Genomic DNA, 121,896 nt, shown 5'->3' on the forward strand with positions numbered 1-121,896 from the left:
GTTTATTGAATGAATTTCAATGAGCAGAACTGTGTTACAAGCAAACCAGATGACCAGTTTGGTGTACAATTTCACCATTAGTGACTGCTTTAAAAAAATGCTAATCTTTATGAGTTCAACATTTGAGGGGAGACTCTGAGGGTTTATAGTTCCTAACAAGTATCTTTTGTCATTATATGTGGATTTATAAACGTTTTTTGATACATATTAGTGAAGTTGTAGAATTGTCTTGACATGCATGATTTAAATGTGATAAAACAGACAGGATTTTGCAAATGAAAAATCCTTTAAAAAGCTTTAATATTATGGCTGCTAGGGTGTCAGAAGAACATTAAATATCATAGTTTTTTTTTTGGTAAAATTACAAATTTTCCTATTATTTCACGCCAGACTTAAATTTGCAGTTTATTTCTGTAATTTAACATGCTTCACTGCATTTTAAAATAATAAAGAAATTCTGTTCAATTAGATTTTTACAGTGAATTTAAATCCCAGTCACTCAATACCTATTTTTAAAATGATTGATGTTTTTTTTTTAACTCTTCATCATATCAGAAACAGGATGCCTTGATCCCACAACAACTTCAGATACAACAACAGAGGCAACAACATCCCCAGAGTCCACATCTGAGCCCTTCGCAACCACTGGTAAAGTATTGTAATATTTTCTAAATCTGGCATTAAGATGACAAGAGACATGTTTATTGAATGAATTTCAATGAGCAATATAAAATTAATTGTAGCAGAACTGTGTTACAAGCAAACCAGATGACCAGTTTGGTGTACAATTTCACCATTAGTAACTGCTTTAAAAAAATGCAAATCTTTATGAGTTCAACATTTGAGGGGAGACTCTGAGTGTTTATAGTTCCTAACAAGTATCATTTGTCATTATATGTGGATTTATAAAGGTATTTTGATACATATTAGTGAAGTTGTAGAATTTTCTTGACATGCATGATTTAAATGTGATAAAACAGACAGGATTTTGCAAATGAAAAATCCTTTAAAAAGCTTTAATATTATGGCTGCTAGGGTGTCAGAAGAACATTAAATTACATAGTTTTTTTTTTTTTGTAAAATTACAAATTTTCCTATTATTTCACGCCAGACTTAAATTTGCAGTGTATTTCTTTTATTTAACATGCTTCACTGCATTTTAAAATAATAAAGAAATTCTGTTAAATTAGATTTTTACAGTGAATTTAAACAATACCTGTTTTTAAAATGACTGATAGTATTTTTAAACTCTTCATCATATTAGAAACAGGAAGCCTTGTTCCCACAACAACTTCAGATACAACAACAGAGGCAACAACATCCCCAGAGTCCACATCTGAGCCCTTCGCAACCACTGGTAAAGTATTGTTATTTTTTCTAAATCTGGCATTAAGATGACAAGAGACATGTTTATTGAATGAATTTCAATGATCAATATTTAGTTAATTGTAGCAGAACTGTGTTACAAGCAAACCAGATGACCAGTTTGGTGTACAATTTCACCATTAGTAACTGCTTTCAAAAAAATGCAAATCTTTATGAGTTCAACATTTGAGGGGAGACTCTGAGGGTTTATAGTTCCTAACAAGTATCATTTGTCATTATATGTGGATTTATAAACCTTTTTTGATACATATTAGTGAAGTTGTAGAATTTTCTTGACATGCATGATTTAAATGTGATAAAACAGACAGGATTTTGCAAATGAAAAATCCTGTAAAAAGCTTTAATATTATGGCTGCTAGGGTGTCAGAAGAACATTTAATAACATCTTTTTATTTGGTTAAGTAAAATGACAAATTTTCCTATTATTTCACGCCAGACTCAAATTTGCAGTTTATTTCTGAAATTTAACATGTTTCACTGCATTTTAAAATAATAAAGAAATTCTGTTAAATTAGGTTTTTACAGTGAATTTAAATCCCAGTCACTCAAAACCTATTTTTAAAATGACTGATGGTATTTTTTAACTCTTCATCATATTAGAAACAGGAAGCCTTGATCCCACAACAACTTCAGATACAACAACAGAGGCAACAACATCCCCAGAGTCCACATCTGAGCCCTTCGCAACCACTGGTAAAGTATTGTAATATTTTCTAAATCTGCCATTAAAATGACAAGAGACATGATTATTGAATGAATTTCAATGAGCAATATTTAATTAATTGTAGCAGAACTAAAAAAGCTTTAATATTATGGCTGCTAGGGTGTCAGAAGAACATTAAATAACATAGTTTTTTTTATAATGTAAAATTACAAATTTTCCTATTATTTCACGCCAGACTTAAATTTGCAGTTTATTTCTGTAATTTAACATGCTTCACTGCATTTTAAAATAATAAAGAAATTCTGTTAAATTAGATTTTTACAGTGAATTTAAATCCCAGTCACTCAATACCTGTTTTTAAAATGACTGATGGTATTTTTAAACTCCTCCTCATATTAGAAACAGGAAGCCTTGTTCCCACAACAACTTCAGATACAACAACAGAGGCAACAACATCCCCATTGTCCACATCTGAGCCCTTCGCAACCACTGGTAAAGTATTGTAATATTTTCTAAATCTGCCATTTAAATGACAAGAGACATGATTATTGAATGAATTTCAATGAGCAATATTTAATTAATTGTAGCAGAACTAAAAAAGCTTTAATATTATGGCTACTAGGGTGTCAGAAGAACATTAAATCTCATAGTTTTTTTGATAATGTAAAATTACAAATTTTCCTATTATTTCACGGCAGACTTAAAGTTGCAGTTTATTTCTGAAATGTAACATGTTTCACTGCATTTTAAAATAATAAAGAAATTCTGTTAAATTAGGTTTTTACAGTGAATTTAAATCCCAGTCACTCAATACCTATGTTTAAAATGACTGATGGTTTTTTTGAACTCTTCATCATATTAAAAACAGGAAGCCTTGATCCCAAAACAACTTCAGATACAACAACAGAAGTAACAACACCCCCAGTGTCCACATCTGAGCCCTTCGCAACCACTGGTAAAGTATTGTAATATTTTCTAAATCTATCTGCCATTAAGATGACAAGAGACATGATTATTGAATGAATTTCAATTAGAAATATTTAATTAATTGTAGCAGAACTGTGTTACAAGCAAACCAGATGACCAGTTTGGTGTACAATTTCACCATTAGTGACTTCTTTAAAAAAAATGCTAATCTTTATGAGTTCAACATTTGAGGGGAGACTCTGAGGGTTTATAGTTCCTAACAAGTATCATTTGTCATTATATGTGGATTTATAAACGTTTTTTGATACATATTAGTGAAGTTGTAGAATTTTCTTGACATGCATGAATTAATTGTGATAAAACAGACAGGATTTTGCAAATGAAAAATCCTGTAAAAAGCTTTAATATTATGGCTGCTAGGGTGTCAGAAGAACATTAAATATTATAGTTTTTTTTATAATGTAAAATTACAAATGTTCCTATTATTTCACGCCAGACTTAAATTTGCAGTTTATTTCTGTAATTTAACATGCTTCACTGCATTTTAAAATAATAAAGAAATTCTGTTCAATTAGATTTTTACAGTGAATTTAAATCCCAGTCACTCAATACCTATTTTTAAAATGACTGATGGTATTTTTTAACTCTTCATCATATTAGAAACAGGAAGCCTTGATCCCAACACAACTTCAGATACAACAACAGAAGTAAAAAAATCCCCAGAGTCCACATCTGAGCCCTTCGCAACCACTGGTAAAGTATTTTAATATTTTCTAAATCTGCCATTAAGATGACAAGAGACATGTTTATTGAATGAATTTCAATGATCAATATTTAGTTAATTGTAGCAGAACTGTGTTACAAGCAAATCAGATGACCAGTTTGGTGTGCAATTTCACCATTAGTAACTGCTTTCAAAAAAATGCAAATCTTTATGAGTTCAACATTTGAGGGGAGACTCTGAGGGTTTATAGTTCCTAACAAGTATCATTTGTCATTATATGTGGATTTATAAACCTTTTTTGAAACATGTTAGTGAAGTTGTAGAATTTTCTTGACATGCATGATTTAAATGTGATAAAACAGACAGGATTTTGCAAATGAAAAATCCTGTAAAAAGCTTTAATATTATGGCTGCTAGGGTGTCAGAAGAACATTTAATAACATCTTTTTATTTGGTTAAGTAAAATGACAAATTTTCCTATTATTTCACGCCAGACTCAAATTTGCAGTTTATTTTTGAAATTTAACATATTTAACTGCATTTTAATATAAAAAAGAAATTCTGTTAAATTAGGTTTTTACAGTGAATTTAAATCCCAGTCACTCAAAACCTATTTTTAAAATGACTGATGGTATTTTTTAACTCTTCATCATATTAGAAACAGGAAGCCTTGATCCCACAACAACTTCAGATACAACAACAGAGGCAACAACATCCCCATTGTCCACATCTGAGCCCTTCGCAACCACTGGTAAAGTATTGTAATATTTTCTAAATCTGCCATTTAAATGACAAGAGACATGATTATTGAATGAATTTTAATGAGCAATATTTAATTAATTGTAGCAGAACTAAAAAAGCTTTAATATTATGGCTGCTAGGGTGTCAGAAGAACATTAAATATCATAGTTTTTTTGATAATGTAAAATTACAAATTTTCCTATTATTTCACGGCAGACTTAAATTTGCAGTTTATTTCTGTAATTTAACATGCTTCACTGCATTTTAAAATAAAAAATAAATTCTGTTAAATTAGGTTTTTACAGTGAATTTAAATCCCAGTCACTCAAAACCTATTTTTAAAATGACTGATGGTATTTTTTAACTCTTCATCATATTAGAAACAGGATGCCTTGATCCCACAACAACTTCAGATACAACAACAGAGGCAACAACATCCCCAGTGTCCACATCTGAGCCCTTCGCAACCACTGGTAAAGTATTTTAATATTTTCTAAATCTGCCATTAAGATGACAAGAGACATGATTATTGAATGAATTTCAATGAGCAATATTTAATCAATTGTAGCAGAACTAAAAAAGCTTTAATATTATGGCTGCTAGGGTGTCAGAAGAACATTAAATAACATATTTTTTTTTATAATGTAAAATTACAAATTTTCCTATTATTTCACGCCAGACTTAAATTTGCAGTTTATTTCTGTAATTTAACATGTTTCACTGCATTTTAAAATAATAAAGAAATTCTGTTAAATTAGATTTTTACAGTGAATTTAAATCCCAGTCACTCAATATCTGTTTTTAAAATGACTGATGGTATTTTTAAACTCCTCCTCATTTTAGAAACAGGAAGCCTTGATCCCACAACAACTTCAGATACAACAACAGAGGCAACAACAACCCCAGAGTCGACATCTGAGCCCTTCGCAACCACTGGTAAAGTATTGTAATATTTTCTAAATCTGCCATTAAGATGACAAGAGACATGTTTATTGAATGAATTTCAATGATCAATTTTTAGTTAATTGTAGCAGAACTGTGTTACAAGCAAACCAGATGACCAGTTTGGTGTACAATTTCACCATTAGTGACTGCTTTCAAACAAATGCAAATCTTTATGATTCCAACATTTGAGGGGAGACTCTGAGGGTTTATAGTTCCTAACAAGTATCATTTGTCATTATATGTGGATTTATAAACGTATTTTGATACATATTAGTGAAGTTGTAGAATTTTCTTGACATGCATCAATTAATTGTGATAAAACAGACAGGATTTTGCAAATGAAAAATCCTTTAAAAAGCTTTAATATTATGGCCGCTAGGGTGTCAGAAGAACATTAAATAACATAGTTTTTTTGATAATGTAAAATTACAAATTTTCCTATTATTTCACGCCAGACTTAAATTTGCAGTTTATTTCTGAAATTTAAAATGTTTCACTGCATTTTAAAAATAAAAAAGAAATTCTGTTAAATTAGGTTTTTACAGTGAATTTAAATCCCAGTCACTCAAAACCTATTTTTAAAATGACTGATGGTATTTTTTAACTCTTCATCATATTAGAAACAGGATGCCTTGATCCCACAACAACTTCAGATACAACAACAGAGGCAACAACATCCCCCTTGTCCACATCTGAGCCCTTCGCAACCACTGGTAAAGTATTGTAATATTTTCTAAATCTGCCATTTAAATGACAAGAGACATGATTATTGAATGAGGGGAGACTGAGGGGGTTTATAGTGGCTTACCAGGGGCCCGTTCTTCGTACCTTGCTAACTCCTTCAGCTGGATTTGATTGTTGACGATTTCGCATGATTATGGATTGTTCCGTTTTCGAAGCTCATCCTGGATTTGTTTTCTTGGCAATATGTCCATTAGTTTAAGGCTGCTCGGGAGCAGGTTTATTTCATATAAACGCAGTCAAGTTGGCGTCATTCATAGAAAAGCAAACTTTTGCGAACGGTAGGATTAATAGAAAGAGCCTGGCAAATTTACCATTTAATTAACATAATGTTTTGTATTTAGAACAATATTAATTGTAATATAATAAAATATATTTAGAAAAATATGTATTTACTTTGAAAAGTCTTCGGTGAATAAATACATTTAAATATAGTTTTTTCTTTTAAGGGAGATAATTTGCACATATTTAACCTTTAAAATGTTACAATTCATTCATGGATGCACCTTGTGTCCTTTGTGGAGAGAAATCAATAATTTACAATACATTAAAAGCAATCTGTCTGTGCATCGTTTGAATTGTTCCTGACAGGTATTAAAATGTGGCATAATCTTGCTTGAATTGATTACACTTACGAAAAAAAATGTAAATAGTGTAAGTGCAAGTATTTGATTTTATTTAGTTAATCCATAAAAAGTTTAATAAACAGATAACAGTCGATACAAAACATTTCTGATGTGAAAGAGCATGAATACTCATTCACAAAACACAAATGATGTGCTCACCTCAGTGACCTCACACCTTTTTTAACAACTAAAACTGAACTTATTAGAAAACAAACACTTGAAAATGCATCAGCATAATAAGAACTAACTAAAATGAAAAAAAAAGTTTTCGGGGCAAAATATGTTTGATCTTTTTTAGTTTAGCTCATTTGTTTACAGAGAGGGGGAAGGGTTTATGTCCCATATTGCAGCCAACCACCAGGGGCGATCCAAATGTTTTTTCAGGACATGTGCTGCACACCTGGTTTGACTTCAATTGACAATGTTTTGCAACATTACATTATCTTTGACTTTGTCATTTCAAAAAAAATTTTTTAATTTAGCCCCTTTTAAACATCCTGTAAAAAATCTGTTACAGTCCCGAATTTCACCAGTCCAAATGACGACCCATGTGACAGCTATACCAGTCTGTACGACTTTTGGAGATCCACCAGCAATCGCAATGACTATTATTATTACTATGGAATTTGCGACTATAACATGGACTGGAATGGCTGGTATAGACTTTACTTATATGGACAGGATGCTCAGATGCCTGAGTCATGTGTAAGTTCAGGCTCGTGTGGCACTTCTCAACCACTGTGGCTCAATGGCCGTCACCCAAACCCTGAAGATGGAGTGGTCATCCGGCAGGTCTGCAGTTCTTCTTATTGGAATGGATGCTGTGGTGACTCCTATTCTATTCAAGTTAAAGCTTGTCCAGGGGATTACTATGTCTATGAGCTTGTCAGTCCAACCTCCTGTTCTGCGTACTGCACAGGTAGACACATTTACACTTTTACAATTACTGATTACTTGATTTACATTCAAATTTACTCTAAGTTATATGCATTTGTTTCAGAGGTTAGAGACCTCACTACATCTGAGCCTCCCACAACCACTGGTAAAGTACTTTAATTAAATACAAAAAGAATAAAGCTAGAGAATTCTTCATTCCAAAAACTTTCCATACAATTTTATAATTCATCTTACAACAATGATAGGTGTAGTTCTGCAAACTACATTCACACTGAATGTATAAATAAAGGGTTACATTAATTTAAATGCATATGGACTTGGGTTTAAATTAACAATAAATATTTAAAAAATGTATTATATGATAGTATAAGTTCAAGTATTTGATATTGGTTTACACTTGATAATGTGTTTACACTTAAAATGACTGATGATATTTTTAAACTCTTCCTCATATTAGAAACAGGAATCCTTGATCCCACAACAACTTCAGATACAACAACAGAGGCAACAACAACCCCAGAGTCCACATCTGAGCCCTTCCCAACCACGGGTAAAGTATTGTAATATTTTCTAAATCTGCCATTAAGATGACAAGAGACATGTTTATTGAATGAATTTCAATGATCAATATTTAGATAATTGTAGCAGAACTGTGTTACAAGCAAACCAGATGACCAGTTTGGTGTACAATTTCACCATTAGTGACTGCTTTCAAACAAATGCAAATCTTTATGAGTTCAACATTTGAGGGGAAACTCTGAGGGTTTATAGTTCCTAACAAGTATCATTTGTCATTATATGTGGATTTATAAACGTTTTTTGATACATATTATTGAAGTTGTAGAATTTTCTTGACATGCAAGATTTAATTGTGATGAAACAGACAGGATTTTGCAAATGAAAAATCCTGTAAAAAGCTTTAATATTATGGCTGCTAGGGTGTCAGAAAAACATTAAATATCATGTTTTTTTTGATAATGTGAAATTACAAATTTTCCTATTATTTCACGCCAGACTTAAATTTGAAGTTTATTTCTGTTATTTAACATGCTTCACTGCATTTTTTTTATTCTGTTAAATTAGATTTTAACAGTGAATTTAAATCCCAGTCACTCAATACCTATTTTTAAAATGACTGATGGTATTTTTTAACTCTTCATCATATCAGAAACAGGAAGCCTTGATCCCACAACAACTTCAGATACAACAACAGAGGCAACAACAACCCCAGAGTCCACATCTGAGCCCTTCGCAACCACTGGTAAAGTATTGTAATATTTTCTAAATCTGCCATTAAGATGACAAGAGACACGATTATTGAATGAGGGGAGACTGAGGGGGTTTATAGTGGCTTACCAGGGGCCCGTTCTTCGTACCTTGCTAACTCCTTCAGCTGGATTTGATTGTTGACGATTTCGCATGATTATGGATTGTTCGGTTTTCGAAGCTCATCCTGGATTTGTTTTCTTGGCAATATGTCCATTAGTTTAAGGCTGCTCGGGAGCAGGTTTATTTCATATAAACGCAGTCAAGTTGGCGTCATTCATAGAAAAGCAAACTTTTGCGAACGGTAGGATTAATAGAAAGAGCCTGGTAAATTTAACATTTAATTAACGCAATGTTTTGTATTTAGAACAATATTAATTGTAATATAATAAAATAAAATATATTTAGAAAAATATGTATTTACTTTGAAAAGTCTTCGGTGAATAAATACATTTAAATATAGTTTTTTTCTTTTAAGGGAGATAATTTGCACATATTTAACCTTTAAAATGTTACAATTCATTCATGGATGCACCTTGTGTCCTTTGTGGAGAGATATCAATAATTTACAATACATTAAAAGCAATCTGTCTGTGCATCGTTTGAAATGTTCCTGACAGGTATTAAAATGTGGCATAATCTTGCTTGAATTGATTACACTTACGAAAAAAAATGTAAATAGTGTAAGTGCAAGTATTTGATTTTATTTAGTTAATCCATAAAAAGTTTAATACACAGATAACAGTCGATACAAAACATTTCTGATGTGAAAGAGCATGAATACTCATTCACAAAACACAAATGATGTGCTCACCTCAGTGACCTCACACCTTTTTTAACAACTAAAACTGAACTTATTAGAAAACAAACACTTGAAAATGCATCAGCATAATTAGAACTAACTAAAATGAAAAAAAAAGTTTTCGGGGCAAAATATGTTTGATCTTTTTTAGTTTAGCTCATTTGTTTACAGAGAGGGGGAAGGGTTTATGTCCCATATTGCAGCCAACCACCAGGGGCGATCCAAATGTTTTTTCAGGACATGTGCTGCACACCTGGTTTGACTTCAATTGACAATGTTTTGCAACATTACATTATCTTTGACTTCGTCATTTCAAAAAATTTATTTTAATTTAGCCCCTTTTAAACATCCTGTAAAAAATCTGTTACAGTCCCGAATTTCACCAGTCCAAATGACGACCCATGTGACAGCTATACCAGTCTGTACGACTTTTGGAGATCCACCAGCAATCGCAATGACTATTATTATTACTATGGAATTTGCGACTATAACATGGACTGGAATGGCTGGTATAGACTTTACTTATATGGACAGGATGCTCAGATGCCTGAGTCATGTGTAAGTTCAGGCTCGTGTGGCACTTCTCAACCACTGTGGCTCAATGGCCGTCACCCAAACCCTGAAGATGGAGTGGTCATCCGGCAGGTCTGCAGTTCTTCTTATTGGAATGGATGCTGTGGTGACTCCTATTCTATTCAAGTTAAAGCTTGTCCAGGGGATTACTATGTCTATGAGCTTGTCAGTCCAACCTCCTGTTCTGCGTACTGCACAGGTAGACACATTTACACTTTTACAATTACTGATTACTTGATTTACATTAAAAAAATTACTCTTAAGTTATATGCATTTGTTTCAGAGGTTAGAGACCTCACTACATCTGAGCCTCCCACAACCACTGGTAAAGTACTTTAATTAAATACAAAAAGAATAAAGCTAGAGAATTCTTTATTCCAAAAACTTTCCATACAATTTTATAATTCATCTTACAACAATGATAGGTGTAGTTCTGCAAACTACATTCACACTGAATGTATAAATAAAGGGTTACATTAATTTAAATGCATATGGACTTGGGTTTAAATTAACAATAAATATTTAAAAAATGTATTATATGATAGTATAAGTTCAAGTATTTGATATTGGTTTACACTTGATAATGACTGATGGGTATATACACTTTTTCAGAGATTGACCTAAGCCCAACAACAACTGTATCACCTACAATAGAGTTCACTACATCCTTCATAACCACAGGTAAAAAAACATTTATATATAGCTGCAGACTTTTTTCAAAAAGATTATTTTTTTCCATTTTGTCCCATATTGCAGACAGCCACCTGGGGGCAATCAACATCTTTTGGGTTAACTTTTCAGTATGTGTGGGACACACCTGATTTGACATCAATTGAAAATGTCTTGCAATATGTAGGTTTCTATGACTTTATAAACATTTTCGAAAATTTTCTGTTTTAGTTCCATTCACCAGTCCAAATGTCGACCCCTGTGACAGCTATACCAGTCTGTACGATGTTTGGAGATCAACCAGCAATTATAATTACTATTATAAATATTACCACGGAACGTGTGACTACAACTTCAACTGGAATGGCTGGTATAGACTTTTCTATTATGGACAGGATGCTCAGATGCCGGAGTCATGTGTAACTTCAGGCTCGTGCGGCACTTCCCAACCACTGTGGCTCAATGACCAACACCCACAGCCTGAAGAGGGTGTGGTCACCCGGCAGGTCTGCACTTCTAATTGGTATGAGTGCTTTTGTTACTCCACCCATTCCATACGCATAAAAGCTTGTCCAGGGGATTACTATGTCTATGAGCTTGTCAGTCCAACATTCTGCTCGGCGTACTGCACAGGTAGAGACATTTACACATAAACAGTTACTCAGGTTTGTTTTGAAGAGTGACAGATTGTTATGTAATATTGTTGCTGTTTCCAGAGGTGAGACACCTCACAACATCTTCACCTACAACAGAGTCCACAACATCTATGTCCACAACCATCGGTAAAGAACTCTCCTCATCTGGCACTTCTGACAAACAAGTTTTATTGCAATCCATAGGCTCACTTGTCTGAAATGTCTTTCACTATCTTAAAAATCTTTTGTTTTGAGAAGTTGCTGTATTTCTGAATATTTGGAAGTATAATTGTGGTAACATATTGCTTTGTTCATTACAACACAAACATGTTTAAAATAATGTTTTCAAATTCATGATCTCCTTCAATACAGGTTAAAAAGCAGGATGAATTTCAAGAAAAGTAAAAGCTTTTTTGAAGAACTATTATTCTAATATGTTTTACCGTCAAAAATTAAAACTAAAATTACAGAAAAATCTATATTTTGCATTTAAGTTTGGGTTCCCTAGAGCTGCCAGAAAATCGCTTTTCACATTTTCTATCAATGTAGTTTACATTGTATTACACAAAACCAAACTGAACTACTGTACATGTTAAACATAACAGACCCCTGTGCGGAGGTCAATTGTACTGATGGAGAATGGTGTGGAGAGAAAGACGGAATCTACGGCTGTTTGTGTAGCCATCCTAAATCTGATCCTGACTCTTACGGTTGGATTATTTACTTTAATAAAATCAATTGTCTTTCCTGCACTGTTTTCTTCATTTCTGTGAAATCTCATTAAATTGTTATTTTATTTCAGATGCCGTTGAAATTTGCGAGAGCAGTTCTGGCTTCTTCTCTCTGTCCCGTTGTCAGCTTTTTGAGGATGGGTTTTCCACTGAAGTCTTGCACCTACGTGATCCTAATTGCAAAGGAACGGTCCGGGATGGCAGAGTGGAGTTTCGTTTTGATAACAATAATTTTTGTGGTACAAATATTGTGGTAAGTTATATTTTACAGTTTAACAGGTATTATTTCACTGATTGAATCTTCAAATAAAAAAAACAAGAATGATCTTACTAATAATTCACAAACCTCAGTTCTAAAAATGCAAGGTAAGCCATATAATCGAACATCAGCTTTAAGACTTCATGAGAACACCTAAACACCCATTTTTGTGATCCATGTGTGATACTAAAACATCCTAATGTTATGGCACTACTATACAGGCTAATGGCACCCACTTCATCTATGAGAATGTTATTTTGGGGAATGTGAAATCAACTCAACTCATCAGCAGGAAGAGTTATCTGAACTTGACTTTCTCCTGTATATATTCTCAAAGGCAAACATTTTCCATGAATGCAAGAATCAACCCTCTGGAGAGGTGAGACACACTTCAGATGACATACTTCAGACATACTACTTTCTGATTTTGTTATAGTGGTAATCGTCCAAAACAAAAGTAACTATAGACAGCATTAAGGAGAGAAATGTTGATTAAAAATAAAGTTGTATCTCAGCTCTGGGAGCTCTCCAGGGCCCCCATAGATTTGTATAAACGTTTCCAGCCCTGTTTTGTGCAAACGCCACTTTATGGACCTTTTGAGACAAGTGCGACACAAGTGAGTTTGAACTCAAGTTAGATTGCAGAAAGTAAGTGTGATAAAAATGATTATAAGCATTAAGGACTCATTCACCTCATATCTGTTAAATATCCACATGATCAAGACGTTAAATCTGCAGAGTTATTTACACTTGTATTTAGTGATTGTCTAATTCTTTGCATCTTCTTGTAAAATCCAAATAAATATTTAATCAGCACTGTCTCACCAACACACGATGAGCGCACGAGAAGGAGAGGGTCCAACTGCTTGGAATAGGAGGGCATCAAACATGATAACAGTGCAACACAGATGCAGTGCAACACAGTGCAAATAGATGACTATATAACTTTGACATTTGATGATTATTCTCAGTATTTAAGGAAAATATACAAGTCTGGAAACACAGCCATTAAAGGGGAAGTTCGCCCAAAAATCTACTTTGTGTTATTTTATTACTCACCCACATGATGTTAAACATGTTTAGAGAACTTCCTTCGTCTTCGGAGCACAAATTAATATTTAGGTGACATCCAAGGGATTTCCAGGCCTCCTCATAGATATCATGGTGTCAGTTTTTGCCAAGGTCCAGAAAAGTACTAAAGTTAAATTGTTCCATCCATGCATAGTGGCTCAGTTAAAAAAAATTTAAGCGACGAGAATGCTTTATGTGCAAATAACAAAACCTGGGTGAGTAATAAATCTAACAAAGTTGATTTTTGAGTAAACTTCCCCTTTAAGCTCTCACACAATCGTTTCTCTTTATGTGTTATGATCCAGTCTTTCTTCCTATCCTGTGCTTCCCTCTCCTGATCACACTCTGTATTTTGCACACACACACACCTACGTAACGCACACACTCATCACACACTCTCCTCCAGCTGTTTCTTGTTTCCCCCTGACTTTCGCCAGATTCCGCCCACCTGTACTATCTTCCCGGTAATTGTCAGATTGTTTGTTGTTCTCCGATGAAAGGAGTTACCCTGTCCAAGCTCTCCTGTCTTCTCGGGTATCGTTGTGTTGCCGATATTACTGTTGATGCTCTAACCTGTTCTCCGTGTCTACTCAGTGCTACTGCTGTATTGCCATTACCGCTTCGGGGTTCCGCTATTTGCCTGCTGTGTCTTCTCCCGAGGGACCAGAGATCAGTGGATCTTTCTACTCCCATCTACGGACGCTGTTCCGGTTGCTTTCGTTTAATTATCTGCGGGAGGATATCCGTTTTGTTTGCCACTGCGGGCGATTCCCTTGTTTTCCCATTAAAGACTATTTGACTGTGGTTCGCTTTTGGGTTTTCTCTAACCTCATGACAGTACAATCTGACCAGGATGGACCCAGCGAACAAGAACCCTTACCAGGTCGCGATGGAACGTCAGGGAGCCCTGCTGGGCAAGCATGAAGAGGAGCTGACCGCCACGAGACGTGTCGTAGAGTCCCTGGCAGAGCAGATGTCCGAACTTTCCACGCAGTTTCTTCGCCTTCGTCAGGAGTTGTCCTCCACTCCCAGGCCTTTCGATTCTCCAGAGCCCCGGATTAATAATCCACCGTGCTATTCGGGTGAGCCCACACAATGCCGCTCGTTTTTGACACAGTGTGAGGTCATTTTTTCTCTTCAACCCTCTACCTACGCTAGTGTGATCTCACTCCTCGCCGGACGGGCTCTCCAGTGGGGTGCGGCCAACTGGGAGGCGGAGGCAGACTTCATGGCCCATTTTTCCCTGTTTAAGGAGGAGATGATTCGCGTATTTGACCGCTCTGCGCACGGCTTTGAGGCCTCTCGCTTACTCTCATCTCTTCGCCAGGGAGGGAGCTCTGTTGCCGATTTTTCAATTGAGTTCCGCACCTTAGCAACCACTTGCGGCTGGAATGAGCCTGCGCTGGTTGCGCGCTTCCTAGAGGGACTCAACGCGGACGTTAAGAATGAGATTCTGGCCAGGGAGATTCCTAGTCGTCTTGATCCACTCATTGATCTCGCCATCCGTGTAAAGAAGCGCTTTGACCTGCGCCGGCGAGTCAAGAACTCTGAGGCTGCTCATTATTCTCCGCCCCGTTCCTCGTCATCATCCTTCGATCGCTCAGCCTCAGTCGCCGATGCTGCTCCCGAACCCATGCAGCTGGGGGGCTTACACATCTCTTCCAAGGAACGAGAATGGAGGATAATTAACCGTTTGTGTCTCTATTGTGGCTCCAATAAGCATTTCGTCTCAACGTATCAGTTAAAATCCAACGCTCGCCGGTTGTAGGAGGGAGACTGGTGAGCACTACTTCTCTGGTCCCCCCACTTAAGTCCTGTACTACCATTCCAGTTCACCTGCACTGGTCGGGTTCTACTGTTTCTACCAGTGCTATGATTGACTCTGGGGCCGAAGGGAATTTCATCGACGAGGCATGGGCTCTCGAACAAGGTATTCCCCTTATCGATCTCAAGGAGGCTACTCCCCTTTTTGCCCTAGATGGTAGTTCCCTTCCCAATGTTTGCCAAGAGACTATTCCCCTTTCCCTCACGGTCTCTGGGAATCACCGTGAGACCATTTCCTTTTAAATTTTTCATTCCCCTTTTTTCCCCATTGTTTTAGGTTTTCCCTGGTTAGTTCAGCACAATCCCCAGATAAACTGGCTCAAGGGCACAATCTTATCATGGAACCTGTCGTGTCATGTAAAGTGTTTAGTATCTGCCATTCCTCCTGTCTCTGTGTTTCAGGAGGAGCCTGGTGATTTTACCGGAGTCCCGGAGATGTATCACGATCTGCAAGCGGTTTTCAGTCGTTCCCTCCCCACTTCACTGTACTTCCTCCCCACCGTCCTTATGACTGCAGTATCGACCTTTTACCTGGTGCTGCGCCACCCCACGGGAGGCTTTTCTCCTTGTCTATTCCAGAGCGAGAGGCTCTCGAGAATTACCTCTCCGAAGCCCTCGAGACTGGAATGATTGTTCCCTCCTCCTCTCCTGCTGGGGCAGGCTTCTTCTTTGTGAAAAAGAAGGATGGATCGATTATAGGGGGCTTAATGACATAACTGTCAAGAATCGATATCCTTTGCCACTAATGTCATCAGCCTTTGAGATCTTACAGGGAGCAAGGTTTTTCACAAAGTTAGACCTGCGTAACGCCTACCATTTGTTACGCATAAAGGAGGGGGACGAGTGGAAGACCGCCTTCAATACGCCCCTCGGGCACTTCGAATACCGGGTCCTTCCTTTCAGGCTTGTGAACGCTCCCGCTGTTTTTCAGGCTCTCGTAAACAACGTTCTGCGCGATATGCTCAACATATTTGTTTTCGTTTACTTGGACGACATTCAGATTTTTTCACCCTCTCTCCAGGTGCACATTCAGCATGTGCGACGCGTCCTCCAGCGTCATTTGGAGAATCGTCTCTTCGTTAAAGCGGAGAAATGTTCGTTCCATGCGCATTCGGTAACCTTTCTCGGGTCCATTATTTCGGCGGAGGGGATAAGTATGGACCCCGCTATGGTCCAGACGGTCACTAACTGGCCCGTACCTGACTCTCGCACGGCTCTCCAGTGTTTTCTTGGCTTTGCAAATTTTTATCGCCGGTTTATTTGAGGGTTTGGTCAGGTAGCCGCTCCGTTAACCGCTCTTACCTCGCCCAAGTCTTGTTTTGTTTGGTCCGACTCCGCTCAGAGGGCTTTTGACATCCTTAAGTCGCGTTTCACTACGGCGCCCATCTTAGCCACTCCCGACAGTTCAAGGCAATTAATTGTCGAGGTCGATGCCTCAGAGGTGGGCGTTGGGGCTATTCTTTCCCAGTGCTCAGCTTCTGATGGCAAGGTTCACCCATGCGCTTACTTCTCGCACCGTCTCTCACCCCCCGCGCGCAACTACGATGTCGGCGACCGTAAATTGCTCGCCGTCCGTCTGGCTTTAGGTGAGTGGCGTCACTGGTTGGAAGGTGCGCCAGTTCCGTTTATTGTTTGGACCGACCACCGTAACCTTGGATACATTCGTTCCGCCAAGCGTCTGAACGCTCGTTGGGCTCTATTCTTTGCTCGGTTCGAATTTACCATTTTTTTTCGACCTGGGTCTAAGAATGTTAAGCCTGACGGGCTTTCACGTCTCTTTGATTCCTCTGCGATCCCCTCGACCCAGGAGGTTATAATCCCCCTGCACGTGTGGTTGGGGCGACAGTTTGGGTAATAGAGAGACTAGTAAGACGCGCGTTCGCTCATTCCATCATTCCACAGTGCTGCCTTAAGAATTTGCTTTTTGTTCCAGTATCCGCTCGTCGAGCCATCCTTCAGTGGGGACACTCATCCAAGTTGGAGATCAGCGCTTAGTCGCTCAAGGACGCAAATGTGCGTCACCGCTAATAGGCATCGCGTTAAAAGCCCCCGCTACCGTTGCGGCCAAAGGGTGTGGCTTTCCACCCAGAATCTTCCCCTTCAGTCCGTTTCACGAAAATTAGCCCCTCGTTTAATCGGTCCCTTTCGGATCAACAAGGTCGTCAGTCCTGTCTCAGTCAAACTAAGATTGCCTCTTAATCTCCGTCGCGTCTTTCACGTCTCCTGCATAAAGCCCGTAATACTCGCCCCTTCGCGTCCGTCTCACACCCCTGTCTTAGTCGAGGGCGCCCCCGTCTACAGGGTTCGCAAGCTACTGGACATTCGCCGTAGAGGTCGCGGTTGCCAGTATTTGGTGGACTGGGAGGGGTATGGTCCTGAGGAGAGAAGTTGGGTTCCTTCTCGGCACGTCCTGGACCGCTCGCTTGTCGATGATTTCCTCCGCTCTTGCCAGTCCTCCTCCTCGGGAGCGCCGGGTGGCGCTCGTTGAGGGGGGAGTTTGTTATGATCCAGTCTTTCTTCCTATCCTGTGCTTCCCTCTCCTGATCACACTCGGTGTCACACACACACCTACTTAACGCACACACTCATCACACACTCTCCTCCAGCTGTTTCTTGTTTCCCCCTGCCTTCCGCCAGATTCCGCGCACCTGTACTCTCTTTCCGGTAATTACGCTTGCTACTTTCCTCTCTTTTCTCTATCTCTTTTTTTAGATTGTTTGTTGTTCTCCGATGAAAGGAGTTACCCTGTCCAAGCTCTCCTGTCTTCTCGGGAATCGTTGTGTTGCCAATATTACTGTTGATGCTCTAACCTGTTCTCCGTGTCTACTCAGTGCTACTGCTGTTTTACCATTACCGCTTCGGGGTTCCGCTATTTGCCCGCTGCGTCTTCTCCCGAGGGACCAGAGATCAGTGGATCTTTCTACTCCCATCTACGGACGCTGTTCCGGTTGCTTTCGTTTAATTATCTGCGGGAGGATATCTGTTTTGTTTGCCACTGCGGGCGATTCCCTTGTTTTCCCATTAAAGACTATTTGACTGTGGTTCGCTTTTGGGTTTTCTCTAACATCATAACATTATGTCCTTGTTATCAGTCCTAATTATAATTGTGTTCATAAAAAAACTGGAATAAAGAAACATTCTTCTTTTACATATATGAATTTTCCTATGGTATCTGATAGTGGTTGGACCTGGAAACGATATATGTTTGTTATGGTGGGTGACGTAAGGCTAAACAAGCGGATTGGATGCCAGGCTTGTTAATATACGAATCAGCATTCATGAGGTGCTGTGGATAAGCTATTTATGGGTAAAAATGGGCGTGTACAGGGCTGGGTATGTGGCTAATTCATGTACGCACACTTGCAGGTCATCTGTGATTTATAAAGCGAATATTGCTTCCAGGTGTGCATACGCACGGTTTTATAAATGAGACCCCAGATCACTTGTGAGGGTTCATGAAAACCAGAACAATGCATTAGAAAGCAGCTATCTTTGGAGTACATTACTTGGTTATGGTGTAATTTCCACAAAAAGTTATATGTTTTTTGTACTATTTTTGTGTAATCCTATCACTGAACATTTCCACAGCTATTCGCACAAGACGATTCCTCCAGGTCAAGGCACATATAGGGTCAGGATGGTTTCATATCAGGATCCTCAGTTCTCTCAACCCTTTAATGGCAGTGTGAACATAGAGGGGAACCAGCTGGTTTTTGTGGAAGTTAATGTTGATGGAATTGATGGGCAACATTTTGCACTGCTAATCGACACATGTTGGGCAACTCCTGTGAATGACCCTCTTTATCATGTCCGATGGGACCTGATTATTGGAGAGTAAGAGTTATTATATATTTTATATTTATTGATGGGATTCGGGACAAAATTTGACAATTATTGGGCTATAGAAGACATTTAAAATAATTTACTTTTTTTAAATATTCTCAGGTGCCCTAATTCAAATGATGGCACAGTTGATCTGGTGCAGAATGGTGTCTCCACATCAAGCAGGTTCTCCTTCAGGATGTTTACCTTCACTGAAACCTCTGAAACTGTCTTCTTGCATTGTTCCATTCACCTTTGCCTTTTAGAGAACAATGACTGCTCAGTGGTGAGTTTGTGAAACCCTTTTCCGTTCATGTCCATCTTATAATTTTGTATTTCTTCAAACAATTGCTTAAATAGGTTGTCACGGACTTGCACTGCTTTTACAGTGCTGACCAATATTATGTTAAAGTACAAGAAAGATGACTGAAGAAGATGGATCTGAATAAACTAGTATTGGTTTTAGCCTTAAATAGTTTGAAAGATTCGTACAAGCTTTCTTATATTTTTTTCTTTTAGCACTGTGGGTCCTATAGAAGACGCAGGTCTGTGGACTTCTATTACAGGTCGTCCATATCTATGGGTCCTCTGAAGCGGTCTTTAAAGACAACAGGTTAAAAGTTTGACCTTTATTGCAATCGTTTTTCAGTGTGATACATTTACAGATTCATTTATATTTTTTCTTTATGTATCTTTTATTATACATCCATATTAAATATAACTGCATTATATTATCTGTTTCAGATACGTGGATGACAGACCGATTGGAGGTTTCTAGAGTATTAGCTCTTTGTGGTTCTTTGGTGGCATTGTTTATCTTTGTTTTTAGCATCCATAACCTCTTTTAGTACATTTAAACAACAACAGAAAATGTTTAAAAAGATTTGCTTAAAATTCTACACTTAAAATATTCATAATTGTAATGGGCCCTGAAAATCATGTGACATTGTTAAATCGACTTCCTACATTTCTCTAGTTTATGCTTACTGCTATACATTATAAGTTATAATAATATAATATTAAATAGACACTTCTCTATCAGATACAAGTTTATATGTGTGTCTAATTTATTATGCTGAATTACATGGATGAATAGTAGATAGAGTGGATCAAGCAGTGTTGCTGGGATCTAGGAGTACAATCAGGGCCGGATTATCCAAAGGCATTATGGGCACAGGCCCAGGGGCCCATGCGCACTTGGTGCTCAAGCAAGGGGAAGAAAATTTCACATAAAAGCATTTCTGCTATATTCATTCTGCCCTGTGCTTCTCGGGGCCGTACACATGGAGGTGGGTGCACAAAACAGTGATTCTAACTTAGACAGTGTGTCTTTTGATAAGGTCACTTTTACGAGACCTCTAGCAGCGTTTGTTGAAAAGTAGCGCATAGTCATCAAGCGACGACTTTTTATAAACCTTGGCTTTCATTCCATGGGAAAATGACGCCAGTGCTGCCCCGCGAGTGTGACGTCTCTCTTCCCCGTCGCAGAGATCCCTTCTCTTGGCGTCACTGTACAGTGAGTGGCAGGAAGCTGCACTGTACGACAGGTGACTCATGAAAAAATGTGTACAAAACAGCGTTTCCAACAACCTGTTGCTGTTATCGACTGTTTGGATATATAAATATGAACACAGTTCATCTGTAAATATGAACATTGCAACCATGAGGCTGTGTGAAGGAACATATAGCCGAAATCAAAGTTTTTATGGTGAGTTGTTAGATGATGAACTGACAGCAGAAACTGAAAATGTGTCAATGAGAATGGCTTAATTGTTGTAAATATAATGAATTGAAATACCCTTGCGGTTATCTTAAATCTTAAAAAATGGGGGCAGTCTTGAGTCCCAAACACCTGATACAGGATTATTGCCCGTTTGGTTCGAGAACAAAATGGCCACCCCAAGATTACAGCGGCAAGAGACATTTCAGTGACACGTGCACGCTGTAAGAAATTTGCTCTTTTAGGCACTTATGGCTTTCCACCGAAACGTCCAAGAGGGCGAGTCCGCTGATCTGCGTCATATGGTCCAGTATGAAAATTCAGCCTTTTCTAATTTGTCCATGGCCTCTAAAACATATTGGTCCTCCAGGCAGAGTACTTTGGGCAGCTGAACAGAACCAAGCAGCACACTTGACTGTTTTCGTGCTTGTTTAGTGAACGAAGAGTTAAATGCAAGGGACGTCACTGGCACATGAAGCAAAGGTGTCTGAGAGTGCAAGTCTGAGAGTGCAAGTGCAATTTTGCAGCCAGACCCCTCTCGAGAACATTTTACTCGTACTGAATGTAGGCGCAAAGAAGCACTAGTCCTCAACACTTACGAGACATGCCAGTGAAAAAGAAGAAACATTTGATTAGCGAGGAGAGCAATCAAAAATTTTTCTTAAATCATAAGACTGAACACCTCAAAATTGCAACAAATCATGGTCGAAACCATAACCTACGTCTAAACACCCAATTCCCATTTAAGCTCAAGTGCTAACAAGTAAACCAAACTCCTTCAAAAAGTTATCTTCAATATAACAGATAAATTAAATAATGTTAAGTAAAATTACAAAGTCAAAGCCTATTTGCATTGGACATGCTGGTCATGTCCTCATTTCACATATAAACTGCCATCGATTGACAACTACCTGATAATGCACTCGTATTCACATAAAGAAGCCATGGTAACAAGTTTTATAAAGTACCGGGTAAGGACACGACTCTGTGTTGTCTTTTCAGAGCCGACGGCGGTTGACATAATCTGTGACTGGATTGAGATGACTTTTCAAGCAGTTAATTAAGATATGGAGTGTGATGATTGTAATTTAGTAGGTAGTGGGAAAAGACAAGAAAAGAGGAAAAATAGATGAAATGAAGGGAATTTGGTAGCAAGCCAATCCAGTAAATGGGGATTAGAAGGTAACAGCTCAGAGGAAGAAAATAGGGTTGTCTCTCTGTGTTGAGAGACTGACTGGGGTTTAATCTTGAGAACCCATCATCTCCGAGATAAATTTTAAACACCAATGGGCTTGGCGAATGGCACGTGCACGTCAGTCTCCACCCCGTACATACGGGTATAAAAGGAAGATGGTGGCGGTCATTCACTCACCGTTTGTACTGAGGAACCTGATAGGTCACTCGCTGTCGCTGCAGCGGTTCGGCGAAGCATTGTGGCAGAAGACAAAACGTGATCAGGGAATGGAGGTTACAGTCGTAACCGAGATATTCCCCTTCAGTAGGTCTCTCGATGTTGTGTTGAGAGACTGACTGAGCGGCCTGGCCGAACCGCTCCCATATGAGCCGGACTGAGCAGGGATGGAGTCGCCATTCTCCTCGGCGAGTTCCCTGATGAGAGGTCTGGTTCAGGTTGCCTGGGATAAACGTGGCCCTCAGGGATTTGGTCACCTGCTAACTCCAAAGGAGGCGAGTTTTGCGACAACTGCTGTGAGCGTATGCCGCCCTGGTGATAGATGTATGACTCAGGGATGAGTCTGTCACACCCAAGGAAACAGCCTGCCCTGACGGAACGTTCACAGCTGGCTACACGATGGACGCCTGGGAGAGATGGCGGATCGTGTGTCTGGCTCCTCTTTCCGTGGAGGACATTGAAGATGTCTACCTATTCGGAACCATGATAACAGGTATTATGCTGATTGGATTAGGCTGTGCCGTTTGTTATCGAGAAATTAAGAAAACGGTAACAGCTCTCAAAAGTCTCACAAGGCTGCCCGTTATGATGGAAGTCGTGGGAAGAGCGGTCGGCTCTGGAAATGAGACTATTAACCGCAATATGGATTCTATCACGGAGAAGCTCACGACCTTGCAAAGAAAAATTGATCTTTGAGACCATTTTGGACAAAGAGAGTAGCCGTGGAAATGGAATGCGGTTGCTCGCCCTAAGACCAAACAATCAATCTTATCTCTTTCGACTCCCCCGTATCAGCCTTGGCCAAGGCTGCTGCTAGAATTCAACCCTGAGTGGAGCAGTACGGAGAGACGCTCTTGCGTACCTCCCCCTTTCTACTGAAACACCTGCATAGACTATCACACAGACTCTTACACACACAAACATAGGCCGCACTCGAGGGCGGCAAACCCACTACCAGATCCAGTGCCTCCGACGCTTTGACCCGCCAGCCTGACAAGTGGGTCTGCATGCGGCGCCATCACGGCAGCAGAATCAGATGCTGCTTGTCGGAACTGGATTACCTATCCCTGTTGCAAGTCTTGTCTTTGGTGTATTGTGTACATGTTTTTCTCCCCACCTATCCCCATTTTATGCTTTATCTTCTTCTAAAAATAAATTTCGTTGCACTGTACTTGTATGTGTGTAATGACAATAAATTGAATCAAATCAAATCAAAATCAAATCAAAATCTGCGTCTCCCATAACGTGAGCTTTTTTCCAAGGGTAATCCAAATAGGAACAGGGTAACCCGAGGCATAGACATGAAGGAGGGTAGGGCAAACAAACATGGTCACGATGACAATACATGATATACACATTACGATGAACCGACCCAGGACAAGGAATTCAAAGGGAATTAATAAAGGGGACTAATAAAGGGGAACACTAGACGATGCTGATGCAGGGACGGTGACGGGATCAAACACTAAAGGGAAGATTACCGGGAAACCATTAATCACCATGGATAGTAGGCAGGTATCAGTGTCATCTTTTACTTGCAATACAAGGTGTTAGGTTAGTAAACCATATAGAAATATTTCCAATATTTTAAAAACTAAACCTCCAGTTTTAGATTTATCGCCTTTCTCAAGGTCAATGTATTGAGGTTTTTGCTTTTTAATGTGCATATATTCAACCTTTAAAGACTTTAAAACGTTTATACGTGGATGTGCCTTGTGGCATTTGTGGAGAGAAATCAATAATTCACTATAGATTAAAAGCAATGAAATGGCACAACAAAATCATATTTTCCTCATCTTTGTATATGCAAGGAAAGGCATTTCTATGCAGACTCAGTATATGTATGCCTTTCAGATGAGGTAGACTCTGCAACTACTACTGAGTTTATCCAATTTAAGAAATATTATAGAAATAAACAGTCCTCCAGATGCTTTCCTCAGTTTCCTATGCAGTGAACATGAATGGGTACAAAACACTTTAATTTATCAGTTATACAACTTCAATTTAAAACTGTCATGATTCTGCCGCATCATGTCATGTTTCTCTTGGTTTAGTGGCAGGATCATGACAGAATCTCATGTTTTGTGTGGAGAGAGGCAGTTATGGCCTTCCATAGACTCTCTCCGGTCTCGTCTCTGTTCCCATCCTCTCGTTTCCTCGTTATTGCTTGTTAATTAGTTCATGCCCCTCACCTGTCCCCATCTTGATTATTCCCTTACTTAATGCCCTTGTGTCTTCTGTCTTGTGCTGGTTCATTGTGGTTTGTGTGGTGAGTTCCTGTGTCTTGTTAGTCTAGTCTAGTCTAGTCTAGTCTAGTCTAGTCTAGTCTAGTCTAGTCTAGTCTAGTCTAGTCTAGTCTAGTCTAGTCTAGTCTAGTCTAGTCTAGTTTTGATGTTCATCTTTAAAGTTTATTTTAGTCTTGTTTAAGTGTAGTTAGTCTTAGTCCAGTCATGTTTCCATGTTTTGTTATGTTACCCCCACGTGGGTCTTTGTTTTATTATTTATTAAATTATCTGTTAACCCCTTACCCGCTGTCTGCGCTTTGGTCCTCTGTCCGTGTCTCACCCCATGATCATGACATAAAACTGCTTTAAACTGTAATAAACACTAATGAACGTAATCTGTCAGCCATTGGTAGCGCTGCTGTTGACTGGTTCTTCTATTGATATATGCCGCCTTTCCAAACAGTGTGAGAGCGTACAATGATCCCAAACAATTGAATCCAGGTCCATTCGAAGAACCAAATTATCCAGATCATGATTAGGTCATCTCGGATGTTTTATTTGATCTTGGATGTAGTAAGTGAGTGTAAGAAGGTTTAATAAAAGGATGGAAGGAGGTGGGAACCGGCGAACGTAACAACATTTAATTAAATAAACAAACACTAAAACAAACTTAAAATACAATTTAATACGACATACAAACATAATAAACCACAACATAAAGTCCAGTCCTGGTCCTCTCTCATCATACACTCCTGTCGCTCGTCCTTTTATGCTACCGAAGCTCGTCCGTGAGAGATGCTCACTATCACTTACGCACCCGGCTTCGAGCCTTTCCCTCATGGCTCTCGTCCCGCCCTGCTCGCCACATACCCCCATGGGCCCTCGTAGCCCGGGGTTACTCCCGAGACTGCGCTCTACTCCCCCACCGGGCCAGTCTCGGTGGCCACAGCGCTTTGGGAGTAGAGACAGATGAGACGAGAGAAAAGGAGCCGGAAGCACAACGAGCAACAGAAACGAGAGAAATAGAAAATAAATATCCTTGTCATGTTCCCCCGACACACTGTCCCTCGGCCCTCAGCCAGCCGAGAAGCTCTTCCTCGTGGTGCCTATACGAGGGTACTGGACGCTCGGTGGAAGACTGGAGGCTCCTCCGCCCCGGCGGCCGGCAATGGCTCCTCGTGGTGCCTATACGAGGGTACTGGACGCTCGGTGGACGATTGGATGCTCCTCCTCCCCGGCGGCCTCCCCCATTCCCTGCTCCTCCCCTTCATGGCGGCTGGTAGCAGGCTCTGGCCCACGGCGAACGGCTGCAACTCCTCCACTTTCTCTTGGACAGCAGCCACCCCACCTTGACCCAGGAGCACACCAGCGAGGTCTCCATCCCATCCGATGCTACGCCCCAGCACCACTTACTTTGTCTCCGCTGCTCGGCACCGCGATCACCCTTGGCCCCAAGGGCTCTCCGAAAGCATGTCCCTCCTTCCTACCGGGTTTCGGCATCAACGTAACACAACATTTAATCAAATAAATAAATAAACAAACAATAAAACAAACTTACAAACATAATAAACCACAACATAAAGTCCAGGGCTGGTCCTCTCTCGTCATACACGCCTGTTGCTCGTCCTTTTATGCTCACAAAGCTCCTCTGTGAGAGATGCGAGACCAGTGCACGCACAGCTGACGCTTATTATCACTGACATGCCCTGCTCGCCACAGTGACCTACGAAGAGCTGGGCCCAGTTGGTCAGACGACAACACATTGATACTAGACACACACTCTTTTCTCATGCATGATAGTACGTGTATTAAAATGAAAAATGACCTGTCCAAATGGACAGATGGGCACGTAAAAGGGAAAAGTATGGCCTGATCAATCAAGTTTTTCAACAAGATGTTTTTGCTCTCATGATTATAAAAGTTTGCTCTCTGTATCTACCTGGGGGTTGACTTGAAGTATTAACTCACAACGGAGTAAAAGAGATATTTTCAGATTTAATAAATTCTTGACGGGGAGGGATCAAGTGAAACTGGACTACAAGATCTATGCCAGGGGTGGCCAACCCGCGGCTCGCGAGCCTCATGCGGCTCTTTAACTAGTTTCATGCGGCTCTTCAGGAGCTGTCATCCACTCCCCCTACAGATAGATGGCACACTGACCATGTGAGCCTGTTTGAGTGACGTCAAACGAGCGACGAGATAATCTTTGGTGTGACATCATTTGTGTTGTAAACAATTTCCTTTAAATTACCTCTTGAAATGGCAGGGAAAAAAAGCACAGCCAAACGAAAATATGAAGAAGAACACAGGACGTTTTTGCCAGAGTGGGAGAGTTTATATTTTTTTGTTAAACGTAATGGCTAGCCGATCTGCCTTATATGTCACGCAGCATTAGCGCATTTCAAAGCTTCAAATCTTCAGCGTCACTTCAGCTCACTCCACCCTAACATCGAACAGGAATTTCCAAAAGGGAATGAACTTCGCAAGAACAAGTTGGTCGCTTTGAAAAGCCAGGCAGAAAAGCAGGTGCAGTTTTTCCAAAAATTTACGAAACACTCGGAGACCGTAACGCTTGCATCATATCAGCTGGCTTGGAACTGAGAGTTTGTGTGTGTGAGACAGTGCACACAATGTTAACTGTTGAAAATTACTGATATTATCATGTTGGTGTGGTTATTTTCATTAGATCTGGCTGAGCAGAGGTCTGTGTATGCGTGCATACATGATTAAAAGATGATGTTCATGTGTACCCATGTGTATGATGTGGCTCTTTGCAGTAACACAGAAGGAAAAAGTGGCTCTTAGTCTCTGACTAGTTGGCCACCCCTGATCTATGCGATCTGCAAGCCAAATCTATTGTTGGATCTATCTCAACACATTGTCAGCTGACATTTCTTTGGTTTAATGTAACCCAATGGTTGCGTTTTTGACACACAGTTGGATTTAAAACAACCCAGCTTTTTTTATTTTATTTAAGAAACAAAAGCAGTCTAGTTGAAAAGAATGTTTGTGAACCTTTCTTTTATCACCCTTCTGGCCTCATTGCCTTTTGAAACAGAGACTTGAATGTTCCAAAGAGCCCTCGCCTTAGAAGACAAAAGAATTAGACAAAGAAAAGTGTTTGTTTGCTTTTCACCCTTTTTCACTTTGTTAGTGGAATGGTAGGTTAATATACAGTAGATAATACAAAAATTAACAATCCACTCATGTTGTCATTGTTTTTAGTGCTGGAAGTTTGATCCTTTGTGTATATCGAAAGAAATGTTTTAGAGCTGAAGACAGTGAAGTGAAGACAATATAGTTGCTTGTGTGGGAACAATGTCTCACTGTATTAAACCGCATATACGTGTTTAGTTACTAAGGACAAAAAATATGATTTATACTTATAAAGCTGCTCGATTCTGGTTTCTCAATAGCTGTGCTTTATTCCATTTCTCAGGGACTATTTTTTTCAGTGGAAGAAGTTCATTGATTTCACTTCATGAAAGTTGCAATTACACATATTTTACGGCTTTAGTTTTTGTATTGTTTGTAACTTTTTATAAAAGTACTTGAGGCTAGTGATGTAGTACAAATAAATCTACCATGACTTAGTCTTAATATAGCATAGTCTCTCGTACCTTAATTGGGTTGTAACAGAAAATTTTAACATATTTATTTTCTAATTAAAATCATTACCATTCCAGTACATTTGACTGCATGTTTAATACATATAAATATATATATATATATATATATGTAGTACCATTCTGTTCAGATCATGTTGATAAGGTGAATAAAAAAATTATTTATACTGCTTGTGTATACTGTATATGTATATACAAAGGCTGTACTTCCTTTAAGTCATATAAATCATTGAAAATTCTTAATTGAATTTTAATTTCAGCATTTCTCAACTTTGAACTTAAATAAAAAAACAACAAAAAGTCAACAAAAAGATTGTTAGTTAGCTACAGCACTAAAGCAAATTTATTGCAATGTCTGGTTAAGCAAGACAGACAACCTTCAAAGAAACAAAAAGGGTACATACATTTTGTGGTACAATATGAGCCACCTTCCATTTGATCATGGCTTTTTTTTAATTGTTATAAAAGCTGTTGTTTCATTTGGCACAAAACGAAAGGAAAACTGTGTGGAAAACACGCCTGTCCTGCCTGTATGAATCAAAGAAAGAGAGCAAAAAGGCTCAGACTTGTATTTCAGCATCACTGTGTGCTGTGATGATAAAATAAGCTTCATGAGCAACCTAATGCAGTTATATTTAATCTCAGGTAAAGTTTCACACTTTACATTACTTTAAACGTTCTGCTTGGATTTTGTAGATTATGTAAAAAATATTATTTATTATTATTTTTTTATTTATAAACAATTCTTTGTTTAAAGCAGCAAAAAATACAAACGATTTGTAAACCTATATAATTCTCATTGAAAAAATACTGATTACATTACAAATTACTGCATTGTTTATTAATTCAATTATGAATTGCGGAATTGTGACATTTATTTATGAAAGCTAATCAAAATGTAGTTCAATATTTAGAAATATAATATTGTTTTTATTTCTTCTTTTATCTTTTCTTCAGTCCAACACTTGAGGTGCAAAATGAGGTTTCTAATGTCATTGTATGTAGTGCTGCTGCTAAGCAATGGTGAGATTTTGGGACCAGCCTTATTTTACGATGTGGTGTGTGGATTTATTAACATTGTTGTGTTAAAAATGTTTGAATTTACTATAATAGGTTTTTCTTGACATTCCTTATTTAAAACAAACATAAGCTTTGGCACCAAATAAATCCTGTAAAATGCTTTCATATTCTTGCAGCTGGGATGTTAGGAAAACATTAAATAGCCTACCATATAATTTTTTGTAAAGTAAATTTACATGCTGTTTATTTCTGTATGTTTCACTGTGTCACAATACCTGTTTTTAAAACGACTGATTGTATTTTAAAACTCTTCCAATAACAACCCCAGAGTCCACATCTGAGCCCTTCCCAACCACCGGTAAAGTATTGTCATATTTTTCTAAATCTGCCATTAAGATGACAAGAGACATGTTTATTGAATGAATTTCAATGAGCAATATTTAATTAATTGTAGCACAACTGTGTTACAAGCAAACCAGATGACCAGCTTGGAGCCCAATTTCAACATTCAGAACTGCTTTCATAAAATTACACATCTTTATGTCGAGAGTTTATAGTTCCTAACTAGTATTGTATGTCATTGTGTGCAGATTTAAAAACTAATTAATAATTAATTAAAAATATATAAATTCTGTAAAATTAGATTTTTACAGTGAATTTAAATCCCAGTCACTCAAAACCTATTTTTAAAATGACTGATGGTATTTTTTAACTCTTCATCATATTAGAAACAGGAAGCCTTGATCCCAAAACAACTTCAGATACAACAACAGAGGCAACAACAACCCCAGAGTCCACATCTGAGCCCTTCGCAACCACTGGTAAAGTATTGTAATATTTTCTAAATCTGCCATTAAGATGACAAGAGACATGATTATGGAATGAATTTCAATGAGAAATATTTAATTAATTGTAGCAGAAATAAGTAACAAGCAAACCAGATAACCAGTTTGGTGTACAATTTCAGCACTAATAACAGCCACCTTGAGGCGATCAAAATGTTTTGGATTCATTTTTTAGTACATGTGCAGCACATCTGGTTTGACTTGAATAGAAAATGTCTTGCAATATATCGTTTTTATTGACTTTGTATTTTCTAAAAAGTTTTTTTCCCTTTTAGCACCTTAAAAGCATCCTGTAAAATATTCTTTTACAGTTCCTTCCACCAGTCCAAATGTCGACCCCTGTGACAGCTATACCAGTCTGTACGATGTTTGGAGATCCACCAGCAATTATAATTACTATTATTACTATTACTACGGAACGTGTGACTACAACTTAAACTGGAATGGCTGGTATAGACTTTTCTATTATGGACAGGATGCTCAGATGCCGGAGTCATGTGTAACTTCAGGCTCGTGCGGCACTTCCCAACCACTGTGGCTCAATGACCAACACCCACAGCCTGAAGAGGGTGTGGTCACCCGGCAGGTCTGCACTTCTAATTGGTATGAGTGCTTTTGTTACTCCACCCATTCCATACGCATAAAAGCTTGTCCAGGGGATTACTATGTCTATGAGCTTGTCAGTCCAACATTCTGCTCGGCGTACTGCACAGGTAGAGACATTTACACATAAACAGTTACTCAGGTTTGTTTTGAAGAGTGACAGATTGTTATGTAATATTGTTGCTGTTTCCAGAGGTGAGACACCTCACAACATCTTCACCTACAACAGAGTCCACAACATCTGTGTCCACAACCATCGGTAAAGTACTCTCCTCATCTGGCACTGCTGAAGTTTTTCTATTATTCTAAAATGTGGAAGAAAATAAAATTAAAAAGTTTCCCCTAACCTTTTGAACTGAAAAAACTGTTAAAATTGTGTCGAGACAGAATGGGGTTTGAACTTGAGAACCTATCATTTCTGATTGTACTTTTAAAAGGCCAAAGAACTTGGCAAATGGCATAGCACGCCTGAGTTGCCCGGCCCAAACTGTAGGTACATGTTGGACACAGAGAGTACATGCACATCCCCTACCCTCTTGATGCAGGAGAGCTGTCTTTATCATGAGATGCGGTAGAGCGTCTTCTCCCAGGGGCTCAAACAGGGTTATTCCCAGGCCTACGAGGACCATGTTGAGATCTCAAGAGGGTATGGAACGCGGACAGGGAGGCTTCAGCCTCCTCGCACCCTTTCCCTGAGAAAGAAGGTCCTTCATCTGGGAAATCGGCCAGGAGGAGTCGTTGTTAGAAGCGTCAGCTCTGAGAACCTAGTCTGGTATGAGTGACCCACAGGGATTTCACCAGCTGCTGACTCCGGAGGAGGAGGCGTTGGGCAAGTTGTGACATCTGCCCTGAGTGAAAGAGTGATGGAAATACACCTTGCTGCCTGTGTGCCACGCTCTCCAGGAAACGCAACTCTGAAGCCATTGCTGATGCGGTCTCATATGCATCAACCCAAGCGACACGACTGCTGCCGAGGATGTCATATGCCCCAGGAGCCTCTAAAAAATGTGTAATAAAGTTCCATAGAAGAGAAGGAAGGAGGCGGGAACCGGCGAACATTCAAACACGAAAACTTTAATTAAATAAACAATAGACACTGAAGTAACTGACCGACAGCCACCTCACGGTAGACTGCCAGCCATAAAACATACACACACTAAACATATGTCCGGGCCCGGTCCTCTCTCGTCAACAGTCATGCCGATCGTCCTTTTAAGCTCCCAATCTCCTCCGTGATAAGATGCGGGACCGGTGCGCACAGCTGCTTCCACTTATCACCCACGCCACCGGCCCCGCGTCACGGCTCTCATCCCGCCTTCCTCACCACATACCCCCACATAAAAAAAATTGTCCGGTTCCCTGACAAGCTGTCGCTCGGTCCTCAGCCAGCCGAGAAACTCTTCCTCGCGGTGCCATGCGATGGTACTGGACGCTCGGTGGACGGCTCGATCCTCCTCCGCCCCCTGGCGGCCGGCGATGGCCCTCCAGCTGAGGGCAGCTGGTCCTCCGTTCCCTGCTCCTCCCCATCATGGCGGCTGGCAGCAGGCTCGGCCCACGGCGAATGGGCCTTGGCTCCCTCCTGGACGGCAGCCACCCCACCTCGACCCAGGAGCACGGCAGCGAGGTCCTCGTCCCATCCAACTTCTCGATCCAGCACCACCGCCACGGGCAGCCACTCGCGGACTTTCCTCTTTGACAGCATGTCCCTCCTTCCTCCCGGGTTTCGGCACCAGTGTAATAACGATCCATAGAAGGGAAGGAAGGAGGCGGGAACCGGCGAACATTCAAACACGAAAACTTTAATTAAATAAACAATAGACACTGAAGTAACTGACCGACAGCCACCTCACGGTAGACTGCCGGCCATAAAACATACACACACTAAACATATGTCCGGGCCCGGTCCTCTCTCGTCAACAGTCCTGCCGATCGTCCTTTTAAGCTCCCAATCTCCTCCGTGATAAGATGCGGGACCGGTGCGCGCACAGCTGCTTCCACTTATCACCCACGCCACCGGCCCCGCGTCACGGCTCTCGTCCCGCCTTCCTCACCACAAAAGGTTTCAGTGAGACTGCTGGTTGCCGCCTGAAGGTTGTTGGTAAGGCGTGCCGTCATGGTGACAGAGTCTAGTTCCATACCGAGATAAGAGATGCTCTGGATTGGGAAGAGCTTGATCTTGTCCCAGTTGACCCCGCAAGCCCATTCAATCAAGCCGAAGCACAAGGTCCCTGTGTGTACACAACAAATGTCACAAGTGCGCCAAGATGAGCCAGTCGTCGGGATAGTTGATCTAGTGTCCAGAAAGAACACAGCCAACGGTGACTGCAACACCTCGATCAACATATGCTTGCAGTGGGGGCATGTCTTATTATCGAACACTACTTCAGCATGCAGCCGGCCCAAGCATGTGATGCAGGTATTGGGCCCTTCAGGGTCGAGGCATTCCTGGCGACACGTGCAAGCTGTAGGAAATTTCAGCTCTTTTAAGGAAATTTGCTCAAAATAGACATCTAGGTTCAATACCAAAACGCCTAGGGAAAGTCGCACACAAGAGGATGAGTCTGCTACTCTGCGACGTGGAAAGTCCAGTAGAGAGATAACTCTCAGCCTTTAATGCCTCGCAGGTTCCAAAGAACAAAAGATGAATGAATGGGAACGCCATCTTCTTCCTTTTATACCCATATGCACGGGGCGGAAACTGGCATGCCATTCGCCAAGTTCATTGGCCTTTTAAAAGTACAATCAGACATGATAGGTTCACAAGGTCGAGTGACCGGCAGATAGGGAAGGTAATTTTTCAGTTTTTTCTTTAGAAATTTAATGTAACAAACTGCAATTAGATTTTCAGATTTTTCATGTATTTTTAAACTCAAAAACAGTCAAAAACTCAAATTTAAACTAAAATGATAATGGACGTAAAATAGTTAATTTCTGGTGCCCCAGCTAAATTTTTTTACAATGTAGTTTGTAGTTTAGAATGTAGTTTAGAATGTAGTTTACATTGTATTACCCAAAACCAAACTGAACTACTGTACGTGTTAAACATAACAGACCCCTGTGTGGAGGTCAATTGTACTGATGGAGAATGGTGTGGAGAGAAAGACGGAATCTACGGCTGTTTGTGTAGCCATCCCACATCTGATCCTGACTCTTAGGGTTGGATTATTTACTTTAATAAAATCTATTGTCTTTCCTGCACTGTTTTCTTCTTTTCTGTGAAATCTCATTAAATTGTTATTTTATTTCAGATGCCGTTGAAATTTGCGAGAGCAGTTCTGGCTTCTTCTCTCTGTCCCGTTGTCAGCTTTTTGAGGATGGGTTTTCCACTGAAGTCTTGCACCTACGTGATCCTAATTGCAAAGGAACGGTCCGGGATGGCAGAGTGGAGTTTCGTTTTGATAACAATAATTTTTGTGGTACAAATATTGTGGTAAGTTATATTTTACAGTTTAACAGGTATTATTTCACTGATTGAATCTTCAAATAAAAAAAACAAGAATGATCTTACTAATAATTCACAAACCTCAGTTCTAAAAATGCAAGGTAAGCCATATAATCGAACATCAGCTTTAAGACTTCATGAGAACACCTAAACACCCATTTTTGTGATCCATGTGTGATACTAAAACATCCTAATGTTATGGCACTACTATACAGGCTAATGGCACCCACTTTATCTATGAGAATGTTATTTTGGGGAATGTGAAATCAACTCAACTCATCAGCAGGAAGAGTTATCTGAATTTGACTTTCTCCTGTATATATTCTCAAACGGAAACATTTTCAATGAATGCACGAATCAACCCTCTGGAGAGGTGAGACACACTTCAGATGACATACTTCAGACATACTACTTTATTATTTTGTTCAATTAATATTAACAGTAATAGTGGTATGTATCCAAAACTAATAATTAATTAAGTTAATTTTGCTGTCTTGTCCTTTTCCCCAAAAAGTGTAAGTGTCCATCAGGAGGAAAATGTTGATTATAAATAAAGTTGTATCTCAGCTCTGGGAGCTCTCCAGATCCCTTTGTGAGGGCCCATGACTACTAGAACAATGCATGAGAAAGCAGCTATCTATGGAGACAGCCTATTTTATATTAAGAACAATGTATAATTTCCACAAAAAAGTTATATGTTTTTCGTACTATTTTTGTGTAATCTTATCACTGAACATTTCCACAGCTATTTGCACAAGACGATTCCTGCAGGTCAAGGCACATATAGGGTCAGGATGGTTTCGTATCAGGATCCGCAGTTCTCTCAACCCTTTACTGGTATTGTGAACATAGAGGTGAACCAGCTGGTTTTTGTGGAAGTTAATGTTGATGGAATTGATGGGCAACATTTTGCATTGCTAATCGACACATGTTGGGCAACTCCTGTGAATGACCCTCTTTATCATGTCCGATGGGACCTGATTATTGGAGAGTAAGAGATATTATATATTTTATATTTATTGATGGGATTCGGGACAAAATTTGACAATTATTGGGCTATAGAAGACATTTAAAATAATTTACGAGATTGCAATGTTGTTCAAATATTCTCAGGTGCCCTAATTCAAATGATGGCACAGTTGATCTGGTGCAGAATGGTGTCTCCACATCCAGCAGGTTCTCCTTCAGGATGTTTACCTTCACTGAAACCTCTGAAACTGTCTTCTTGCATTGTTCCATTCACCTTTGCCTTTTAGAGAACAATGACTGCTCAGTGGTGAGTTTGTGAAACCCTTTTCCATTCATGTCCATCTTATGATTTTTTATTTCTTTAAAGAATTGCTTTCACAGACTTGCACTGTTTTTACAGTGCTGGCCAATATAATGTTAAACATTAAAGAAGATGATTGAAGAAGATTGATCTGAATGAAATAGTATTGGTTTTTAGCTTCAAACATTTAGAAAGATTCATACAAGCTTTCTTATATTTTTTTCTTTTTAGCACTGTGGGTCCTATAGAAGACGCAGGTCTGTGGACTTCTATGACAGCTCATCCATATCTATGGGTCCTCTGAAGCGGTCTTTAAAGACAACAGGTTAAAAGTTTGACCTTCAATGCAATCGTTTTACAGTGTGGTGCATTTTCAGATTAATGAATATTATTTTGTTTATATATTTTAATATATATCAATATTAAATATAACTGCATTACATTTTCTATTCACAGATACATGGGTGTCAGACCGAGTGGAGGTGTCTAGAGCCTTAGCTCTTTGTGGTTCTTTGGTGGCATTGTTTATCTTTGTCTTTAGCATCCATAACCTCTTCTAGTACATTTAAACAACAACAGAAAACATTTAATAGATTTGCTTAATATTTCTACACTTAAAATATTTTCTAACTGTAATGGGGCCTGAAAATCACTTGACATTGTTAAATCCCCTTCCCCCATTTCTGTACTTCTCTCCAAGCTTACTGCTATACATATATAATACAGTAAAAACCATAGACTTTGCTGCAATATAGAGGTTAATTAAATACACCCTTGCATATCAAGTTTGTTTATGTCTGATTTATTATGCTTAAAAGAGAATTGGTTGAATAAATACAGAGTGGATGAAGCGGTGTTGCTCTATCAGGGGGTCTCGAAGTAAAATGTTTGATATATTTATGAGACAAAACAAAGGGGAGGTCCACTGATAGGGTAAAATCATATTTCATTTATAGCTTTGACCAACAGGTGGCACCAAATCCACTACTCTGATTCCTATATGGCCTCATCATTGTCAAGAGTTTGTTGGAACATCACAGTATAATAAAGCGATATTGTCAGGATTGGTAACCCAGGCGCAGACAGAAGATAACAGAACTCAATTTATTGAACTCGAAAACCCACTTTTCAAAACAATATTCAAATATTCAAAAAACCTTTCCCACAAAGGGACAAAACAAAAACCAACTTGAACAACGAATCACTTCAGGACTTGGCAAAACAGGAACAAAGACACAGGGTAGACATAAGAATGATAAATGTTAAATGTACCAATAACAATAAATAAATAATTAAATGAATTAAACAACAGAAATAACACAAAAATAAAAAAACATTGTATGTTCTCACTCGCCATCAGTGCTTTAGTTATGCTATTCTGACGTCATGGTGTATAGGACACCTGTAGGGCGTCAGACTGATCACCGGCTCGTACCCTGCTCTGACCAGATTTGAGTTCAATGGCTGCACTTCGAAATGAATTGTTTATAGCCTTTATCGCTTCATTTCTGCATGTATGTCTGTATTTTTTTTATTCATGCACTTTATTTATACACTTTATTAAGTAATTTCTCATCATCCATAGAAAATTATGTTCTGATGTAATACATGTACGATGGCTGATGCTGTTGATGTAAGGATGAATGATATATATTTTGATATATTTAATTCGCTGTAAAGAAAACTGTAAAGTTTTAATAACAAATGCGCAGGGAAATGACAAAATTCCAAGTTGCTTTTTTGGGGCCTATTACAGAAAGATTGTAACTTGAGAATCTTTTTCTATCTGTTCGGTAACCATGGTAATTTCAGTTAGGACCTAATTTAGGACAAAGGCTATTACAGAACAGCGCTTCCTAAGTGCATAATCTTATCACAACTACAGATAGGAAAGGGGTATTACAGAAGCGTCTAAACTTGTAGTTTTTTGTCAGTATCAGCTGTGCGGTTAATGCCAGACTTTTTGTTTTGGTTGGTTGGTAACAGACCTGAAAGTGGATTGTCGAGCTTGATGGTGCAATTTAGGATTTCCTAACTAGAGAAAAGATACGATTTCGTAAAATAGGATAGGAATCCCAAATCAAGTTAAGATTTGCTACTGTAATTCAAATTAGTGAAAAATTCAAATTTAACGTATCATATCTTAAATTAAGACCTACGATAAGAAGCTTTCTGTAATAGTCCCACAGAAATCAAAGTACATCCCTATGACTTGATGCAGCCTCTTCATGTACTGAATCCTCTGTAAAAGCACATATATTACTCACTGAGATGATCTCTGTATATATATATATATCACCATTCCTCTCCTTCTTGCAGAGCAAAGAAATATTACATTATCTTAAATCAAAATATGCTCTGCAGTTTCCAAAGTTATCAGTGAAGGAATTAAATGTCCTATACTTATTCAGTTCAGATGTTATTGTATAACGTGAAAGGCCTAAAAACAACTAGAAAACACATGAATATGATGAGTATAACTGTGAAATCAATGAAATCAGGGATTGGTCAAGAAAGATACGATAACTTTCTAAATCAATACATAATGTTAGACTCACGGCTGTCACACTTCTCTTTAAAAGCTAATAAAAGCATTAAAAACTAATACAATTAAATTAATATTTTTCTTTACTGTTTTATACGATTAATTTGATATCTTTGTGTTGTTCATATGTGTTTATTTGTATTAAGGTTCCCAGAAGACTTTTATTAATGTGGTGTATTAGAAAGCTTTTCTGGCAATATTGTTTCCTCTTCTCAGCAGTGACCTGCCCTTGTGCACAACTGAATGCTGAATGCTTTGAGAATAAATGGTGTGGGTGGGGATTAAAATGAGGTCCACAGCTGCTTCTGTAACAAGACCTGACCTTGATTTATGGTTCTAAAGAAATTATTCTGATGTATAAATTCATGAACCTTTGTCAGTACTATAATTTGCTTTGCAACCCTTCTGGGATTATTCAGGATGATATTTATCAGCTATGTTGAAATAATGTTATCATAAATAAAAAACATTATTACATACTGTATAAGGAAGACTGCCATTGAGAAATAAGGGTCAAAGCTAATGACCCATGGTGGATTACAGGATAGACTGAATGTCGGTCCAAAATACATTTTTGTAGTAGACACCATACATTCAAAGGTTAAATATTCCAATCTCCTGGGTGTTTTGACTGGCAGTCGGGTAGAACTGATTCATTTTTTCATTTGCAAAAGGATTTTATGAAGCCTTTATATGATCCCCAACAGAGAGTGTGCATGCCTACAGACACCCGCCAGATAAATAAAGTTGACTAATATTGGCTTTATAAACTGTACATCTTTACGATTGGGTAAAATAGCTCCAGTTTTCCTCTAGGACATCCAGTAAATATGAGTAGGACCTCATAATGAAGACTAGGTGAAATATTGTGTCCAAGTAACATTTCTTCCTATTTGTACAACCTGAAGACGACAGGACCAATATCTTTTAAAAGTGTTTAAAATCACATTGGACTGCTATGCATTAATTTACATTTCCACTTTAAAAGCAACAAAATGTTTTTTAAACAATAGAAGGATGGGTGTGTTTTCAATGTCACAATATCACATAATATATTATATTAATTAAATCATATGTCAAATGATATTACATGATATTTTTTTGCTTATGCCCAATTAGGCATTGAAGCATCTTTAAGAAGTATCCCTGATTTCATTTATTTGAGGACTAGTCACTCGTCCTCCTCTTTCTCCTGCCTGTCCTCACTCTCCTCTGCTCACCAATGTTTTTACTCTCATTCTTGAATAATACATGACCTCACCTCTTTATTTCTTTCCTGCGGGGTTTTTGGGACCGCTACATAGTTCTGCGCTCTTCTCTGTGTGTTAGCTCGGATCACTCTGTAGAGGGAGTATATACCATTTTATGCTGACTTGATAAATCGAAGATGACTGCAATCCCACAGTTCCTGTGCCTTAGTGTATATACTTGTGATTTTAGTGTCTACTTCTGCAAATTTACAAAGTAAAGAAAAATATATACATGCATGCTGTCATGCAAATTCGTAAATTGTTGTTCCAATCATATATTTTTTTAACTGTGTACATTTTGGGGGAAATCTGTCCATTCTTTGAACTTGCAATATTTTTCTGTAGAGTTTTGTTTGAAACTTCATGAACATAATCTTTAAAATTTAACTCATCCTGTAAAATGCACCTTTTTTACATGATCATTTATGCACACAAATGCATGTTGTGCATTTTTCACCCATATGACTAATTTTTTTAACAAGACTGAAGTTAAAACAGCCACCACAAACACTGACGTCATACACAGGCAAAACGCGAATAAAATCCCAGAAGCGCGCAGTTGAGAGCCAAGAGAGTTAACCTGACAACTTCTAGGTGGCTCAGCTCGTGCAGCTTCCACATTTTCCTATTAAGCAGCCCCCAAAAACCTACATGAAAAGATCTCTTATGGCTGCCAATAATGATCATGTATCATTAACTTGGCTAACGAATGGATAATGAGAATAACATCCGTTCAGGACCAAGGACAGCTCTTAACATTCAACATGATCTCAGCGCAGATGAAGGATCGCGTGCATGAGCTCATGACTAGTTTGACATCCGAGGTGATGGACGTGAGTTTCCTCAGTAAGATGCAAGAGACGACTTCAACTTTACCGGCGGCAAGTTTCCTTGAGAACGACACGAGATGCGGAGAGCAGATTTTGAGTTACGGACACGTTGAGAAAGTGCTCATCGGAGGGGTTCTTACTCTGCTTACTTTTCTAACCATTTGCGGAAATTTGCTGGTGGTCATATCGGTGTGTTTTGTCAAGAAACTGAAACAACCTTCAAATTATTTGATCGTTTCTCTGGCCGTTGCGGACCTTTCGGTGGCGGTGGTCGTGATGCCCTTTGTCAGCATCACGGACCTCATAGGTGGACAGTGGATTTTTGGGAGGCTTTTTTGCAATGTCTTTATCGCCATGGACGTGATGTGTTGCACAGCTTCGATTATGACACTTTGTGTAATAAGTATAGATAGGTAAGTGTCACAGATATAAATAGACGGATTAAAATAATTTAATATAATAATGCAATGTGTATGTGGGTGCATTGATACCCTTTGTATGTTTGTAAATAAACAAATACGAATAATGGTTAGATTATATCATATTGTTAATTTTAAATAAATATTTATAAATATTCATTTTATTTGTTATTATATATATTTATATAATATCATATTTTTTCAATTTTATGCACCTTTTGTAATATTTGTAAATATACAGATATATAACATTCATATACATACTGTTTATAGACGTTGCATATCCATGCATACATATATAAAACAATTATTTCTGTTTTACCAGAAATTACAAAAAACGTCACTGAAATCGTCCACCTTTATGCATTCTTTGACATTGAAGCAGTTGAACAGTTTATTTTTCATTTGTCCCAATCCCCCATCCATTTTCGCAGGTACCTGGGCATCACTAAGCCACTGACGTATCCAGTGAGACAGAGCGGAAAGTGCATGGCCAAAATAGTGCTGTCTGTATGGCTTCTCTCCGCTTCCATCACCCTACCCCCACTATTCGGATGGGCTCAGAATGTCAACGATGATAAGGTGTGTTTGATCAGCCAGGACCTGGGTTACACAATATACTCCACAGCTGTGGCCTTCTACATCCCCATGTCCGTCATGCTCATTATGTACTACCGGATATACAGGGTGGCAAAGGTGAGTGCTGCCAAGCACGCATTCGCCATCTTTCCTAAAAATGACGACGAGGACACTGTCAACTGCGTGACGGCGGCCCTGAAGCTGCAGAGGGAAGTGGAGGAATGCGTGAGCTTTTCTCGCCTTCTGAGAAATGACCGGAAAAACATCTCAATTTTCAAAAGAGAGCAGAAGGCAGCGGCCACTCTTGGGATCGTCGTGGGTGCATTTGCCATGTGCTGGCTGCCCTTCTTTTTACTCTCCACCGCACGCCCGTTCATCTGCGGGGTGCAGTGCAGCTGCATACCTTTGTGGGTGGAGAGGACGCTGTTGTGGTTAGGCTACGCCAACTCTCTTATCAACCCCTTCATATATGCATTTTTCAACAGGGACCTCAGGACCACCTACCACAACCTCATTCGCTGCCGTTATCGAAACATCAACCGGAAGCTCTCCGCAGCCAGCATGCATGAGGCTTTGAAACTGGCGGAGAGACCTGACCTGGTGATGTAGGCTGATCTCTTCGTGTTTCTCCGGGGACAAGAATCACACTTAGTCTGAGGAATTATTGATGAATTCTTTATGGCACTCACAGAGCTGCTTTCCAGTCACTTCAATTAAGCAAAATTGCAATGGTTGTAAAGCTTCACAGAAAGTTTTCTAAACGCTTCATAAATGAGATCTTATTTCTGTGCAGTTGTTTATGAAACATAGAAAATGTATTACAGTAAATGAGAGCTAAATGTTCAAGTATTTGTATTTCTTCTAGTGTATAATTTGTTGTGAATTTATGTAATGTTTATATAATATATGTAACATCTCCCTTGTTTTGTGAATAACCCATGGCAGTATTCAATGTCATAACTAACTTATAAGGACAGCAAACCAAACATTTGAGATTACTTTCTTCTGCAGAACAAAAAAGTTGATATTTTGAAGAATTTTGGAAATGGATTAACGGCTCTACCCATTCACTTCTATTGTATGGACACTAAGCAATGCAAGTCAATGGGTCTCGTCGTTATTTGGTTACCAAAATTCTTCAAAATATCTTCCGGTTTAAAATAACAAGAAAGTAAATAAATGATGACAGAGTTGTCATTTTTGGGTGAACTATCACATCCTGTAAAAAAATGTAAGTCACTTTAAAGGTGCGGTGTGTGTGATTTTTTTGGAGGATCTATTGACAGAAAGGCAATATAATATATATAACTGTATCTTCAGATGTGTATAAAGACCTTACTTAATGAAGCGTTGTGTTTTTATTATCTTGAGCTATTCCTATCTATATATACCCCCCACATGCAATTCATTAATACGTTATCTCTTTTGAAAAGAAGCGAAAACGTGAAGACATCTTAGCCCTGTGTCAGCCTCCTTAATGTTTCCAAAGGGCGGGTTGGTGTGAGCCGTTGGTTGCAATTTGCAACCTCCCCACTAGATGCCGCTAAATTTCATACACTGGAACTTTAAGCAACATGTAGGATACTAGTGGGTGATTAAATGTTAAATTTCTTGGGTGAACCCAGTCATTTCAGAATTTGGTAGCAAAGGTTAAGTGATGAAACCAGAAAAAAAAGAAACTAATAACTGATGCAATGTTCATATATACAATCAATCATAAGTACTCCAGGGTGATGCGCTTCACAAGCTTTCATTTTATTTTTACAGTCTTGCGGTCTCCTTGCTCCTTGCTCCTTGCTCCTTGCACATGAATAATAGGATAAATACGCGTTGTTGGACACGTTTTAATGCTTAGAAGACAGTATACGGTAAAGAATAATAATTCAATTTTCTTTAATTTTATGGTTCATGTGAGATGATCTCTTTTCATTAAGAGGTAAAATCTTTTATCTTTAAAGGGATAGTTCACCCCAAAGTTGTGATCATGAATTCACCCTCTTGTCATTTCAAACCTCTATATGACTTATTTTCTTCTTCAGAACTCAAAAGAAGATATTTTGAACAATTTGGGTAACCAAACATTGGCCGCACCCATTCACTTGTATGGACACAAAACCAATGCAAGTCAATGGGTTTTTGATGTCAACGATGATTACCAAAACTCTTAAAAATGTGTAAAAATATTCTTTTGTGTTCTGCACACAAGCCACACATGTATGAAATGACAAGAGTGTGAGTTATGATGAGAGAATTAAAATTATTGAGTGAACATTAAAGAATTCAGAGAAAACTTCAGAGAAAACATATTTTAACAGATTCTAACAAATTCTGTACATGAATACAGTTCAACAAAAATACCTTTCAAAATGTTCAATGCAGTCTGTACTAAAACAGCATACAAGGTAATGTTGCATGCATAGCATTACGCATTACAGACCTGGAAGAGATGGTAGATGTGAAATATTAAGATGCTGAAAGTACCAAACAGGCACAGTGCAATAAAACGGCTCTGATCAACCAGCTGTCATTTGGATTTATAGAAGATGCTAAATTATGGGAGCATTTCCATGTGAGGAAAATACATTTATAGAGGCTTTTCACAATAGCTTATAATAATATACTTGACAGGAATTTATTACAAAAACTCTAACCTTGAGATTGCCCTTTTTGTTTTGTATTGTACCGGAATCAAAATCGACATCCTGCTCTTATTTACTTGCTTATTATTTCAAAAAGGATTGGGAAGCAATGCTTTGTATGCATCCTATGTGAGGTCCCATATTGTCCTTTGCCCGATAAATAGAAGGGAAATGAATGGGAATGTCATCAGCAGAGTGCGTCTGTAGCTTCCAAGAGCAATACATTGGGAATGAGTTGTACTGGGTCATGTTACAAAAGCAAACAGAAAAGAAAAAAAACAAAGTTTGTTAACCTTAAAGTGGTTTTAGTCTTGTGTTATATACCTGGATAAAACGTAAACAATTGCTCTATAAAATGTATCTCTTTCAGAATGCTGGGACTCTGCACCCTGCTGAGATTTTCTGTCCTCTTTCGTTTCCATTTAAGGGAGGACAGTATGAGGCCTGGTTCTCATCCATTTCCTCAGGGCTTTCTGGAATCAGTGTGCTTGCAAATATATTCCGGCTTCATTGTGACATGGAATATATTTACAGTGAATAGCTCTAAATTAATAATACAGTTTTAGAATAAATAGTAAATTAATATTATTCTTGAGGACCAGTGTGAAATGCTCATTTTGATTATTTTAATGTAAAAGTTTGATAGATACTTATTTTTATGGAGATGTCGTTTTGTTTAATGTATTTTGTAGTCTGGCTACAAAAATACATGATAAATAAGGCAATGATCCATATGGTTGTACGGCAGCACTATATTTGTATTCCTCCAAAATTCTGGCCAGGGGTGCATTGTAAACTAGCTTGAGCATGCAGTATACAGTGTGGAACGCATTACTTTTGTAATTAAAAACATGTACTGTAATATACAGCAATGGTGTCTTTGTCATTTTCACCGTCGCCTCCATCATCAGAACGTTCAGGGAGGAAAACAAGTAGGTGTAACATACAGTAATTATTATTATTTATTTATTTCAGACACGAAATAATGGTCCATATTACAAAGAGAGGAAGAAGAAAAAATAAATAAAGAAAAAATAGAAAAAAAGGACACACATAAATACAATGCATTAATCTCCTGGATAGGCTCATAAGCCAGTGAGTACAAATACTAGAGGAGTATCGCACCGAGCTTAGTCCAGGATTGGTCAATGCAGTGATGATACTGTTCGCCGAGCTCGAACGCCTGCACATGCACCTGTACATAAGATTTCATAATACCGCAGGGCAATTTGGCAAACCCACGTTTACAAACATTTGGCTTGCAATACTCCATCGTGCATGGGACCCTCAGTAGCATCCGCAAGGCATCATTATACACTACAGTTAGCTTTTGCATGCTACTCTTTTTATAGCGCCTCCACAGATGTGCAGTATACATGGTAGTGCAATACGCCTTGAAGAGTCTGATTTTAACAGGTATTGAGCACATTCTAAACCTGCGGATCAACATGTTAGCCTGTCCATAGAGCTGACACACTGTCTGTAAATGTCTCTGTCATCAGACAGGTCGGCAGTCATATAGTGCCCCAAATATTTACATTCATTAGTGACTTTAGGTCTATTACCTGACAAAAAGAAATCAGGGAACGTCAGTTTGGAGTCCTCTCTGCTCCGGGCTATCATGGTAATACTTTTCTCTGAGTTGTATCTTATGTCAAAGTCTGTTCCATACTGAGAGCACACATGCAACAGCTCTTGTAACCCCGCGATATATGGACAAAAAATAACAAGGTCATCAGTGTACATAAGGTGGTTAATGGTACTGTTGCCGACCCTACAGCCCATTCCACAATCATTTAAAAACCTTGACAAGTCGTCCATATGTACATTAAATAAAAACGGAGACAAAATGCTGCCCTGTCTAACTCCATTTGATGCACAAAAAGATGCAGATAAACAATTTGGAGATTAATTTATCATGGTTTACATAGTCAAAGGCCTTTGAGGCATCAATAAAACACATAAAAATTGTTGTATTGTTTCTATTGTACAGATCCAAGATTTCTTTCAAAGCAAAAATGCACATCTGTTCCATGTTTGGGTTTAAAGCCAAACTGGTTACTAGAAGTTATCAGATCTTATTCAGAATGGACCTTTCCAGTGCTAGCCAGAGCTATAGGTCTATAATTGTCTTTTCTGTTAATTTGACCGGTTTTATTTTTTACAATTGGAACCAAAATGACAGACAATAATCGGTCAGGTAAGACTCCATGTATTAGAAAGCCTGTAAAACACATGGAGAGCAAGGGATACAGTTTACTGCAAGCATATTTTAGATAGAATTTTAGTAAGACTGCTCTGTACAGTAATTTTAGAGTGTATGCTAGTGTTGTAGTCGAGACCACCAAAACCGAGACCAAGACTTTTGAGGTGCTGAGACCAAGACAAGACAGAGGCAGACCTAGGCTGAAACCAATTCGAGACCAAGACCAGGCCTACCAAAATTAATTCAAAAGACACTCAAAAGACACACATCCATTAAACACTCAAAAGTAACTTGCTCGATTTATTGTGCAGAAAGTTATGTGTAGGATGTTTTATGTCCTATGTTTTATCACCCACCTACTGTAACATTATAATTTTTTTTGCAGGTAAATATTCCAACAACTAAACATAAAAAACGGTAAAAAACCCAAGATAAATTTAAGACTGTGACCTACAACAAAACAAAACATTCAGTGATTGAATTAGTTAAAAGTTTAATTATTCAAAGGAGAGTGAATGAGGATAATCATAATTTTTTCGAGGGATAAATGCCATCAGCCTCTCCGCAGTTGATCCTATCCTCCGAAAGCACCGGTTCTGGATGAAACAGGCTTAGTGTGTCCCTTTCACACGAAACTCTGACAGAGAGAAAGACCAACTAATATGTCAGGTATGAGTTTTGATATCGTATGAAGTATTGTGTACCATCACAGCAGTTTATGATGTCATTTGTGCCCTCTTGAACTGTGCTTCAGGGTAGTGATTTACTCTACTGTGTTTGTGTGTTTTGCAGAGAATCATTGAAATTGAAGACCGGACTGTTCCCCATTAAATTATTTTTTGTGGATGAGCCTGGCTTTAACCTGACCAAAAGGGGGAAGATGTCTATGTGAGATGTCTGAGGGAAAATGTAGTTTTTTGAGCAAGAGTCAATGGTTTTTAGTGTAGAGCTTCATTTTGACCTGAAAATAGGATGTTTGAGGAATTGGGTGAGACGTTATGGGTGTGTTTACTGTTTTAGAATACGAGGCATAGTTTCAAGAAATGTGTTTAAGCAATCGAGAAAAACTGGAACATCTGTGCTGTTAGTATAGAAGAAACCTTTAGTAAACACTTTCTTTTTCATGGTGAGGTTGAGATTTTCACAGAAATCGACAAAAATGGAAACAATGGCTTTATTTGACCGCAGACACGCATATCAGTTAAAGCAGAAAGGCATATCCTTCAACCTAAATCATGGATAAAAATAGTGGACTGCTGCCTGGTTTGTCTTTGAGTTCTGATCTTCTGAATAGCCATCAGGCTCTATAGATGAATAAAAAATACTTTTTATGCTATTCATCCACATACAGTGAGTTTAAACTTTAGCTCAAACCGAAGTTATAAACAGAGTTAACATGCAGAGTATAAATTCACAAAAAAAATGTTAGAAAAACACTTCCACCACATGCATTGGGTTGTTCCTCTAGACGAGACATACATACATATTAGATACATGAACACTAATTTTACCTTACTTCTCCATAATTGCAGCCTAAATTAACGGACTAGGTTTTGGACCTCCTACTTGGGGGAGATCCCAAGCAGATTCCACATAACTGGTCGCTCTGCGTGAACTTGTTCTATAATGTCAACAGATTTCTACCTTTCGACTAATAAATCATATAGTCCTGAAGGACAGTCCCAAAAGCACTGAAAGCGAGAGCAGATGATATTGTTAGCCCTACATCATCGGGTTCTGGCACACCCCAAAATGATCATGCAGACTAACAATGAAGTCTACGCATCCTATTTTGGCCGTTTTATTAAAATGTACACATTGGAGACTCACTTCCAGGAGACGGAACATCTTCCTTCGTGTAATTGGCCAGCTGTCCTTGCTGTGAAAGTATTGCACTTTTGATACAATCATCATTAATGGAACTTCCCCACTGGTCAAGAATTACACTTAAGAGATTTTCCAACAGCAGGTACGATTACAAATAAAATTGAGGGAATAATGTATGACAGCTATTAAGGAATAGACATGAATGTGCCTCTTACCATTTAGTCTTGATTGATGGTTGATACCAATTTGTTTTTTTATTCTGTGAATTGTCTACATGTTCTCTATGGGATTACCTGTGTGGTTGTAATAAAAACTGGGTACTGGAGAATGCATCTAATAAACTGTAATCTTCAATAAATAATTGAAGATGAGTCCAAATTACACATAGGGGAACCTGTTGTTCCATGAAAAAAACGGGCCGTTGTTTTTCTTTTCCTTTCGTCCTCCTTTTAAAATAACCACTAAGAAATAAATATTTGTTTTACTTGTTTTTATTTTACTTTTTTAAATGCCAGTCAATAAGAGTAAAACATTGATTTTGTTCAAATAATTAGATTTGTGGGTGAAGTTGATAACAAAAAGGTTAAAGTTGTGTACGATTGCAGTTCTTAACATGAACCATAAACAATGTTTTTACAGTATGTTATTCATTTATATCACATGCAAAAGGCTTACTAATTTATTTTAGTACAAAAAGTGAAATAAGTTTACATTACATATTTTACAACTGTTCGTTTAAACTCTTCTACAAAATGTCCATATTTGACCCAGCCATGGGTTGACACAACCCTACATGTTTAAAGTATATATATATAAATGAGCATAAATTTTTCAGTTACTCACTTAGTCTAAACTATTGTTACTTTATACCTTATGCATACCTAATGAATGGAACTGCTAATATCCTACTGTAGAGAGTGTTGACTTCTTGACTGGAAAAGTTGATTCCTTGGTTTCAGCGTTATTTTAAGCACCTCAGCATTTGCCAGCTTCACAGCAGGTCTAGCTGATGTCCTGTGCTAATATGGAGAGGCTGGCTGCGATAGCACTAATCTCTCTCTCCAGTAAACCTTGAAACGCAGGTACTCTATCACACATTCATATGTGTTGGTCTGAGATAGTGGGTGGGTTAGATAACATCTCTCACTTCACCTAACTGTGATGCCGCACCACATATGGACATTTTATAGAGAAAAATAACTAGACGATAAGTCGACAGCTTATCAAATGATCAAGAACATTAAAAAGTAGGCCGAGGAGGGTTAAAAAAAAATTCTCACAATTGATGACACAAAAGAATGCTTGAGATATATATTATTGCCATCACAATCTCATTTTGAAAGGTCCTGCGATGTGTCCAAGGACATTTCTAAGTACAATCATTACATGTAATGTTTAAATTCAAGGATAAAATAGTATAAATATATATAAAAACAATAATGATAAAAACGATAAATTAATTTACTCAAATTATCTCTCATATATTTTAATGGCTCTATTGATGAATGAAGAAAATAGCCTAGCCAACAAAAATGGACTGATGTGTTTACTTGTGATATAACGTCTTGAATATAACAGCAACATTCTTTTCAAGATGGATGAACATCTCAATTTCATATGTATCAATGGGCATATAACATACAGAATGTAGATGTAGCTCAAACTGACAAAAATAATCTGGGAACTTTTAGTTCTTTCATAATCTAAATAGTTTCACTTACAAAATGATGCCTGAAAATTCTTCATTTTTAAGCACCTTTTATCAACCTTTATCAGCCAATAAAGTGGCAAATGTTTCTCTATTGAATGTCAGTTGTTAATCACCTAAATTGGATTGGAGAACTCAATCACATCATGTTTTTCAATGAAGTCCCAGAGCGCCAAAAACCTTTAAATAGTGTCAGTCTAAAGGAACTGGTTCTATTTTTATATGGATATCTACAAAAGACACCGTCAATTATCAATAAATGGTGGACTAAATTGAGATTTTGGGGAAAAACATTAGGATTGAGATGCAAAATGTTCTTTTGAGATTCTGTGTAAAATTCAAGGTCATTCTCACAAGTCATCTGTGTGTGTCTAAGCGTTTGAATGAAAAAACAATGTTTGAAGTGAAAATGTATGGGGTGCCAGCTAGAAACACAGAGTGCAAATGGCAATCAGATGACACAGTTGTCTTAGTCTAATTTTCTAAGGTTGCATCTTATTTGTGGTATTGTTCACGTTCAGGCCCCCTCATGAGACAACACACTCAAAATCAGAGGGTTTTTAAAAAGCAGTCTTTCTTTGAGCATCAAGCATTCGACCAGCCTGTTATATCCTAACCAAGGTTTTGGGTCACACAGTCGTCTCTTGCTGTACATTTTAATGGAACGGACCTGTAAGAGATACGGTTATGTATGATGGTGCTTGAAAAATTATTCATAGATGCTTATGTAAGTCAATCTCTGTACTTCAGCAAAATCAGACCCTAGAAAAATAACCCGGGGCATTGCCATATATACTTTAACATGCCTCGATTCGAAAAAGATTTGCTTCATCAGAGGCTTTATTGCTGATTCAAATTGAATAATTTGTACGAGTTATTCAAATTATAATATAAAATGGGTTAATAGCTGTTCTGTGACCTTGCTGAAACAGCACAGGAGATTAATCTGGAACCAAAGTCAATCAGTTTCTAGTAAAATCAATTACCATGATGTGCTGAGATGCCTTTTTTAAATGGCAATGGGTTAAAATTAATATATAGACCATTAAAAAATTTCTTAGAGAACTTGGAATAAAAAACAGCACACTTTGCCTGCCGTCTCAGTTTTTTTAGTTAGATTATGTGATGTTTGAGGCTGGAAAACTAAAATGTCACAAAATGTATAATGTTCATCCTTATTAGACCAGTTCTTATTTAAACTGTTTGGTGTCGTACCTTAAGAAAATTATTTCATCCCTTCTGAAAAAAACCGTATAGAAACCATTTAAGAAGTTGTAATTGTTTTAAAGGGATTTGTGTTGGTTTAATGGAAACTGTGGTGGTGTCTATTATGTGATGGATTCTGTTGGGAATAATGTCCAAAACACATTACAAAAAGGAATTTTGTAATGGTTTTAATGGAAAATGCTGTTGGGTTGCTCTAATGGAAACCATTGGAATTTATGTGATGTTTCTATTAGGTTTATATGTTTCTAAGGGAAAATGCAGGCAAATGAGACAGACCTTCACATACAATAAAAATACAGAACACAACTCGTGGATGTGGAATAGCTTCAAATATTTTAATCTTGGAAAAGATTAAATGAGAATGTTTATACTGAAATATTTCTTTATCTTTTTCATTTTTAAAATGTATACAGAACCTAAAATCTACAAATCAACAACATATCATTGCTGTCCTTATAAAGCCTTGTATCTCCATATTTTGAGACTTTTAAGTTTGTCACTTGGATTTGCACATTTCTCACCAATATAGACTATTAAACAGTGTTTTATAACTTTGACAACACAGTATACAATCATTTAAAAAGTACTTTTTTTCCTTCCAAGGTTATGGAAGGACAGCGACAATATCCAGAAACTAGAAATAGAGAACAATTAAATTGAGCAAACAACCCCCACCTGTTCTGCCATCCTGACTGCACAGCAGCTGTCCACCATGTTAAAATAGTACAATGTGTTAAGTCTAAACAGCCTGATTTTAAATTATTACACATACTTTGCTCCCACCCTGTGCCTTGCAAATTTTTGGAAGCTTTCAATATTTCCCTCCCAAAGAAGGAACAAATTCTTTGTTATGTTGAACAAAAAAATATTTGGAAGAATGTTGGAAACCAAACAGTTCTGGGGCACTTTTGACTATTGTATTTGTTCCTACTATGGTAGTCAATAGGTCTTTGTCGGGTGACGTCACACGTGAGAGAAACAAAGTGCATTATGGGTATCACTGCCATTTGTAAGGTATCGACGCCAAGATGCCCCTTTTCATTCAATTTCGCTTCATTTTAGAGATAAAATGGTACGTTCGTGTTGTGTAATATGTTGTAATACTAAGACACACGATAGAAAACAGCCGATAGCTGTAACGATTACGGACAGCATGTAATAATACATTCTCTTATGCATTTTAAAACCACATTTTTAACCCAGTGTTGCTTTAATAATAAAGTATTTTTTTAAATTGGAATTTTCATTAATGCGTTTTTGATGGTTATCAGCATTGCTTAACAGCCAAATGCATTACAAAAATGTTGAAAAATGTTGTTAGAGACTCACATTACGTCTATTGCTTACAATTGTGTGGAAATCAATGGTAGATAAATACAGTTAAATGTACGTTTTTATAAGGTTAAGAATATGGTGATATCCAAAAATGCCGGGGCACTCAACTATTTGCAGCCAGGCAGTATCGATCTGTGTTGTTAATAAATGACTAAATGAATTATATAAGTTACGGTTCCTGACATGTTTGGTGAAATTATATTTTGGTATTTGGTTTGCTTCTGTTTCTCCAGTATGACGTTTTAATTGGTCTTTCACGAGTTCGCCCCCGCAAATTCTGGCTGCAGGTAATTAGGATTTATGCGTATTTGGCGTACTGTCAGGGGAGAGGGCTCCGGGCTCCGGGCTCTGAGCTCCCGTCTGAGCCCGGAGCGCTCCCCCTTTTACCGGGAAGGGAGCCCAGAGCCCGGACCGAGCCCGAGCCCGAGCCCGAGCCCGAGCCCGAGCCCGAGCCCGAGCCCTGAGCGCCTATCCCCCCCCCCCGGCTGCCAGAGGCAGGGTTGAAAAAGGGGGGAGAGGAGCCGGGGTGGTGGTGGGATGCGAAGTCGGACGAGATGATTGAGGTGAGGAGCTTCTTTATATTTATATGTGTTCAGCTGACGCTGGTTGGATAATTAGTCTGATTAGCGATTATGTGCTCGGTGTGCGGTAATTTGCCAGGGCTACTCCCGAACTTTGTTTATTAAACATCATTTACTGTATCGTTTCGTGTACTTTCAGTTCACTGCTCAATTCAGCGATACATCTCAAATGGCGCCACGGTGACATCACACACAATATCTGACAAAGACCGATGGTGACCAAGATCTGTTTGGTTCCAAGCATGCTTCCAAATATATTTCTCTTTGTACCTCAGAACTAAGAAATTTATACAGATTTGGAACAACTCAAAGGTGAGTAAGGATGACAGAATTTTCATTTTCAGGGAACTGTTCATTTAAAAACTACAAACTCGCTCTCTCTCTCTGGCTCACTACACTTACATTTTGAGTGTAATTTAATGGCCGAAAAATTGAAAATAGAGAATATTCATTATTCCTTTCTAAAAAGCAACCGATACCGTGATCATTTTGTTATTAGGAATTATTTTGGCCACAATAACCGTGAAGTGAAAGTCAGCCCTAGTATAATAGCATTAACCATTTTGCCAGAATTACAACCATTAAATACATTTTTGCTGTAACACTAGTAAAAAAATTCAGTTTCTCATAAATTGTTCAATGAAATGTTTCTTGGTTCCCTATATCCAGATCTGTTTTATAAATAAGGTGGACTGGCATCTTCCTGTGAATATAAATTCCACCATAATAATTTGTTTCTGGGTTAGTGACTTTAGGGAAAACCAATACTACAACCAATGAAGATGTTTTTACATGTTTCATTTAAAAAGTCATTTTCCTCCCGAATGATAAGTTACTTGTTTGGCGGAGGATCTCAATGGTATGCAAGTAGTTGACGAGTGACGTTTGCCGGCTGGTGCAGTGACTCCTTCTGAAAACAGACTAATGAAGTTCAATATAAAAAAATGAAGGCGGCTGTCGGGGAAAACGATCGGAATTTCCCTTTTCAAACAAATGAAGTAGAAAATGAAAGCTGACATGCATGCGCTGATTTCAATATTTAATGCCACTTTTCATGAGTCATTTTTTCATCTGAGGTCTCTCAAGCCAGGCATCGTGACAGTTTTACATTAGACCACCCAAGTGCCTTGTAACTCACAGCATGATATAAACCCAATACTCCTGTCAGGCATATAGATTTAGAACATTAAGCGCTAACAATCACAACTGTTCCTTTAAATTGACAGCAATATGTGTTTGTCACCTACATGCAACAAGACAAAACAGTGTCAAGCAATTTGGATGAAATCAGCAGCAGTAACAAGAAAATTCTCACTTTGAAGTGGATGAGCCTAATGCCTTCAACCTTCAAATGACCATATTAGCAAAAGAAACGGAAGAAAACACAAGCACTGTCCTGACCAGACCACTCACGGCTTAGAGAGAAAGCTGATGGATGGCCACGACAGACACAAGATGTCAATCAATCCATCAAACTGTGGCAGGAGCAGAGACGAGAGCCAAACTATTTCTACACTCTTGAGGTTTTCCAATTGTTAACCACTTCTACGTTCCTGAACATTTTAAGGCTTTCAAACATCAGATGATGTCATAGGACAGTGTTTGGAAATGTACATGCATTAAAACACGCATCACCAAATGGCAACCAAATTAAACAGAACAGCAAAGGACAATTGTTATCATGTGTATAGTTTTTTTTTTACGTATACCTGTATATATGGTGCAGCATGGATGTAAATGGTGACCAGGCTTGTCAATGCAGCCATTTATAATTGCTGTAGTCTTGACACATACGTAAACACACCAGAAGAGATTAGTTTTCAATGAAACCTTTGTGAAAGTGAGGAGTGTGTTAGTGCAGGTGTGACCTGTCCAGTGTGGTGTGTAGAGATCAAGAGGTGCAGGTAAAATATATTACTCACTCTTCTTTGATGACAGCCAACCCCCATATACTGACAGTGGTAATAAATGACTATCATACAACAAACTGACCCCAAACATTCATCTGGAATATTCTCTATTCCTTTCACCTCTGCATGCTTGGGAAGGCTGTCAACACCCGAATATCCACATGAAATTTAAAATGATAAATATCCTTATTACACAGTGCTCTGGAATACCTCATTCTGATTGGCCAGTTGCAACATTCCCGAAGCTGCTCAAAACTAATAAGATGCATCCGGGTACTGCGAGTTATCATGACCGGTGTAGGTTTATATTAAACATGGCTAATAGATGGTTTCAAAGCAACAACATTAACAAACGTAACTGCGCATGAACATAATTTCCTCTTCAGATCCGCAAAGATGTCCCAGTAGATTATTTCTGATAACACGCTAAAGAAATTGAGAAAAACTTTACTCGGCTAAACTTGCCTCTCAAATATTTTAAAAGTTAAACTGTGATACCAAGTTCAACCGCTATAGATGTCAATATTCACACGTTCACAATGTCCAAGTTACAGGACCCATTTAACAAATATTTATTTAATAAAAAAAGTTGATTCGATCAAATGAACACAACAACAATTTTAAATAATTATATTATATAAAAATGAATATTAATATAAATTAAAGTGCATCTTAATTTTCATAAAATTAATACATTACCTTGTATAAAAGAAACATAACGTTAATGCCAAATTTAAAATGTTTTTCAAAACATGACGGCATAAGTTTAGTAGAAATGACAGTTACTTTGACCGTCTTTTTTTCAACATCGCGTCATTCAGCCGCTGGCGGGAAATGTGGTCACCGCTCTGTCGATGCAGCTCGACGAAAACGTGAAATGTGCACAGTAAGTATTGTTTTTGCTAACTACCAGCATGATTGATTTAATGATTTCAATAATGAGAAGCAACGTAATGTGTATAAGTTGTGAAGCACCGCCGCTAACGTAAGCATTTGGCAAAAAATTCAAAACAGCGGAAAAAAACTTTAAAGACATGCACATGTTCACACAAAAGATCTAGCTGCTGACTATATTTAAAACTAAAATCTAATTTTCTCATAATCAATGTGTTGTGTCCAGGAGTAATAGGAAAGTGTCCAAGAGGAACAAGACAGTTTTTTTACATCTGGCATATGGGCAAGAGTAAGTATCTTGATGAAGGTAGTTTTGTTTAGGTTTCCTATAATTGCATTCTCCTTTATAACATTTTGTGTTTCTGTTCTGATAAAGGTCTAAGGAAAGCTTTAGATGCTGCTGCAAAGGAGAGGCCAGCTGTTATTAACCACCTCTACTGGACTGCAGCTTCCAATCCTAAAGGATACAGAGGTGTGATTGAGGCCAAGTGGAAAAGCATGGTTAAGCATGTTCAGGAACACCACACTCCAATGTTTCCCTGCTGTGCACATCCATTGTCTGGAGGGGGAAGCAAGGAACAAGGCATGGATGGAACCAGGTACAACATACTGTGTTCATTATGTGGCTGAAAATGAACAAGATGTGATACAAGTCCCACCTCATTGTGATCGTACAATCATGCTTCGTCTTAAAGGGATAGTTCACCCAAAAATTTAAATTGTGTCATCCTCTACTCAGCATATGCGTTAGCCCTCATTGACACTCTGAGATAGGAATATTCCTGGTCACCACAGGCTCAAATAGAGTGCAGCGCTGTCTTGTCGTCCACGACACCAGGCTCATATTTGTATGGTCGTGGTCCGTCATACCAATGTAAATAAACAATTTACAATCAAGCCTCATTAGCGTATTCATGAGTATATTTGAAAGAAAATCTAATTGCTATGCTATTTTTCTATCCATTTACTCTCTAGGCTCTCTAAGCTGCAAAACGCACTTTAAATAAAATATAAATCATTATAGTATTAGCCACTAGCCAGACCACTAAACAAACACAAACCGGAAGTTAACTTCGGGCCAGGCTATGTATATAGTAGACCGTTTCATCGGACGCGCTCGCCAGCCCTGCAGTTAACGTCAAGTCTGTGTTTGCTATCTTATATATAACTATTGAATTTATGTTAATATTAATTGTAATGATTATTTTACTGTATAATGATGGTATTAAATAAATGATTTGTAGAATTATGTGGTATGTTCATTTTATTAAATAAAGTATTTGTTTAATGAGTCCGGTACTTTGGACTACGTATGGTACATTGACATTTAGCGGTTGATCTTGGTATCGCAGTCTAAATTCAAAATATTGGAAAGACGCATTTAGCCAAGTAATGGTTCTTCATGGTATCTTCTGATGTTATTAGAAATAATCTACAGGTAAGTTGTCGTTTAATAATCACCATAATGTACAACCAATCAGTTGCAAAAAACCTACATGTCAGGTACTTATTACATCAGGGTTTAGTCTGCGAAAACAACCGGCTGGCTTTTAATTATCACTTATGTGATAATATTACATTCACTGACCAGACATTTCTCCAATGTAGAAAAAACCCACACAACACAAATTATGCTTGTTTTACAATCTCAATTATTATTTTAATAATTGACATTTTGTTTTTACATATTTTGCCCACAGGAAATCAAAAGCTGAAGTAAAAAGCACGATTCCAAAAACACGAACAAACATATTAAAGCTATTTACAAATCTTTCCAGTGATAAAAAAGACGTAAATTACACTTGATCGTCAAAATAAGGATTTTATAATCACTTAACAGTTCTTGTTCTCAGTTTTCTCTTGATAATCAAATGATCGCTCTCTTTATCATCCTCACAGCCTCCAACCTGTAAAATAATTTACTGAATTTAATACACATTGATAATAACAACACTACGTTTGTTTATTCACGAGACTCATTGGTTTGCCATGAGACCTGTTCGACATGAGATGCAGCATTGCTCAAGAAAATGTGAATTGTCATGGACTCAAACATTGTTGAAAATATTTGAAATAATGCGAGTACAAGTGAACAAATCAATTGTCAAGTCTTGTTTTCATGATACAACATATGGCACTCATATGATTTATTTATATGCATAAAGCTTTCCTGATTCACTCTTACATCATTTATGCACAGGATGTTACATGTTACTTACAGGATGAGAGGGTATGTCCATCGGAGAGGAAACTTGGGTCTTAAAAAGCTTCCGTTTGGATCTCTTGGGTTTGTTGTTCTCGGAAGGCCTCAGAGGTTCAGGGGATTTAACCATGCTCATGATCTTCTTGGCTGTGGTGGGAGGTAAAACTTGTGTCATGCTGAGATACAGTATGAAAGACTTTAAGCAGAGACCTGCAATCGATGACATTGACTGAGTCTAAATTGAAGAGTAAGAGCTGACCTTTGCTCCCAAAGAGAGTCGGAGAACTCTGAATAAAATCACCAATCTTCTGGAGAGCGCCGTCTTTTTTAGCTTTCAGGCTGGCTTGAGAATCTTGCTGATTTAAGTGACTCGCTGTTTTTCCTCGCACTGTAGGAGTCTGGGTGCAAAAAAATAAAGAACACAGTTAATAAACATTAAATGTCAGAGGAATATTAAGGGTAGTTTGTGCAGTTACCTCAACAGACTCAATGTTCTCCTTGTTCACCCTGAGACGTCTGTTTTTACGATTTTCAGACTCCACCGCATTCTATAACAATAACAAACAAATTCTATGTTTATGTATTGCATTGTAAATTAATGTTAAGTTTACAGAAACTATTTTGGATTAGTTTCTGCAGCAGACACAACTGTTGGCAAAAGTATTTTTAGTCATTGTTTCCACATACTGTACCTGCATTTCTGGGCTCTTTCTCTTTCTGGCTGTGCGTCTGAGTTTGATTGTAACAGATTCTTCCTCTCCTGGTTTCCTGACATTTATTCGGTCAGGTTTAAGTGGAGTGAAACTAATTTCCAGCTCAGGTTTAGGGAAGCGCTGTTCTCTTAGACTCTTCGTGGAAAGAACAGAACTGTCCAGTACTGCCACCTGCTCCGAACAATCAACAAAATACAGACATAATGCAAAAAGAGTAAGTGATCATCATATTTACATGATGTATGCATGTGTGCATTATTTAATATCACTATACTGACCTCTTGTGTTGGATTCAAAGTGTCACCTTCATTTGACTTCACCCCGGAAGCCCGTTCAGAACAGTTGTTATTGTGGGTTTCAGATTTGTGAGAAGCAGCCAAATCATCCTTTTCCTTTTGTAATTTTGAAATGGCATCTTGTTTCTCAGCCAGCTGCTGCTTTAACATTTCCTATATTCATGTGAGGAACATTTTGAGACTTAAACAACAGGGGAGACTGAAAATCTATATTAAATATAATTATATACTCCCAAACCTAAAACATTGAAAATATGTTTACAAATGTTAAAACATTGCTTTCCTAGACACTTGTTCCACATTCTTACTACACAGACATCAGCCACTTTAAAATAAGCTTAAAGTGAGCTTGTGCATGCGCATGCGCATGGATGTCTCCCAGTCAATCAATGGAGATCAGTCTACATCACAAATAGTGACATCATAGCATGTGACCAATCAGGAGTTGCGGGGGGTGTTTTTAGTAGTGCAGTAGTGATTTTGTAGGCCAAGAGAAGAGATTTGAATTGGATGCGAGGGTCTACAGGGAGCAACTGCAACCTAACGAAGAGAGGAGTGACATATGATCGCTTCGGCCCGTTAAAGACCTGCATTCTGGATCATCTCAAGAGGTTTGGTTGTACAAGCTGGAAGACCAGCCAGTAGATCTTTGCAATAGTCCAGTTTTCTTTATTCGCGTTAACATCATGCGAACCAAAGACTAATCACGTTACCATCAAGCTAAAAACTTGCTGATTGCGTTAACGTCATGCTAATTTATGCTAACAACATACCAAGACCGGTTTTCTTTAGTTCACCTACAAGTCAGGCTTTCTCAAGCCAACATAAAGTTCGTTCATAAACGTTTACCTCATCTAGATACCAAATAATGAAGAAATCCTTCAATACTCTATAAACAGCTTCCCAGGGTGAGACCTCACGAAGCTAAATGATAAAATTCCCTAAAACCCTTTTGCTAATTTTATTCAACGGTGACAACTTTAATATGCTAAAATATAACATAGTTTTCATTTATTGTGGGTTTACACTTTATTTTAAGTGTCTGGTGTTGCAGTGTAACTATACATTTAATGAACATATTAATTTACTACATGAATTTACTATAGGGTTAGTTACATGCAATTATGCAAACGTTATAGTAAAAACTATAGTAGTTGTGTGATGTGTAAAAAGGGGATTGTAAAATAAAGTGTTACCATAAGTGTTTCCAAACTTTTGTCTGCTACTGTGTATATGATAATTTTATCATACAAGTTTTATATTTTTTTTAAATAGACATTTTATGAAAGATAAACTTTGAATTCTGCATTGCTCTGCTTTACTATCATTGCACAGTCCTATTATTCCTTCTCATGGCAGGTTACTTGAAAAGGAACCTGCTGCCTAAATAAATGACTCTGGGCTTAATCCTCCCCTCCAGCTTGCGAGACAGAAAATAATGAGATGGAATGAGCGACAAAAATGCTGATCCTATTACCAGCTCCAGCTGCAGCGTGCTTTGCTGGTGGCCCTCCAGTCGCCCTGATGCCTGGACCGCTCTTACCTCTTCCCCCACGGCTTCTTGAAGTCCCTTTTCCTGCCTTCTTTCCTGGTTATCATCTGCCTGCTTGTCAGGCAGCTGGAACATCAAAAAAAGCCACATTACTGGCAAATCCCACACAGTCGTGAAGAAATCTGGAAGCTTCTAGGTTTATACCTCTGTGATGCTATGATGCTTGGGATCGCCAGCATTTTCATTATGACACGTGTCCTGAGGTTTTGCACAATCTGACAAGAAAATGTTTACGTTTGCTGTGTTTATTGTCAGTTTGCGAGATTTAGGCAAACTACAGTTAGAGAGGACTCGGTCACCTTCAGTTATGGATTCAGTATCATTCAATCCGGCCTCAAGCGATTCCTCTTGATCTATCTGTGGATGCTCTTTATTGAAGTTTACAGGCATCATTTCAGTCTGCTCTGCCAAAATATCTGCAAACAAAATCAATCTTACTAAAGTCGAAATCTAAGCCGTTGCTTGAATGTGTAAAAGGAGTTGTAAATTAAAAAACGTGTTAGCTACCTAGATATGTTGATGGGCAAAGCTGCATGTTTTCTTTGGAACGGTTGAATTGTGCCTGCAAGTGAAAAGAAACGTAAGATTTGGCGTTGTAAGAGCTGATAACATCACACATTTAAAAAAGCAGAAGGGTAAAGGCACTCACAGACTGCAGTGGATCAATACTTTGATCTTCACGGCTCAAACTGTGCTGAGCCTGATCTCTCATCTCCTCCGCTTTACATAGTCTCTGCTGAAACAATCGGTTTTCCTCACTCAAGCTTGAGATCTGAGATATAAAAAGCAATGTTTACGATAAATCTGATATAAGTGACCATTAAACTGTACTGACAATTAAAATAATCACCCGTTTCTGTAATTGTTCAATTTGTGCTGTAGCTTCATATAATTTCTCTCCGGCATCTGATCGCTCTCGCTCCAGCTGCTGCAATGAGCAACTCATGGTCTCTATTTTATTCAGTCCATCATTCACGAGTTCTCTCGACCTGAAAAAGAAAAAGCAACCCTTTTTTGTCATTTTTTATTTCACTGGGACTTTAAAGGCTCTTAGAATAAAATAACTAGTCAATGCTCTACACATGGCAACAAGACAAAAATCCTCTGTAAACCCTAGTAAGAAAGCAATACATTTATAATACATAATACGTGTATAATTATTTTACAGCAAGTTTAGTTTAAATGTATTAAAATAAAGTTTAATCTTATATCAGCAAGTTATGTCAGTAAATATGTTCAGTATTACTTGTACAAAATGCACATTTCTTAATATTAAGCCTAAAATGTGTTTTAATGTCACTTTTGATAAGGATTGATGAATTTATGATTTAAGAATAAGATCAAGTCTTTTAATGCAAGGTATTTAAAGTGTACTTGAAGTATATGTGCAATAGCTCCACTTCACACAATTAAATATACTTCACCCAAGATAGTTCACCCAAAATATTAAAATTCTGTCATAATTTGCTGAACCTCTTGTCATTTCAAACCTGTATGGCTTTCTTTGTTCCAAAGAACACAAAAGACGATATTTTTAAAATGTTAACTAACTGGCCCCCATTCACTTGCATTGGCTTTGTGTCCATTTTCATTTTGGGGTAAACTATCACTTTAAGTATATCTTTAGATGGACCTCAGCACTACTTCTGCACAATTAAAGTGCATTAAATACAAAATTAGTAGCAGACGTTTAGTTTACCAATTACAAACATTTTTATTAAGTATATAAAATAATGATGTAAATGGACTTTTGCAGGATACTTACCGTAAAATTAATATATTTGAATTATTACATTTTAGTATTTTTTAGTATTTATGTCAAATTACACCCCTGTGAATTATGCTTAGTACTTAAATAGTTGAAAATTTAAGTTCTCTCATAATTTATTCACTTTCGTGCCATTCCAGATGTATACGACTTCCTTTTATATTTAAATGCAGTCATCTTCTAACATGGTACTCAAAATGGCCAAGCACAAATAAACCACATCCATCCATCATTAAAGTAATCCAAATTACTCCACTGTTAAAAAATGTCTCCTCAAAGCAAATAATTGCGTTTTGAGAGAAAATTATTAACGGGGTGATGCAACGGTGTGTCATGCATTCTGACTTCTTTACAATGTTAAACGTCTTGTCTTCTTATGCTTAACATGAGCAATTTGTCAAAAAAAACGAGTTGGACGTATTACGTAGTATTTCTGTACTCGATACACTCCCCAGTGTTTGTACAGGTTTCGGAAAGTTTTTTCGAACATGAAAAATCGTTACTTAACAACTCTTCTTAGTCCCTTATTGGACAATTCTCCTGGAAAAGAATGAGGCATGCCCACGCATCAACCATGGAGAGCGGGAAAGGGAGCATGCGCATAAGTTACTTGTGTGCAGGAGAGAAAGAGAGCACTATGTTCGCGAAGATCAGCTGTGATGTTTGTTCACTGCATTTGGGTGATGAATGTTATATAAACGGTGGATATAACGCTGGATTTGGAGATCATTTGAAACGGATAAATGGAGCGGCAGTAAGTGAGTTTACTTCCTCTAGATAGTTAAGTTCGATCGTCTTCTCGGCGCTCAGCCAGGGCGTGGGAGGACCTCGCTAAACCATCCGATCGGTAGTAGAGACTTAGAGACGTATTAATAAAATATCTTGCAGACTACTTTTCTGGACAACTAAAAACTTAGTAAAAACCGTGAGGTGTATATTAAACAAGTCTGAATAAAAAACAAGGACCTACTTGAACAGCTCTTGGGCTTTATTCTCATGTTCTGTGTTTTTGTCAGCCAGTTCCTTCTGCATCTCATTTATTCTCTGCTCTGTTTCCTCTCTGGCCTTAGAAACTTGCTGCTCTACAACGGCTCTCGCCATGTTTAGAACCTCATCGTTCTGGTTCAATTCGCTCAGCACTTGCACTAGTTGTTCCACCAGAGTTTTCCAGCACTCATCTCTGGAGCCCTGGTCCTGTTTTCCCAGCATCCCCTGCTGTTGTTTCAGAGTGTTCAGCTGTACCACCAGCTCAGAGTTACATCTTATTCGGGCCGATTTGAGCTTCTCTGCTTCATAATGGCTCAGGAGGCTCTTGTGGTCCTGCAACTGGGCATCATGCTCGAGTCTGAGCTGACTGCAGACTTCCTCCAGCTGGCAATTTTTTACTCTGGTCTGGCTGAGTTCCTGCTCAAGGTTCTTCTCCTGAGATGAATCCACCATCTTCTCAAATTCATGAAGGAGTGCCTCAGTTTTGTCACGTGATGACTGGTTAGCACAGAGTTCTTGACGTAAACGAGCCACCTCCATCATTAAGGATTTGATCGTTTCGGCCTGACCGCAAGACTCTTCTTGATGTTTCTTAATCTGAGATTTGGCTACATCCAGTTCTTCTGAAAACTTCCTCTGATTTTGCAGTTCAATCTGAACAGTTTTGAAATGTGAGCTCATGTCATTGGCCGCTTGCTGAAGTTGATGCAGCTCATTGGCAAGAGCTTCGTTTTCATTTGTGACTTTGGTGACCTCTGCTCTCTCCATCACCAAAGAGGAAGCAGTGGCTTCATTTACATGTGTCTGCTTTGCCAATCTGTCGTGGAGATCACACACTTTCTTCTCCAGTGAACTTTGCTTGTGTTTAAGCTCATTCAGCTGCTCATCTTTCATTTTCAGATCTTGAAGGAGCTTAATTTCCTGGGTCAGTATTTCCTTCTCTCTATGAACACCATCTTCATTCAGCATACATTTACAGTTATTTCTCAGATGAAGGATTTCCTCTTTGATGGTGTCAATAAAGGCCCTCTAAATATGTATGGAAACATGAGGAAAAAAAGGGTCACAGGCAGAAAACAAAACTCCAAGCAAAGTGCCAAGTAATACATTTTTTGCAGTTTGCATGTTTTTAAATTACAACATGGCTAAATTAGGACTCATACACATCCTAAACTTACATCTTTAGAAGCTGCCTCAACATTTTGATCCAAAGTTGTCTGTATCTTGGAGATCATGTCATCTTTCTCCTGACAGATTGACATCAGTTCCTGACATCTCACTTTCAGGTTTTCATAATTCTGAAAGAAACAAAAACAAACATCCGTTCACACGCACTCCGTTAAAAAACAATCAATTTCCAATAACACCAGACACGAGAGAAAAGGTCAAGTTAAGAATACCATTTTTGAATCCTGAAGCTGGTCATTTGATTCCCGCACCTGAGCACACATTGCTTCAAACTCTTAAAAGAGAAAACAGAATTAAAAGCATGTCATAAGACATTACAATTTTCCTTATTAAGGCAAGTGAACGCACCTTCAGTTTTAAGACTGAGAAGATGTTGGCTCTTGCCAAGCTGCTCTGTCGTATCTTCCAGCTGCGTCTTCAGGTGATTGACTGTTTCCAGCAAGTCAGGAACGTTTGTCAGACACATCTGTACTGCCTCTGCATCGCCTTTTATCTTAGTTACATCATCTCGCATTGTCTCAATGATGCAGTCCAACAACTTAATCTCAGCGTCCTAGAATGAAGAAGAAATTCTATTTTAAAATGCAGTATTTTAAATATAAATGTGGTTGTGAATGATGGTCGATTTTGTCCCTTTTTTGTTGTTATTCGATAAAAATGTGGTTCACCTTTGCAGAGTTCTCATTAGAACGGTCAGCATTTATTTCTCCAATGGTTCTGTTTACCAGATTCTTAAGTATCTCCAGCCTCCTGTCTGCTCTTTCCTCAACAATTTCCTTTTCTCTTTGGAGACGTTCACTGAAAAAAGCAACAATGCAAATTAAATCCTCTTTATAAAATAGTTTTCAGACAGTTTCTATGCAAAAGCGTTGGCTTTACTTGTAATCCTTCTCCATGTTAGAAAACAGCTCCATGAATTCTGTGGTGACTTCTTCACGAATTTGAGATTCCATGGCCAACTTTTCAGACTCTTCTTTGGACAGCTTGTCTTTGAGCTCTTCGATTTTCATCTGAAGCTACAGCAGACATTTTATAGTTCAAATCAATATAAAAAAGAAACTTTTTTTATTGAGAATTAAATGAAAAAATGTGTCTTTACTGAATACCTCCTGCAGCTCTTGACTGTCTGCAGCCTCTAGCACAGTTTCTTCTTCCATGCTCTCATCAGCACTCTCCACTTCTTCCTCGCCCATGTCCTCATCTTCATAATTTTCATCCTCCTGCACATCCTCTAGGCTCATCTCCCAACCCATCAGTGAGCTTCTCCTGGTCCAGTTCTTCTGGTCAGCATTATTGATAATCATGGACACATCTCTTGCGGATCTCTTAGCTACGATGGTAGGAGCTGGTTTTGGATTGAGGACCACTACCTATAAAGGCAAAAGTGTAAAATAAATAAACAGCAAAGAAAACAAAAAACCACAGTGGTTCTAAAGTTCCGGAAGGTTCACACTGACCTTCTGAGCCACTGCTGAGAACTTGAGGACATTAAGGGTTTCGTCGTACATTGAGGCGCATTGGTTTATGTTGATGATCATGCAGGCTTTTCCACGACCACAGAAGAAACCCTGCAAGTAGTGTGTGAGCTTACTCTCTCTAAAGGGAATGTGCTGATGAAACCTGTGGAAAAGAACATATCAGTGCAACTTTGTTAGAATATTAAAATCATCGTAAAAATACATATTTTTATACACGCAGCCGTTAAATGAATATGGACATAATTCAGACGTACTTGGATTGAGTTTGATTAAGCCTCAGAGCATTGATACACTTTCCCAGAGTTAACAGTGAAGTGTTGATGTTTCCAGCTTCTTTTAACCTGTCTCCTCTGTTCTGAGTCTTTGCACATCGCTCAGATCCAGCCAAATCACATAATGACAACCTTAAAAAAACAAATGTCAAACAAATCAATAGATTTATGTAAAGTAAATTCATTAAGGTAAATCAGTTTATTTATAAAGTAGTTTTGTGAAAAATTAATGTGATGAAATACATGGTGTGTAGTACGGTGTGTGTGCTCCATATATCTCTATATCTGCCTGAAGTGAAATTAAGAGTGCAGTATAAAAGGATTGAGGTCACCTACTCGCTTATTGTCTGTATTCGAGGAACACCCACATCATCAATCCGCAATATTCGAATGGAAAATATGCTATGGCTTTAAAAAAAATCCACATAAAAATATAAGATTGAGATCAAGTTGTAAATGCTCATGTTAAAGTGATCTAAAATTGGTACCTTCTGCTAGAGATGCTGTTTAGCTTAGTGGATGAGAAACTTTGATTTTTCCTTCCGATTTTCACAACTTTGTATGCTTCGTCTGCACTGTTCACTTGAACCCATTTCAGATCTGAAAATGAAAAAAACCCTCATAACCATACAGGGAACCATAAAGAAAATAATGTACAAACTATTCTGTTAACCTATAATTGTAACAGTACTTTTAGACTAGTCATTCACCTTTGACAAAAGCATTCCCTTTAACATCTTGGGCTAACCGCAAAGTGGTCCTCTTGTGCGCGCCATTTGGTACAACATCAAGCAGGTCGTGGATGTTTTCATTGTAGATTTCACAAAAAGAGACCCAGACTGAGAATTTAACATGAGAGGACTCATCTAAACACACACTGTCTCCATCTATATCACTAGATGTAGAGCCTAAAATGACAAAAAATACACTTAACATGTAAAACGTCCCATTGGCTGATTCATTGTATCAAGAAAATTCAAAGTCTTGACACATTAACATTTGTTAATTCTTACTTTCAAGTGACGAACAACTAGAGATGCTTGACATGCTCTTCTGTGAATCACTCTGATGAACAAAGTAAATAACACATTTGGTTGTTTGTTGGTGTTTCAGCATTGACAAGGTTTCACACATCACAAATAAAAAACCATACATACATCTTTAAATCGTCGAAGAAGGTTTCTCTTATTTGTAGTTTCATCATCCTGTTGCTCTTTAGTGAGTCTTGTAAAGTCAACACATCGATGAGGCTTGATGTTATTTTGAGAATAAATTCTGCCTTCTATGCTGTTAAAAATCACATTGAGGGACCTTGGCAGAATTCCATCTGATTCAGGGCCTGTACCAAAACATAACATTAAACAGACATCTATGCACAGTATACTTCACAGTGTAAAACTTTAAAGGTGCAGCACAGAACATTACCGATTGTAAATATGGATGGATACACCTAGTCCTTAAACATTTATAAAGTTTATTTTTTACATTACATACACACTACTTTCCCACATTTTGTTACAGTCATCAAGACTATAAAAAGACAAATTAATATGAGAAAACGGATGTATATAGGTTTATAATTGTAATAGTCATAATGCAAGAAGGCAAAAGAAACTACATGTGCAGCGCTGCCGTTACCGGGTATTAGGAAAATAGCCAACAATTTAGTTTCACTATCCTTGCTAGCATTAAAATCCAGAGCAAACTACAAAACGCCTTATACAAAATCCTCACCAAGAAATGTAAATGTCTTCCCAGCATTGGTAACACCATAAGTAAAAATCAAGGAATTTCCTCCCTCCAGGACTTCTTTCACAAGACTCTTTGTTGTCCCATCGAAAATCTGTCTTTGGGTTGTTTCTGGGCCATACACCTAAATAAATGATCTATATTAAATGTCAACACTTCCGAGGTTTGCACAATGAAAGTCTTTGGCTGTGGTAATCCTCATACCTGTGAGAACTGAAACCGCTGTGCAAGCTGGGGTCCCAGTCTCTCACTCTGTCTGGCTGTCAGAGATGCTCTTGGTGCCTTCAGAACCACAGTATCCGGTGGCACAATTGAGATGCACTCCTGTTTGTAAAGAATCATTTGTGACATTGCAGATTTGTTTTCTAAACTGAATGAGATGCCAGTGTTACATAAACATATAAACCTGCTCCTCTCCTTCCGCTTTCTCCGCAGCAGTGAACGGACGCACACGCAGATAGACCTGCAAATGTTCTTTCTCCAGTGACACAGACTCCTGCAGAGAACAGAAATATGGTCCAACATGCGGGACTAAATACATTTGCATCGATTTCAAGAGCTTTAAAACATCAATCACATCTGATAATAATAAGTTACCCTTGATAGTTTGGAGAACTCGGCAAAAAGATCCTTTTTCAGGTCTTCAACCGTTACCGAGCCAACTCGCTCGGGTTTGTAAGTCAGACACGACTCCATTGTTCTGATAGAAACACGGAAATGTTTAGTTAATAACATTATTCATTTATGCTACATAACCGTGTAATTATAATATCATTACTTTTTGTTTAATACGATTCAAACGAAACAAAAAACACGAGTGGGAAGGATGAGCCCTACCTTCAACACGTATCCTTGTAAACAGGAATATTTAGAAATACATCTTGAATTGCGTGTAAAATGAACGTTATCTTTTACAACCGTGCGTTTCTTACTCGATTTTGTTTTGTTTATAAAATACGATGCTGTTCGCTACGCTAACACGAGTCTTTCGCGTTGTCGCGCGGCTTTCTGTTCAAATCGGACCAATCAGAATACGAGCTAGAAAGTATCTCCGCCCCATCGCAGGAAGTGAACCCCATTGTAGTTTTTACGGTGGGCTGGAAAGGGGTTTTGGCTCAGGATTAAGCACATAAGAACTACAAAACACACAAAACGCCGTTCGTTCACGTGATGCATGCGTCATGTTCACGCTTTTGCAGAAGGATGTGAGCACGCGTGTGGCTCTCAGTACATGAGTTTTAAAGGAATTGTGCGATATAACCTTAACACATCAGCGTTAATGAATGAAAGATGTCTGTGTTTATGGATTTAAACATCATCAGTAGTCACGATAAGAACAAACTCAGAAGCATAATAGAAACCGCTGCTCACCGTAAGTAGAAGCAGATTTACTTACAGAAGTCAGTGCGTTGCTCATTATTTACAGTGTTCATAAATAATTCACATTTGGTTGTAAAGGCTTAAGATAATGTTTAAGTTTGCTTTATTTCTGCATCTGATGCTATCAACATTATATTTATATTTTAGTTGGATACTCAACAGTGGCAATAAACTATGTAGTTGAACCACAACAGAAGAAACAGGTATGATATACAAAAGCATAATATGCTTTAAACTGCGAGAAACTTCCCTTGATGATGGCATTCTTTCCACCTATTACAGGAAATTCCTAAACCACAGAGTGTATCAGACATATTTGAGAAATTCCCTATAGTACAGGTAAATTATTTTACTTGTATGTTTCCATAATATCATGTTTATATTTTGTGTTTAAATCACTGCTTTTTTATAGGGCAAATCAAAACCCATCAAAGTATTAAATCGCTTGACCATTGTTGCATCTGATGCATCTCATTTTGTAAGTGTGCCTTAAAAAAACCTCTGACACATTTGCCATGCATTTTTCTTCACTAAAATATTGACACTCTTCTTTTTCAGAGACCCACAAATGAATACAAACTCTTTGACCTTGTGGCTGTGTACCCTAAGACAGAAAAACTCTTTCACGTTAGTGAAAATGGATTTCTAAATTGTTTTCCTGTTATTTTGGCAAATACGTTGATTATTTTCATTTGATTTCTGATGACCACAAACTACAGTGATATAATCATTCATATGTATTTTATCCTCCTCTGAGCTAGGCAGCCTGCATGACTTTTGATGTTGACATCATCTGCATTGCGGTAGCTGAAAAGCAGCCGTTCCATTTTAAAAGAGCTCCAGTTAATGGGGTGAGTTACGGCATTTTGCATCCTGATTTTACAGTGATGGGTGTAAATAGAAATAAGATATAAGCACTGTGAATCTAATGAGAGAGGTCCTGTTTTAAAAAAAGTAAAAGTAGTTGATGGGTCTCATTATTGTTGCTATAATTCAATGTTGGTTGCAGGCGATTGACAGGGGAGTTTTCTTTGACATAAGTTATACGGCAGCCATCAGAGACTCCAGCATGAGGAGATACACCATTGCTAATGCCACCTGCCTTATGGAAGTCTGCAAAGGGAAAGTATGTCATACCTTTTTACAAAGATTAATGAAAATTGTTCTGGTACTAAATATGTAATGAACCACTGCTTTTCTACAGAATATCATCATATCCAGTGGAGCTGAGAAGGTAAAGGTCACGATTTAAAGTTAATATCATATTTAAGTACAGGCTTTAACTAATTTAGCGAACGTGTGTGCAGGGTTCAGAATTCTTTTCTCAGGTTTTCATTTGCCCTGCATATTTTTATTGGACCGCCACAAAAATATTATAATGTGCCAAAATAAGTATTTATTATTTTCATTAAATGGACTAGATGACCAATATCTGGAGATTGCATAGCTATAATGCAATTGCATGATAGCTATAAATTCATAGATGCTGCTAGTTTATACAAACCATTAGTGCAATTTCCACAAAAACTATGTTATCCAGCTAGATAATATGTTTAAATCAACAGAATTTGTAACAATGTGTCAAGTTTAAGGCTAAGTGATAAGGCAAAAGATGGAACTCTTAACACATTGACCCTAGACTAAGGGTCTGTCTTTATTGTGGAGCCCTGCGTGTCGACAATATGATGTGAAATATGATCTTTCTTCCCTGTTCTTTAGTCTCTTGAGATGAGAGGGCCATATGACATTGCCAATTTGTATCCTTTAAAATTTAAGCTTTTACTGCATTTGTACTGTCGCTGTGTGTGTTATGGTCCGTAATTCAGATTACAGAGGGCTTGTGTTTGGCCTATCTGAGGGAGACGCGAAAGCTGCAGTTTCTACTAACTGCAGATCTGTCTTGTTGCATGGAGGTAAATGACTCGCAAGAGATGAACTATTTTTTTATTTCTCTGGTATAGGCATAAATCTATATATAGCGTGCGTGGTGTTTGGAGTTAGATTGCTTGTTGGTTTGCTGTATGTGCATTTAGAATGATGGGTATGAGATGTGTAGGATTGATCATGCAATCTTTCATATATTGTATATTAGATATGGATTGGTTTAAAATGATATATGTTAACTGATACTTTTCATGCTTCATTTAAAACAGAGACGAGAGCCACTGCATCTGGTGTTGTTTACACCATGAAGAAACCACACACTCTTGAGGAGCAAATAGAGGACACACCGGCATCTAAAAAGGCCAAAATAGAAACAGCATAAACAAATGGAGGCTGTTTTTAAATATACATGTGCATTTATTTCATTGAAGATTTTTTTGTTTCACATTATTGCAATCCACTTTTAATAGAAAGATAATACACATATGGTAAAAATTATGATTTATTTTGCCAACCTATAAATGGATTGCAAGCAAAATGTACAGATGAATTAAACTAAATACAAAAGTACCCATGCATTCCTACATTTTGAAGTAACATGATACTTTATAATACATATAGTATCTCACAGAAGTGAGTTCCCCCCTCACATTTTGGTAAATATTTTATTATATATTTTAATGTGAAAATATATACACTTTGCTGTAATGTAGTGAGTTTACAGCTTGTATGTAAATTTGCTGTCCCCTCAAAATAACTCCACACAGCCATTAATGTCTAAACCGCTGGCAACAAAATACTATATATATATTTTTTAATGACTGTTCGTTTTGCTAGATAAGACCCTTATTCATCGTCTGGTATCGTTTAAAGCCCTTTGAAGCTGAACTTAAACTGTAATTTTGACCTTCAACCTTTTGGAGGACATTGAAGTCCACTATATGGAGAATAATCCTGGAATGTTTTCATCAAAAACCTAAATTTTTTATTGACTAAAAAAAAACCATCTTGGATGACAACAGGGGTTAGTATAATTATCATGAAAATGTATGGTATTGGCCACCATGCTGCTGCTCAGTTTTAGGGTTTTGGCAAGCTTTACGTTGAGCAACAATTATTATTTTCAGATCCTCAGAGAGTTCTTTGCCATGAGGTGCCGTGTTGAACTTCCAGTGACCAGTATGAACCAGGGAGAGCGATAACACCAAATTTAACACACCTGCTCCCCATTCACATCTGAGACCTTGTAACACATCACATGACACGGGGAGGGAAAATTGGTTATTTGGCCCAATTAGGACATTTTCACTTAGTGGTGTACTCACTTTTGTTGCCAGCGATTTAGACATTAATGGCTGTGTGTGGAGATATTTTGAGGGGACAGTAAATGTACACTCACTACTTTACATTGCAGCAAAGTGTCATTTTAGTGTTGTCACATGAAAAGATATAATAAAATATTTACAAAAATGTAAGGGGGGTGTTCTCTTCTGTGAGATACTGTAAATAAAAATTCCATCAGCATGCCCAAACTTGGTTCAAGAATAAATGTTATCTCATCAATAGTTGAGATATTCCGGCAATCCATTTCATGTGAAATGAGAAAATACCATTAGGTTTCTCGTCCTCATAATTTAATAAAAAGTGACTGCACCATGCTTCATCAGGTGAGATGTCACGTAGAGTGCTATAAAGCACCTTTCTGAGATTTAAAAAAGCAGACAATATAACAATGCAGATGTTTAAGTATAATCCCAGATATTTCTCGTCAATAGGTGTGTTTGACAAATGTTTTCTATGTACAGGCTTCTATTTTTTTTCATCCTTTATATTGTCAAAGAGGCTTTTGGCTCCGTTTTGCCAATCACAAACATAGTCCATTGGTGACTTTCCCTCCTTAAAGAAGAAAAAGCAAAGGTAAGTTAACAAACAATATTAAAAAAATGTTGCCCTTAAATATTTAAGCCGCTAACAGACTTTAAAAGGAAATGGATGCTACATAATGCCAGCAGATGGCGCCATGCGCGGTTTAAAGTGGAATCCATTGATAAACCTCTAAGACTGTACATTGTGTGTACAATAAATATATATTCTTCATTATTAGTATTATTCAGAAATACTTACAAAATTTTTGTGTTTCAAGTCGGCCCCATGCAACAGAAGAAGCTGTATGAATTTAAAGCGGTTCAGTTTCACCGCATCATGCATTGGTGTATCACCCTCCTAGGACAAAACAAATAACGTAAACAAAAAACTGTTAAGACTCTTAAGTTTAAACTATTAAACAAACTTAAGATGGACATTTCTTACAACATCTTTTGCATTGACGTCTGCGCCACAGTGAACGAGATGCTCGGCGCATGCGTAGTTTCCTGTTCTCACGGCCACGTGAAGGGGTGTGCTGCGTAGCTAAGCGTGAAAATTTCATGTCAGTATCAATATTATCAGCCAGAGTATCAAATTGTTGTTATACAAACCTTTTAAATTGTCGTGTTTTACCTTGTCTCTTGAATCCAGCTTTGCGCCATGGTTAAGTAGTGCCTCAAGCGCAGGCAAGCTTCCGGCACGACAAGCGTTGTGAACCTCAGTTGCTTGAAGCTGAACACAAGATTAACACAACCACGAGTCAATTTATTTACCTAGTTGTTTTTGGATGCTCATCCAAAGTCAGTAAACAACTTTCATGCGTGCATGCCACAACAAAACCAAAGAACTATTGAAAATTCTTTGATCCCATGTGAGTTACACCAATCCATATTCTATGCTGTCATGTGGATACAAATATATCTGTGTTTATGTCTATAGAAAAATATGATTCCAAAATATGCATAGACATGCAATACCTTGTCCTTATTTTCTATGGAAGCTCCTGCCTCCAAAAGCACTTTCACAATCTCAACATTGCCTTGTGAGCAAGCTCTGTGTAGAGCTGTCCGGTTCAACTTCAAAGAACAACATTTCTTATTAGAGTTATTCTGAATATTATTACATAGAATTGACTTTGTTTCAAGACTCACATTGTCACAAGCATTTGGATCTGCACCCCTGGCAAGGTAACTCTTGATCATTGGCAATTTGTTTTCCAATGCTGCCCTCAGGAAATCATCCTCATCGACAAAATCATTCTGTGAGATGATGAGATATGATTCTTTCACGGTTTGCCTTCCCACTAATGATGATTATTTTGAAAAGCCATTACAGATGCAGGCACTCTGCAGAAATATTTACCACTATCTCTGGTGTCCCTGTATTTATCCTTTGACTGTCTTCTGGGACCTGGGGGTCATTAGTGTAGTTATCAGCTTACAAAACAAGCATGGCCAAGGTATATGAAATAAATAATTTAATCTTACATTAAAGCTATTGAGGATAACTTCACTTTCACATTGAAGGTAATTTTCTTGTTTCTTCTGGCCTGCAGAACTCCTGGCTTCTTCAGGTGGATATTGGTCCTCCTGTTTGTTCCCAATCCCTGTGACCTAACATCAGTGTAATAAAAGCAGAAAATGATTCTTTTAACAACCGTGACAGTATAGAATAAATATAAAGAGAGGCGTAATACATTTTAAAATTTGTGAAGTACTTTTAAATTCATTGACAAGCATTAAAAAGTCATACTTATCATAAGTAGCTTCAATTGACCTGTTTTTCTTTGGACAAGTATAAAACCTCAGCTGAGATATAAAGTAACACAAAATATGATAATGACATTAACCTCTTAATCCAAGATGTAACCATGTCAGGTACTGTAGTTTACAAAAATGTAAACTAAACGAAATTAGTTAAATGCACTAAAATTATAAAAATAAAAACGAATTTAAATCAATAAATAAGAGCTAATGTAAAATATTAATAAAACTAAAACCAATAATAACTCCAAAAACAAACAAAAATGTGCTTGAAAAGGTTGTTCATAGAGATGCCATAGAATAAGCATATTCGGAAGAAATATTTCCTTTTTCATTATCTTAAGAAAGTTATAGCCTACAAGAACTTTGTGTGAAACTTCAAGTGATGTTAAAAATCCTTTACAGAACCATTCGGCCAAAAATTGTTATTTTATGGCATTGTGGAGCACATTTTCTTAGAGTGTGAGTTAAAATATTAAATCTTCTTCATGTTAAAAATAAAAGTGTTCTTGAAACATTATTTAAAAGTGCCTACCAGCTCATCGAACTCTAGGATTCCCATGACTTGATCCCAGTAAAATGTGTGTTACAATTCTCCTCAATATTGGATTATTCTCTTTATTATATCTAAAGATCTGAGCCAAGCATCACTTATATATGTTGTGGCGACAGACATACTCCAGCCCTGTTCATCTGCCCCCTCCCAATTCTGAGCATGTTTTGGAACTATTGGAGTTATGCTCCATGCGTCACCGTGTGTGATTTGATGTCAGGGGCTTTTTAGAGGGGCGAGGGTAAAAAATGAACCATTTTCAGAAGTGAAATGCTTTAGGCATTGGGTGGAATGCAGCTGTAACCTGAGCGGAACTTGAAGCGGACTCAGAGGTGCCTGCCATAAAGACGCTCTCTTATTAGCTTCCATTGCCCCGATGCCGGGGGGTCCGCCACGACAAATCATACACAAAGATGACAGGAAATGTGTATGGAGTTACATGTTGACACATAACATCATAATCGGCTTTGACTGTAAAGATGTCTTCCTTTAATATGGTATTTTCTTCTTGGATTTCATCACTTCGCTTCTATTACGAGAGCAAGTGTTACAGCCTGTCCGTGACTATTTTGAATCGTGCTCGCCGTGAATCACTCGAATCACAGTAAGAAGTCACAAGGGAGGTTGCCTTGCACGATAGCTGCCATTTTACGGGTGACACATGTCCATTGCCTATAAAACTTAAAAATGAGACTGTTAGCATAATACGATTATGTATTGAAATTACATATATCGGTTGCCGATACTTACACCATGTCTAAGTGAGTGTCCGTTTCAAAAGCTTTCTTAAGCTCTGTGGGAGGCTTCCACAGGCATCTCTTTTATAAGCTGAATGGATCACTGCCACAGAGATGCCTAGCACCTAAAATTTGTTTGAAGAATCAGCATGGAGAGGCTTCATTGGGTGCCTGCACACCTTTTATTCAACCCTTAATTTCTTTGTTTGTGTTTGTTTGTTATCTTGTATTGCTGTAGTAGGGTTGCCAGACGCAGTGTTACCTCTAAAACTGTTGCCATGGGTTGTTTTTCATTTCATGGGTTAAAGTAGTAGTAGTTTCAAGAAATCTTTAGGTCAAGAAATAAGAAGATGTTCAGCAATAGTGGCTGGCTTATAGCGCTTGCTTCTATTTAAATAAGTACATCAAGATTTTGACTAGACTTAAAATAATGTTCTTCATATTATACCTCACATGTCAAACAAATCAATAGTCCTTGTAATCCTAATTTATGAAATCAACATTATAAAGATGTTTTAGGATCCATACAAAACAAATGGAATTACAATAAATGACATATCAAGGTACATATCATGCAAGTTGTAAAAAGTTGGATTCGCTGTTGGGGAAAATTAGCATTTACACTAAATGATTATTTCAGAAACTCGGTGTGCTTTCACTGTCCAATCACATGACTCCTTTTTTATGTCAGAGGTACCCTGACTCAAATGCTTGACCTGTCCCATGTGAATGCTGTGGCATGTCTCATCCCATAAATGTGAGGTGTAGGATCTCAGCTATGATGTATATTCCTATATTGTAAAGTTTTAAAGCTGTATAAAACATCAAACTGGGACATCTAGGATAGCTGACAGGCTATATAAGGTTAAGCTTGAACTGTCTTGTGTTTTTTAGTCTGTTTTTTATCTGTACTCAGTAGTGTTACGAAAATGCTTGTAAAACATGAGATGCAACTCAACACATTGGCTGAATACCTATCAACCATTTCTAGACCCAATTCCCTGTAACAGCCCATTTGATCTTTGGTCAATGCTGTATGGTCATGGACATGGTCAATGCTGTAATTCTTTTTTTAGTAAAGACCAAAAATTATGTCTTGTTAGGGTAATTAGGTAAGGGCACATAAGAACAATTATTTTTCCGGTAAACTTTTTTTGTACATTAACAATGAGATGAGCAAATAAACCTTGATGTCATCTTAATATTTTACAAATACAATCCTAATATGTAACACAACTTTATGATGTTTAAATTTCAGACATTTTACTGTGTAAAGTGACAAAAATACTTTTTTAAATAAAATTATTTTTGTAGTGTATGCTGAATTACAATGCTCAAAATCCTGTTTTATAATTTATAATAATATCAGTGATGTAGAGACATTGAGGATAATCAAGAGCATTATAGCTGCTCTGTCCGCACTGTTACTCCAATGAAAATCTATGTATTTACATATACAATCTGTGCATTGAGTCTTCAGTCAGGTGCTTTTCAGATTAATTTATTCACTGTAAGTGTGCCGAACCTGTCAGCATGCAGCACAGCATACTATTAACAATATTAATTTAGAGAGAGAAATCTAAGTCCAGCACTGACGCTGACACATCTTTAGTATGACAGAGAGTATAATCAAATCTTTCATCATATTAAGTGTAACTTGTAAAAATATACTCCAATAAATAAATATAGGCCCATTACAGAAAAGTTAAACATGTAAATGAGTGGCAAAAGATCTTTTGTCAACAATTAAAAGACCTCGTAACCTTTGCAGACAGATGTCGATCCTTCCCAACAAGTGCCACTGTTGGCAGTATAAAATCTGAGGCTCTTGTCTAACTAACTAACTAAATTGTTTATCCTGTGGGGTTTTATCTGGGATTAGAAGGCACATAACTGTTTTCAGCAGCTACGCCAGTGAGTGTACTTATGAGAAAAGATCCTTAAGTCATTAAGTCTTACTAAGGTTCGGTAAGATGTGACATTTGAGAGGTCCATTTAAATACAAAGTAGTTTAGGAGGAAAGTGAAAACTAAGAGATAATAGATCCTGCCTCAAGAATGATTCATCGGATTAATTTCCTAACACACTGAAACTCAGGTCATCCTCCTTGCCGGAAGACAGATCCATGTCATGCATCTCCATCGCTTTCCCGCTCATCCTCATTCACAACTCCTTCCTGGTGGAACATTCTTCCTAACTCAGTCCGGTCAACCACATCTCTCACAATATTAAAAAAACTACTTAAAACCCATCTCTTCCATCTATTTCGACAAATGAGAGAGAGAAAAAACTAACCCTCTCAACAGGTATTGTTCTGGCTTTTATTGAAACTAGTAACTTGGTATTAGCACCTATTGTATTATTGCTCCTGTATGACATATCGCTTTATTGCTCCTAGAACTCTCTGTCACTTTGGATAAAAGCAAGCCATTCAAAACAAATGGAATTACAATAAATGACATATCAAGGTACATATCATGCAATTCGTTTTAGACGTAAAAAGTTGGTTCGCTCTTGGCAAATGAGCATTTACACTTATTGATTGTTTCAGAATAATCGAAGCGGAAGAAAATGGATGGATGGATGGATTATTTCAGAAATGCGGTGTGCTTTCACTGTCCAATCACATGACTCTTTTTTTATGTCAGAGGTACCCTGACTCAAATGCTTGACCTGTCCCATGTGAATGCTGTGGCATGTCTCATTCCATAAATGTGAGGTGTAGGATCTCAGCTATGATGTACATTCGTATATTGTAAAGTTTTAAAGCTGTATAAAACATCAAACTGGATAGCTGACAGGCTATATAAGGTTAAGCTTGAACTGTCTTGTGTTTTTAGTCTGGTTTTTATCTTTAGCGTCTGCTAAATGACTAAATGTAGATGTCCATAAAGGAAGCACGCATCTCATACCCGAAGAGCGGGGAACAAGCAAATGTGAGCTTGGTAAAATTCTTAAATCAGTTCTAGAGATTTCTTCAACATTGGATTTTATTGTTCCAGTATAGAACAACACTACTAGAACAAGCTATAGTAAGCTATAGGCTCACAGTTATTAGCCTACAGTCTCATCAAAGACAAAATAGTCCATTTTAGCTTTCCTTGTTTTTCTTAGACAGATCAGCTTTTCATAACATTTTCACTATTCACGTGTACATATTATTTCTATATGATAAGTCTGTGAATGGTGTGAACATGGTAACAGCAGTGGGAGAGGAATGTGTGGTATGCTTCCTATAATGAGGTGAGCACAGATTCAGAATAGCTAGAACTGAATGTTCGCTGCATAAAACTGGCATGAAGTAGTTATGTCAGTTTCTTTGAAAACATGTACAATTTTAGCTTTACATCATTTCTCAGGATTCAAGTTTCTGCTTCATTAATCAAAAATAATTTTACATAATTTCAGTAACATGCAAGTTACATACAGTAAATCCTTCATATGTCAATTACATATAATATGTCAATAACCTTGATCTGATTATTCGTATTTAGAATCACATTCATTAAAATATCTCACTTTGTGTTCAACCATAGTTTTTCCTACTATGGTAGTGGATGATCTCACAGAACTGACAATTGCTTACATTCTTATAAATATCTTTCTTTGTGTTTAACAGAACAAATACATTCATATAGGTTTGAAACAACATGAGGGTGAGCAAATGATGACCGAATTTTAATATTTTTAGTGAACTATCCCTTTAACAGTTGGGATTACTTTCTTAGTTCCTGTAAACTATTTTCTGTTGGTCATTAAAGGCAGAGTAGATCATTTGGAAAATGCTAAAGTTTGCCTGTTAGCAATGCAATCATACGATCCCTGCCTCTCGCGAATCACCATACAAAACCACGCCTCCTCTAAAACACATGAGCGCGCACACAGACCAGAATCTGTTGGATCGGTTCCAGTGAAGTAATGTCACATTCACCGGTGAGAAAACATTACAGTACAAATTGAATTACAATAAAGAACATCTCCGGGTCCCTGCTCTCTGTCCCCCATTGTCCAGCTGCCTGCACATCGCACATGACCGCGCTGATAACCTATGATGTCTGCGTGAACAGGGTGCGCAGTGGGATGCAAAATACGCTGACTGAAAATGTGCACAACGTATCATTGCCCTCGAACAGACTTTACTTATTGATTGCTATCAGGATGTTAAGAGACTTCCAACCAGCATGACAAAAAACTTTCTGGACAGGATTGCCTACTCTGCCTTTAATTGTGAAAACACTACCACGGTCACATTTCGGTGATGCATTTGGGTCCATGGGTCAAAATCTGTCCCGCTCTCCAATTTACTTTGACAAGCTGGTCCGGACCCAGACTTAAACTTGACAATGCAAAGACGGGAATGTCATTACAATGTAACGAAACGTCCCTGTTGTCATTTCAATGAGAAGGAGAATTTAAAAGTTGGAGTTTGTTGGATTAAGCCGAGCTGACACTACGGGACTGTGAGACGACTTGAGTTGCTATGGAGCTTGCATTACACAACAAGATTCCTTGTCAACCTTCATCTTCTTGTTGTAGCAGAACGCACACACAACGCAACGCAGACAAAGTGCGCTAACAACAAGACCTTGGTCAAGGACGAACAGCGAAGACAGCTCCCACATCATGAACACTTCTAGTTTGATGGTGGATGTCAGATGAGTTCTCGGTGCTTTCACACCATCAACTGTAATGGAGCGTCAAACACTGAAGTGTTTTTAGGGTTTTCTATATTCCATCATACATACTGGTTGTCTGTTATACTAGCCATTTCACATGCCCCTGCCCCCCCAAAAAAGCCGTTTTAAATAGAAAAGTGTTAACAATTTAGCATCTATGCACCTGTGTAAATACAACTTTTTGCAATAGACTAACGTTACCGGTTTAGGTGCAGATATGCTGCCTTTGCAATGTAGGCTCTATCCAGTCAGTGCACGCCTGTCTGATAAGTCACATTTTAATAGCAGGTACCTGACATAAAAAACAGAAAGGTATAATGATGTCTGACCCACCCAGCTTGACAGAGACAGCTTATTGATAAACAGGTTCCGCTGGGCTCTGTCACTCACGTCTGATAAAGCACTGCTACTGGACTAGTTGGTAATTGAAGGCTGCGCCCCAGTTTGCGTCCAATCAGAGACTATCTGCCGCGGAATGAATAAAACAGCAATGCGTAAACAAGAACTGGAAAGTCCTCCGCCCCCTTGAAACCAGTTCCGTATTCCGTGCCGCTACAACCATAACGCTCATCAGCCCAAATTCGCGAAACACTCCGGTTGTATTAAACAAACCAATGCGCATAATCAACATGGACCCGTGATACGAAGAAGGTAAGAGATGGCCGTTGCGGTCGCGAAGCAGCTGCCTTTCGCTTTCATCTCTCCCGTGTCGTAAAGTTTCGGGTGGGATGGGAATGCAGTCGTGTGTCATATATCAAGTTCGTCAGCATGTCTCTGTTGGATACTAGTTGTCGTGCTGGTTATTTAGTGCGCACTGGTGAGCGATAAAACACCCCTGTCCTTAACGCAAAGTGACACTTATGGTAGCAAGTTCAGCTGTTAGTCTGTTTGATATGAGAGCTCGCGATGTTTCTGGTCACTTGCTATTCTGTATGAAGGTAAATAGCAGGATCGCGACGCTGGCGATGGACACATGTTAATCCGCATTGACAGTAGTTTTGAATTAGAGACGTTTTCCTAAAGGGGATGTCAAGATACATACACGGCAATGTGACGAAGATCAATGGAGACAGTTGACGTTACAGTAGAGACGTGTATGACAAACCCGCTGTGTTATTTCTCAACACTTCTAAATGATGTCGCAACCAAGTCGTCAAAGTAATTCAAAGTACGACAACATTCTCCACAGGCCCAGTGCTCTGTTAAAATGGCTTTTTGTTACAGTACGCACGTCACACTTTCATTGTTTTAAACTTGACTTTTAATAAGTTGTAAGGCAAGTTATAGTGTATGAATATTATTTGTCGTTTATTGAATGAGTCGCTTCTGCACTTTCGCTTTGAACGCCCGGGGGCGGGGCTTAACGCGAATGTATCCTGAATGCACCTGTATACAAACAAATCCAAGTTCATTCAGTTTCTCAACCATTACCAATCAAGAAAACCTACACACACATACATTGCTGAAAAAATACAATTTAAATACATAAAAGAAACAATTAATACTAAAACTGAAAACATTAAAATGATTATTTGTAATCCTTGTTGTTATAAATAGAATGCATATTATTAATAAATTGTAGCAACCCTTTTGCATCAAATGGAAATTATTCAATTCAATTTGACCGGTCTGTGTAATAGGCTTGTGCCCATGATGTCATGACAGAAGAGGATGCCAGTGGCCCTTCAGCCAAACAAGAGCAGTTGAGCCATTGAGTCTTCACCTCATCCTGGCATCATCTGTATTTCCTTGGGAACACGTGACAATGACATCACAGAGGAAACACCTGGTTAAGGATTTCAACCATTTCATCACCTGTTACGTCTGTAAAGGATACATGATTAAGCCCACCACCGTGACAGAGTGCTTGCATACCTGTGAGTATCTAAAGTCTCAGTAAAGGTTTGGTAAAAGACCTGCCGATTTTACAGTAAGGTGTTTAATGATGATTTAACGGACTGGAAAGAGATGCAAGTAGATTTTTAAAGTAGATCTTTTAGGTATGGTTTTAAAGCAGAACTCTGCCAAAAAAATGCAAATTCTGCCATGAATTACTCACCTTGAAAATCGTTTGACAAGCCTGGGACATCAGTTCACCTTCACAATGCAAATCAAGATAGTATTGAGAAGGTTGTTGCCGAACCTCATCAAAACGTACTTGATTTGCATTGCAAAGATTAACTGATGTCCTAAGCTTGTCGAATGACTTAAGGATGAGTAGTTCAGGGCAGAATAACTTTTTTTTTGCCGTATTTTCCCTTTAAGTTTAACACCCTATTACCCTAATGAACAATACAGTTAAATTGTGAATAGTTATGTGAACTTACATTTCTGAATGTAATGAATGGAAATCGAGAAGTGAAGTGTGACCGCGGATTTAGAAACAAATGTATAGTAGCCTATAATGCAATGTAGCAGAAGCTACAGCTTTATCTACTGTATATGTCATATGTAGACTTGGTTTGTAGTGTGTGGGCATTCTTGCAGATGTAAGGAATTTCAGTGACCTGCAAAATATAGGAGGAGATTAGAGAGGCAGGAAGCTGTTTAGATATCCAACTGTCAATAGATCTTGACTTCTTTCAAATATTTAGTTTAGGAACATATGTGGATAATATGAAAATTCTCTCACAATTTACATACTCATGCAATCCAAAAATAACCTATTTCTTTGTAATTTAAATGACTCCTGTGGGTTTATAAATGTTAATACATATTTTTCTCATATGCTTTATGGAGCATCACAATGTTAATCCCCATATAAGAAGATGACATTACAAAGTCTCCAGTGTATACAAATTTAGCATAACATTACATTACATCCACCCCTCCCCACTCCCTTTCGAAGCACTACGCCAGCTGACACAGAACTAAGAATGAGCATTTTCGCTTCTTTACAGAAGGAGATGACGTATTTACGAAACGCGTTCTGTAGAGCAGTTTGTCCGTTTAGGGCTACTGTAGAAACAACATGGTGAATTACATGCAAAGGGACCGGCGGTGTATGTAGATAGAAAAAGCTCATTCTAAAATGATCAAAACACAATGATTCATTATGTAAGGTTTATATACACCTCTGAACACATAGTTATGTATATTATATTGCATTTCTATCAATAGATCCTCCAAAAATATATAATACATTTGTTTGTGTTTAAAGGTGGCGTGTCCGATTTCACTTAGCCGTTGTTGATGTTCAAATCACCGAAACAAACACACCCCTACCCCCCATCTTTCGCTTTCGTCCTGTGCACTATGCACCTTACTGCTGATTGGCTACAAGGTTGTTTTGTTACTTGGCCCGACTTTGTCTAAACAAGCATAATAAGGAAATTGGACAACCCCCCTTTAACTGAAAAAGGCATATAGTCTAAAAGAAGTTAAGTAAATCATGATAGAATTTTCAACAACTGTTGCTTTATTAGATCAGTTAATATTGTTTGTGTCTCTAAATAATTAAAGAATAATCTTTTTCTCTGTCAATTCTGAACAGTTTGTAAAAGCTGCATAGTCCAACATTTTGAAGACAGCAATGAGTGCCCAAAATGTGCTATCCAGGTTCACGAAACAAATCCCCTGGAGATGTTAAGGTAACCACATTGATCCATTCAATCATACTATTACACCTCAGTTAATGTGACTGGTTTGGGATCAGTTTCAGAACTGCATTGTAGAACAGATACTGTACAAATCAAATTAAAAGTCAGTCGATTTAATATTCCTGAAGTGATAGGCCAATACACAATTTCATGTTTTGTGCAAAGTAGATCTAAGCAGTTTTAACCCACAGTTGCCTGGCTTCGGGTAGCACAGTTGTAGACTGACACTGAATTTAATCCTAGTTGGGCAACATTCCAGGCAACAGCCGGACTGTTTTCTGGAGCCAAAATGTCAGCTGCGAGACTGACCCAGCGCAGTTTTGCCTCTCCACACCCCTGATGCATCTCCACCCCTACACCAGACAGAATGATGATACCAAGATATCAACGAGTATAGAGCAGTATCAGTCTGAAACCTGTCAACAGATGTGTTAGTGATCAGTGTTAAAAAGGCATTAGCATGACTCACATGTTACTGTTTTCTTTCTCGTCATACTTTTACTGTTTTTTCCAAAGGTTGGACAACACTTTAGAAGAAATCATATTCAAACTTGTGCCTGATCTTAGAGAAAGTAAGCATTAATTCAACATATTGTATTGTATTGTATTCCTAATCAGTTAATTGACACAAACCTTGTGTACAAAAACCAAACTCATACATTTTTATTATTAAACATTAATATCGTTTTTTTTCTATTTAGAGGAACAGCAGCAAGAAAAAGAATTCTGGCGAAGAAACAAGTCAAAAGAAAACATTGATGGTAAATTTCAATGATCTATATTAATCACAGATTGTTTTAGGCTTCCTAATTTTTCAATACTAAAGAAAGTTTTTTTTTACTTTGGCCATGAGTCAGTCTACATCGACCAGCTTACCTTTTTGAATCAGCATTTACCCTTTTGTTTATTTCATCAGACTTCGGGTTTCCTTATGGTCCATACTATGTAATGCATACAGCTAATATGAATCTGTGTCTTTGACCTTGACAACCAAGTCTCTTTGCTTACTTTTAATGTACTTATGTCTAGAAGCAATAATTTTACATTTATTATACATATGCAATTTGGAGACCTTTTTATCCAAAGTGACATCATCAAGTTTACATTTTAAGTTTTTATACAACTTCATGTACATTGTTATGGAATCAGACCCATGAGATATTTTTAACAGTTCCTTTTACAAAGTAGTTAAATGGGATTGTACACCCAAAAATCAGTTACCCTGTTATGATTTTAAACCTTAAACTCTTCTGCAGGAAAGAAAGATATTGGTATCCAAACAATGGCGTTACCCATTGACTTTTGTACACTGGTTGCATTGCATTGGTTTTGTGTCTATACAACAATTGAAGATATTAGAAGACATGTATTTTGTAGTATTCACCACTTATTTATACTGATTTCATCAGGCTCAGAAAATTCTTTAAAAAGAACACGAAGAATGGCTTTCTCAGCTGCCATGGTTCAAGTCTTGTGTCATCACAACAGTACCTGCATATGCAACAATAGTTTTCATTTTGACATTTCTACATCAACTGCATGATTCGAGAGCTGACTTTTATGAGTTATTTTACTGTTACGTCCATTTGAGACTTTTGCTATTTACTATACATAAACAAAACTGAGAGAAAACTGTTAAAGGTGTTTACATGCAACGCAAAATCGCAGTAAAGGGCCAAAAACTACCTCTGCCGAGTGGTTTTTGCTTATGCCCTTTATGAGCTTTCCCCAGTAATATAAAACTGTTATATAAAAAAATATTACTCGTTTATATGACCTAACACATTAGCAGCTATACTGTGCATGTAAGCACACTCGCTGTAATGTCAGATTGCATGATGAAAATCACATATTTCTATTTGTCTTAGTTAAATAGATCAAGAGAAAGCTACTGTACTGCATTTAGTTAAATTATATCTTTCAATGCGGTATGATGTAGTATACAGAGTAAAAGGCATGGTGTTGCACAAAATTCCCAATCTACTCTTGTACTCCATGTATTAACCAGTATGAAAGACTTTCACAATGGTTGAAGTCTCCAAGGCAACTTGTAAGTGTTTGCAGCTGTAAGCCGCTGTTAACCATGAGATAATTAGTACATTCGTAATTTTCCCAATAGCTTCTTTTTGAATATGATCTATTTTGGTATAAAAGAAAGACTGCGGAAAGATGCACATGTCTTTTTGCATTACCATATCTATTCAGTGGTTGTCTGAAATGTTTTGTCTTTTGTGCGCTGCATTGTCAGAAAAGCACATAACATGGCACGTAATTAGTTTTTTCGCATTTTATGCCATTTTCACAGGAAGTTCAATTTAAATAGTCTACATGTTTATATTCAGAGATTTTGACAACTTTGGAAGGAAGGCATAATCAAACGGTATGAATCACAATAGTTTGACACCATTTTATTTGTATTATTGCAGAGGGCAGCCCTTTATGTAAGAAAGCCAGACTAGATGAAGAAGAGGGTTATAAAGGGGATGAAGACTACCACAGAAGTGATCCTCAGATAGCCATCTGTCTCGACTGCTCGCGCAACAATGGCCAGATCGGAGAGACCATTGTTAAGGTCAGTATTCTTGAATTATACATCTCTCCGTCTTCTCTCTCATTGGCTTTGTCGTTGCTTCAATTCTTAAATTCTGCTTTGGTCTTGCCCTCTGTTCCCCTTAAAACATAAAAAACATAATGTTTCATCAAAATCCTTGTCTTTGACATTTATCAACTCCCTTTCTTCTGTCCTCACTCACTCACACACAATTCCAAGCAGTCAAAGCTTAAAAAATACAGAATGTAGTATGAATATATTGAACTATCTGTTTATATTTTCCTAAACCTTACTCCTAAATAAGGTAAATATACAAACTTTATGGATGTGACAAAACAGGACACACATTTTTAAGAGACCACATAGTTTGGAAGATTTCTGTGAATGAAAATGCGAAAATCATAAACAATAATACCCAACCAATCGAAAAGGGGTGGCTTATAGCATAGAACATCAAATATGACATTTTTTATTTAATTTGCCCATTTATGAGGAATATGGAGTGTTATGGATGTGTCAATTCAGCGACAACTGACTGTGAAAATCATGCTTAAAAATAAAAAAATGCTTTAAAAACATTGAGACCTCACATGGCTATTGACAGACACCCAATATTGACATCTGAGCTATCAGTATGGTAAAAACCTTTTTTATATGGTAATAGTTGACTGTTGTTGAGCAGGTTTAAAACATGTGACAGTCTCCATCTTGCTTTATCTTCAGGGGTTAATGAAGAAATTTATTCGCTGCTCGACAAGAGTGACTGTTGGAACGATCAAGAAGTTTCTAAGTCTAAAGTTAAAGCTTCCAAGTTCTTATGAGGTAACACTTGGATTTCTTTAGTCTATCACAGCGACCAGAAGATGACAAATAACAGCATAATGATACACTTAAGATGACATATTGTCTTTATTTTGTCAATATATTATTAGTTTACTGATCTGTGGCCTCTGATTTAATTGTATGAGTTTTGCTGTAGGTTTGGTCTGAAAAATTGAAGTTCATATGACCGTCTCTTTCTGCAGCTAGACGTTCTATGCAATGGTGAGATCATGGGAAAGGACCACACCATGGAGTTCATCTACATGACCCGTTGGAGGCTCCGGGGGGAAAACGTAAGCCATAATAATGGTTAATAACAGTATCTCCTTCTCTTTAGTCATGTGTGTAAACTAAAGTCTATCTAAAGTCTTTTCTGCTGGAGTAAGCAGCATAGCAGGGCCTTAAAGGCTGCCTAACTGTGTGACTATATTGTGAATATAGTCACAGCTAAAGGACTTAGTCAGGTACAACATGAACCCCTTCAGCTCTGACTATATTCATAACGTACAGTTGCATGGGTTTGAGTCTGAACTGTTTTAACGAGATTTTGGCCATTATGTAATACATTTATGTATTAACTGTTCTTTCATAAGCAGTTTTGTGGTTTCCCTTTTTAAGGTATTATTAGATTTTTAGTCGTTGGGTGGCTCGCCAATGTAGTACTAGATTGCTTTTAGTACAGAAATACAGAAAGCAGGACCAAGTTCTTATGTTTAGAGTTTATTGAAGGTGGTAGTGTTGCATGTTTCTTCTGTTTCGATGTTCTCGTGCCAAGCTTCTACATTCTTAACCTAGATCTTAACCCAAAGGTGAGCAGACCTTTATACCTGGTAACACATGTGACACAAACCATGCAGAGACACCCCATGGAGAACCAATGGGAAAGTACCCTGACGATGACCTGTGAAATGGCACCCCATAGAGACACCATGGTAGTGTAACCTGGTGATGACCTGATAGAATCTCGTCTGTGCTACTTTGATAATTACATGTGGGGCACATGCACTATAAATATCACACCTGAGTACACTCAAGATACACAAAATCCTTCAGTATTTTCAATTTAAAGCAATGAACTTAAGACGCTTATAAAACGTATAAAGGATTTATTCCAAAACAAGTCAGGTCAGCTACTCACCTCGATATTTAAGCAAGCTGATGATGATCTGGGTCAAGAGCAAGTTCAGAGTTAATTCTAGCAGTATGATTGTCACTTTTACACACAGCTGCCATGCCTTTAGAAGCTTTGAGGTCAAAGGTTAGGTCATGAATCGCTGTAGTAGTAAAGGGGGAGACAGCTGCCCCACCAGCGCGTCCCTATGTTCTTATGTCCTGAGTGTGTCCTCTTGCAGCATACTCTGGGTTACGTAACATCTCATCAATGTTCCTTGTTTTGACTGTGCATAAATATATATTATAATGTTCTAAATTGCTTGAAATACACGGCTCTGTCACACTTGATTCTGATTGGTCAGTTCAGTTGTGTCAGTTGAAGGATATTCCCAGATAACAACTGCTTAAACTGATAACACACCGCTCATCCAGGTACTGTAAGTCGTCTTGACAGGTGCAGTATAATAATTACAAATAAATATAAATATGCATAATTAATAACAGATATCAGACTACATTCACAAATGATAAACCAAATTACACGTTCGTCTTTTTAAAAATGTTGTTGTGTCGTCTTGCATTGAGGCTGGTATGAAACCTTTTTATCTGGTAGAGGGTTTGCATTTGTTACAAGCGAGATAATAAAAAGACTTTCAAAATCAAATATTTTCAATTATTTACTTGTGTGGCAAATAGCCATGTAATAAGCAACAATATGTACATCCAGCCAGTTGTTATCTCAAAATAACCCCTTTCTGTGTGATATAAGACCCAGTGCAATGGCGTTGATTTGGGTAGGGAAGCTGGGGAAACGCCTCTACCAATATCCAGGGATCACTGAATTATTAAAGATAGGGAAACATGCTATTTCATGCATTCTGACTTCTTTACACAATTAAACATGATGCCTTCTCATGCTTAACATGGTCAACTTGTTAAAAAACGAGTTGGACATATGACGTAGTATTTCTGTGCTTGATACAATCCAACATGTTTCTGTCTGGATCCCTGTTTCGTTCTTTTATAAATTTGATCAAATTAAATACTCTTTGAAGATACGATGTATACAATACTACTGTATAGGATCTCAAGATTAATATGAGATTTGCAGAAACTGCATGTGTTACCCCATCTTTAAGTATTAATAATGAATCATTTCGACCAAACTAATTTTATTTATCACCCGAAGCATATCTGTGTCTGGTTTCTAGTTATGAATTATTTTATTTAACATGTATTTATCCAGGAATAATTTAATTCATCTCATATTAACCAGATGACTACAAACGGTCACATAATGCAAGATCACGACAATCTTTGAATTGTTTCACATGCTTTTATTAGTTAAAATGTTTACACATTCTTATCCAAAATCTTGTTTCTGTTTAAATCTAGTAATTTGCTAATATTCTAGTGTTTTCTGTTAGCCCACTGTTCATTTTTACAGCATTTTCACCAGCATCACCACGAAAAACGAATAAAAAATAGACCTATTGTACATTTTGTGATTTTGCCCTGCGTAACCTTAATAATAAGGTAATGACACCAAAGACTAATATTTTCATTTAATATTGTTCAAGTTGTTTGTGATAATGCCACTCCAGTTTTGTCCCCACCAATGTGAAAATTAAAGTTACGCCCTTGACCTTCTGCTTCACAATTAGTTTTCTGTCAAGCTTCACAGTGTATGATGTCTTAAAAAATGAATTAATTCTGGAATAGAATGACACAGAACTGGGTCAAGAGCCTCATACCACATCTCCCTGATACAGTAGAGAAATCCCTTCCTTTCTAAAAATAGGTATCTGATACTGTAGGGCTAAATATGCTGTATAAAGTGCACTTGTGTGTGATTGTGTCTTGTATATTGGTGCTGTGACAGCATTCTTTTGGGTACTGGTCCACAATAGAAAGTGGCTCCGTTCAACAGATTAAACATTACTAATTGTAGTCAATAACATAATTTTCCAATTTAATGTATGTGCATGTGTGACATTAAAATTTACAATCTGCACTGTTATTTCCACCAGGTCTACCCAATGGTACTTGAATATCGACCACGCATTGACTTTGGCTAGGTTGAAAAATCCAGCACCAATTTCAGCCCATTAACAGACAGCGAATTGAATGGATGTGTCCGGTTTGGAACGGTTTTACAGTTTGTCATCTTTTTTAAAACTTTTATCCTAACTCCCAGCCGCAGACACAGATACTACAAACGTCTTTTGGCTCATTGCAGATGTAAGAAAAGTAACTTATGTCTTTATCATGTTGTGGTTTATTAACCAAAGTCACATGACTGTTTAAGGGCCTTTAAATGATATGAGGATTTCTCAGTTTTGCAATGCTAGGTATAACATTTTCAACTATTTGCGGCAGTGCCTTTAAAAACAGATGGTTTTTAATACATATAGCAAAATATGTGGAAAGGTGCCCTGTTATGTGGCTGGATTCATTGTCTTTACAGTTTCTCTTTGACAGGATAGGAAGTTTTAGGATAGAATAGGAATGTTTAAGTCATGTTGAGATCTCAACAATACTATAAAGTCATTAAGTGGTTCAACAAGGGTTCTGGGCTGGATGTAAAATTCTGTCTGTTTTTTGCCCTTAGGTTTTACTTCAGGCCAGATCTCTGTGTTACACAAATGCCTTTTTTATTGAAATGATTTTGGTGACTTTTCTCCATTTGTGCCTCTTTTTATAAATTAACGTACATAGGTGAACTGAGTTAAACTCATTACAAGGAGTTGCAATTAGTAATTTTTCTCTTTTTTATATAATATCTGAAATTTAATTAATTAATTAAATATAATCCCAAATCAAGTGGTTGACAGAAAATCGCTATAACTGAGTGTCAGAGCAAAAACGGTTTAATTTAATGAAAGAAAATTGAGCAAACTAGAAATATGAGATTTGGTTGTCTACACAAAAATGGATTCTTATCAGTGGCATATTACACCAAAGACACCCCATCACACCAGAACATATGCTAAAAACTGTTCGCCCTGCTTTACAGCTACAATAATCACAAATAAGAGGCCATGTGATGAAAAAATAAAGCTTGAATGTTTGTACAAAGAACAAAACTACCTAATCTCTCAAACAGTGTGCAAAAACAATAATAATCAGGGGCATATTTGTGATATTTCTTTGCCAATGTTCCAGAATTGTTTAACAAACTTCTGTTAAAGAAAGAATTTGACAAAAGCCAATACATTTGATGTTTAGCAAGAGTTGTGTTATGTATTTTTGTTTTAATTGTATATTTTGCAGAAAGTTAATCTCATTCGAGATTAAAATAATGTTTTGTGGTGAATTAATAAGACATTTTTAGAATTGACCTTGGAATGTGTTTGTGCTGCAATGATCAATGTGTATTTTTGTAAGATGTCCTTGTAGATAATGGTTATGTATGTTGTATGTGTAATAAACATAAAATGCTGCTTAGAACATTCTATTTTTCAATGTAAAGTGCTGATGTGATTTTTGTAGATTAGACGTGTTTATATAACATCTGCCAGTTATTGTATTTGTGTGTTTTTGTTCAAAAGAAAAATACATTTAATACTGGCAAATACCTCTCTGACTTTTTGATTTCATTGTTGCCTTGTGGTATTTCAAAATGACAAGAGACAAACCGTATCCATTGTATTTGACTCACTTGAGATATTTTTATTTATGCCAACAGCATCACCAAACACAAATCGGCAATTCCAGCATTGATGTGACATTTTCAGTCAAAACTTGAATTATAAATTCTCAAAGAATGTATTTATTACCAATATATGAAATCATCTGTTTATATTTTACCAGAACCATGATGACAGCGTCCAGACATCAGAAAATATCAATCTCTGGACAAGTTTTCTATTTTAAAAAAGAGAAAACTGTATGTATTATTATTGATGACACAAAAAGGATACAGAATTTGAGAGACAAATACTTTGTAGGATTTCTGGGAATGAAAGTGTGTAAACCATAAGCAATAATACCCAACAAATGGAGGTCTTGATAGACAGCAGAAGAAAGCATTTACATTGAAAAAAACACAAACTACAGCTTTAAGCTCTCTCTCTCCCTTCTGAAAATTGCCTTGTTACACTGCGGCTGCGGTGTGTGGAGCTCTGGGTGCGGCGACACTGCCTCATATTTTCTCTGTGATTTCATCTTAGGTTCATCTGCCAAGGATGGAATTTCTTCTCTGCTAAAATCCATCGACTTTTTATATGAATCAGATTTCACTGCTTTTGGTGAGATCCCGCTGCCAAAAGATCGTTTTAAAATAAGACAGCTCTCCCACACACAGACATGCACACGCTCAAGCACACACATACTTATTTTGAAGGTTAATAAGACAATGTGATCATTTAGCGGTGTTTGTGTGTACATCACTATTCTAAGTAAGGCCGTACAGCATCTGATCCAATAGCCTGTTAGGTTGGCTGTTAGTTAATCTTCTGAACGTTGCACTGCTCTCATGAAAGTCAGTTCCTCTTTTTCAAATAGCCTGGTGTCACTCTGGATTTCCTATCTCAGCTTCAGCCCAGCAGTCACATTTTCCAGAAGCACTTCTGTCTAGCTTCTGGTGTAGGACAGCGTATGTATTTTCTCACCTGTGCCAAATGCATTGAGCGTCTGGCCAATAGAGAATTACTGTACCTTAGTCTTTAATTTTTTGTTCCTTCTAAAAAAATACACATTTTAAGGCACCAATAAAAAAATCAGGACTCCATAACCTGAGGGTTAACACCACACCATGTATTCTGCATGCAGCTTGCCATCTCAATTTGATCTCATTAGTATCTTTGTTTGTTCAGCTGGCATTAATATTTCTACGTTGGCGTGCCAGATGTTTAACCAAACATTTGTGTCACACTTTCAACTTAAGTTCTTTTCATGGTTTCTTTGCATTGAAAAAGTTTGACATATTGGGGCTGGAAGACTGTTCTATAAAAAAACAGACTTTACACTCAGAGCCGAAGATATCGCTCAACACTCTGAGACATGTTGTGTAATCAATCATTAGGGATCAGTGTTATGACCATCAATGTCAGTTTTTAATATATATGCTGTACGTGCTAAGTTAAGTTTCTGCCAGTTTAACATTCAGGGTGAAGAAGACTTAGAGAAAGTCTCAGCACCCAATTTCCTGGCATTTACGAACAGAAGTCATTTTAATTCTGACAGTCTTCAGTGGTATGGTTTAATTCAGGGGGTTTCCAAATGTAGTTACACAAAGGGGTGCTAGTTTATGTTATAGTATTGGTTAGAAATAACATCTGTACAATCTTCAGGGTGAATATTTTCCAGATAGTATATTAATATATGTTTTTTTTATTTCAAAGATAGTATATAAGTTAACATGATGTTGATGAAGTGGGTCTCTGACAAGGAAATAGTCATATACATTCCTTTATTTAACCTATTTACAAATGGCAAGCCCTAAAGGACACCAATCAATGGAAGCTGTTTGTTTTCTTTAATCTGCATAACCTTTACAGAATTGGCAGCTGAGTTTTTTGGTTGGGTGCCGGGCTGTGAGACTCAATGAACTTTCTATTTGGTCACCAAAAAGTGATTCCAGTCAGTGGACTTTAAGAAGTACAGCGTCACATAATTCTTGTTGTGCTGCAGGGGAGCAGATGACCAGACGAGATATACTGACATGTTGTCCTCGTCTTTCATTTCAGCTTAAGATGCAAACTCTGCACATGTGAATACCAGCAGGTGCCTCTGTCTAAACACAAATGTTTTATAGATATGGTGCAGTTCTTTGCAGACTTCTAACATTTACTTGTAAACAGTAAAGTAACTTGTCTGAATGATTTTTAACACAATTCTATAACTCGACGAAGTCTACTGTTTTACAATAATATTAATTGTAACATATTTATTGTTTACATTTGTTTACTACAATAACAGCATCTGTTTCTAAACTGTCTGGCAAGACTTTACAAAGACATCAAACATGAATAAAACCTGTAGCTTATTTATAAAAGCATAATGAGATTTGTTGTATAACATTTATCCATTTTGGTACAGTTTGTGAAATAATTGTATTCAATTTACACCCTATTATAACATCCCATTATACTGGTGGGTATACACAAAAACATAGGGCAATCCATTACAACGTTTAACCCATGCACATATTTAAATAAAATTTATATAAAGGGTTGTATTTCCAAATGTAAGAATTAATAATATCAGAATGTACACCTTCTTAATTTTTAAACTACAGTAAAAGAACCAAGGCTGTTAATTTTTATTTGCAACGTTGGGTTGTTCTTGTATTTTGTCATGTTCTTATGTCATATGAGGTTAAGTTAAGCAGTAGCAAGGTTAGAATAACATGAATGCAGTCAGTCGCTCATTGCTGTGGACAAAGAGCTCCATTCTGTGACACATTCAGCTGCACAACAAGAACTGTATAGGCATAGACACACACACACACAGGTTTGTTTCACTATAATGGAAATCTATGGCATCTCAGATTTCCACTGTTTTCATAACGGAATTTACTCAACAACTTACATTAGACTTAAAATACTAAAGGTTTTGGGCATGTTTTACTATGTTTGTGGGACATTTAAAAAATGTTGCCACTTACAAGTATAGTTAAACCTGTACATGAAATCATGATGTACAGTACAGTGTGAAATGTGCTTTTGTGCTGCACGATGAATAACAAACACATCCTTCAGAGCCACAGAACAACTTCAGAAGAGACTGTAGCCTTTTCTGATGATTGTAATCTGAATCTCATGTTGAAAATGCCTTTCATGTCAACAACAATACGTACAAAATAGTTCTAGACCAAAATACATACACTGGGAAAGTTCACCAAAAAGCGAAAATTCTGTCATGATCTATGCTTACCTGAATGGTGCTGTTTGAAATAATAACATGGGCTGTCGTATTCCAAAAATGACAAAATGGAACCTTTTGCATTTTACTGTGTATACACTCTGGAGGAGAAGAAATGGAAATAAAGACATTTTATTGTGCTACCTGATTAAATTGTAAGGAATTCGAATTTTGACAGCAGTCGGTATAAGAGACCATTTCAAAATAAAACATGTATGTGCTTAGGTAAAATTGTCATTTTTGTTTCATTCTGTGAACTACTAACAATATTTTCCCCAAATTACAAATAAAAATATTGTTGCTATTTGCAGAAAATGAAAACAAAGTGAAAATAACAGAAAAGATACACTGTTTTTTTAAGTACTGCAAAGAAAACTATTTCATATTCACTCTTAAGCAATACAACACGAAAAGTTCCGAAACAGATTTTCCTCGCAGTTTTGATGTGTCTTGTCATGCTGTCTGTCTTTCACATCGCTGTTGGATTACTTTATGTCATTCCTGAGGTTTGGTTTTATTCAAAATAAACAGACACTGGATAGGAATGGCCCAATGCATCTAGAAATTCTTAATAAATGAAGATTTGGAATGGTCTGTTCATTTTTCATCAGACCTGTAGATTATGGAATCCCTGAACAGGTCCTCACATTGTTAACTGAATTTAACTTGATAGCCATGATATAAAAAGGCTTTTTTTTTTGTTTTTCCAAGAAAAAGTGATCTCTTATTTTGCTCCTAGATTAAATTCATAACATGACAAGTTTAGTCATAACATTGCAACCTCCAGGCGACCGATAGCTGTTCTAAACCAGAGCCTCCTGTTGGGTTTGGGTTTTCAGCATCAGCCCAGCATGACTTTGGAATGGCATAGCCAGGCAGGAAAAAGATGAAGCTTCAGTACGCTCATCCATGGTGCGGTCAATGAATGAGGAGACACCCCTTGAGGTCATGTAAAGGGCCTGTTCACATTTAAATTTATGTTTGGTTAGAAATTAAAAGTGATATTTTATATGCTCAATAGACTGAGATGGGCCTTTTGCACTTTGTATAAAAAACTGTGTCATTCTTTAATTATCTGTTTATGTATGTGTGTAATTTGTCTCCAGAATTGGCAAAAAATGTAATATTTTTTCTCCATGAAAAAGCGTGTACACTTAAGACATAAACGTCAAATATCAGCATCTCTGTAATTAACGTGCAGTAATCTGACAACATATCAACAGATCAAACAGTAAAGTGTGGCGTTAGTTTATGGCTTAATGTCATGCTGACAGGGTCAGTTGTACGACAGGGTGTCTGTCCAGTGTCACCTGAGCCATATCCAACTGTATGTCAATGCCAACTGCAGTCGTGTACTCAAACGCTCATGTTACTGTACAGAAATATTTGTCTGACTGTACAGTAGGAGCCAGTGTTTGCAAAAGTGCCTGATATGGTCAAAACATGAGGCAGAAATGTACTTAAAACTAAAAACTAAAACTTACTTGTTGCTAAGGGCATGTTGCATGGATTATTTAGGCCATTATTGAACTTTAAGAGATCATAAATAATGTGTACATTGTATGTGTTTCTACATTTTTTTAAACATTCATTTCAAGGCATGTCTAAATGATTGACATCAGTTATGTGGAGAAAAATATAATCATGGCATTATATTATATTAGTTACTTGCTTAAAAGTACAAAAAATGCTTACAAATATTATAACAGCACATAATAGATGATAATTCCTTGATACTGTTTATGAAACAGGAAAAGTATAATATGCCTATCTAGTTGATACAATGCCAAGAATATCGAAAGTACATTTGAACTACTTTAAAGATGCTAAAATATAACATATATGATTTTAGACACAACAGGTGACATGTCAAACCAAGCAATGTGTAGCCTATAGTCACACAGAAAGACAGAAAGATCTCTCGCTCCACCTACTGGCTGACCGTTTCAACACTCACAATCTGATATTCTGTTGTTTGGCTGGACAATTTTGATTTACAAAATCAGTTTGGAATGAACCTATTAATTCATATTCTTTGTATCCTATTCATACATAAAGGACAGCTTGCTCTTGTTTTTCTTCTGTGAGCAACACTTATACATATGTGTGTGATCCTTTTCCTTTGTTACTGTCTATTCTTTTGTAAATGTGTATGACTAGAAAAGCAGAGTAGCCTAATATTGATGGACAATAATTGGATTGTGTACCTCACCAAAGGAAAAGACTGCAGCAGCAGAAGTGAATGAAATGATATAGGTAATAGAGGAAAGCTAATGCACGTATGACTCTTATATTCTTATGACGGAACCTAATTCTCAAGACATCATCTAATTGTCACAAACCAACAGAGACCTGACTAAATGTAAATATATTTTATATGTACCCTATACATTATTCCAATTGCAAATTACTTCATCATATTAATGCAACAATGTTGAAGACAGTGCTAATTTATTAATAATAAATTATATTAAATTACAATAAGACTCTCAACACTTAAGACCAAATTACATTGGATTTAACCTTTTGTCTCATTGGTATTATGCTGTAAAATCACAATATGAGGTTGTATTATATATTGATTGATTATATAGGCCTACTCGTAGTGGAGGGCCACCAAACATTTGATATGATAAGTATCCTTCAAAACATCTTTAAAGTTTTAACTCTTTGACGTAAATATGAATTACAACACAGAATACACACAGAATAGCTAATAAAATTCTGTATAGGCCCATGCCTCTTGTCTACTGTATGTTAAGCCTACATAATAGCCTACAGCAAATTCTAAATCTGTTGCGCGTATCTCTATCGCCAGGTCTTAATTAGAAGTGTGCAATAAATCTGACTCAGCAACACAGCCTCTCTCTCTCTCTCTCTCTCTCTCTCTCTCTCTCTCTCTCTCTCTCTCTCTCTCTCTCTCTCTCTCTCTCTCTCTCTCTCTCTCTCTCTCTCTCTCTCTCTCTCTCTCTCTCTCTCTCTCTCTCTCTCTCTCACTCACACACACACACACACACACACACACGTAGAGGCAGCGGCCGTATCCAAGTCCGTAACTATACAGACCTCCCCATCCTCAACAACATGGCGCCAGCGTACAGCTGGAACGCACACAGACGCCAGGATACTTCTTCTCCACCAAGTTAGTCAAGTAACCAAACGCAGCGCCGCGAAGTGTTTTTCTTGCTTTTCTTTTCACTTTTCTCGTCACTCGGTTCGTGTTTTCGCTCTGGAAAGCGAATCGAACCCGTTTTGGTCAGCAGAACTCACCTGCTTTACGGAAAGAACAGCGCGTACTGGACTCGCTCGCTTCGTGCCGCCGCGTTCTCAAAGCGAAAGAAAAGAGCGGACAGAGATTACGCGGCGCAAAAAGTATTTCCAGAAAATATAAAGCCATGTAACTGTGCTCGAGCGCGTTTTCTTCAGAAGACATGCATTTAAACATGAGTGAAAATAACTGTCCGCTTGAAGAAAGGTATAGAGACAGACTTCCTCCAATAATCAATCATGTAAGTACACGGAATAGAAATATGCTTATATATATATGCTTATATGATTTAGGTACTGTTAAATGTATTGTGATAGTTTTAGTATATTATAAAACATTTCTTAAAATGTTTACTATTTCCTTGTTTGTAATTCATAAACTAATAGGCTACTGCATCCATATATAAAGTTTGCCTCCTGCTGAGACGACACAAATCTACTGTTAAAATCTACTCGCTAAATCACAATAAAAGCTCGTGAGTCGTGGAATATTTAGTGTTACTGCACGTTGGCACATTGCTTTATTTCACATAGACATTGTTTTTCGTTAGTTTAAGGACAAAGCACACAGAAAGCATCAGACGTGTTGATTCTGCAAAACAAAACTGACGTGACTGATTATGCAACAAGCAAAGCATTTTCATAAACCTGTGTTATTTATTTATATTAAAGAAGACCGAACAGATATTTTGTTGTTGTCCTCCTGTTTTATTTTTCTTTGTGTCTGATGCTTTGTCAATCGATCGGGTTAAATTGCATCATGTCTTATTGCATACACTGTTTTTGTTGGGGGCGAGGCTGTGGTGTTTTCTTATTTTATTTTAATAATTAATCAGTATTATCATTTATATATGTTTTTATATCTGGTTTCCAGTGTGATAAGTGTTTTGTAAATGCACAAGGCTTTCTTTGACAGGGCTTGGATCGTGGACCGAAGCTCCCTTTCCCCTCTTATGGAAGCTTCATTTCCACCCTGAATCACAAAAGAGAATCTGGCAGCCATAGCTTCTCGTCGCCTCTGCTTCTACCTGCAGTTAAACAAGGTCAGGCCTCTTCCGTTACTGCCGTTTCGGCTCATTCTTGTTAGATGTTTGTAGATTGCATTTGTTTGTATTATCAAATGAACCCAGGAGACAAAATTGAGTCACTCTGCCATTATCATGATATGCATAGGTGATTTAAAGGTAAATCACTTTTAAATCACAAGACCAAAAAAACATTGCATTTCAAAGCAGTCCTTTCGGCTGTTTTGAATTAATAACCACTTCACTGTTTCCAGCAGATGTGTTTTCCTTTCTTTGTCTTGGAGATCAAAGACCTTGTCAGAGAATTGAGTTTGAATGCATCATATAGGCAAGGCAGAGAACATTTCTCGATGAGCTGGGGACTTGTAGATACTACATGCGATGGCTGTCTGACGCGGCTTTTAAAGGTTTATAAATGTTCTCAGCGGTAACAGTGAAGACGTAATTTGTTCTTAGTCTTGTACATTGTTTATGTGAATCTTAAAGGAATAGTTGACACAAAAATTTGCAGTTCTGCCATCATTTTTGTATCGATTACATCATTCACCTTATGTGTAACACAGCGACAATCTGGTCGCTGACGACTTGTGTGTCATTTTGCAAGTCCTGTGAAATCAAAACAGCTGAGAAACAGATGATTCAAAATGATTCACTTCATTTGGCTGTTCATGCAAGATACAGTAATGTTTGAATTGGGAATGAATCTTGTTTTTAAGGTCCAAGCTGACTCGAACTTTCAGCTTACTGTGCAAAAACATTTGCTCTGTTAATCACAAAAAGGCTATCATGTCAAATGGACCAATTATGGTCTTATGGTCCTTTTTGAAGTTCTTGTCATTGTATGGTTAAAACTTACCATCACTTTCTGTACAACAATCCATTTGAAATTCACAGATATAAAATGATCAGATCTTTTTCTTTGGCAAGCTGACCTTTTAGATTGGGGGTGTCCGGTCCTGCTCCTGGAGTCCCGCAGAGTTTAGCTCCAACCCTAATCCAATATACCTGTCTGTAATTTTGAAGTATTCCATATGACGTTACTTAACTGGTTCAAGCGTTTATGATTAGAGTTAAGGCTAAAGAAGAAGTCAATACATTATTGTCTGGTTTTATTTGTGGGGTCCAGCGGATGACATGCTTTATCATGCATTCTGACTTTTTTACACTGTTGAACATGCTGGCTTTTCTTGCTTAACATGGTCAACTTGCAAAAAAACGTGTTGGACGTATGACGTAGTATTTCTGTGCTTTTGGAAAGTTTTATAGAAGTCTAGATCCTTGTTTCGTTTATTGGGTAATTCTCCCTGGAAAGCACGCCCAAGGCAAGGCAAAAGAAATAGCCCACCCACGCACCAACCGACGAGCGATAGGAAGACCCGTTTATCAAGAATGGCTGCGCTGTGGGCCTGAAGCTGCAGCTCTAAACTCTTGCGATAGTGAGAGAAGTTGAGGTGTGTTTGTTTGTTCACCGCATTTCAGTGATGGATGTTATACAAACGGTGGATATAACGCTGGATTTGGAGATCGTTTGAAACTGATAGATGGTGCGGCCCCAGTGCTAAAACATGCCGGACATGAACTGCACGGGGTAAGTCAACCTAAGTCATATGTCATCTGTTTTGTTGGCAATCAGCGCGTACGTGCATAATATAAACAAAACGAAGGGATAGTGTGATGCAGCAGCACCCATTAACTTCTATCGAATGGATACAAAACCAATGCAACGATTCTCCAAAATGTCTTCTTTTATCTTCTGTAGAACTAAGAAAGTCTCACAGGTTTGAAATTTACTCACCAATGATGACATCATTTTCATTTTGGGGTGAATTATCCCTTTAACTATAGAAGTAATTATGGGTCGCAATTAGGGTTTTAACAGTACACCAGTTTGACGGTACATCACCATAATAATGGATACGATTATCATACCATAACATTTAGTAATAAGTAAATAAACTATATGAATAGAACTTGCATGTCAACAAGACAGCGTCTTTTCACTTGCTTGGACTCTCTCCACCACACACAAAGACATTTCTATGATTTCCATGATACAGAGGGAATCCTGGAATTCAGTCATGAACATAAAATTTACAGTATAGCGCAGATGGTACGAAAACCGTGCATAGTTGTTCTATGTTCTTTTCTGTGAATACTAAAGTATATAAATATACAATATCTTTTGTTCTGGCATAAATACATTTTGTACATTTTAATTTAGTTCTAATCTATTCGTTTGATTACCTTTCTAAAAATGTATTAATTTTATAGATTCATTGGATTGATTAGATATTATAATTTTTTATAATAACGTATTTCTAGTATACACAATGAAACCATGATATATTCTTAGGTGTTTATCATACCATGAACATCCTATAGTCATAATAAACAGCTTGCACAAACAATCTATAGGATGATTTTATTAAGGTGGGCAGGCTCCCTCAGGAGAAGGATTGGACACCCCTGCCAGAACTAATCAGCCCTAATAAATACTTTTAAGGGCAAGGGAACCAAGTGTACTTAAATATAATAGTTCTCTCTGTTATTTGGTACAATCATAAGCTAATGGTTATTGCATTTTATCTTAAGTCTCTGGAATAATGATAGTCGCTGTTTCTAATAATAGTTGTAAACTGTAAGCTGATTGCAAAAATCTGATTTGAGAACATGATTAACAGCATATTGTATTCAGCTAATATTAAAGCTACTGTCTCATTGATGCAATGTGTACATTTGTTTATTTTCAGTAAGAGAGCTTCCCCCGATATGTCCAGATGTGAGACAGAAGCATCGTATCTCCATTGATGTACTGCCTCCAGAAGTGAAGGCTCGCTTCATCTCAGAACCCATTATTCCCATTCGGACCAAAACTGCCAAAGAGTTCCAGTACGCACGCCTCCCTCGTTCAGTAGTATAATGTTTCCGGACCATTTATGTTATGTTAAACAGTGTTTTTGTCTGGCTTTAGGGAGGATCTTGAAAGAGCAACTATCTCAGGGGATTGGAAACAAGTCCATGATTTCTACTTGACCACATTTGACTCCTTTTTGGAACTCAATGCTGCCTTTAAGGTACGTTGATGCAGTTTTAAGTGCTTGCTTACAATACAGTGTTTTGTTCAGGTTTGATGTGTGTTTTTCTTAACTACGTTGCTTTTAGTTGTTTTCATATTGCTTGAAGTGAGCATAATGGGGCCCTTTTAACCGCTGCCGACAGTGAACTAACAATTCATTTGGCGATTGTAAACTTTAACAACAGTCAGTTATAATCTAATTGCTTTTGAAATATTTTAGCAGTTATGAAATTAATAATTGCACATAATTGACTTGTCTAAACAGGCTTTTATTTTGGCTGTCGAATAATAGTAGTTTTATGAGAATCCTTTTAGGCAAAGCCAGTGTTCTTTAATGAGAACTCGGAATATCTGTGGAAAAAGTAACCGTGAAAGTCTGGAACTGAGCAAAACGTTTTAGTCTCCAAACGAATCAATGAGCTCATTCAAGGAGTCGTTCGAAACAACATCTGCATACGGTTTCATTAGAAAATCTTGTTATTATATGAGGTGAACATTTTACCGTCCGTTTTATATGGAAGTGTATATAAAACGGGTCATAAAAACGGGATGTAAAAAGTGTTTGATATGTGCATCGATGGTTTTATGTTCTAATTTTCTCTGCAGAAAGAAGCAAATGCTCCCTTCAACACTATAGAAGACTCAGGAATAAACATCAGATTTGTCAATATTGTTTATGACGCTTTACTTCATACGGTATGTAAAATTACTCTCGGTTGCCACATATTACCAAAATATTGTAGAATTAAACTACACAATAAGCCATTGTGCACTGTTTAATGGTTTTAATCGACTCAATGTAATCTGACTCATTTTCAGCCCGCGGACACACAGAAATCTGTTCTGAAGGGAATCATTAATAGCTTATTAAGAGGATGGAAAGGGTAAGTAGTATGTTGTATTCTCTCACTGAACCACCACTATTAAAGCGAATTACATTTTATATAAAAATATAACTGTATGATTTGTGTGTTTCAGCCCTCGAACGAAGGATGACCTTAGAGCGTATTTTGTTCTTGTGCAGGTAATTTCTTTGTTTTTACATAATTGGGGTTTTTATGTGTAAAGACAAACAGTCGAGTAGTGCCGAGTACCGCAACTTCGGTAAATGGGCAGACTTTCAGGGGACTATCATGAATAAAACTGAAGGGCTTCGCCTCGTGCCTAACTCCCCCCCCTCTTTCACGATAAAGCACAGCCTCAAGTACAATTTCTGCCTCAATTATTTCTGATCACAAGGAAAAGAAACCGAGAAGAACCGTGACTGCTAAACTTGCCTCTCCAATATTTTGAATTTAGATTGCAATACCAAGCTCAACCACTAGATGTCAATGTCCCAAACAGTTTAAATGCACCAAAACTACAGGACCATTCAACAAATTGTTTATTTAATAAAATTAACATACAACAAAATTCAACAAACCGTTGAATTAATTAAATGATTATACAATAAAATAATACTATAAATTAATATTTACATAAAATATAAATAGCTATATTATTAGACACTAGCCAAACCGACAATCAAGCACAGACCCGAAGTTTACTGCAGTCTAGGCACACGCGTCCAATGAAACGGTCTATACTGAACTACCTCCATTATGCAGAACACAAAGTCACGTGATACTCTTCGGCATTAAGCACAATTTCCTCTCTCGACCCGAAGCGGTTATCTGCATGTGAGTCTATAGATGTGCACTTACACTTTTCCCTAATCTGTCTCCAAGTTGCCCTTTCTGTTGGGAGCCACATTAAACACCCTGGGCCATATTAAAGGCCAATCAGAGTCTCGGGAACGTCTTGATCTTCTCTCTCAGCACATGGTCCATTGAGTCCCGCCATAGCTGTGCTCGGCTGCAGACAGATTGTGAGCTAAGTGTTTACTTCACACATGACCAGAGCAGGCCGGACTGAAGCTGTCCAAATAAGGACACAGCCACTGGCTTGAAGTCTGGGAAGCCATGGGCAGAGAGAGACGATGGCATAACTGAGCTGAGATTTGGTTCGTGTATGTTTTTTTAGCTTTGTTAAAAAAAAATCTGCATTTAATGGAGATGAGAGATGGTTGGACTTTGCTGTTTTCACAAACAGAAATGCGCACTGAGGTCGTTCATCTCTAAAGTTAGCCTATAATGTTATTCGTCACCAGACTCTTGATGGGCTCCCTGACCTACATTTCTCTGGAAGACATGGAGAGATTTTAAAGGAGATGCAATTATTGCGCTGATCTGCCCGCTGCTAATGTCAGGGAGCCTCCGTATTATTTGCGTTCGCTGCGCTCAAGGAAGGGATGAGGTCATCTGGAGAGGAAAAGAGCTGGTTTCCGCTGTAATGCCACTTTTTTATTAAAAGCCAGACTTCTTTTTCCGCTCCTAAATGAAAACTTATTTCCTTTTTGAAGCTCGTTGAAATGTTTCTCTGTGTTGCAGAACCCTCAGTATACCAGCCCGGCCACATATGTCATCTATGCACACTTACTGAGGCAAATAGCAGCTCTGGCTGAGGCAGACCATCATTTCCTGATGCACTGGTTTAAAAAGTGAGTCTGACAAAAGCGGCCTCACTCCAGTTTGTTTAAGAATGCATTTCACAGAGGAAAAGTTATGTTATCCAGGAAAGTTTTCACGACTGAAATTGAACAATAGTTTTAACAGTATGGTTGTGGTTTTTATTTGTGTAAATTTATCTAATGAATGCACTGATTGTACAAGGCTTATTATACTGTAGACTATGACATTGCCAAGTCGTCATTATTTGTCAAACAATTCCACAAAATGGATTTGCTGGTTTTCAAAGAATGTATGGATTGATCCTCTTTGCTTTTAGGCTTCCTCAGAAGCGTTTCAAACAGCTGGTGGAGCGTTTGCAGCTCTTCATCACCACCCGCCTATTTCCTGCCAAGCCAGAGGAGTTGCCGCCCATGGCCAAATGCTCCTGGTGGATTCCCTCAGCCACTAAAGTCCTCTCTCTGCTCAGTGAGTACTACTGTGCTGGAGAAGTGTGAAGAGTGAAAATGCTTCCTTATGAACCTTACAAACTGAATTGACATCAATCCTTGCATAGATGTCCATGTGTTCTGTGTTGTAACAGATGCGGCAAACAGCATTTCTTGTCCTCCCGCTATCCCTTTTTCTGATTTCTACAACTTAACGCTGGATCACATTGACTTTATGGAGGATTACCACACGTGGCAAGCTCATGGAAATTCAAACAGGTGCATAAGCAAAAATATATCCGTGAATCTGGTTGGCAGTCATAATTTGGGTTGTGTAAAAGAAAAAGTAATACAGCTTGCAGGGCTCATGAAGATTTTATGTGTTCAGACCAGTAGCTCCAATATTTACTTACCCTGTCACTATTTAACATACCGTTGCTGTTACGTGGAAATCTTTATATGTTTCAAAACTGCTAGCCTACTTGTCAGAAAACAGTACAAACATTTGAAATATTTACTTATTTATTTTTAATGAATTCAATTTAATTATCAAACACCGTCTTTTTAGTACTTCATATTGGTTAAACTTTTGCAAAACCCACAGAAACACATGAAGGGGGACCAATAGTAATGAATTAAATAAAAAGCACGAAAAATAGACATACAAGGTTTCTGCACAACAGTGATGATATGATAAATAGCTATTTATATATACGTGTTATATTGTTTTTATTTTTAATTAAATATTAAAGATCCAGTTAATTGCTTTGAAATATGCAGCTTTGTTTAATGCGTTGACAATGTAACTGTAAGTCAGTGATATTATTGTGTTTAGTGTGTCTTATTCTGGAATTTAATAATAAGATCAAGTGTAGAATGATGTCATAAAGTAAGAAAAACTTGATACTAAAATCCAAAGAAATACATTTGGATGTAACGGAGACTTTTTTTTACAAGTAAATATGACATCTATACATGCTTTTGCTAGAGAGTGTCACCACACTTCACACCAAGTCACTTCTGTGCTAAATCTTGACAGGTTCACCTTCTGTCAGTTCCCCTTCATCCTGTCCACTGTAGTGAAGAAGGCCATCATCCAGAGAGACTCTGAGCAGCAGATGATCAGCATGGCCAGGGTAAAGCTTAACCTCTCAACCTTCAGCTATAAGTTTCACCAGAACATCTTACGGTTGGGAAAATGTGTCTTGTCTTGTAGTATTTTGATAACAATCCTAGAATGGGTGGAGCAGCGGTAATCGGCAATGTATTCGTCTCCTTCCCAAACATGTGACCAGTATGTAGGATAAACAGACACACTGAACAAATCGGTGTCCTGAGAGCACCCAGAAAATATTTTACTTTCAGAGTTTTCAGCATACACTACAAAGAGATGACTTCACCATAGGAAAAATGTCAAACATGGATACAAATTTAGATGTTATGTAAGCATGTTTCGTGCATGGGAATGTTAACTGATAATTGCATTCCTCTCTATTTGTAATATAGCAAACGCTGGTGGACAAGGTCTCTCGGAGGCAGAGGGTGGATATGAGTCTGCTGTTTCTCAACATTAAAGTCAGACGTCTGCAGCTGGTCAGTGACTCACTCGATGAGGTAATAGTGCTCAGTCCAAATCTGTGAATGTAGAATACGTCTGTTTTTGGAGATGTTACCAAGAACTCCTTTGCACCACTGAAGACTATTAAAGTTCTATAGGTGGACGAGAGTCGGTTTCTTTATGGGGTGCAGGGTTCTGTACGGAGTTGCACCATCTAAAATATGTTTTCCTAGACTGTGAGGTCTTTGGAAGTAAAGCGTTGCGATATGTTCTGGAAAGTTCTAAGTCTGGCTAAGACTTAAGTCGGAAAAAATGGCCCTGCCATAAACGTGTTCCTTTTTTTAATAGCTTTCGAGAAAGCGAGCGGATCTGAAGAAAAAACTGAAAGTGACGTTCGTTGGGGAAGCTGGGTTGGACATGGGTGGACTTACAAAAGAGTGGTTTCTTCTACTGATTCGACAGATTTTTCACACGGACTACGGTAAGACCGTCAAAGTGCAGGTCTCTGCAGTTTTGGATAGAAAGGTTCAAACGGATCTCTTTAAAATCCAAATTATCTTCTCTAGCGAGTAGTGTGATCTGCTTTTGGACCCTTGTAATCTCACATACCAAAGACTGTACTGTATGTCTCAGCAATGTTTCAAACTAAACTCAAATTTTCTAATATAACCAAACCCTCCAATAAAAACGCAGTGATTTTAATATGAACTCATGATTTTCTTATTACATTTCTCCAAGCTCAATCCTAAACTCTGTGATCCATAGCTCTATATTCTGCTGTGTCAACAATAGTTTATATTTATTTTTCTTTCTCTTAAAGAATTTAAGGAGAAACATCTAGACAGAGTTTATATATTAAATATTAAAGATATTTTCACAAAGAGGTTTTCACAGACTGTCACATATATTTTTAATAAATGTTCTGTTGAAAAATGTACCGCTAACTAATATGTTAATATTAACAATGCCTTTCTGTGTCTGTGTGTCATTTGCAGGCATGTTCACGTATGTTAAGGAGTCTCAGTGTCATTGGTTCAGCAGCTGGAAATGTGACAACTACTCTGAGTTCCGATTGGTTGGAGCCGTATCCTTTCAGTTCCCTACATCTTTAACAGTATAGGTGGTCACGTGTGGCTGGCACTTAAAATAGCTCATAAATATATAGTCACCTCCCACTTGAAACAAAGTTCACTCGCGTCCTTTCGTTTCTAAACAGTGGTGGGGAGTGTTTTTATTCATAACCTTTCCAAATGGCAAGCACGCAGTCATGTTATGGAATTAGACCCTAATTAAATATTCACATTAAGTTTAGCTATGGTTATGATACGGTTTAGTAAAGTGACGCGCTCCACGCTGAGCTCTAAGGGACGTGTGGGCAGAGACTCAGTGGCAGCCAACGCCTGCCTTGTCCTGCCGTTACCCCTCTAATTGTCCCCTCTGGCTTGTTTCTCTGGACGCATATGGCTACCACTCCAGTGCTTGGCCACCGCTCGCACCCGGTGCTCAGAACAGCAGGCGCCCTGTGCCTGAGCCGTCACCCCCTCTTTCCAGCTTTCCAGCACAGAAGTGCTGTGTCACGTCAGCTCAAAATTATGAAATAAAGATTCTTTTGTTTTGTGCCTGGGCTCGGTTTGTGTTGTCTTTATCATTGCCGTCCTCATGGAAACTATCCCGCCTGTCTGCTCGGGCTGTCTCACACTCTCTCTCTCTCTCTCTCTCGGGCTGAGGAGTTTTTTCCATCGCTTTTACCGCACATATGGAGAGCACATGGAGTCGAGTTGTCAGCTCCAGCTGAAAGTACTTACTCTTCGCATTTTCCTCTTAATGTATTGTTCACCTGTTGGGTGTTCATCCATGCATCTTACGGTGCTACTATAGGCTGCTGGTGAGATAAGTTTAGCAGCGAATATAATAGGGCCTTACTTGTGAAGAGTAGTTATGGTGGACATTTCATACTGGATAGGAAGGAAAATATAACATGCAAATAAATATTACCAGGATGATTAGCACCACAGAATTGTACAAGAACTAGCCTATAAAAAGGGTTGCGTGAAACAACAATTTGTCAGACTGTGTAATAGTAGAGGTGATACTGAATGCTTTATGATATGTTTTTTAAGGAAAACATTTCTGATGCAATGATGGCACTTGAGGAATAATAGCCAGGCGGTAAAAACTGAAAAACTGAAATGTTGGAAAAAGTACCTTTTAGTGCTCAGTTTTAAAGACAGCATAGATGTATCCTTCACTGCCTTATATTTCACAATTCTCAGCATTTGTATTTCTTCGAGGCCATTAGAACGTGACGTTACGGTGCATAGGAAGGCGATCTAAAACCATTTTCTTTGAAAGGTGCCTTCATACAAAAATGCTGTCTGTTAAGTTATTGACTGTCTGGGCAGCATGGCAGCAGCCTTCGGTTTTGTGTTAATAGAAAGTGTGTGACTGTGTATAGAAATAGTGAATGTTCACAGCTGTGCACACTTAACCCAACTCTCAGCTCATGGGCTTGGCTGTGTACAACAGCATCACACTGGACATCCGCTTCCCCCCTTGTGTCTACAAGAAGCTGCTGACCCCGCCCATTGTGCCGTGTGACCCCGACACTCCCGTCGGCATGGCGACCCTCACCCTGGAAGACCTTCAGCAGGTTATGCCCGTATGTACACAAGCTGTGACACACACATGTGATGTTGTATCGGCTTTTGCAGTTAGCGATTGTAAATCACTTACACAATAACAAATAATTCCTAACCTAAAGAGAAATTGATGACGTCACGTATACTACTTTTAAAACACATTTTTCCTTTTATGGTGGCAACGAATAGTAGATAAATTCCCAGCATGGATAACGGAGAGAAAAGCATAAGCATTGAGTCATTGGGGTTAAAAATAGCCCATGCACTTCACCCAGCCGTCACTGGCTCAAACACGGCTGTCGTCTGGTCGCCTGGATGAGGTTAATGAGCTTCAGATTGTTCTTAGGACCACAGCTGCAGCGTCCTGCTACCTTTCAGCTCAAAGCCATGCATGTCCTGTCAATCAATATAGTGTTTTCTTGTTGTTTCACCCTTGAACTGCTTAACCCCTTAAAATATTTTTATTATAGGACATATGGGGCACTTTTAAATTTATCGAATATCTTTGTATGTTTTTGTGTTGACAAAAAATTTGCCTAGGACTAAATGTTGAGTATTGTTTGTCAAACGCACATTGGTTTTTGTGACACCCTTGTTTGGTATAATTATGCTGCTTTTTTAGTTTTTCCTTTTTTTTTAAGAAATTATGTCAGACAATGGCTTTTTCCAAACTTCGCCAATGACTGTATTTGTCCAACAGAGGGCGCTCAATATCAGGCATTTCCTCTACAGCCAGCCTTCGTGCAATAAAAAAGCCAAGTAATACAGTACTGTCTGCTTAAATATAATATTAAAGTGGCGGCGTGTATTTTTACAAAACGTCTTCAGTTCGTTAAGCTTAGCATTCGTGTTTATTTCTCTTCATTCTCGTGTTACTGCAGAGTCCGATTTAAATGAGCCAGATGTTCTGCTTTAAGGGTCTCTGGCTTCCTCCAAACTTACATAACTGCCTCTAGGCGCTGTTTGCTACACTGTTCAAACTTTCCAAAGGTGATGCGGAGTCTCTTAATGTCTCTAAAATGACTTATAACAAAATATCTAAAAGATTTCCACAGCTCACAGTCCATACAGACCAAACATCTCTTAAAACTGTATTAGTATAGGCTACTACTTGCACAGATCATTTGCACTAGAAGAGTTTGTTTTGGACATCATTGCAACAAAATGTAATGGTGTTCTATTGGTTCCCATTTGCCACATAATATCCCACCAACAGAATCCATTATAGTTTCCATTAAAATGAGCACAATTCCCATTATAACTATTAAATACTTTAGATTTTCTTTTGTGTTTCGGGCAGGGCTCTGTTGTTTTTGTTTCAGTTAGAAGGTACAATTATGTACCCAAATGGTCAAACAATTTACGGTTTGTAACTGTAGAAGAACAAAAAAGGGTCGCTATTGTACCTAAAAAGATCAAAACAATTTTGATAAAAAAGTTTGTGTTTACAAATTTAAATTATTTGTAAACATTTATTGATTTTTATATTTTTCTTAAATATATACATGTATGTGTATGTTTTTGTGTTCATAAATACAAAATTAATATGCACAGGCAGTACACAGGCATATATTTTGTGAACACAAACGTTTATTCTGGATGTGATGGATAGCGATTAATCGTTTAATAGCCCTAGCAGAATTTCATACTTTTTTTCAGCGAGTAATAGAAATTGCAGCATAATAGAAGTTCTATAGTTTGTTAATGTCACCATTTTGATGAATATTTTAGGATCTTGCCCATGGTCTTGGGGAACTCCTCAGCTATGAGGGAAACGTTGAGGAGGACTTTTATACCACATTTCAGGTGAGTCTCTTCTTCATCAAAACATTCAGAAGCCCTCAATGATTTCTTTCTTGGTTTATACTACATCAGAAATAAGCATGTTGAACTAGACGATAAACCTGCGGTTGGTTTTTAGGTTTTTCAGGAAGAACTTGGAGTGGTCAAATCATATAACCTGAAACCAGGAGGGGACAAGATTCCTGTTACCAACCTAAACCGAAAAGGTGCGAGAGTCACACAGTTGACTGTCTGTTCGATATTTGGGTTTTATACTGTGAACATGAAATGCCTCATTGTGTTTCTGACTGCTGAATACTGGATCTGTTCATTCCCGCACAGAATACGTCCAGCTCTATGTCGACTTCCTACTGAATAAGTCCATCTACAGACAGTTTGCTGCTTTCTATCATGGTTTTCATAGCGTGTGTGCCTCCAATGCTCTTATGGTGAGTTTGCCATAACATTTTAAATTCAGTTTAGCCAAAATCTTCATTGTATAATAACAGTAAAAGTTCAGAAGTTTGGAAGCAAGCCAGCCAAAGAAGTTACAGCTCAGCTGTCGTGAAGCACGACAAATGCTAAAATATTCGACAAGTGGCTCTCAGACGGAGTTTAGAGGTGCAAGGGAACGGTTTAGTTTGTGTGTGTGTCCGTGTGTGTGTGTTCTTTAAGGCTGCAACTGTTTATTGGTTTGTCCCTTCCCCCCGCTGTTGGCGTGGTGCCTTGTAACTGGCCTTCTTTGTTTGTTCAAGCTCCATACCGTATCCAGGCTCTCCAGCTACTGACAGCGAGAGAACCTCAGACTTCAAGGTCATATAGAATGAACACATAGAGACTGAAAATTCCAAGTCTCCTGGCCTGTTTAGCATGTCAATTGATATCTGAACAAAGACGCAGCTCATGATGTGTTTTTTCATTTAACATGAACTTCTATATGGGTTTTAACACAACCAAATCACAAAGCAGATTCAGAGAATTTATAAATCTTTTCTATTGAATGCCATTTACGTAGGTTTGTGTTTTTATTTATTAGGTACTGGATAAAAGTGTGTGAAGTTTCATACTCGAAAAATATGGTATATGTTTTCTTGGGTAAAGCTTTACTTAAAGCCTTTATGTAAAGGGCTTTTAAAGGGTATGATGCATTATAATTGTTCATAGTGTGTGCTGTAAAACATTAAATGTGGTCGTCACCAAGAATAAGCAGAATTATAATCAAATTTAAAATGCAAAGTGTAACAATGAATTGATAAATGTTTTAATGTATTAACTGTAGTTACAATTATTCATGAGACATTCGAATGCATAAATACTACATTAAAACTACTTTTATAATGCATTATACATATGCTTTAAAGGTCCAGTCAGTAATATCTAGAGGCAAGGTTGCGGATTGCAACCAACCGCTTACTCCACCCCTCCCTTCCGAAACACTACGAAAGCTGACAGAACAAGGGAAATTTTTACAAAGGACCCGCGGTGTATGTAGATAGAAATAGCTCATTCTAAAGTAATAAAAACATAACACTTCATTGTGTACACTCTTAAAACACATCTGAAGACATATGTATAGTAAGTTGCATTTCTATCAATAGATCATCCCAAAAATGATACACTGGACCTTTAAGTAAAGTGTTGTGGCTGCTTGTTGCATATCTTGGCATAATTTAAAGGAATAGTTCACAGAAGAATGAAAATTCTGTCATTTGATTCCCACCCTCATGTCTGTAAGACTTCTTCAGAACACAAATAAGATATTTTTTTATTAAAAGGCATTTGCGCCGCTGCAAGCTGTAAGTAATTCTGGCCCTTGATGTTATAGATGAGAATGTGGTCCTGTTTGATATTACTGCTCATGCATAGGGGAAAATAAAAACTTGCACCTGTTTTTCTTTTTTGCAAGTTTATTTAATATTTTGCAAGGCAGTTATATGGTGCTACCAGAGGCTGTTCTCTTAAAGTCGGCATGAAACTGAAGTAGCAATTTTCTTTTTTCCGTATCGTGACGTATCCCAGAGGGAAACAACTTGTGAAATGAGAAAGAAATGAAGGGCGGGACTTAATTCCATCCCCCAGCAACCAATTGGATCATTAAAAGATTTATAGTCATTTTGTAGTCTGTCAGGCATTGCAGCTCCGCCCTCGAACAATTCCTCAAGACAAGAAGTGATGAGAGGTCATTTAAAAAAAATGCAATAATGATGTGCACTGAGCTGCTTTGTTCTTTCAAAATGAATCCATGGAACCAAAATGTGTTTTTTTGTGTGTAGCAAAACATGATGTTCATGAAGGGGAAAATGCGAGTTTTGACTGAGAAACGGAGGAAAATCTGATGAGGAGACGAGCCGGATGACTTTCTAAAATACTTAAAGAGGTTTAGCGTACCCTAACAACGACCAGGGAAGCCCAACGTTTCTGTCAAGCCTCGTCATAAACACTGCTGTTAAAAGAACGAGTTGTCATTAAACGAAAAAAAAAAGTTTTACGCATTACGCGTTTCTTCCCCATAGAAGTCCGTTACAAGGAACCGGCTTTACATTACATTACAAATTCTTTCAAATCTGTCCCCAGTGGAAATTACGCCCCTGGACCTAAGTAGTTCAGACCTCTGTATTTCAGTGGCACTGATCAGCGTTAGACCCCCTTCATGTCTCTAAACAAGAAAAAAATTAAGGTTATGCAACAGTTGACTCTGCAACAGTTGACTCTGTCCCTAGCTGCTTATGTAAGAGGTTTGGTAACTGTGATATCTCACTCACTGGTTCTGGCGTGGTGTGAGGCAGGGTGGGGTTATTGGAGGGGAAGGACGTGTCAGATTTGTTTGGACCAATCCTAACCATTCTGTGGCTTAAGGACCTATCTTTATCTCTCTCTCTCTCTCTCTCTCTCTCTCTCTCTCTCTCTCTCTCTCTCTTTCTCTCTCCCATGTCTCCGTGTGTGTCTCTTTCCAAGCATGCTGCAAAGCACAGTGGTGTACGTGCAGTGCGTGGGGTGTGGCAATATTTGTATTTTATTTGAGGGTTGGATGAGATTAACAGCACAGATGATAAGAAAAGCGCAAACAAACCGTTAAGAAATGTTTTAATATGAAATGAAAAAGGTTTTGGTAAAAACAAATTCAAAAATACATTTTATAATAGTGTATGTTTAAAATGCGTTTTTACAAAAAATATATATATATATTATGTTGGAAAACAGCTTCATGGAAATACCAAAATACAGGGACTCATTCACCTTTCTCATGTACTGTAGCTCTTGAGGCCAGAAGAGGTTGAGATCCTGGTCTGTGGAAGTCCTAATCTGGACATGAGCTCTCTGCAGCGAGTAGTGCAGTATGAAGGCTACAGCAAGACTGATCCCACCATCCGGTACATGTTTTTCGTAAAATATTTCATAACTCTCACTGTATACGCAATGTGTCAATGTGTCAGTTGACTGTTTGGTCTGGGCTTGCAGGGCCTTCTGGGACGTGGTCTTGGCCTTTCCTCTGGAACTGCATAAGAAACTGCTTCACTTCACCACAGGAAGTGACCGCGTTCCTGTGGGGGGAATGGCCGATCTGAACTTCAAGATCTCCAAGATTGATGTCTCTACCGACTGGTAACCAACACAACCGATAATTGCAACAAAACCTCGGTTCAATCTGCTAAATCAGTCATTTCATTTTCGGACATTTTCTTTGCAGGCTGCCAGTGTCGCATACATGCTTCAACCAGATCTGTCTACCTCCGTACAAGAGCAAGAAAGAACTAAGGCAAAAGTTAATAATTGCTATTTCGAATGCAGAGGGCTTTGGATTGGAGTAGTTTACAGTGCTCTTGGTAGATACTGTAACAGAGAGTCATGCTGTATGTTAAATTTGTTTCTTTAAACCATATCAGGTAAGCATGATGATTACGCACAGCAAGATTAAGCTCCAGATGTACAATTTCCGAAGTAGCAACAATGGTTGTGTTGTATTACAGTATGTATTGTGTTGTAATTTTGTCGTGAACCAGGGTTCCATGAGGAATTCAGTTAAGCTGTTTGTCTTTGTTATTTGGACTCGTCAACTGCTTGAGTGAGAAACCAAATGTTTTATGTGGCATCAGAGTTTGGATGTTAATAATAATAATAATAATGTAGTGTTTAAAAGTTAAAATGTGTGGGATTTGCCTTTAAATTGAGCCTGTGCTTCTGTCCCATGCTACCCTATTTAAAGGCAGAAAGCAGGTCATGAATGGGCTTGGTCTCATCCGAAATAGCCTGGCAAATGGTTTGTAAACCCTCCCCACATTCTTAAAAAGACAGTGCTCTGTTTCCCAGGTTACGAGAGTCTGCATTTAAATAAAAGCTTCTGTGTGAAATGTTACCTAACTCACAGCATTCTCTGTTACTGGTGAGATGTTATAATGTAGTTGTTAATAAATCATTATTAACTGTTTATAGATTCCAGGAGCTCAAATGTTGCAGTTGAGTATAATTAAGTAATTCTTGACAACCTTTCTTAAGCTCTCGGGCATGAAAGGAATATTGGTAAAGTGATTGTTTTTATGTTTGTTGACTAGCCATAACAAGGATGAACAATTTGTTTATTTCTTTCCATTGTGTTTCTGGTAATTTGTGTGGTTCACAACAGTATTCGACAATATAAATCTTGATTTATTTATTTTACGACTGATGCTCCGCCCTGTGTCATCAGTTTTTCACATGCTGATTTAAAAGGATTTGTGAGGTCCAATGAGAATGCAGTATGTCAAAAAAATGTATCACCGTGTCTACACCGGACGCCACCCACTGGACACGACAATGGCTGGTTCTTAATGGGTTTGTGGGGTGCTGCATCCAGTGTGGACAAAATGTTATATTATAATGGGTTCAATTGCATTCTATTGCCTTTAATTGTGTCGTCCGATGTAGACACAGTGTTACTATTCAACCTTTAGTCATTTCAGTAGGATGTCATTCTAGCTCATGTGGTGTTGAATGCTTATGTTGTCATAATATCACATCTTCCTGGCAAATGTCATCAGATTTTCATTAGACTCATGCGATGGCTTTATTTGTCTCATCAATAGGAATCACTTCAGCGTTCATGCTACGGTTTGTGTTGTTTGTGTTAATGACTGAATACAAATGTATTTACCATGTATTTATTTCAACTTTGCTCATTTTCTAATGAATAAAGTTATACAGCAACAGAACATTTGTCATGTAATAACATTGAAGGACAAATGAAGAACTGGAGAGAGAAGCTGGAAGCTTTGTTTCGAAAACAATTTAGTGATTAAAGTATTAATTATAGAGAATGTAATAATTTTTATATATCACATATTCAAATCTCTCATTAAAGAGATAAAAATTGTGCACCCACTAAAATGTATGTTTCTACATGCATACATCAAAATTTTTAGGGTCATACAGTATCGGCAAAACAATATATTAACTAGGGCTGTCAAGCAAGTATGTTAAAAGTGTCATATGACACGGCTAAAACGAAATTTATCGTTTGGTTTAGATCTAATGTAATGTGTAAACACTATTTAAGATTCAAAATGCTGTATCTTCCACATAACGTGCATGTTTGTATCTCCTCTTTGCCCCGCCTCTCTAAAAAGCACAGATTTGATACAGACTTCTGAAAAGCATGGTGTGCTATGATTGGCCAGTTAACCGGTGCGTAGTGATTGGTCAAATACTGTAAGCACATGACAGCAATGTAACGCCTCTTACCATATTTGAAACATCAGGTTCCAAAGCCATTGGATGGCCAGGTACGCCCACCTTACTTGCGTATAAATTTTGGCCATTTTAGTCAAATCATACATCATTCTGATGTTGATTTGTGGGTGTGTGGTTACACGAGGCGTTTCAGTGAGGTTTGGGTGAGCATTCGCTTTCAGATAGAATGCATCTTTTATTCCGACATTTTCATTTTTGCAATTTTACGTGTCTTATACATGCATGGGCAACTTATAACGGCCAAAGACACAGAAAAACACATATTCACACCATATGACCCCTTTAATCCAATTAATTACTAGATGCAGCGATTAGTTAATCAAATGAATCATACATCAAATTAGGCCCCCCAAAGATTATTTAAAGCCATTATTACAAGAAAACGTCTCGGTTACGTATGTAACCTCGGTTCCCTGATGGAGGGAACGATATGTTGTGTTGAGACTGACAGAATGGGGTTTGACCTGCGATCTCTGATTCTACTTGAAAAGGCCAATGAACTTGGTGGATGGGACGGATGAAAGGTGCCCATTCACCTTTTTGGGCTGAAGAACTCGAGAGGCACTCTCGTTCGCTGCAGCGGGCCGGCGCAGCGCTCTTGGCATGATGGACACAACGTCTCTTTCCCTCCATCAGGGAACCGAGGTTACATACGTAAACAAGACGTTCCCTTGCTGTCAGTCTCTCGACTTTGGAGGCTCTCGAGGAGGCTGCACCCCGGCGGATCGTGGGCAAGGGCCTGAGATCAGTAAGCCAAGGGATGGCGTCCACGATCCAGTGCGCCGGTCTCTGTTTGGAGATGGCGCAGCGCTCTTGGCATGATGGACACAACGTCTCTTTCCCTCCATCAGGGAACCGAGGTTACATACGTAACCAAGACGTTCCCTTGCTGTCAGTCTCTCGACTTTGGAGGCTCTCGAGGAGGCTGCACCCCGGCGGATCGTGGGCAAGGGCCTGAGATCAGTAAGCCAAGGGATGGCGTCCACGATCCAGTGCGCCGGTCTCTGTTTGGAGATAGCCTCCCAGCTGTACCCTGACACAGACAAAGAGCTGCTCAGTGCGAGAGCTCTGTTTTCGGTCCGAGTAGAGGTGCAGGGCGCGTACAGGAAACGACAGGGAAAGGGTTGGGACTTCCACCCAGGGGGAGCTCCTGCAGGTTTCCCACCACATAGTCTGTGGCGGAAATGGTGGGGACCCTGGGCATGTGGCCAGGTTGGGGTTTAACCCATGTGGGGTTTCCCAACTCTAGGCCCCCGCTGGAAACGGAGAGTGCGTGGTTATCCCCTAGACTCCTGATGGAGCGCCGACAGGAGAAGTGTCTTCATCATAAGAGAACAGGTAGACACGGGTTCTCCAGGGGCTCGAACAGGGCCTTACGCACACCCACCAGGACCATGTTAAGGTCCCAGGAAGGTACGGATAGCAGACGAGGGGATTAGCTCCCACCGCCCCCCCCCAGGAATCTGCTGAACGGGTCGTGCTGCCCAGCACGACACAGATCGGGGCACTCTGTGCTGCAGGAAGCGCAGCAGGGCAAGAAGAGGTGCCACTTATAGTTGCCTAGTGGTGGTCCTCTTGCCTGAGTGACCATGCTCACTAGAGCAGGAGACAGGTCACTTTGGATCTCCTAGTCCCATCCAGGATCCAGATATTGGGTTCCAGAGGTCTGGTCTCGGGTGCCAGATCATGCCCTTCACGCCATAGGGCAGTGGCCATCAGAGCATGTGCTCTGAGAGCCAAGTCTGGTTGGGCCAATCGGGCGCAACTAGCTACCCTGGCTCCGCACAGTACTTGTGCGGGGAGGCACACTGGAGGGGAAGATGTACTCCCGCCTTTCCTGCAGCCAGCTGTGCACAAAGGCATCCGTACCGAGGAGGTCTCGGTCAGCGAGTACCCTAGCGGGCAATGGGAGGTGTGCAGGGGGGCGAACAGACCACCTGTGCCTGACCGCACTGCTCCCAATGAGCTGGACCGCGGGGATGGAGTCGGCAACTTCCGCGGAGCGACCTCTCGAGAAAGCCCGTCGGCTGTCTGATCGAGATTGTCCGGGATATGAATGGCCCGCAGGGACAGAACCCACTGCTGACATCAGAGGAGGCGTCGGGCAAGTAGCGACATCTGCCATAAACGATCGTGTGGCGGGCGCTGCGCCCGATGTCCTGGGATGAAACCTTCATCTGCGGGGGGCAGATGAGGAGGGGGCACCGGGGGCAGAGGTACGGAGGGACCGGGACCACGACAGCATCAGCCCCATCTCACAATTATTCCCGTTCTCATTCACCGGACTTTTGATTTCACAGCCTAAATGCATACATTTACATTTAGTCATTTAGCAGTCATTTAGGGCTAGAGGGGGCTAGTATTTTTTTGACATTTGTCCGTCAAGTATTCACAGAAGAAATGGGTTTTAAGTAGTTTTTTGAAGGTTGTGAGAGATGTGGAAGACCAGCAAGTAGAGAATTGCAGTCCAACCTTGAGATTACAAGGGCTTAGACAAGGAGTTGTGCCGCATGCTCAGTGAGATAGGGTCTAACCTTTTTAATTTTAAATAAGGCATATCAGCATGACCACATTGTCTTCGCAATTTGATCATTGAAGGACAGCTGTTCACCAAATGCATTGCAGTGCATTGATCAGATCCCTGATTCTCTGATGACTTTAGTCTTTCTGACATCTAATTAAAGTGAAAAGGCATCTCCCTTGCGTGTTATTTTGCTGTTTCTGCAGGAAAAGCTCTAACTCCAGTATTATTACAGGGTTTGTTAGGAATCTGAAAATGCAATGCTGTGTGGCCTGAATCTGTCTGTGACACAGTATGAGAGAGAGCGCCAAGATCAGCACTTACCCTCTATAATTAAGATCCTTGGTATGAACCTATATTTTGAAAAATGTTGTTTACCGGACCCCATTCACTTGCATTTGTTTTGTGTCCATACCATAGAAGTGAACTAGGTCCTGTGCTGTTCGGTTACCAACTTTCTTTACAATATTTTCTTTTGTGTTTTGTGGAAGTCATAAAGGTTTCCCTCGAAGTGGTGTAGACACCTATTGCTTTGGTTAGTGTTAGTATTATTAGGGGTCAAGCCAAGAAGTGACGAAGACACCAATTGCTTCCATTAGTGTTCGTATTATTAGGGGTCAAGCCATGAAGAGGTGTAGAGACATATTGCGTTAGTGTTCCTATAATTATTCTCACACTTCTACTGCAATGGAAGTCTATGGCAGCCCATAGAACCGCACATGGGAAAGTTGTGAGATTTGGCACACAAATATAGTAGATGACAGTGTGAATTGTTGCCATGGCAAATAAGGAGTATCTATCCCAAACTCCATGGCGCCAACAACAGTCCAAACTTCCATTTATGTTTTTGTATATAACTTTTGAACCATACATCGTACAAATAAAATTATTATTTTCCTCTGAACCCTTGAATCAAGCTAATTCGAATGCACCATATGACATAATTTTTCGTAATGAAAATTTTCCTTCCAAATTGAGTTTTTCCAAAAAAATACTTTTTCGAGCTAGCCGGTTTGCCCGATTTGTACGAAATTTGGTGTGCATCATCTAGAGACACTGCAGACAAAAGAAAATAATTTTCAATAGGCCAATCCGGTCTCATATAGCTAGTCTACGAATATGGTCAAATGGATTTGATGCTGTATCTTTGCAAATTTTCATGTATTGAAACAAAACATGGTGCATGTCATCGCAGTCGCAAATTTTGACTGCCTTATATACAGCTTGTGAAAGCGTCACCAAGTGGTCAAAAGTTATAGGCAATTTTCTTTGTTCCAACTATCTTTCCCTGCGTTTTCTAAACGATATGTTTTTCGTTAAACGATTTTCAAAATGTGATCATCTTTGTGGGCGTCGCTTATTTGAAATTTTGTTGTAAAATGCAGTATTTTACAAAGCAATGGCGAATCTCTACAAAACTTGGTATGGTCCATCACGATGATGTTCCGAGAGGGCCTGTAAGGCAGTATAGTGGTCATCTGACATGTCAAAAATATTTATTTTTGGGCCGTTGTTGGCTTTATTTATTTATTATTATTATTATTTGTATGTTTTTAAATTGTTAATTTGCTCTGACAACCATGGGAGTTTTATTTCTTCTTTCAAACATAAAAGATTTTGGCCATAGTGTTAGTGATGGATAGTGTAAGAGACTGACGGCCTATTCACTTTCATTACACTGTATATCAACAGAAGCTGTGTCACCACTGCCGTACATGTTTTGAATGAAATTCATAAAATAACTTTATGCTCAGCACATTGTGTTTACCCTCTTGTAAACTTATATCAAAGCAACCTACCATTTAAAAGAAAAAGTTATTGCCTGGTTCACTTCTTTATTGTGGCTTTACTTTTAGCTATTGCTAAGAGGTGGCATTAACAATATAGTTTCTTGCAGATATGAAGGTCCTTCTAAAGTATTTGTAGCTCTAGCTAAG

At 38.1% G+C, this 121,896-nt stretch overlaps 8 protein-coding genes across 8 annotated transcripts; 6 read left to right on the forward strand and 2 right to left on the reverse strand.

Moving 5' to 3' along the window:
• Nucleotides 1–24,391: 24,391 nt before the first annotated feature.
• On the forward strand, nucleotides 24,392–34,128 carry LOC306905928 (uncharacterized protein; the record flags this gene model as incomplete). Its single annotated transcript, XM_079476914.1, has 9 exons — nucleotides 24,392–24,399; nucleotides 25,441–25,663; nucleotides 25,738–26,163; nucleotides 27,346–27,361; nucleotides 30,034–30,126; nucleotides 30,462–30,863; nucleotides 30,947–31,012; nucleotides 33,805–33,909; nucleotides 34,002–34,128. The coding sequence occupies 8 exons, from the start codon at nucleotides 24,392–24,394 to the stop codon at nucleotides 33,906–33,908; spliced, it is 1,338 nt and encodes a 445-aa protein (XP_079333040.1). The 3' UTR covers nucleotide 33,909; nucleotides 34,002–34,128.
• LOC306905929 (pancreatic secretory granule membrane major glycoprotein GP2-like) lies at nucleotides 33,998–36,248 on the forward strand (the record flags this gene model as incomplete). Its single annotated transcript, XM_079476915.1, has 6 exons — nucleotides 33,998–34,183; nucleotides 34,411–34,568; nucleotides 34,941–35,186; nucleotides 35,309–35,471; nucleotides 35,697–35,790; nucleotides 35,922–36,248. Coding segments are annotated over 6 exons (951 nt in total), but the record flags the coding sequence as incomplete, so codon positions are not given.
• Nucleotides 36,249–39,815: 3,567 nt separating this feature from the next.
• On the forward strand, nucleotides 39,816–42,433 carry htr7 (5-hydroxytryptamine receptor 7). The gene is made up of 2 exons (XM_079477314.1): nucleotides 39,816–40,503; nucleotides 40,944–42,433. Exons 1-2 carry the CDS (start codon nucleotides 39,977–39,979, stop codon nucleotides 41,695–41,697), a joined length of 1,281 nt encoding a protein of 426 aa, XP_079333440.1. The 5' UTR covers nucleotides 39,816–39,976; the 3' UTR covers nucleotides 41,698–42,433.
• A 14,416-nt stretch (nucleotides 42,434–56,849) lies between these two features.
• kif20bb (kinesin family member 20Bb) lies at nucleotides 56,850–68,679 on the reverse strand. The gene is made up of 31 exons (XM_079475806.1): nucleotides 68,459–68,679; nucleotides 68,219–68,321; nucleotides 68,028–68,117; nucleotides 67,826–67,945; nucleotides 67,607–67,745; nucleotides 67,030–67,211; nucleotides 66,886–66,937; nucleotides 66,583–66,780; nucleotides 66,361–66,472; nucleotides 66,209–66,280; nucleotides 65,855–66,004; nucleotides 65,580–65,742; nucleotides 65,229–65,492; nucleotides 65,002–65,138; nucleotides 64,791–64,920; nucleotides 64,471–64,675; nucleotides 64,335–64,396; nucleotides 64,113–64,232; nucleotides 62,918–63,963; nucleotides 61,030–61,168; nucleotides 60,829–60,951; nucleotides 60,687–60,741; nucleotides 60,479–60,595; nucleotides 60,324–60,394; nucleotides 60,105–60,245; nucleotides 58,610–58,780; nucleotides 58,311–58,502; nucleotides 58,095–58,166; nucleotides 57,878–58,016; nucleotides 57,635–57,765; nucleotides 56,850–57,322 (listed from the first exon to the last, which is right to left on the reverse strand). The coding sequence occupies exons 2-31, from the start codon at nucleotides 68,315–68,317 to the stop codon at nucleotides 57,245–57,247; spliced, it is 4,770 nt and encodes a 1,589-aa protein (XP_079331932.1). The 5' UTR covers nucleotides 68,318–68,321; nucleotides 68,459–68,679; the 3' UTR covers nucleotides 56,850–57,244.
• A 99-nt stretch (nucleotides 68,680–68,778) lies between these two features.
• rpp30 (ribonuclease P/MRP 30 subunit) lies at nucleotides 68,779–71,455 on the forward strand. Its single transcript, XM_079476231.1, has 11 exons — nucleotides 68,779–68,993; nucleotides 69,149–69,204; nucleotides 69,284–69,340; nucleotides 69,414–69,479; nucleotides 69,560–69,628; nucleotides 69,763–69,852; nucleotides 70,011–70,127; nucleotides 70,206–70,235; nucleotides 70,721–70,758; nucleotides 70,835–70,914; nucleotides 71,155–71,455. Exons 1-11 carry the CDS (start codon nucleotides 68,912–68,914, stop codon nucleotides 71,265–71,267), a joined length of 798 nt encoding a protein of 265 aa, XP_079332357.1. The 5' UTR covers nucleotides 68,779–68,911; the 3' UTR covers nucleotides 71,268–71,455.
• ankrd1b (ankyrin repeat domain 1b (cardiac muscle)) lies at nucleotides 71,288–81,231 on the reverse strand (the record flags this gene model as incomplete). The annotated part of the gene is made up of 11 exons (XM_079476916.1): nucleotides 71,288–72,781; nucleotides 73,010–73,108; nucleotides 73,196–73,294; nucleotides 73,385–73,483; nucleotides 73,729–73,827; nucleotides 73,903–74,010; nucleotides 74,114–74,187; nucleotides 74,271–74,364; nucleotides 75,507–75,596; nucleotides 80,814–80,894; nucleotides 81,013–81,231. The coding sequence occupies 11 exons, from the start codon at nucleotides 81,229–81,231 to the stop codon at nucleotides 72,695–72,697; spliced, it is 1,149 nt and encodes a 382-aa protein (XP_079333042.1). The 3' UTR covers nucleotides 71,288–72,694.
• On the forward strand, nucleotides 80,962–92,142 carry pcgf5b (polycomb group ring finger 5b). The gene is made up of 9 exons (XM_079476697.1): nucleotides 80,962–81,131; nucleotides 82,121–82,357; nucleotides 83,974–84,070; nucleotides 84,596–84,651; nucleotides 84,781–84,840; nucleotides 86,506–86,651; nucleotides 87,354–87,452; nucleotides 87,656–87,745; nucleotides 90,596–92,142. The coding sequence occupies exons 2-9, from the start codon at nucleotides 82,246–82,248 to the stop codon at nucleotides 90,641–90,643; spliced, it is 708 nt and encodes a 235-aa protein (XP_079332823.1). The 5' UTR covers nucleotides 80,962–81,131; nucleotides 82,121–82,245; the 3' UTR covers nucleotides 90,644–92,142.
• A 6,299-nt stretch (nucleotides 92,143–98,441) lies between these two features.
• Nucleotides 98,442–116,898, forward strand: hectd2 (HECT domain containing 2). Its single transcript, XM_079476166.1, has 21 exons — nucleotides 98,442–98,941; nucleotides 99,616–99,742; nucleotides 102,475–102,613; nucleotides 102,696–102,798; nucleotides 103,407–103,496; nucleotides 103,620–103,684; nucleotides 103,779–103,824; nucleotides 105,230–105,339; nucleotides 105,627–105,775; nucleotides 105,891–106,014; nucleotides 106,775–106,871; nucleotides 107,242–107,349; nucleotides 107,642–107,774; nucleotides 108,289–108,377; nucleotides 109,794–109,952; nucleotides 111,664–111,738; nucleotides 111,854–111,941; nucleotides 112,057–112,163; nucleotides 114,970–115,085; nucleotides 115,174–115,317; nucleotides 115,403–116,898. Exons 1-21 carry the CDS (start codon nucleotides 98,864–98,866, stop codon nucleotides 115,521–115,523), a joined length of 2,268 nt encoding a protein of 755 aa, XP_079332292.1. The 5' UTR covers nucleotides 98,442–98,863; the 3' UTR covers nucleotides 115,524–116,898.
• The last annotated feature ends 4,998 nt before the right edge of the window (nucleotides 116,899–121,896 follow it).

This window comes from Barbatula barbatula (assembly GCF_947034865.1).
Source record: "Barbatula barbatula genome assembly, chromosome: 16".
Taxonomy (NCBI): Eukaryota; Metazoa; Chordata; class Actinopteri; order Cypriniformes; family Nemacheilidae; genus Barbatula; species Barbatula barbatula.

What these genes read in the sequence shown, in the direction of transcription:
- htr7 (XM_079477314.1), top strand. Translation starts at nt 39,977, where the DNA reads ATGAGAATAACATCCGTTCAGGACCAAGGACAGCTCTTAACATTCAAC. An exon ending in TGTGTAATAAGTATAGATAG is followed by an intron (nt 40,504 to 40,943) that starts GTAAGTGTCACA and finishes CCATTTTCGCAG; the next exon opens with GTACCTGGGCATCACTAAGC.
- kif20bb (XM_079475806.1), bottom strand. Translation starts at nt 68,317, where the DNA reads ATGGAGTCGTGTCTGACTTACAAACCCGAGCGAGTTGGCTCGGTAACG. An exon ending in AACAGCATCTCTAGCAGAAG is followed by an intron (nt 66,281 to 66,360) that starts GTACCAATTTTA and finishes TTTTTTTTAAAG; the next exon opens with CCATAGCATATTTTCCATTC. An exon ending in CGAATACAGACAATAAGCGA is followed by an intron (nt 66,005 to 66,208) that starts GTAGGTGACCTC and finishes TGTTTTTTTAAG; the next exon opens with GTTGTCATTATGTGATTTGG.
- rpp30 (XM_079476231.1), top strand. Translation starts at nt 68,912, where the DNA reads ATGTCTGTGTTTATGGATTTAAACATCATCAGTAGTCACGATAAGAAC. An exon ending in TATCCAGTGGAGCTGAGAAG is followed by an intron (nt 70,236 to 70,720) that starts GTAAAGGTCACG and finishes CCTGTTCTTTAG; the next exon opens with TCTCTTGAGATGAGAGGGCC. An exon ending in ATCTGTCTTGTTGCATGGAG is followed by an intron (nt 70,915 to 71,154) that starts GTAAATGACTCG and finishes CATTTAAAACAG; the next exon opens with AGACGAGAGCCACTGCATCT.
- pcgf5b (XM_079476697.1), top strand. Translation starts at nt 82,246, where the DNA reads ATGACATCACAGAGGAAACACCTGGTTAAGGATTTCAACCATTTCATC. An exon ending in GACAGAGTGCTTGCATACCT is followed by an intron (nt 82,358 to 83,973) that starts GTGAGTATCTAA and finishes AATTCTGAACAG; the next exon opens with TTTGTAAAAGCTGCATAGTC. An exon ending in GTCAAAAGAAAACATTGATG is followed by an intron (nt 84,841 to 86,505) that starts GTAAATTTCAAT and finishes GTATTATTGCAG; the next exon opens with AGGGCAGCCCTTTATGTAAG.
- hectd2 (XM_079476166.1), top strand. Translation starts at nt 98,864, where the DNA reads ATGCATTTAAACATGAGTGAAAATAACTGTCCGCTTGAAGAAAGGTAT. An exon ending in AACTCAATGCTGCCTTTAAG is followed by an intron (nt 102,799 to 103,406) that starts GTACGTTGATGC and finishes TTTTCTCTGCAG; the next exon opens with AAAGAAGCAAATGCTCCCTT. An exon ending in TTATTAAGAGGATGGAAAGG is followed by an intron (nt 103,685 to 103,778) that starts GTAAGTAGTATG and finishes TGTGTGTTTCAG; the next exon opens with CCCTCGAACGAAGGATGACC.